This window comes from Zingiber officinale, chromosome 2A, assembly GCF_018446385.1.
Source record: "Zingiber officinale cultivar Zhangliang chromosome 2A, Zo_v1.1, whole genome shotgun sequence".
NCBI classification, from domain to species: domain Eukaryota; kingdom Viridiplantae; phylum Streptophyta; class Magnoliopsida; order Zingiberales; family Zingiberaceae; genus Zingiber; species Zingiber officinale.
The window spans coordinates 152,974,132-153,117,676 of NC_055988.1; the positions used below are offsets into that span (position 1 = coordinate 152,974,132).

The 143,545-nt window shown below is 40.2% G+C and overlaps 11 protein-coding genes, 1 long non-coding RNA gene and 2 other non-coding genes across 19 annotated transcripts; 5 read left to right on the top strand and 9 right to left on the bottom strand.

Moving 5' to 3' along the window:
- Positions 1-18,074: 18,074 nt before the first annotated feature.
- On the bottom strand, positions 18,075-29,803 carry LOC122044141. The gene is made up of 2 exons (XM_042604677.1): positions 29,677-29,803; positions 18,075-19,171 (listed from the first exon to the last, which is right to left on the bottom strand). Exons 1-2 carry the CDS (start codon positions 29,801-29,803, stop codon positions 18,075-18,077), a joined length of 1,224 nt encoding a protein of 407 aa, XP_042460611.1.
- A 4,078-nt stretch (positions 29,804-33,881) lies between these two features.
- LOC122042781 lies at positions 33,882-36,096 on the top strand. The gene is made up of 3 exons (XR_006129358.1): positions 33,882-34,131; positions 35,025-35,073; positions 35,601-36,096. It is a non-coding gene; the product is annotated as an uncharacterized LOC122042781 (long non-coding RNA).
- Positions 36,097-45,246: 9,150 nt separating this feature from the next.
- On the top strand, positions 45,247-51,022 carry LOC122042782 (pentatricopeptide repeat-containing protein At5g18475-like). Of its 6 annotated transcripts, none has more exons than XM_042603085.1 (3): positions 45,247-47,892; positions 49,791-49,900; positions 50,694-51,022. In XM_042603085.1, the coding sequence occupies exon 1, from the start codon at positions 45,265-45,267 to the stop codon at positions 46,816-46,818; it is 1,554 nt and encodes a 517-aa protein (XP_042459019.1). In that variant the 5' UTR covers positions 45,247-45,264; the 3' UTR covers positions 46,819-47,892; positions 49,791-49,900; positions 50,694-51,022. The 6 variants fall into 6 exon arrangements, with proteins under 6 accessions (XP_042459019.1, XP_042459021.1, XP_042459022.1 ...); XM_042603087.1 differs by having other exon boundaries at positions 50,707-51,022; XM_042603088.1 differs by lacking the exon at positions 49,791-49,900 and having other exon boundaries at positions 50,663-51,022.
- Positions 51,023-52,572: 1,550 nt separating this feature from the next.
- On the bottom strand, positions 52,573-53,647 carry LOC122040170 (zinc-finger homeodomain protein 2-like). Its single transcript, XM_042599516.1, has one exon. It carries the CDS (start codon positions 53,528-53,530, stop codon positions 52,715-52,717), a length of 816 nt encoding a protein of 271 aa, XP_042455450.1. The 5' UTR covers positions 53,531-53,647; the 3' UTR covers positions 52,573-52,714.
- Positions 53,648-58,047: 4,400 nt separating this feature from the next.
- Positions 58,048-65,262, top strand: LOC122042783 (magnesium-transporting ATPase, P-type 1-like). Its single transcript, XM_042603091.1, has 9 exons — positions 58,048-58,186; positions 58,309-58,422; positions 59,639-59,865; positions 59,999-60,210; positions 60,321-60,423; positions 60,513-60,883; positions 62,213-62,720; positions 63,341-64,516; positions 64,615-65,262. The coding sequence occupies exons 1-8, from the start codon at positions 58,063-58,065 to the stop codon at positions 64,484-64,486; spliced, it is 2,805 nt and encodes a 934-aa protein (XP_042459025.1). The 5' UTR covers positions 58,048-58,062; the 3' UTR covers positions 64,487-64,516; positions 64,615-65,262.
- Positions 65,263-67,617: 2,355 nt separating this feature from the next.
- On the top strand, positions 67,618-69,043 carry LOC122042785 (EPIDERMAL PATTERNING FACTOR-like protein 1). Its single transcript, XM_042603093.1, has 2 exons — positions 67,618-68,344; positions 68,479-69,043. Exons 1-2 carry the CDS (start codon positions 68,252-68,254, stop codon positions 68,719-68,721), a joined length of 336 nt encoding a protein of 111 aa, XP_042459027.1. The 5' UTR covers positions 67,618-68,251; the 3' UTR covers positions 68,722-69,043.
- Positions 69,044-69,196: 153 nt separating this feature from the next.
- Positions 69,197-74,035, bottom strand: LOC122042784 (protein CYPRO4-like). The gene is made up of 2 exons (XM_042603092.1): positions 72,339-74,035; positions 69,197-69,620 (listed from the first exon to the last, which is right to left on the bottom strand). Exons 1-2 carry the CDS (start codon positions 73,971-73,973, stop codon positions 69,339-69,341), a joined length of 1,917 nt encoding a protein of 638 aa, XP_042459026.1. The 5' UTR covers positions 73,974-74,035; the 3' UTR covers positions 69,197-69,338.
- A 545-nt stretch (positions 74,036-74,580) lies between these two features.
- Positions 74,581-78,927, top strand: LOC122042786 (cyclic nucleotide-gated ion channel 17-like). The gene is made up of 7 exons (XM_042603094.1): positions 74,581-74,986; positions 75,292-75,793; positions 76,154-76,357; positions 76,513-76,823; positions 76,967-77,078; positions 77,798-78,034; positions 78,112-78,927. The coding sequence occupies exons 1-7, from the start codon at positions 74,928-74,930 to the stop codon at positions 78,823-78,825; spliced, it is 2,139 nt and encodes a 712-aa protein (XP_042459028.1). The 5' UTR covers positions 74,581-74,927; the 3' UTR covers positions 78,826-78,927.
- A 93-nt stretch (positions 78,928-79,020) lies between these two features.
- Positions 79,021-80,847, bottom strand: LOC122044143 (tetraspanin-12-like). The gene is made up of 2 exons (XM_042604678.1): positions 80,662-80,847; positions 79,021-79,326 (listed from the first exon to the last, which is right to left on the bottom strand). The coding sequence occupies exons 1-2, from the start codon at positions 80,845-80,847 to the stop codon at positions 79,021-79,023; spliced, it is 492 nt and encodes a 163-aa protein (XP_042460612.1).
- A 1,816-nt stretch (positions 80,848-82,663) lies between these two features.
- LOC122044144 lies at positions 82,664-90,532 on the bottom strand. Its single transcript, XM_042604679.1, has 4 exons — positions 90,491-90,532; positions 84,716-85,081; positions 83,066-83,143; positions 82,664-82,855 (listed from the first exon to the last, which is right to left on the bottom strand). Exons 1-4 carry the CDS (start codon positions 90,530-90,532, stop codon positions 82,664-82,666), a joined length of 678 nt encoding a protein of 225 aa, XP_042460613.1.
- A 7,909-nt stretch (positions 90,533-98,441) lies between these two features.
- Positions 98,442-100,150, bottom strand: LOC122044145 (tetraspanin-8-like). The gene is made up of 2 exons (XM_042604680.1): positions 99,716-100,150; positions 98,442-98,546 (listed from the first exon to the last, which is right to left on the bottom strand). The coding sequence occupies exons 1-2, from the start codon at positions 100,148-100,150 to the stop codon at positions 98,442-98,444; spliced, it is 540 nt and encodes a 179-aa protein (XP_042460614.1).
- Positions 100,151-100,462: 312 nt separating this feature from the next.
- TRNAK-CUU lies at positions 100,463-100,535 on the bottom strand. The gene has a single exon. It is a non-coding gene; the product is annotated as a tRNA-Lys (tRNA).
- A 322-nt stretch (positions 100,536-100,857) lies between these two features.
- Positions 100,858-104,372, bottom strand: LOC122042787 (mitochondrial pyruvate carrier 1-like). Its single transcript, XM_042603095.1, has 5 exons — positions 104,209-104,372; positions 102,013-102,127; positions 101,466-101,520; positions 101,237-101,372; positions 100,858-101,036 (listed from the first exon to the last, which is right to left on the bottom strand). Exons 2-5 carry the CDS (start codon positions 102,103-102,105, stop codon positions 101,000-101,002), a joined length of 321 nt encoding a protein of 106 aa, XP_042459029.1. The 5' UTR covers positions 102,106-102,127; positions 104,209-104,372; the 3' UTR covers positions 100,858-100,999.
- On the bottom strand, positions 103,780-103,852 carry TRNAK-CUU. The gene has a single exon. It is a non-coding gene; the product is annotated as a tRNA-Lys (tRNA).
- Positions 104,373-143,545: the final 39,173 nt, after the last annotated feature.

Sequence of the window (143,545 nt, forward strand, 5' to 3'; positions counted from 1 at the left end):
AGCAGCAACTAAACAAGTGCTAGTGGAAGCTTATAGAGTACACTTGCATCCTCTGGTGAGAGAGGAACTCACGACCCTAAGCAAGCAATTCAAGGAGCAGGGCAGTGAGCAGTCGAAGAGGAAGATGAAGCAGGAATGGAGCACCAGTTGGTGGGAACAGTTCGAAATTCTACTACGGAGGAGCTTGAAGGAAAGAAGGCACGAGGCTTTCTCCAAGATGCATCTGATTCAGATCTTCGTGGTGGCCATTGTCGTCGGAGTACTGTGGCTCAAATCCTCTAATAATATTACAGATCAGGTACATCTAACATTATATATAATTAATCACGTTTAATTTCATCGATCAACAAGCCATGCAAAACACTGAGACTTCGATCATTAGGTTGGGCTTCTTTACTTCGTCAATTCATTCTGGGGGTTCTACCCTGCCTTCCAGGGCATCTACACCTTCCCCATGGAGCGCACCATGCTAACCAAGGAGCGATCTTCCGGCATGTACCACCTCTCCTCCTACTTCATGGCTCTAACGGCCGGTGACCTTCCGATTGAGCTCGTCCTCCCCACCTGCTATGTGTTGATCATCTACTGGATGTGCGGCCTCAAGTCCCAAGCCGGTCACTTCTTCATGCTACTCTTGTCCATCCTCTTCACTGTCCTTGTGGCGCAGGGTGTCGGCCTTGCCATCGGCGCCGTCCTCATGGGCGTTGATCCCATCTGGAAGCTGAGTCAGATGAAGGCGGGCCTTGTTGTGCGAAAAGTTGACGGAGAGTCGTTGAAATGCTGAATCTGCTGGGTACCCCCCTGGGAAGGTTCACATGGGCAGCTTACTGACAGAGATGATCAGGACGATGACACTATTGCTCTGCACACACTTAGACGAGTCCACCGGTCGTTAGAGACCCAAAAACTAGGGAAAAAGTCCCAGGGTCAGGCCCTCCGACGCTCAAGTCAGGTACTTTTCCCCAGAAATCGCAGAGAAAGGACGAAAAGTAAAAGACTGGTAAGAAATGATGAGTGAGCGTACCTGCATAAGGGACAAGGCATCCCTTTTTATACTGCAACGAAGATTCCTGGGTTCGACGGGTGTCAGGGAATGTCGGCTGTTAGGCTTTGTCTAGCGGTGGTTGACATGTGGCTCTTCCTAATAGGCTGGCGGCAAAACCAAAGGTGTGTTGAGCCCCGACTATTGGCATACTCCCTGACACCTTGATTATTCCCTCTGACAAGCGGTTGTGATTCCTTGGCTGATTTGTCCTGTAGCCCCTGACCGACCCAGGATCTGGACTTGTCCTATTTTTATATACTGTTGCCTTAGACTTGTATGTCCCGATCTGTGTTAAGCTCGTGTCTGGATCTTCCATTGTCGTCTGCTATCTCGATCTGCCTTCCGGGTCTGTATCCAGACCAGTGATCTTTGGTTTGGGTGTCCCGACCTGCACCCTGGGTCTGGTTCCTGACCTGCCTGTCTGCTGCTGTCTGCTATTATCCAAAGCATGTACGTCCCGACCTGCACGCTGGGTCGGCTTCCCGACCCTCATCCATCTGTTGATCCAAGGCATGTGCGTCCCGACCTGCACGCTGGGTCGGCTTCCCGACCCTCATCTGTCTGACTATCCAAGGCATGTACGCTCCAACCTGCACGCTGGGTCGGCTTCCCGACCCTCATCTGTTTGACTATCCAAGGCCTGTACGTCCCGACCTGCACGCTGGGTCGACTTCCCGACCCTCATCTATTTGACTATCCAAGGCATGTACGTCCCGACCTGCACGCTGGGTTGGCTTCCCGACCCTCATCTGTCTGACTATCCAAGGCATGCACGTCTCGACCTGCACGTTGGGTATGATAGCAGACCTGCTGGTAGTTTCCACCATCCTTAGCTATACATGGCCCACGAGCCCATTTATTACTTACTATCAGGGCTGGGTCTTATAATTCTCTTTTTTGACTTTGGGCTACGTAAGCTGGACTTTTGACCTCCCTGTTGTCCATATCAGCCCAACTGCTGACCGACCACGTTGGCTTGACTTCTGACCCTCCTGATTTCCCCGTCAGTTGGACTGTTGACCGACCACGGAGGCTTGACTTCTGACCTTCCTATCCTACAGGTCAGCTTAATTTCTGACCCTCCTGCGGCCTTGACTCTAAGCCACATCATCCTATCGACCCCACAAAACACGCACTGTATCACAAGCCTCCCCCTCAAGTCTAGTCGAAGGAGGCTCTAGTCCGACTGACTAGACCCCAGTGTTCTGAATACCTGATCTGGCTCTCAACTCCTTTGCTGACCCATCATCCCCCTGATTTCTATAGGATGTCCAGCCGTCCTGTGAGGTAGCTGGGCTCACTTCCTGCTTCTGTTGACTCCTCGACTTCTGAGTCTGGTTAGTCTTTAACTGCCACACTAGTTTCCAAGCGACTCCTCAGGTTCCGAGGGAGTCCTTTCACCTTCCTCTTCTTTATAAAAGGCTTAGTCACTTTACTCCCTTATCTGCACTTTCTCTTCATACCTGCTCCTTAACTTGCTCATGGAATCCCCCGAGTGGTCTACTCTACGTCACCGGCTGGCTATAGCGGAAAAAGCCTTACATGACATGACTTTGAGCCTGGATCTACAGATCTCCCTTCGTAGGGAACTAGAAGAACTATGGCAAGTGGCTAAATGCAGAACTCGGGCGGAAGTGGCTCTGAAGATGAAAGCGCAGGCAGACTTTCACGCTCAACTCCACCATATCCTCTACTTGAAGCTGAAGCATGAGGATGAGGTGTCTTCTCTGAAAGAGGAGAATCGACTACAGGGTGCCACCATTAATCAACTACAGGCCACCCTTGACCATACCCAGAGAGAGTTGGCTCGGGCGAGAACTCGTCTCGAAGGAGTACATCAAATGTCTGGGTCCGGTAGTAATTGAGGTTGCTATTGTATGCTCCTTTTTCGAATGAAATAAAACATGCCCTCTGTTCTGTGGCTGCGTTCCTTTGTTTTCGTGTCTGTCTTTATCACTAACACACCTGTAGACTCTTTTAACATTCCTAGTAAAAAATAACAAAAACAACTTGTGTACCTCACTTTCTCGTTACCCTTCCCCATCATAGTAACAAGCAGTGATGCATGAGAATAAGTCGTGTTGTATCTTGCCTCACATACATGTGGAAGATCCCGATCGAGAAACTTGTTGAGCTGACCGGGAAAGTCGTTGGGCGTGAGAGCCTTGCTCATTTATAACTCACACTGGGGCGAGAGTCTGGAACAGCTGACCGAGTAGCTCGATCGTTGGGCGTGAGAGTCTTGCTCACTTATAACTCGCACTGGGGCGAGAGTCTGGAACAACCGATCGAGTAGCTCGGTCGTTGGGCGTGAGAGCCTTGCTCACTTATAACTCGCACTGGGGCGAGAGTCTGGAACAGCCGACCGAGCAGCTCGGTCGTTGGGCGTGAGAGCCTTGCTCACTTATACCTCGCACTGGGGCGAGAGTCTGGAACAACCGATCGAGTAGCTCGGTCGTTGGGCGTGAGAGCCTTGCTCACTCATAACTCGCACTGGGGCGAGAGTCTGGAATAGCCGACCGAGCAGCTCGGTCGTTGGGCGTGAGAGCAGAGCTCACTTATAACTCGCACTGGGGCGAGAGTCTGGGACAGCCGACTGAGCAGCTCGGTCGTTGGGCGTGAGAGCAGAGCTCACTTATAACTCGCACTGGGGCGAGAGTCTGGGACAACCGACCTAAAAGGTCGTTGGGCGTGAGAGCAGGGCTCACTTATAACTCGCACTGAGGTGAGAGTCTGGGACAACCGACCTAAAAGGTCGTTGGGCGTGAGAGCCTTGCTCACTTATAACTCGCACTGGGGCGAGAGTCTGGGACAACCGACCGAGCAGCTCGGTCGTTGGGCGTGAGAGCAGAGCTCACTTATAACTCGCACTGGGGCGAGAGTCTGGGACAGCCGACCGGGAAGGTCGTTGGGCGTGAGATCCTTGCTCACTTATAACTCGCACTGGGGCGAGAGTCTGGAACAGCCGACCTGGAAGGTCGTTGGGCGTGAGAGCCTTGCTCACTTATAACTCGCACTGGGGCGAGAGTCTGGAACAGCCGACCTGGAAGGTCGTTGGCCGTGAGAGCCTTGCTCACTTATAACTCGCACTGGGGCGAAAGTCTGGAACAACCGACCGGAAGAGTGATCTCCTGGCCAAGATAGATGTTGCCAACCTGGGGATCAATCTACCGACCAGGACACATGCTGCCGACCTGGGGGTCGAACTCCCGATCAGGATATATGCTGCCGACTTGGGGGTCAAACTCCCGATCAAGATATATGCTGCCGTCCTGGGGGTCGAACCCCCGACCGGGAATTGCTCGCAGAGCTTCAATCTCGTCTGTCATCAAGAAATTTATTATTAGTGGTGTTGTGAGGATAGCCATATTAAAATCTTACTCAGTCTTGGCCTTGCTGCATTTGAATTTCTTTCCCACTACTTTTCTTCGACGGTTCCCGAGAAAATCGTGTGGTAAGCGTTTCCGTACTCCTGCCTCATCTCATGATTTCCTTATCACGTCCATCATTAATACAGCTCCTAGGAGATCGACACTTGTCTCATGCCTTTATTGCTTATACATGATGATGCCGCCCATGCCACTCCTTTTGGTACACGCTTTCCCATAGGAACATGTCCCTTGGCAATCGAACGGCTTTACGCACTTCACCCAAAAAGATACTCAACATCTTTTCGATATTCCCTAGGAGAACCTCCTTTATAAACCCTAAAGGCAGTCTGCAGCCATCACTTTGCGCATTTTGACTGCTCTCCTCTTTCTATCACTTCGACTTCTCTGGCGTTTTCAGTCTTCCTTTTCTAGGCTCTTCTGTCTAGTGTTCTTCTCCTCCTCGACTAATCTCCTCTGCAACCTTCTTTATTCTGATAATGACTGATGGTAAGACCACTCTTTGGTACTCTTGCTTCATTTCGGATGTTGACGATCACGACCTATCAGTGATTCGCTCAGACCTGCAACTTAGTGACGCTTATGAACTCCGAGTTCCTACACCGCATGAGCATCCTGCTAACCCTCCAGATGGCTTCGTGACCATTTTTAGAGACCAGATTTTAGGAGGTCTTTGGTTTCCCATCCATCCATTCATTTCTTCCCTGAGTGAATACTTTGGCATTTGCATTTCTCAGTTTGCTCCTAACTTCTTTAGGGCAGTTTGCTGCATCGTTATTCTTTGTCGCGTATACCAACTTACCTTGACTGTTCATCTCTTTCACCACTTCTATTCCTTCAAACGCTCGGAGCCAAGAGTGTTTATGGTACAGGCTAGGTCTGGCTACAAGTTTTTTTCGGATATGCCTTCTTCGAACAAGGGGTGGAAATCTTGCTTCTTCTTTGTCAGACTGCCTAGGCCGCTGGTCCGGCCCACACAGTGGCGCTCTAACCTCCCTTCCGACCTCCCTATACATCAACACCAGCCCCTCCTGTATCACTGCTTCAGAAGCCCTTTAAGGCGTGCTCGTTAACTTTTCTATATTATTGTTGGAAGGCTTTCTATATTTATTTGGGCGCAGCCCTGTTCAGAAGGACATCGGGGCTCCGTTTGGTAAGACCCCATTTTCCTCTCAGCTACTATTTGCTAACTGAGGTATCTTTCTTCCTTATCGCAGAGGCTGCAATGTTCCGAGCATACGCCTCCGATGTTAAGCGCAGGTCTGCCTCCTATTTGAAAAACTTAAGTGAGGAGCTTAAGCAAGGGGTGGCAGCTTCTTCCCGATCTGACCCTTCTGTTGCCCGGTCTGCTCCTTCCGCCTCCCTACCTATCCCCCTGGTGCCGACCCAAGGGGAAACTTCTGCCATTCCCATGGATGTGGCCCCAACGGAAGACCTGGCTGCCGTAGGACAGGTTGAGCTGCCCACTGTAGAACAAATCGAGGAGGCCACTGCAGAACAGGCCAGGGAGGCTGCCGAAGAACAGGTCGAAGAACATCGTGCTGCGTTCTCCCGGCCGGCCAAACGCCTGAAACTTCAGCGCAAGAGGAAGAAAGTGACTCCAGCTATTCAATCGTCACCGCCACCTCTTCCTTCCATCCGTCGCTCATCTGCTGTCCTTCCCCCCTCAGAAACTAAGACTGCTACTCCCACCCGGGAGATTAGTGTGGGGCTCGAGGTTCCCGCTACATCGCCCCACATATCAGCCCCGGCTTCCGGTCGAGACATAACTCCCGAGTAGACTTCTCTTCCAACTCAGGCTTCTTCTCTCGGTCAGATAGCTGTACCTTTAGGGGACCAGCCCGGGAGCTCTGCAACTCCATCTGCCTCCCTTCCTTTAGATGCTCCCGCGTATACTTCTAGATCTCGGAGGAAAACTCACAAAAAATACTCCTTTACTGATTTTTGGCGCGTGCCTTCGTCCGTAGGCTCAGGGGCTGACGCAGAAGCCGCTCAAGGGGATCCTCCCCTCATTGCTCTGGTTACTTTGGAGGGAGACTTAGCGGCCTCCTGGCACTCAGGCAATCACAAGTTTTGGAAGAATCCCCCGATAGGGGGTTTAGATCAAGTGGCTTGTCAGATGGTTGCTGTAAGTCTTCATACCTCCATGTTCATCTGCTGAGATCTTTTATAATCTTTTTTTTTCTTATATCTAACACAGGCCTGCTCCACCAACCTAAGTGTCCTTCAGTACGTTTGCGGCTTGCAGAGGGAAAATGAAGCGCTAAAGTCTTGTCTTGAAGAAATAGAGTTGCCCTAACTCCCCGCGATCCTCTCAACCCGACTCCTGGAGACTTAGCGCATTATCTTTGCTTGATTGGGGAATCTGCCGAGTCTGCCAGATAAGGGCTTTAGAAGCAGCTCTTCAAACAAGTGAGTTGAAGTTGGTCTCCAAGGTAGAAAAGCGTCAGGAGCTAGCAGCTGAGCTAGATAAGAAGGATGCTCAATTGGCTAGCCTGCAAGAAACCCGGGAGAATCTTCAGAAGACTATAGCAGAGATCCAGGGTCAATTGGCTTCCAGCGTCAACCGGGAGAGCACCCTCCAAAGCCAATGGGAGGCCAGTCAAGCAACTCTTAAATCCTTGCAGGCCGACCTTCTGAAAGCTCAAGAGAACGCTTCTAAAAGTCAACAAGCACTGACTCTGGCCCATGCTGACAAGGAGAAGGTGGAGACCAAGCTGGCAGATTATCAGGCAGGCGAAGTGGGTCGTCTGAGGGCCTACAGGCGAGCCTATGTTACCTCCCCCTTCTTCATGAAGAAAATGGGAGATCTGATGAATTTCCTGGTATGCTACGGCGCGGGCGGAGGAGCTCGCCAAATGTTTGAACAGGATTTGCTTAAGGTTGCCCCTTCGGAAGATTTCCTAGACATAGGTCACATCATGGATGAGATTCCTGATGGGTCATTCCCTTCTTTTAAAGACGATGACAACCTCTTCCTTCTTCCCAAGCTTCCGGTCGATTCTTCGTCCTGCCCTACTGAACATCTAGCTGGCCCTAGCGAAGATAATCCTCCCCCTGTTGACGATAAGTCCTAAGCTGGCTATATGTATTGCACTTTTATGCACTTTTTTGATGTACTGATCAACTTCTTTTCAACTTATTCACTAATTTTTCTTTATTTTAACGTGTTTATCTTCCTCGTGATACCACATGACCGCGGTCTTTCGTTTGTCCCTTATCCTTGTTTGTAATTTGGCTCTATTGCTGATAATCTTGCATACTTCCTTTATGAAACGACCTCAAGGCCCTGTTTGTAACTTGGCCGCCTATTTTAGGTCTCATTTATCCTGGACCAGGGATCTTTCTAGTTTCCCGATCTACATCCCCTGTCCCTCTCGGCCAATCTCCTACCTCGGTCCTGCTCCCGAACTGTGTCTTATCCCAGGTCTGGATAACCGATGACCGGGAAATTAAGAGTCACGCACAGACCGGGGGTCCCTCGTGATCTAGGTCTGAATAGGCGAAGACCGAGAAATCTAAGAATTACGCCCAACTCGAGAAAGCGTGGGCACTTTTCTAAGACAACTGTTCTTATCTATTCCCGAGATCCACCTCCTCGCATTTCGTGATGGTGCTTTTCCGAATATGCCCTTGGGCGTTATTTCCGAGGAAGATCCTTCGGCTCCCGCTGTTCCCGCCCATTATTTTGCTCCGATGGATGAAGGTCTAACGAAATTGCCCCTTTGCGGGCGCCTATAAATATTCTCCTTACTTTTGACTTCCAGCGTTTCATGTCCTTTTCTCCTCCCTTTTACTTGAACCTCTTCTTACTTCTGATCAGCCTGCTCCTGCGTCGATATTTTTCCGCCTGATCTTTCTTCTTTTTGCTTCTTTTTCTCATGGCTTCTCCCTCCTTTCTTCCTTCTTTGACGGCGGCGTACTATCCTGGCTCATCCACCTTTGATGAACTAGACCGGGATGACCTACGCTACACTTATGGAGTTGAGGATGACGTGCAAGTGATTATCCCTACGGGAATACATCAATTCTTCAATCCCCCTGCTGGCTCTAGCACCTTCTTTAAAGAGCAATTCGTGGCGGGCCTTCGTCTTCCTATCCACCCTTTCTTTTCCGACGTATGCCGCTACTTTCAAATTTCCCTGGGGCAATTGACACCCAACTCCATCAGAATCCTCTGTGGCTTTGTAATACTATGTGATGTATGTGAAATATCCAGGTCCTCCTACTTATTCCACTGCTTCTTTACCCTTCGGCGCCAGGAAGAGGGCACATTTCGTTTTCAACCACGTCTCCGAACTACTTTTTTCTCATCCCTGCCGCCTTCTGCCCCGAGCTGGAGGAATAAATTTTTCTTCATTATCTTTCCCCACGAGGTGGGGTGGCCCCTGTGATGGAAACAGTTACTTCCTTTCCCTCCCGAACTAGGAGAGTTTCACATGGACTCTTCTTACTTAGAAGCTTCATCTCGCCTGGTCGGCTGGCAACTAAACTTAACGCGTCTACTATCTGAGGAACTGTTGTCCTATTTTCGCCTGAGCTATCTAACCTATGAAACGCCTCATTCTCTAGGTAAGTCTCTCTCTCCTTCCTGTTATCACTTCGTGGGTACTGTATTTTTTCTATGGCAAGTAATTTCACATTTTATCCGGTGCAGCTGAAGTCTTAACCCACGCTTCAAAGGTTCAGCCCCTTCCTCTAAGTGATATGGAGATAATGGGGCGTGGTCGAGTTATCCTACAGAGGAGAGCACTCTCCTACTCATCTTCGACTTCAATCGGTGGGGATTCCCCGGCCAATCCTCCGCCCCGACCTGCTTGGCGAGGTTCTTCTGGAGCCCGGCCTGCTCCCTTGGCTCATCCCTCTCGAACACGTACCACACGTTTGCCTCGGCTAGCTGCCCCTGCTCGTCCTCGGGCTGCTCGTCCACCACGGCAGGTCACTCCTGCTCACCCCCGGGTTGCTAGTCCACCACGGCTGGCCACTCCTGCTCGCCCCCGGGCCCCCCGTACGACTCGACCTACTACTTTAACACCCCTACAATCGGGGAATCCTCTTAGAGCCACTTATATCCCCGGTCTAGGCCTTGGTGAAAGGCTTATAGGCCTTGGCGGAAGAACAAGCAACGTTTCCTTTGCCAGTCCCGCTTTCAGAGAGGCTTCTCAGGCGGCTCGCATGGCCCGTGCCACAAATGAACACCTGAGCCAGGATGCCCCTTCTCCCTCTAGACGCAGGGCTCGGTCGCCCTCCGATGATTCTGACTCAGATGACCAGCCGCTGGTTCAAAGACATCGGCGCCGAGCCCCTCGTCCGGTGTCCGACTCAGGCCCATCAGATGGTTGCTACTCGGAAAGACTAGAGGTTCCACTGTACAAAAATTTTGTACAAAGGTCTGAACCTTTTCCTAGCTACCATGTGTTCTTTTAAATTAAATTTTGGATCGCCTGCGGAACTTAACACGTTTGATCCAAAACTTAATCTATTCGTTCTTTTAGGTTTTGACATGGATCTCCTACGGAACTTAACACGTTCGACCCAAATCACCTTAAGTTATTAATTCCATTAAATATTAATTTCCATAATTGGTTCCCAGTACTGACGTGGTGAGGCACATGACCTTCTTGGATATGGGAGCAACCACCACCGACTAGACAAAACCTTTTATAGAAATCTAATATTTAATTTCCTAAAATAACTTTAGGTTAACCGAAAAGAACAATCAAATCACAAGAAAAAATAAAACAAAAGAACACAACTTTGAAAAACATATTCGAAATACTAGAACGTAAGCCTCTTGTATTTGGTATTATTTCCATAAATAACTAGTATGATGCGGAAAGGAAAAATTACTAGTTATACCTTCTAGAAAGACCTCTTGATCTTCTACCGTATTCCTCTTCTAACCTCGGACGTTGTGTGGGCAACGATCTTCCGAGATGAGAAACCACCAACCACCTTCTTCTCCTCCTAGCTAGGTTCGGCCACAACAAGGAAGCTTCACCAAGGATGAAGATCAAAACACCAACCAAGCTCCAAGAGATGCAAGCTTTCTCTCCTTCTTCTTCTTCTTCTCCAAGTAGTATCCGGCCACCACAAGAACTCCAAGAGGGATGAAGTATTCGGCCACCACAAGAGGAAGAGAGGGAGAGGATGATGGCCGGCCACAACACCAAGGAAAAGAGGGAGAGAAATAATAGAGGTTGTGTCTCATGAAGGCACCCTCACCCCTTCTTTTATATTCCTTGGCCTCGCAAATTCGGAAATTTAATTACAATAAAATTTCCTTAATTTCCTTGACATAATTTAATTGAGAAAAATAGAATAAAATTTCCCCAATTAAACTATAATGGCCGGCCACCACATGGAGAAATAAATTAGACAAGTTTTAATCAACAAATTAAAACTTCCTAATTTGTTTCCGGAAATTTTAAAATTAAAATTTCTCTTCAAAAATCTCTTCATGGTTGATAAAAAGAAATTTCCATAATTTTAATTTTACAACATGTGAATAATTTTTAAAGAGAAAATAAAATATCTCACCAATCTACAAATAAGGAAAGAGATCTAATCTCTTTCTTTAATCTTTTGTAGATCTTTTACAAGAGAGATATTTTAATTTTAATTCTCTTTAATAAATTATATCTTCCACATAATAAAAATTAAAATTAAAATTCTTTTTTAATTTAATTTGGCCGGCCCCTCTAGCTTGGGTTCAAGCTAGGGCCGGCCACCCCAATTCATGCTTAGGGTTTAGGGTTTAGGGTTTAGGGTTTAGGGCCGGCCACCCCAATTCATGCTTAGGCCACCCCTCTACCCCTCTAGCTTGTGGTATCTTATCTTGTACAGTTGGTACTAGATTAGACATGTCTTTTATTATTTCCTTAAGAACAAATTTTTTTATGGGCATGAGGTTTATTACATAGTCCTTTTCTAAAAATCGGTCATTGATGCTAACAATAACCTTCTGATTTTTAAGACTATAAACCTACTTTCATTTCTCTAGGATAACCCACAGACAAGTGAATTCCTGTCCAACTTATCATTGTCTCTCTTCAGCATATGTGCTGGACTACCCGAATCCGAATATGCTTTAAAATAGGTTTTCACCTATTCAGCAATTCTATATGAGTAGAGAGTTCTAACTTGGAAGGTACTATGTTCACTTTCATTTCCAGAGTTTATCCTTAAAACAAATTTGGTAATTTTCTGAATAACTCATCATCTATCTAATTATTCCATAAGAGTCCTTTACCTTCTTTCTACTGCACCATACTGTTGGGGTGTACCAGATGCAGTTAGTTGGGATTGAAATCCAACTACTGATAAGTGACTCCTAAAATCTCTCAAGAGGTACTTGCCACTACGATCTTCCATAGTGACTTTTTACTTTAACATTTCTCCGCATCAACCTTGTACTCTTTGAACTAATCAAAGTACTTAGTCTTGCGGTACATTAAGTAAATTTATTTGTATCTTGAATAGTTGTCTATAGACAAAATATTCAATACTACCTCTTGTCTAGATAGTCATAGGATCACACAAATCAGAATGAACCGTTTTCAACATATCTTTGACTCCTTACCCCTCGGACTTAAAAGCTTCTTGGTTATTTTCCTTCCAAGTAAGACTTGCAGGTTGGAAAGATTTCCACTACTAATGAACCCAAAAGTTCATCAGCTACCAATGAATCCTACTTAAGTTAATATAACCTAGCCTTAGATGTCAAAGATATAATTGGTTCATTTTCGAAGGTTGCTTTCTCTTAAGTTAGAAGATGTGTTATTAATTTCCATTTGTTGCATCATGGGAGTTATTGGATTATAAATTGTCAACCAACATACCAGAATAGATAACTTGCCTATTTTTCTTGATAACAACTTTGTTATCAAAATAGACACAATATCTATTATATAATAGTTTAGAAACTGAAATCAGGTTCTTTCTAAACTTAGTATGTAAAGACAATTCTTAATAATCCAAATTTTACTCCTATTAGAGAATAAACCTCTCCCACTGCAACAGCTGCTACTTTTGCAGTAGTGCCCATGTGGACGGTGTTTTTTTTCATTTAGTTGTCGGGTTTCCTGGAACCCAGAATGAATTGCAGACATGATCAGTGGCTCCATATACCGGTAGATAACTCCACTAAACATGTATCAACTAATGAATAAAATACACCTATATTGTTCTTAGTTCTAAGAGAACAGTCTACCTTAATGTCCAAATTCTATTTCCAATCAATTATAATTGGGACCACTAAGTCTATCCTAAAGTATATCAGCTAGGGATTGACCATCTTCCTAAGAATCACAAAAATATTTGGTTAAGACCAACTCCTTAAAAATCCCCATGAATTTTGTATGCCATGTTAGTGTGGACGTATACAAATTCAAAGAGGAAATTTTATCATTTAATTTTATTATCTCGTCAACCTTACTTTATGACGAATAAAATTAATAGTTGGTCTATCTTTAATCAAATATTTGGTCAAGACTCTAAATTTAAAATAATATTGATTCCTCTAACAATACTATTTAAATTTACCAACACCTCAAAACACCGTGAATTTTGCATGCCACGTTAGTGTGGACGATACAAAATCAACAGTTGTAAGAGGAGGGTTTTACCCATTAACTATCTTGTCAACGTAACTTTATGACAAATAAAATTATCTCAAACACCGTTAATTTTGTATGCCATGTTAGTGTGGACGTATACAAAATCAATCATTTGTAAGAGGGGTTTTTAACCCTTTAATTTTATTATCTTGTCAACCTAGTTTTATGACAAATTAATAGTTGGTTTCATTTGGTCACACAAATAATAGCAGTGACTCCGATGGGGAGGATACTATTAGATGTGTCTAAGTGTATACCATTACTTGACACTAAGTCCATTAATAAGATTATGCCCCTTCCGTTGGGGAAGATCACACGCTCTTAATTAACTTCCTATAGTCATCCAAAAATGGAAGTATGTTCTAGTGATCCGCAAACAAGCTCATCCGTTATGGAGGAAGGCACTCAGAGCCAACGCACAAGCTTGTTTGCATCACTTACAAACCAGTAATGGAGACCATGGGATTTACTTAAAAATCTCTCTTCCACTTAGTTATTTATAAATGAGGAATTTTAACTATGCTAGCCTACTAAACTTGTAAACTAACATGCACACACAGCACAATATAAAAGCAATAAATAGAAAAATCTAATTTTCAACTATTATGGCTTTTATCTCTGGTTGTCCTCCGTGTGTTGTCATCCCAAGTCCGCCAATTTGGCCAACGTCCTCCGTGTGTTGTCATCCCATCTTGCTCCTATTGCGCCTCTGGTCCTTAGAAGGTTCCACGCTTTGCAAGATTCGATCCGCGACATAAATAGAATTTTACATTTTTGATCCTATATTCCATAAAAGGAATGTACATGTATCTAGATCAAAAATAAAATCCTAATAAAACTAAATACAGCTCCTGCTGTATTTTAATACAATCATGAACACACGGATAAATGCCCTTGACATGTCCAAGGGTCCAATCACACACATAATAACTAAAAGCCATAATAGTTGGATCCTGCGATCCACAAAGTTAGCACATCCTACTATTAACCCGCCTAAATTATGATATATGCATAATTAAACTAATACCAAATACACGAGGCAAAACCCTAGCTCGATACCAATTGATGGTTGCTACTTGAAAACCTATAGGTTCCACCGCATAAAAATTTTGTACAAAGGTCCGAACCTTTTCCTAGCTACCATGTGTTCTTTAAATTAAATTTTGGATCGCTGAACTTAACACGCTTGATCCAAAACTTAATCTATTTGTTCTTTAGGTTTTGACTTGGATCTCGCGGAACTTAACACGCTCGACCCAAGTCTCCTTGTTATTAATTCCATTAAATATTAATTTCCATAATTGGTTCCCAAGATTGGCATGGCAGGCACATGGCCTTCTTGGATATGGGAGCAACCACCACCGACTAGACAAAACCTTTTATAGAAAGCTAATATTTAATTTCCTAAAATAACTTTAGGTTAACCAAAGAGAACAATCAAATCACAAGGAAAAGAAAAAACAAAAGAACACAACATCGAAAAACATATTCGAAATTCTAGAACGTAAGCCTCTTGTATTTGGTATTATTTCCATAAATAACTAGCATGATGCGGAAAGAAAAATTACTAGTTATACCTTGTAGAAAAACCTCTTGATCTTCTACCGTATTCCTCTTCTAACCTCGAACGTTGTGTGGGCAACGATCTTCCGAGATGAGAAACCACCAACCACCTTCTTCTCCTCCAAGCAAGGTTCGGCCACAAAGGAAAAACTTCACCAAGGAGGAAAACCAAAATACTAACCAAGCTCCAAGAGATGCTAGCTTTCTCTCCTTCTTCTTCTTCTTCTCCGAGTAGTATCCGGCCACCACAAGAGCTCCAATGGAGAGAGAGAGGTTCGGCCACCACAAGAGGAAGAGAGGGAGAGGATGATGGCCACACCAAGGAACAAAAGAGGGAGAGGAATAATAGATGTTGTATCTCATGAAGGCACCCCTACCCCTTCTTTTATATTCCTTGGCCTAGGCAAATTAGGAAATTTAATTACAATAAAATTTCCTCAATTTCCTTGACATGATTTAATTGAGAAAAATAAAATAAAATTTCCCAAATTACAATCTCATGGCCGGCCACATCATTGGAGAACAAATTGGACAAGTTTTAATCAACAATTAAAACTTCCTAATTTGTTTCCGGAAATTTTAAAAAATAAAATTTCTCTTTAAAATCTCTTCATGGTTGATAAAAGGAAATTTCTATAATTTTAATTTTATCAACATGTGAATAATTTTTTAAAGAGAAAATAAAACATCTCTCCAATCTACAAATAAGGAAAGAGATCTAATCTGTTTCTTTAATCTTTTGTAGATCTTTTACAAGAGAGATATTTTAATTTTAATTCTCTTTAAATTATATCTTCCACATAATAAAAATTAAAATTAAATTCCTTTTAAATTTAATTTGGCGGCCACACTAGCTTGGGTTCAAGCTAGGGCCGGCCACCCCAATTTATACCTAGGCCGGCCCTAGCTTACATTGGTGGGTATAGAAGGTGGGTATAGGTGGGTATAGAACTCTATAAATAAGAGGCTACGATAGGACCGAGAGGAGGAATTGGTTTTGGTCGATAAAATTAAGCATCCCGTGTTCGCCCGAACACACAACTTAATTTTATCAATGATAATTCATTCCACTAGAGAACTATCATTGAACTACCGCATCAATCCCAAATTATATTTTGGGCTCCTTCTTATTATGAGTGTGTTAGTCTCCTGTTTAAGATATCGAATGTCCACTAATTAAGTGAGTTAACGACAACTTAATTAATATCTTAGTCCAAGAGTAGTACCACTCAACCTTATCATCATGTCGGACTAGGTCCACCGCAGGGTTTAACATGACAATCCTTATGAGCTCATCTTGAGGACATTATCAACCTAGTATCTCTAGGACACGCTTCCTTCTATAATCAACAACACACTATAAGTGATATCATTTCCCAACTTATCGGGCTTATTGATTCATCGAACTAAATCTCACCCTTTGATAAATTAAAGAAATAAATATCAAATATATGTGTTTGTTATTATATTAGGATTAAGAGCACACACTTCCATAATAACCGAGGTCTTTGTTTCTTTATAAAATCAGTATAAAAGAAACGACCTCAAATGGTCCTACTCAATACACTCTAAGTGTACTAGTGTAATTATATAGTTAAGATAAACTGATACCTAATTACACTACGACCTTCTAATGGTTTGTTCCTTTCCATTTTGGTCGTGAGCTACTGTTTATAATTTATAAGGTACTGATAACATGATCCTCTGTGTGTGACACCACACACCATGTTATCTACAATATAAATTAATTGAACAACTACATTTATCACAAATGTAGACATTTGACCAATGTGATTCTTATTTCTAGATAAATGTTTATACCAAAAGCTAGGCTTTTAGTATACACTCTAACACCAGGCTTATGCAGAATCTCTGGTAGTGAACCATTCCTTCCATGCTATTCATTATCAGAATAAGATGCTGCGAGACTATGTTGCTGAACTGGAACTGCAACTGAATGATCCTGCCCAAGCTAGCCATGCCTTGCGGGCCGAAATAAAAGATTTGACCAAAAAGAAGAATAGTCTGGAATTATCCCTAGCCTGAACCACCCATGAACTTAGAGATCTCAAGGAAAAGCAAAGTCAAGTTGATATTGTACACCAGCAGAGTATGAATCAGCAGGCTTTGGAGCATCAAAGAGCTATGGATCAGTTGGCTCAGTAGCTGCGTGCTACCGAGACTCTGGTGCAGGATCAAGACCAAAAGTTAAAATCGCAGGAGACCCTTTTGAAATCTCAAGAGACCCAGCTAACTTCCCAAGCAACAGAATTGACTATTGCCCGAAGCGAACTGGCTCAGGCTAGGGCCACCACAGAGGGCGTATCAACAGCTTTGACTATTTACAGAGAGGAAGAGAACGATCGCTGCTTGCGGAACCGTGCTCTGTATCTGCGTTCTCCATAATTTTGTGCACAGGTGGGACATCATTTTTCCACGTCTATTATCTACAGGGCGGGCGGGGCTCTGCGACAACTTTACGAGCAAGACTATTTAAAGTCCCTTCCGCCTCCTGAATTTTTAGACCATGATCGGATCCTTAAAAAGATACCAGATGAAATATTTGCTCCTTTCGAATGATATTTTTTGGCTTCTTGTACATAATGACTTGAGAATTTCTTGTAAAGTACTTTGTCGTTTCCTCACTTGCACTTTAAGGCTCGCCTTTACTAAAATTGCTTAGCTTTTGTCACAAAAAGTATTAGGATATATAATTTCTGCTTTCACATCTTTTTCTACTTTCCCTGATCTACTCTTCCCTGGTCTGCTATCCTAATTTGTTGGATAAGGGACAAACCGGCTTATCACCCAACTTACACTTCTCGACCTGCTTCTTCAAACTCGATAAGGTCACAGGTAATTAGCACTCCAGGGTCGATCTAGCCTCTTGCCCTGTTCATCTTGCAAATAGTAAGCTCCGGATGCTAACTTTTTAATGACTTTGTAAGGCTCGTCCCATTGAGGTGCTAGCTTAGTCACGTCCCCCACTGGCTTGATTTGCTTCCAGACCAGATCTCCTTCTCCAAAGAACCGAGGAATCACTCTCCTGTTATAGTTTTGTCTCATTCTCTGTCGATAAGCCTCCAGCCGAGCCACCGTTCGGTCCCGGGTCTCGCTAATAAGATCTAGCTCAGCCAACCTTAGTTCTATGTTTTCGTCATCATATAATGTCCTTCTGACTGATGGCACTCCAATTTCTATGGGTACCATTGCTTCATTGCCATAAACCAAGTGGAACGGTGTCAGACCTGTGCTTTCCCAAGGTGTTGTACGATATGCCGACAAAATGCTTGGCAGCTCTTCCACTCAATTGCCCCCGACATGATCTAACTTGACCTTCAGACCTCGTACTATTTCTCTGTTGATTACCTCGGTCTGACCATTGCTTTGCGGATAGGCTACTGAAGTGAAGGCTTGTGTTATGTCAAATCCCTTGCACCAGGCCTGGATTCTTTGTCCTTAAAATTGTCTTCCATTGTCAGACACCAACTTGTGAGAAATACCAAATCTGTAAAGAATGTTCTTCCATAGGAATTGAATGACGGCATCTTCTGTGATTCGAGCCAAGGCTTCTGCTTCTACCCATTTAGAAAAATAGTCCACTGCCACTAATAAGAAACGCCTCTGACCTGGCGCCATCGGAAATGATCCCACGATATCCATGCCCCATTGATCAAAAGGACAGGAAATTATAGACGTTCTCAACAGGGTCGTAGGTCGATGTGTCAAGTTTTGATGTTTCTGGTAAGACAAGCATATGTTCACCAACTTGTGAGCATCCCTCTGTAAAGTAGGCCAGAAATATCTGGCTAGGAGCACCTTGTAAGATAATGTCCGACCGCCTACATGATTGCCACAACATCCCAGGTGTATTTCTCGCAAGGCCTGGTCTGCTTCCTCTACTCCCAAGCATTTAAGTAAAGGTCGAGAGAAGGACCTCTTGTAGAGCTGATCTCCAATCATTACATAAGCATGCGCTTGCTTCCGAATCAGCTGTGACTCCTCTGGATCAGTTGGTAAGATACCCTGCCTGAGATAATTGATCATGGGTGCCCTCCAATTAATAGTTGCTTCTGCATTATTTTGCAGATCTATCTGGGTTATCAGAAAAGTTTGTGTCGTTGACCGATCCAGCACCCAAGTAGTTAAGGAACTGTCCATCTTTGCTAACTCGTCTGCCCGCTCATTCTCCGACCTGGGTATCTTGGTTACAGTGACCTCTGTAAATTCTGCCTTCATCTTCTCATAAGCTTCCCGATACATTTGCAATTTATCACAATTTATCACAAAGTTGCCGGTAACTTGCTGAGTCGCTAACTGGGAATCCGAATAAATGATTATCCGGGCGGCCCCTACATGCCTGGCTGGTTGCAGTCCGACCAACAAAGCCTCGTACTCTGCTTCATTATTCGTGGCTCGAAAATTCAATCGAACCGCCAATTGGAGTATATCTCCTTGAGGAGATATTACCAAGACCCCGACCCCGCTTCCATGATGATTAGCAGACCCATCCACATAGATCTTCCATGTTTCTTCAGAGCTGGTTTGATGTACTTCTGTTAAGAAATCTACCAAGGCCTATGCCTTAATAGCGGTGCACGGCTGATACTGTATGTCATATTCTCCCAACTCTGTGGCCCATTTGATAAGCCTGTTGGAATGTATACTGAAAGCCTAAGCTTTGTAAACATTTATTATGAATAAAGAATCACATTTGGTCTAATTGTCTACATTTGTTTGTAGTTGTTCATTTAATTTATATTGTAGATAACATAGTATGTGGTGTCACATACAGAAGATGATGTTATCAGTACCTTATAAATTATAAACAGTAGCTCACGACCAAAATGGAAAAGGAACAAACCATTAGAAGGTCGTAGTATAATTAGGTATTAGTTTATCTTGACTATATAATTACACTAGTACACTCAGAGTGTATTGAGTAGGACCATTTGAGGTCGTTTCTTTTATACTAACTTTATAAAGGAACAAAGACCTCAGTTATTATGGAAGTGTGTGCTCTTAATCCTAATATAATAACAAGCACATATATTTGATATTTATTTCTTTAATTTATCAATGGGTGAGATTTAGTTCGATGAATCAATAAACCCGATAAGTTGGGAAATGGTATCACTTATAGTGTGTGTTGTTGATTATAGAAGGAAACTGTGTCCTAGAGATACTAGGTTGATAATGTCCTCAAGAGGAGCTCATAAAGATTGTCATGTTAAACCCTGCAGGTGGACTTAGTCCGACATGACAATAAGGTTGAGTGGTACTACTCTTGGACTTAGATATTAATTAAATGAGTTGTCATGAACTCACTTAATTAGTGGACATTCGATATCTTAAACATGTGGAGACTAACACACTCATAATAAGAAGGAGCCCAAAAATGTAATTTGGGATTGGTGCGGTAGTTCAATGAGAGTTCTCTAGTGGAATGAATTATCATTGATAAAATTAAGTTGTGTGTTCGGGGCGAACACGGGATGCTTAATTTTATCGGGAGACCAAAACCAATTCCTCCTCTCAGTCCCTATCGTAGCCTCTTATTTATAGAGTTCTATACCCACCTATACCCACCTTCTATACCCACCCAAAGGGGGTCGGCCAAGCTAGCTTGGGAACCAAGCTAGGGCCGGCCTAGGGTGGCCGTCCCTAGCTTGAACCCAAGCTAGTGGGGGCCGGCCAAATTAAATTAAAAGGGGATTTTAATTTTAATTTTTATTATTATGTGGAAGATATAATTTAAAGAGAATTAAAATTAAAATATCTCTCTTGTAAAAGATCTACAAAAGATTAAAGAAAGAGATTAGATCTCTTTCCTTATTTGTAGATTGGAGAGATGTTTTATTTTTTCTTTAAAAATTATTCACATGTTGATAAAATTAAAATTATAGAAATTTCCTTTTATCAACCATGAAGAGATTTTAAAGAGAAATTTTATTTTTTTAAAATTTTCGGAAACAAATTAGGAAGTTTTAATTGTTGATTAAAACTTGTCCAATTTGTTCTCCAATGATGTGGCCGGCCATTGAAGATTGATTTGAAAAATTTATTTTATTTTTCTAAATTAAATCATGTCAAGGAAATTGAGGAAATTTTATTGTAATTAAATTTCCTAATTTGCCTAGGCCAAGGAATATAAAAGAAGGGGTGAGGGTGCCTTCATGAGAAACAACCTCTATTGTTTTCTCTCCCTTTTTCCTTGGTGTTGTATCCGGCCATTACCCTTTCCCTCTCTTCCTCTTGTGGTGGCCGAATACTTCATCTCTCTTGGAGTTCTTGTGGTGGCCGGATACTACTTGGAGAAGAAGAAGAAGAAGGAGAGAAAGTTAGCATCTCTTGGAGCTTGGTTAGTATTTTGATTTTCTTCTTTGGTAAAGTTCTTCCTTTGTGGCCGAACCTTGCTTGGAGGAGAAGAAGGTGGTTGGTGGTTTCTCATCTTGGTAGATCGTTGCCTACACAACGTCCGAGGTTAGAAGAGGAATACGGTAGAAGATCAAGAGGTTTTTCTACAAGGTATAATTAGTAATTTTTATTTCCGCATCATGCTAGTTATTTATGGAAATAATACCAAATACAAGAGGCTTATGATCTAGTATTTCGAATATGTTTTTCGATGTTGTGTTCTTTTGTTTTCTTTCTTTTCCTTGTGATTTGATTGTTCTCTTTGGTTAACCTAAAGTTATTTTAGGAAATTAAATATTAGTTTTCTATTAAAGGTTTTGTCTAGTCGGTGGTGGTTGCTCCCATATCCAAGAAGGTCATGTGCCTCGCCACGTCAGTACTGGGAACCTTTTATGGAAATTAGTATTTAATGGAATTAATAACTTAAGGAGACTTGGGTCGAACGTGTTAAGTTCCGCAGGAGATCCAAGTTAAAACCTAAAAGAACAAATAGATTAAGTTTTGGATCAAACGTGTTAAGTTCCGCAGGCGATCCAAAATTTAATTTAAAAGAACACATGGTAGCTAGGAAAAAGGTTCAGACCTTTGTACAAAATTTTTGTACACTGGAACCTCTAGGTTTTCCGAGTAGCAACAAACAATTGGTATCAGAGCTAGGGTTTTGCCTCTGTGTATTTGGTATTTAGTTTAATTATGCACATGTCATACATAATTTAGGCAGGATGATAGTAGGATGTGCTAACTTTGTGGATGCAGGATCCAACTATTATGGCTTTTAGTTAATTATGTGTGTGATTACCCTTGGACATGTCAAGGGCAATTTATATGTGTGTGCATGATTGTATTAAAATACAGCAGGAGTTGTATTTAGTTTTATTAGGATTTTATTTTTGATCTAGATACATGTACATTCCTTTTATGGAATATAGGATCAAAAATGTAAAATTCTATTTATGTCGCGGATCGAATCTTGCAAAGCGTGGAACCTTCTAAGGACCAGAGGCGCAGCGAAACTAGGAGCAAGATGGATGCGACAATTAGGTGATGGTGGCCAAATATGGCAACAGCTTGCAACACACGGAGGACAATTAGAGATAAAAGCCATAATAGTTGAAAATTAAATTTTCTATTTATTGCTTTTATATTGTGTGTGTGCATGTTAGTTTACAAGTTTAAGTAGGCTAGCATAGTTAAAATTCCTCATTTATAAATAACTAAGTGGGAGAGGGATTTTAAATAAATCCCATGGTCTCCATTATTGGTTTGTAAGTGATGCAACAAGCTTGCGTTGGCTCTGAGTGCCTTCCTCCATAACGGATGAGCTTGTTTGCGGATCACTAGAACAGACTTCCATTTTTGGATGACTATAGGAAATTAATTAAGAGCGTGTGATCTTCCCCAACGGAAGGGGCATAATCTTATTAATGGACTTAGTGTCAAGTAATGGTATACACTTAGACACATCTAATAGTATCCTCCCAACGGAGTCACTATTATTATTTGTGTGACCAAATAATACCAACTATTAATTTTATTTGTCAAAAGTTAGGTTGACAAGACAATAAAATTAATGGGTTAAAACCCTCCTTTTACAAATGTTGAATTTATATACGTCCACACTAACGTGGCATACAAAATTCACGGTGTGATGAGGTGTTGGTTAATTTAAAATAGTATTGTTTGAGGAATCAATATTATTCTAAATTTAGAGTTCTGACCAAAAGTTATTTGTGATTCTTAGGATGACTTTCAACCCACTGTCCATCATACTTTAACAAAATAGACTTACTGGACCTAATTACATAGATTGGAAAAGGAACCTGGACATTGTTCTTACAAGCTATAAATTTGTTTGACCGAACCTTGTCCCGATGCACCCATGGTGAATCTACCAAGAGGAGATTGAATATCATAAGAGATGGGTAAAAGCGGATGAGATGGCGCGTGTTACATTTTGGCTTCAATGTCAAATGTATTGCAACATCAAGATTTACCAACGACCATTATGATATTATGAACAATCTCAAGGAGCTCTTTGGTCATCAGGATAGGGCTTCTAGACAGAAGCTATGAGAAAGATAATGACAGCCACCATGCAAGAGGGTACTCCTGTAAGGATCATATCCTAAAGATGATGGCTTATCTGAACAGATCCTTGGAGGAGAAATTGATGGAAACCCAGATCGATATGATCCTCCAAACGCTACCTAGAAGTTTTGAGCGGTTCCGCCTGAACTATAATATGAATAAAAGGATTTATTAGGGGAACTACTGACAGAACTTCAAGCAGCAGAAGGATTATTTCGTCACAATTCTCAAATTCACTTTGCTGAAAATGGTTCTACTTCTAAACCGAAAGGAAAGAAGAAGAAGAAACAAGCTGGCTCAAGAAAGAAAGTGAATAAATCTCAGTGTACGGGATGCAGGAGTGAAGAAGCCAAGGGCAAGTGCTTCATCTGCAAGCAGGCAGGACATCGGAAGGTGGATGTCCTCGTAGGAACCAAAACAAAGGTATATCTCATGCTCGTTGTTGAAACATGTTTAGCGGTGTTATCTACCAAAGACCTGGTGTGTAGATACGGAGCCATTGATCATGTCTGCAATTCCTTGCAGGGTTCCAGAAACCCGACGACTATCTCAAGGGAGATTACCGTCTACATGGGCAATGCTACTAAGGTGGCAGCGATGGGAGACGTCTACTTGTCTTTTAGTAGAAATAGAAATTTGGTTTTAAGAAATTGTCTTTATGTACCCAGTTTTAGAAAGAATTTAATTTCAGTTTCTAAACTGTTTTTAGATGGATATTCAGTTTCTTTCAGTAACGATGTAGTTATTAAAAGAAATAAAGTGATTATCTGTTCTGATGCATTAGTTGGCAATTTGTATATTTTAAATCCAATTTCTTCCACAAAGCAAAACATGGAAATTTATAACTCATCTTCTAATTCTAATAAGAGAAAAGAACCTTGAAATGAACCAAGCATATCTTTGGCATCTAAGACTTGGTCATATTAATTTAAGTAGGATTCAGAGGCTTATAGCCGATGGACTTTTGAGTTCATTAGAGTTGGAAAATTTTCCAACTTGTGAATCTTGCTTAGAAGGTAAAATGACCACGAGGCCGTTCAAGGCCAAGGGTATAGAGCCAAAGAAGTGTTAGAGTTGGTTCACTCGATTTGTGTGTCTGTCCAGGCAAGAGGAGGTTTTGAATATTTTGTCTCTTTCATAGACGATTATTCAAAATATGGATACATTTACCTAATGCGCCGCAAGTCCGAGTGCTTTGACAAGTTCAAAGAATACAAGGCTGATGTGGAGAAACGATTAGGTAAAAGTATCAAGACACTACGATCTGATCGTGGTGGCGAATACCTCTTAGGAGAGTTTAGGAATTACTTATCGAGACCGGATTCAATCCCAATTATTCGCACCTGGAACACCCCAACAGAATGGTGTAGCAAAACGAAGGAATAGGACTCTTATGGAGATGGTTAGATCGATGATGAGTTATTCGAATTACCAAATTCGTTTTGGGGATATGCTCTGAAACAAAGAAGATATTCCGAACTTAGTACCTTCTAAATCAGTTTCTTCTACTCCCATAGAATTGTGGAATAGGCGAAACCCAGTCTAAGACATATTCGGATTTGGGTAGTCCAGCACATGTGCTGAAACCAGATCTTGATAAGTTAGAATCTCGTCATAAGTTCGCGTGTTTGTAGGATATCCCAAAGGAACGAAAGGTGGTTTATTTTATAGTCCTAAGACCGGAAGGTCATTGTTAGCACCAATGCCCGCTTTTAGAAGAAGACTATATAATGGATCACAATCCCAGAGTAAAGTTGTTTTAGAAGAACTTAGAGAGGACATGTCTACTCAGTACCAACAAGACAAGATGAAGTACCACAAGAGACCGCAACACGTGTCACACATGATACACAACCACGCATGCCTCGTCGTAGTGGGAGGGTTGTAAGGCACTGAAGATTCATGTTTTTCGGACTTGATCCGGTAAACATGAACCCTGATCCCGTGTCATATGACGAAGCACTCCAAGATATAGATGCAGTATCTTGGTAAAAAGCAATGAATTCTGAATAGAGTCTATGTACTCTAATAAGGTCTGGGAGCTTGTAGAACCACCCGATGGTATAAAAGCCGTTGGATGCAAGTGGATCTATAAAAGGAAAAGAGGGACAGATGGGAAGGTAGAAACCTTCAAAGCTAGGCTTGTTGCAAAAGGGTACACTCAAAAAGAGGGAATCGATTATGAGGAGACCTTTTCACCGGTAGCCATGCTTAAGTCTATCCGGATACTCTTATCCATTGCTACTCATATGGATTATGAGATTTGGCAAATGGATGTCAAGACAGCTTTCCTTAATGGAAGTCTTGAAGAAAACATCCATATGAAGCAACCAAAAGGGTTCATTGAAAAAGGCAAAGAGCATCTAGTGTGCAAGCTCAATCGGTCCATTTATGGACTAAAGCAAGCTTCAAGGTCTTGGAACATCCGGTTTAATGAAGTAATCCAGTCATATGGATTTATTCAAAGTCCGGATGAGTCTTGTGTATATAAGAAGTGTAACGGAAACGTGGTGGTATTTCTTGTACTATACGTAGATGATATTTTGTTAATTGGCAACAATGTCAAGGTATTATCAGACGTAAGGGTATGGTTGTCCAAACAATTTGATATGAAGGACTTAGGAGAATGTGCACACATTCTTGGGATCAAAGTTATAAGGGATCGTAAGAAAAGAATGTTGTGTCTATCCCAAGCTTCATATATAGATACAATCCTTGCTCACTTTAGCATGCAGGATTCCAAGAAAGGTTTCTTACCTTTTAGACATGGAGTAGCTCTATCTAAAGAGATGTCTCCAAAGACATCAAAAGAGATAGAGGACATGAAAGCAGCTCCTTATGCTTGGTGTAGGAAGCCTAATGTATGCAATGCTATGTACGAGACCTGTCCGTGGGCATGGTCAAAGATATCGAGTAACCCTGGACAAGGACATTGGACTGCCGTAAAGCATATATTAAAGTACACGAGAAGGACTAGAGATTATATGCTAGTTTACCAAGCGACGATCTACTCCCTGTGGGTTACAAGGATTGATTTCCAATCGATAGGGATAACAGTAAGTCTACATCGGGCTATGTGTTTACTTTAGGAGGTGGAGCCATTTCATGGAGGAGTGTTAGCGAAATGCGTTTTGGACTCAACCATGGAAGTCGAATACGAGCCTCTGAGGCGCTAAAGAAGCTGTATGGCTCGGGAACTTTCTAATGGACTTAGATGTGATTCCTGGTTTGCCCAAAATCATCACAATTTATTGTGATAATAGTGGTGCAGTTGCAAACTCGAAGGAACCACGAGCTCATAAGGCAAGTAAACATATAGAGCGCAAGTACCACCTGATACGAGATATTGTGAAGCGAGGAGAAGTTGTCATCACCAAGATTGCATCAGCGGATAACCTGGCAGATCCTTTCACTAAGGCCCTTCCGACGAAAGCTTTCGATCGGCATGTGGAGGGAATGGGAATCAGATGTATGGTAGAAGATATGGCAGCTTAGTCATTAGTATAAGTGGGAGATTGTTGGAATGTATACTGAAAGCCTAAGCTTTGTAAACATTTATTATGAATAAAGAATCACATTTGGTCTAATTGTCTACATTTGTTTGTAGTTGTTCATTTAATTTATATTGTAGATAACATAGTATGTGGTGTCACATACAGAAGATGATGTTATCAGTACCTTATAAATTATAAACAGTAGCTCACGACCAAAATGGAAAAGGAACAAACCATTAGAAGGTCGTAGTGTAATTAGGTATTAGTTTATCTTGACTATATAATTACACTAGTACACTCAGTGTATTGAGTAGGACCATTTGAGGTCGTTTCTTTTATATCGACTTTATAAAGGAACAAAGACCTCAGTTATTATGGAAGTGTGTGCTCTTAATCCTAATATAATAACAAGCACATATATTTGATATTTATTTCTTTAATTTATCAATGGGTGAGATTTAGTTCGTTGAATCAATAAACCCGATAAGTTGGGAAATGGTATCACTTATAGTGTGTGTTGTTGATTATAGAAGGAAGCGTGTCCTAGAGATACTAGGTTGATAATGTCCTCAAGAGGAGCTCGTAAAGATTGTCATGTTAAACCCTGCAGTGGACTTAGTCCGACATGACAATAAGGTTGAGTGGTACTACTCTTGGACTTAGATATTAATTAAATGAGTTGTCAGAACTCACTTAATTAGTGGACATTCGATATCTTAAACACAGGAGACTAACACACTCATAATAAGAAGGAGCCCAAAATATAATTTGGGATTGGTGCGGTAGTTCAATGATAGTTCTCTAGTGGAATGAATTATCATTGATAAAATTAAGTTGTGTGTTGGGGCTAACACGGGATGCTTAATTTTATCGGGAGACCAAAACCAATTCCTCCTCTCGGTCCCTATCGTAGCCTCTTATTTATAGAGTTCTATACCCACCTATACCCACCTTCTATACCCACCAATAGGGGCCGGCCAAGCTAGCTTGGGAACCAAGCTAGGGCCGACCTAGGTATATAGGCCCTAGCTTGAACCCAAGCTAGTGGGGGCCGGCCAAATTAAATTAAAAAGGGATTTTAATTTTAATTTTTATTATTATGTGGAAGATATAATTTAAAGAGAATTAAAATTAAAATATCTCTCTTGTAAAAGATTTATAAAAGATTAAAGAAAGAGATTAGATCTCTTTCCTTATTTGTAGATTGGAGAGATGTTTTATTTTTTCTTTAAAAATTATTCACATGTTGATAAAATTAAAATTATAGAAATTTCCTTTTATCAACCATGAAGACATTTTAAAGAGAAATTTTATTTTTTTAAAATTTTCGGAAACAAATTAGGAAGTTTTAATTGTTGATTAAAACTTGTCCTCTTTTGTTTTCCAATGATGTGGCCGGCCACTTGAAATTGATTTGGGAAATTTTATTTTATTTCTCTCAATTAAATCATGTCAAGGAAATTAAGGAAAATTTATTGTAATTAAATTTCCTAATTTGCCTAGATCAAGGAATATAAAAGAAGGGGTGAGGGTGCCTTCATGGGGGACAACCTCTATTGTTTTCTCTCCCTTTTTCCTTGGTGTTGTGGCCGGCCATTACCCTCTCCCTCTCTTCCTCTTGTGGTGGCCGAATACTTCATCTTTCTTGGAGTTCTTGTGGTGGCCGGATACTACTTGGAGAAGAAGAAGAAGAAGGAGAGAAAGTTAGCATCTCTTGGAGCTTGGTTAGTATTTTGATTTTCTTCTTTGGTAAAGTTCTTCCTTTGTGGCCGAACCTTGCTTGGAGGAGAAGAAGGTGGTTGGTGGTTTCTCATCTTGGTAGATCGTTGCCCACACAACGTCCGAGGTTAGAAGAGGAATACGGTAGAAGATCAAGAGGTTTTTCTACAAGGTATAATTAGTAATTTTTATTTCCGCATCATGCTAGTTATTTATGGAAATAATACCAAATACAAGAGGCTTATGATCTAGTATTTCGAATATGTTTTTCGATGTTGTGTTCTTTCATTTTCTTTCTTTTCCTTGTGATTTGATTGTTCTCTTTGGTTAACCTAAAGTTATTTTAGGAAATTAAATATTAGCTTTCTATTAAAGGTTTTGTCTAGTCGGTGGTGGTTGCTCCCATATCCAAGAAGGCCATGTGCCTCGCCACGTCAGTACTGGGAACCTTTTATGGAAATTAGTATTTAATGGAATTAATAACTTAAGGAGACTTGGGTCGAACGTGTTAAGTTCCGCAGGAGATCCAAGTTAAAACCTAAAAGAACAAATAGATTAAGTTTTGGATCAAACGTGTTAAGTTCCGCAGGCGATCCAAAATTTAATTTAAAAGAACACATGGTAGCTAGGAAAAAGGTTCAGACCTTTGTACAAAATTTTTGTACACTGGAACCTCTATGTTTTCCGAGTAGCAACCAACAATAACCTGCACGCTGGGTTGGCTTCCCGACCGTCATCTGTCTGTTTATCCAAGGCATGTACATCCCGACCTGCATGCTGGGTCGGCTTCCCGACCCTCATCTGTTTGACTATCCAAGGCTTGTACGTCCCGACCTGCACGCTGGGTCGGCTTCCCGACCCTCATTTGTCTGACTATCCAAGGCATGTACGTCTCGACCTGTACGCTGGGTCAGCTTCCCGACCCTCATCTGTCTGACTATCCAAGGCATGTACGTCCCGACTTGCACGCTGGGTCTGATAGCAGACCTGCTGGTAGTTTCCACCATCCTTAGCTATACATGGCCCACGAGCCCATTTATTACTTACTATCAGGGTTGTGTCTTATAATTCTCTTTTTTGACTTTGGGCTACGTAAGCTGGACTTTTGACCTCCCTGCTGTCCATATCAGCCTGACTGCTGACCGACCATGTTGGCTTGACTTCTGATCCTCCTGACTTCCCCGTCAACTGGACTGCTGACCGACCACGGAGGCTTGACTTCTGACCTTCCTATCCTACAGGTCAGCTTAATTTCTGACCATCCTGCGGCCTTGACTCCAAGCCACATCATCTTATCGACCCCACAAAACACACACCGTATCAGGCGTCAAGAAAGCCATCACGCTCTGCTCCATCTTCATGCTCGCCGGAGGCTTCTTCGTCCAGAACATGCCCCCTTTCATCTTGTGGATCAAGTACATCTCCTTCAACTTCTACAGTTTTAGGTTGCAGCTGTAGCTGCCTTGCCATCGGCGCCCCACGAAGAGGATGGGGCGGGGGAATGAGTGTGTGATTAGGGTTCTAGATTAAATTTTAGGAAATAGTGCATTCCTCTGTTATAGTAACTAACGTTCAAATAAATGGAGGGATGATTTTGGGACATTTTTTAAAAGATAAGGGATGTATTTGGCACATGGAAAAGAAGAGGGACTAAGTTGGGACTAGTGTGAACTAGAGGGACAAAATCAGATTTTTTTTTTCTCCTCAGTTTTATCCTCCCTCTTATCAAGGAGACATGCCTCTCAGTTTTATCCTCCCTTTTATTCTGCCAAATACTTCCTTTTTATTTTTAAATTCATTAGTCTTTTTCATTCGGCCTCTCTCTTTCGTGAGAGGTAGTAGCCTCTTCCTTTTCATTTTTGGTTCTGGGGTGATCTCTCTGCGTCGTTGTTCCAAGATCATCTTTTTCCGCGCCAAGAACAGTCTTTTCTTGATTTTCTTAATCTGTATGCTAATTTAATTTTTTTTTGTCAAAAGTAAGAGGGTGCTTCCGCACCCCCTCGCGCCCCCTGCATCCGTCGTTGTGCATTATTAAATGTTAATTTATATCGATAAATGTCATGTCATTCATACTAGTATTTTATTCATGCTTAATCTAGAATGATGAAGGACTTAGATTTAATCGACACTTGATTAGTTAGACCAAGGGTTTTTAGAAAGAAAGTTAAATATTTAATTTTTTTAAAAGACTTTGTCTAGAAGTAGTTGTTGCTCCAATACCTAAGAAAGTCTTGTGACTCACCACAGTCTGGAAGTCGATTATTAAAATAAATATTAATCAACTAACTGTCATACCTTAGTCTAACTCAAGTGTGAATCAATCCTTAGATTCAAACTTAAATTTTAAATTAGATAAAATTGACAAAACATCTCATAGAATCCATAAGGTTACTCTGATTGATTGTGCTGAAACACTTAGAATGGGTGAAATTATAAGGACTATTAAACTAAAAATATTTTAAAAAAATTTTCAAAATTCATAGATAATTTTCTATAAATTATTTTCAAAATAGCGATTTAACATAATAATTTTTGAATGAATTTCATGCTTGATTGAGTGTATTTATATATAAATTTTGAAAAATCTATGTACTTGAAACATATTGAGTGTTGACAAGTACTTAGAAATCCACATACCAAGGTCAACACTAGAACCCAATCCCCTAGACACTTAGGTAGATTTTCTCTTGGTTAACAAGGATAACCCGAGTGTGTTAAGTTAAGAGGAAGGTGTTTTTGAAATTCAGGAAAATACTTTAAAAAAAAAATGGGGATTTTTTTTTTTAAAATTAGAATTTTTTTTAAAATCTTTGAAAACTCTTTGAAGAATTTAGAAATATTTTCTTAAAAATATTTTTAAAAAGTATTTGAAAAATCTTTAAACACACTTGAAAATCTTTTAAAAAATTATTTTGAAAATTTATACTTTGAAAAAAATATATTTTAACAGATCTTTTAATTTGGATCAACCCCTACACATATAGGTAGTTCTCCTTGTGGTTAACAAGGTTTTCTAAGGATATGTCAGGTTGAGAGGGAGTTCTGATTAAAATATGACATATATACTTTTCAAAATTATTTGAAAAAGTTTAAAAAATATTTTTGAAAAAGTTTGAAATTCATTCTTCCCAAATATTTTTTAAAAAACTTTTGAAAACTTCTGAAAATACTTTCCTTAAAAAATTTTTAGAAAATATTTTAAAAAATACTTTAGCTGTTGTTTAATTTGGATCAACCTCTAAGACATATAGGATATATTACTTGTGGTTAACAAAGTCCTAAGAAAGTGTCAGATTTAGGAAGAGTCCTGATTGAAAGATCAAACATAGTTTTCAAAAAAAAAAAATTAAAGTTAATTTTTAAAATTCTTTAAAACTATGTTTGAAAACTTTTTGAAAATTATTATATTTTTTAATTGCAATTTCAGAAGTGATATTTTCAAAAATAATCCTATTTCAAAAATAATGTTTGAAATAAATGTTTTAACAAAGATTTCTCATGTGTTTTTAAAATTGTTAGTGCAAAACCAAGGGAACCTTAAGTAATCTTTTTGATATGTGTTAAAGGGGAAAAGTGACCTTAACTTAAAAATATTTTAACTACCAACTTTGGTATAAAACCCTAAGGACCAAATACCTAATTTAAAAAAATTGTCAAACATCAAAAAGGGAGAGATTGCCAGTGCAATCAGCTTCCAAGATTTTAATGTTTGACAATCTACCTAAGTCTAGTCAGTTTGACCAAGGGTTAATCCAAATAGGACTTGATGTTTGGAAGAGAAAAGTCTAGTTAAGACTAGATGACTAGTAAGAAAAGGTCATGACTTAGTTAAGCAAGGGTAAGTCCTAGTAAGTGAAGTTAGGTAATGATTTCTTATTTATTGCAAATAAATAACATAAAGGCATCAAGGCAATAGATTACTGTTAAGATTTCATAATCTAAGGAAGTTAAGTAGTCTTTTATTTGTATTTTCCTAAAGTGTATCTGCACAGGGCTTTAGACATTTTAGGTTCATATTTTGAAGTTTTTTTTGAATAAGACTCCTCTCCATCTTGACTCACATCCATCTGTTTTAATTTAATTACCATATAGTTTGTGTCTAATGGAAGAGTTAGAACTGGAATAGTTTTTACCATTACTTTGATTTATTTTACTAGGTTAATATCTTGTTGATTAAAATATCTTTGCCTAGTAGTTGAAGTTTTATTACATAGAGGTCCACTGATTTTTCTAATCTTTTTTAGGTAATGTTTGGCATAGTTAAGAAGCTCAAGGAAAGCTCTTAGGGTGCATTTGGTTGGGGGTTATTCTTGATAACTTTGGTTATCTATCCAAGGTTATCAACAAAAACCCTGTTTGGTTTAGATAATCGATGATTCCTGAGTAATGTTCCATACCCGACACGTCAGTAAAAGGGGCATGTAACCAGGAATTGGAAAACCTCGAAAAACTGAGGTTTTTCTTGATTCCGGGGGTAATGATTTTTTTTACCCAAAATACCCTCAGATAAGAGAAAAATGTGACAAAAAAGAAAAATATAAAGAAAAAAATAATAAATAAAATTAAAAATTAAAAAAACATAATTTTTTTTTAAAAATAAAATATTTTAAAAAACTTTAAAAATAAAAAAATATAAAAAATTTAAAAATATAAAAAAACATAAAAAATTTTTAAAAATGAGAAAAAATAAAAAATAGAAAAAACTTTAAAAAATAAAAAATAATAATAAAAAAGTTAAAAAAACATAAAAAAATATAAAAAATATAAACAATGTAAAAAACATTAAAAAAACAAAAAAACAAAAAAGCGTAAAAAATAAAAAAATAAAATAAAAAAAATTAAAAATAATAATAAATAAATAAATAAAAGTAAAAAAACTTTAAAAAATTAAAATTGAAAAACTAAAAAAAATCAAAAAACCAACCAAAAAAATAAAAAATAAAAAAATATATAAAAATAAATAAAAACGTGAAAAAGTAAAAAAATAAAAGTAAAAAATAAATGTAGAGTTTAAATAATAATAATAATATATTATTATTATTATTTTTACGTATCGTTGGTTTTGTAACTAAGGGTAATATAGTAAAATATTAAACTAGGTTATTCATTAAAACCTTCAAACAAACAAGTTTTGGTTGCATTATCTAGATTGAAGCAAACAACATTTGATTATGTTTTATTCCCCATAACCTTGGTTATGTGATTACCAGGTAATCACATAACCAAGGTTATATATGATAACTTGAACCAAACACATCCTTAGGGTGCGTTTGGTTGGGGGTTATTGTTGATAGCCTTGGTTATCTATCTAAGGTTATTAACAAAACCTTTGTTTGATTTAGGTAATCAATGATTCCCAAGTTATAATGCATGCCTGACACGTCAGCAAATTGGGCATCCAACCCGGAATCAGAAAACCTCAGAAAAATAAGATTTTTCTTGATTATGGAGTTAACAATTTTCTTTAGACAAAATTAGCCTCTAATTTTTATCCATTGTAATAAAAATAACCCCACAAATTTATCAAATATCAATCTGCCACCGACGCTAGAATACCCAAGTGACTCTCGCCCCGTGTTCGCGTGTTCCAGACTCACAGAAACCTAGCGTGGCGATCCTCCTTGCGGAGAATCTCCTTGCGGCGATCCTTCGCGCGGCGAACCTCCTTGCGGCGATCTTCCCTATTGCAAAGCCATCCCCACTCGCGAACTCTTTCCCCCTTCGCGAAGAGCCCTAGCAGCTTCCCCCTCGGAAGGCGTCCCACTCGCGAGCATTCCCCACTCCTCTTCTTGAAAAAGGTATGATCTTCAACCTGCGTTTGCATGGAGAGACATCTTAAAGTAGGTTTGCTAGCTTCATGGTACTTCATCCAAGGAAAAATGGAAAACTCAGATCATTGTGCTTCCTTAGTTAATCAATAATAGGCGAACAAAGATCATTCACAATTTCACAAGGTTTGATTTGACAAAAAATGCCATCTAATTTTTTTTCGATTTTGATGTAGGGATCCATGGCAGCAAGGTTTGTCCAACTTGTTTCATATGAAAATCCTAAGGAACAGAGCCTAATCTGATTTAACTCAACAATTTTCACAACCGCCTGACCAAATTTAACCGATTTTTTTTTTAATCTTATCAATAGCAACATACAATAATGATGAAATTAAAATATAATTGTAAAATTAGCTACATGAAATTAACATGATTTCACTAAACCAGTTTTGCTAGATTGATATATGAAAGCATATTTTAATTTGACATATTGTCTTGGTTAATGCAAGTTTTCTTTTGTACAGATTTGATGGGTTGGGTAACGTATAATGTTAAATTATAAATTGTTATGAGTTGTCAAAAGTTGTCATTATTATTGAGATTAAATGGTCAAAACATTTGTATTTGTTGTAGTAGGATTGTTCGATCAACAAAGTCAAAATGGTATGAAAATAAATAAAAAGAGTAAATATTGATCATTTTACATTAAATTTCAAATGGCGCTCATCCATGATAGTTTGCATTATGTTTTGTTATCATTTGGTATTGATTTTATTACATGAAATATTTGATAATGGACAATTTGTTTGCTTTTTCATGTTCTACTTGTTTAATTTGCCAATGGATTTATATCTAATGCATAGTTATGGTGGTCATTTGTTTAAAAGAAGTGAGATTAAAAGAGCATTAACTTTCTACAGCCATGGACAGCGGTCTCTCGTAGGGGATCTTTTTGGTCTTCTTTTAGCTGTGAGTTATGATCTATTTACTGGTTTGTGGCATTTCAACATTCTTCTTCTTTTGATAGGATTAACTTACAATTTAGTACTAGTCTAAAAGAAGACCAAAAAGATTACCATTATAATTTTTTTTATTTCCAGCCATATTGAATAGCTTGTATAGCGTATCAGCTGAATCCATTCCACAAGCTTCTTGCTTGCACATCGACTTCCTAAACTTTCATACCTATTCACTGCTTTACCTTGACCACCCATATACTGAAGCTGCTCTTCGAAAGTCTTTGGTACACTAAGAATTATAATGTAAATTCTAAAAATTAAATTATATGAACAGCCACGAGCTATATTAGTTTGCCAAGATTTCCACAAAATATAGATGGATTCTTAGTTCCAAGGCTTTTATTTACAAACAGAAACTTTGATAAATAATTTTGTCATCTGGACATCGATACTAACTTGGTAGCTCATACTTTGTAGATGCTTGTATAATAGTATTTCCCTCTGAAACATGATAATAACTTCTAAATTTCTGGACAGATTCTGGATGGTCGAATGCTGAAGATATGGACCGATCGAGCTGTTGAGATCAAGCAGCATGGCTGGTTCTGGGAGTACAGTCTACTAGGTGTGATGATCGATAATATCACTGTGTCCTTAAATGGCTGTCGGTCGACAGTGGAGACTACAATCGAGGAATCTGCTAAGTTGACTGACGATGCTCACCCCGAGCATAACGATTTCTGCAGTACCACCGACACCACCAGGTACGAGATGGCGTATACCAAATCAGGCTGGAAGATAACCGAAGGAGCTGTTCTTAAATCATAGATAGATCCGTGCTGGGTTCTTGGTGACTAATGTAAATAATGTCTGCTTTCCTTCCGGGTCAGTTTTTAGTTCTTTGAGCTTGATCAATTCCATTCTCATGTATTGCGTTTCTTTCAACCAGTGTAAAGATTTTGACGAACATCTGCTGTGCAACGTTCCTGAAGAACTGTCATAATTTGACGAGCATCTGTTCTCCCTCTTCCAACCTTTTGTTTAGTTTTCTGTTGTCTGGATGCAAACATCCTGCTAAAGCATCCTTGTAGATCGATTTGTTTATTTATAGAGCATTTTTTCATACGTATCGTCTAAAGTTGTTCCCAGATGGATTTGTTTTGATGGAAGCTAATTGAAAGCAATTTGGAGTAGCTTTTGTTAAAAAACCCACTAAGACAAGATATGGATGGGTATTTTGGGAATTAAATTATGGATGTGTTTTTGATATATTTGAAAAAGAACGGGTCTCATGAGAAATGTGACAAAGAAACTAGTAAATATCACTGATTTTTTTTTATTTACTATTAAGGGAAATTCTCTTGAATTATTTTTTTATATATAAAAGACTTAATCTTCGTCTACAAATCAAAAAAATAAAGAACAGAGGGTTGTTTTTGTAAATAAACACAAATAAAAAAAATCTAAAAAACAATTCCACTCCTCGTTATGTTTTCTAAATGATACCTTTTACATAAAAACTTATATATTTAATTAAAACTATCTAAAAATAAAAAAAAACATAAATTGGTAATCTCTCTCTCTCTCTCACACAATATATATATATATATATATATATACATATATAAAACTTATATGGTAAAATATATCAAAAAAACTTATATGGTAAAAACTTACATATATATAAAAAAAAACTTTTATATATATATATATATATATATATATATATATATATATATATATATATATATATATATATATATATATATATATCACTATTAATAATATAATATTATCATTATTAAATCAAGGGTAATATGGTAAAATATCACATTAGGTTATGTATTAAAACCTCCAAACAAACAAGATTTTACTGGATTACCTAAATTGAATCAAACAACCAATGATTATGTTTTATTCCTTATAACATTGATTATGTGATTACTTGGTAATCACATACTTAAGGTTATGTGCCATAACTTGGTTGTGATGTAGAAACACTAGTAATTTGGTTGTGATGTGTGGTTGAAGGGTAATTTTTCCTTGTTCTATTTCAACTCCTAGAAATTATGTGTTTTGTAGCTAATTTCATTTTTTTTTCTAAAGACTATAAGTTCATGTTTCTCAAAAAGATTGTAGATAGTATGTAGATGAGCAAAATATTCATCTTTTATTTTGGAGAATACTATGATGTCATTAATGTAGATGTATGTAAACAGTGAGACATTTCTAAAAATATCATTTATCTTTCTTGAAAGCTCTTGGGTGCTACTTTAAGTCCAATATTATTATTAACCATTCAAAATGTCCTTCTAGACATGAGAAGGTTGTTCATTTGATAGAATCAAGATGTGTTTTTACTTACCAAAATCCTAATTTTATATCAAACTTAGAGTATCATTTCGAGTTTTATATTTTGTTTAAAAATTGGTCTTTATCGAATATTTTATACATATCTTTTTTTGACAATTATCATTTAATCTTTTTAATTAAAGATCATTTTTAATTGTCTACGTTTTTGTTTAGATCTTTTATTTACTATAAAAGTTGGATTGATCTTTTATTTACTATAAAAGTTGGATTGCTCCTATGTTTATTAATTATTTAATATGCATAGTATATTCTTGTGTCTCCCCGTTAATGAACCTTAACCCTTTGCCTTAATTGTAAGATTTAGATTTATTATGGATATTTTATAATATACCTTATCTCTTTTCCAATATTTAGTAGGTATTATTTCTATTTTCTGTGGTCTTGAGATTAGGACGTCTAACATAGATTGAATATTTAATAATTGAAGTAAATATGATGGTGAAAGTAAATCTATAGGGATGTCTAAGTCTTCAAAATTCTCTGTGAGTATTTCTAGATAAGGATCTAAATAAGGGCTAATACAACTAAGTTTTTTTAATTTTTCTGATATTCTTAGATAGGTAAAGGACTAGAAAAGTCTTGAGTATTTATTAAACATGGATTTTACCTGAGTTTTTATTTGTGTTGGGGCCGGTAAATTCCGAAGTATGCAAACTGATCGTCGAGGCTAGTGTTCGACACTATCTCCGTAAACGATATTGCTCCGCTACGGTGCTTAACGGATTGTTGCAATTCGTTCCCAAGATACAACGACGACAATCGTCTCGGAATCGTAGCACTCCGACTTTCGAGACCAGCGAACCTTCTCGTAGGCTTCTTGGACTCTTGAATGCACAAGATGAGTGAGTGAATACTTGAGGAAGAGAAGATTAAGTTGAGTGATTTGATTCCAATCTGGAGGGTTCTATTTATACAGAAGGAAGAGGCTTTAGGGAGGGGTGTGACCTTTGGGTGGATTAATCTGGGCCGTCCGGACTGAAGAGTTATAACCCTTCACATAGCCCCTTTAATCTCATCCATCAGATCTAAGAGTTGTGACCCTCAGATCTATCAGCCATCGGATCTGGATCCATTGATCCGATGCTTCAGATCATGTCTCATCCCAAGCCGTCAGATCGTGACTCATTGTGATCCAACGCTCTAGATCGCATCACAAGCGATCCACCATACTTCTTTGATCAACGTTGATCAACGGCGGCCATCCGTTCGCCCAACCAACTGTCCAGTCATCTCCCTTTGCCCACGAGGATGCCACACCTCGCGACGATGCGAAGTGCAAAGTGCGCCTACAAAGCGCCCAAAGCGCCCATTGCGCACGTGGCGGGCTCACAGGTGCGAGCACCTGCTCGCCCCTGAGCAGATAGTACCTGGTACTTTTCTGAGTTAACTCCAATAACTCAACATCCGCCCCTGAGCAGATAGTACCTGGTACTTTTCTGAGTTAACTCCAATAACTCAACATCATTAATAAGTAAGGAATGCACATCGGAAATTTCCGATGTGGGACTATTCTCCCTTGCATTTCCTTAATGAATAACCAACGTTATTTTGGGCCGACTTTGAACATTAATTTCTCATTCACCCTTAATCGGTTTTGAGCAAATTAATAGTCTAAATCTATCTACGCGAAACGTAGATTTCAATTTTGAAGTCAATTACGACTTTCAACAATTGATGGCTTCCGATTTTTCCTCCTCAAAATCGTATTGGTCCATTTAGGCCCCAATATCCAACAATCCCCCACATGAATGGAAATTAATGTAATGCGTGTATGCATGCTGACACTTTACAAGAGTCCAATCGATAAGTCACTGCATCGGGAGAGGTAGCTTGTGGCTTTGAACCTTCCGTAGTGGAATGCTATCGAGTATACTAGGCTGCGCAGTGAACGTGATGTCTTGAACTGCTCAGATGTTTGTGTATACTAAGACAATAACACCCACACAGAGACCTATCTCACCTACTTTAGGTTCTCATGGTTGGTTCCGTTTGGCCATGGACACCATCTTGGATTCATGAGTGTTTCATTGAAGCGGCCTGTCTTCACACTCACATAGGTGACACTTCTATCAAGAGTATCCTACCATACTCCACCTTATAAGGTATAGAAGTCACTAAAAGCATAAGCTTAACCTCACTACATGAGGTAGGACAGCACAAATTCATCCTAGGATTGGGATAGAGATAAACTATCTCCTGTGCTGAACCACAACTTCTGAAACTTTGTTGTCCCATTGAACCAAGATCTTGGGATCTCCAGTCAACAAGGTTGGGTTTCCACTTCAGTCATTTTCAGTTGTAGATTTTTAATCTCATTCCTCTTGATGAGCAAGATACTTGATCTCGACTCAACCCTTTCGTAAGAGGATCTGCCAAATTATCTTTGGACTTAACATAGTCGATTGCAATCACTCCATTCGAGATCAACTGCCTAATGGTATTATGTCTACGACGTATATGTCTTGACTTCCCATTATACATACTACTCTGTGCCCTTCCAATCGCCGATTGACTATCACAGTGGATCAGTACGGCAGGTACAGGTTTTTCCCAGCTCGGAATATCTTCCAAGAAGTTCCGCAGCCATTCAGCTTCCTCAGCTGCTTTGTCTAGTGCTATAAACTCGGATTCCATAGTTGACCGAGCAATGCACGTCTGCTTAGTGGATTTCCAAGATACTGCTCCCCCACCGATCGTGAATACATATCCACTAGTGGATTTGGAGTCTTTTGTATCTGATATCCAATTAGCATCACAATATCCCTCCAACACAGCGGGATATTTTCCATAATGTAATCCATAGTTCATAGTATATTTCAAATATCTAAGAACTCGCATCAATGCCTTCCAATGGGCGTCGTTTGGATTACTGGTGAAACGACTCAGCTTGTTGACCGTACAGGCAATATCCGGACGTGTGCAGTTTGTAAGATACATCAAACTGCCTATTATCCGAGAGTATTCCAACTGCGATATGGTCTCACCATGGTTTTTCGCTAAGTGTTGACTTAGATCCATAGGTGTTTTTACAGTAGAAAGATCGTACGCATTGAATCTTTTCAATACTGATTCTACATAATGGGATTGTGTTAGAACTATCCCCTCTGATGTCCTGAGAATTTTAATTCCCAATATAACATCTGCTTGACCCATATCTTTCATATCGAAATTTTTGGTCAACATTTTCTTTGTAGTCATGATTACATCATGATTACTGCCCATTATTAGCATGTCGTCTACGTACAGACAGACGATTATATAGCCTTTGGGTGTGTCTTTGACATAAATGCATTTGTCACATTCATTTATTCTGAATTCGTTTGACAGCATTACTTTGTCAAATTTTTCGTGTCATTGTTTAGGCGCTTGCTTAAGTCCGTATAACGACTTAACAAGTCGACACACCTTTTTCTCATTTCTTGGAGCTATGAACCCTTCGGGTTGCTCCATATAAATTTCTTCTTCCAACTCACCATTTAAGAACGCAGTCTTAACATCCATTTGATGTATTTCAAGGTCATACAGTGCTGCAATGGCTATTAGCACTTGTATGGACGTAATCCTTGTCACTGGTGAGTAGGTGTCGAAGTAATTAAGGTCTTCCTCTTGCTTGTACCCTTTGGCTACAAGTCTGGCCTTATACTTGTCAATTGATCCATCAGCTTTATACTTGCGTTTTAGTATCCACTTACAACCTAATGGTTTATTACCAGAAGGAATGTCTACTAATTCCCAAGTATGATTATTCATGATAGACTCAATCTCACTATTGACAGCTTCTTTTCACATTGGAGCATCGGGACTAGAGAGAGCCTCACTTAATGTTCTTGGTTCCATTTCTGACATGAAAGTCATGTAATCTGGCCCGAACGATTTCTCAACTCTAGCCCGTTTGCTACGACGTGGCTCTTTGTTTTGATTGTCAATAGTTCTTTTATAACAGCTAAGTTCGGTAACGACATTCTCGTTTGAACTTCCGTTGTTATCATTTTCAACATTTCCCTTCTTATTTGGGAATACGTTTTCAAAGAATATTGCATTCCGAGATTCTATGGTTGTTCCCACATGAATATCAGGAATGTCTGATTTGTGAACTAGGAAACGATATGCACTACTATTATGGGCATATCCGACAAATACCGCATCGAACGTTTTAGGTCCGATCTTTACTTGCTTTGGTTTAGGTACTTGACCTTTGCCAAGCACCCCCACACTTTCAGGTATTTGTACGATGGCTCGCGGCCTTTCCATAGTTCATAAGGAGTTTTATCACTTTTCTTATGAGGGATTTTGTTGAGAATGTGATTTGCCGATAATATTGCTTCCCCCCACAAGTTTTGAGGTAAGCCTGAATTTATCAACAAGGCATTCATCATCTCTTTTAGTGTCCGATTTTTACGTTCGGCAACATCGTTCGATTGAGGTGAGTAAGGTGCCGTTGTTTGATGAATAATGCCAGATTCTGAACAAAATTCATTAAACGGTGCACCATATTCTCCACCTCTATCGCTACGAATTATTTTAATTCGTTTGTCAAGTTGATTTTCAACTTCTGTTTTATAAGTTCTAAATGCCTCTAGGGCTTCGTCTTTACTTCTTAAAAGAAAGACATAACAGAACTTTGTGCAGTCATCGATAAAAGTAATAAAATATTTTTTACCTCCTCTAGTTTGCACAAATTTCAAGTCGCATAGATCACTATGTATTAACTCTAAAGGAGTCGTTGACCTTTCCACCGAATGAAAAGGTAGTTTCGTCATTTTTGCTTCCACGCACACTTCACATTTGTGTGTTCCGTCAACATTGACGTTTGGTAATAAATTTAATTTGACGAGACGTTTAAGAGTATTATTATGCACATGTCCGAGTCGATCATGCCACAAATTAAAACACTCAACAACATAGCTGGAAGCATTTATTTTATTACCATCAATATTTCGGAGTACAGGCATTACAACCATTTTGAATAGACCCTTTTCTAGGTACCCCTTTCCTGCGAAGATATTATTCTTCGTAAGTACAAAGTTGTCTGACTGGAACACTAGCCTAAATCCGGCCTTAACTAGTGCCGCTCCAGAAACTAGGTTCTTACTGATGTCGGGAACATGGAGTACATCAATGAGTGTTAGCTCCTTTCCGGACGTCATCTTGAACAACTTTTCCGAGTCCGACAATTGGCGACGTCGTGGAATTACCCATATAGAGCTTCACGCCATTTATCGGAGTATACTTGGAGAACATCGCCTTATCGGAACAGATATGACGAGTTGCTCCGAGATCAATGAACCACTGCTTCGGGTTGGTATCCACCAAGTTGGCTTCAAACACAACCGCAGTGAGATCCAAGTCCTCAAGAGAGGTTGCGGCGTGGTTCGCGGCATCCTTTGGCCCCTTGGTTGGCTTCTTTGGGCGTCTGCAGTCCTTGGACAGGTGTCCCGCCTTTCCACAGTTGTAGCAGGATCCCTTGAACTTCTTCGCTTGTGCCTTCTTCTTGAACTGTTTCGGCTTTTTAGCGTTCGGCTCGACCAGGTTGGACATATCGCCTATAGTCCGCTTGGTTCCTCTGCAATCGGATAACTTTCGATTATCCTCCTCTATTCGTAGCCTCGGGATCAGGTCTTGCAGCCCTATCTCCTTTTGCTTGTGCTTTAGGTAATTCTTGAAATCCTTCCATGACGGAGGGAGCTTCTCAATTACCGCAGCAACTGCGAATGACTCGTTCAGCTTCATTCCTTCGGCGTCCAGATCATGCAGTATTAATTGCATATCTTGGACTTGAGATGAGACGCTCTTTGAGTCCACCATCTTGAAATCCAGAAACCGGCCGACGATGAATTTCTTCAGTCCGGCATTTTCGGTCTTGTATTTCTTCTCAAGCGATTCCCACAAAGATTTCGCTGTCTCCAATGAACAATACACGTTATACAACGTGTTGTCCAAGGCGTTGAGAATGTAGTTGCGACACAGAAAATCTCCGTGCGTCCACGTATCGCAAGCAGCCTTGCTACCGTCCGTAGACGGTAGCGACTGGCGGGTCTTCACGCAAAAATCGTACAAGGTTTAGCGTTGTTAAGTAGAACAGCATCTTCTGCTGCCATCTTTTGAAGTCGGCTCCGGTGAATTTCTCCGGCTTTTCTCCGTGCGGAATGGATGTCGGAACGGCGGTCGTAACGGCCGTCGGAACGGAATGGCGGTTGGAGCGTCGTTGGTAGCCATATCGGTTTACGGAATATCGCTTACGATTGTTGGAGCCAGAAATTCGGAGTATGCAACCGATCGTCGAGGCTAGTGTTCGACACTATCTCAGTAAACGATATTGCTCCGCTACGGTGCTTAACGGATTGTTGCAATTGTCCCAAGATACAACGACGACAATCGTCTGAATCGTAGCACTTCCGAGACCAGCGAACCTTCTCGTAGGCTTCTTGGACTCTTGAATGCACAAGATGAGTGAGTGAATACTTGAGGAAGAGAAGATTAAGTTGAGTGATTTGATTCCAATCTGGAGGGTTCTATTTATACAGAAGGAAGAGGCTTTAGGGAGGGGTGTGACCTTTGGGTGGATTAATCTGGGCCGTCCGGACTGAAGAGTTATAACCCTTCACATAGCCCCTTTAATCTCATCCATCAGATCTAAGAGTTGTGACCCTCAGATCTATCAGCCATCGGATCTGGATCCATTGATCCGATGCTTCAGATCATGTCTCATCCCAAGCCGTCAGATCGTGACTCATTGTGATCCAACGCTCTAGATCGCATCACAAGCGATCCACCATACTTCTTTGATCAACGTTGATCAACGGCTGCAATCCGTTCGCCCAACCAACTGTCCAGTCATCTCCCTTTGCCCACGAGGATGCCACAGGCACTGCCATGTCAGGTACTAGCCTGACACGTCACCCGAGTGCCATGTAGGCACTGCTAGGCCTACAAAGCGCCTACAAAGCGCCTACAAAGCGCCCATTGCGCACGTGGCGGGTGGCGGGCTCACAGGTGCGAGCACCTGCTCGCCCCTGAGCAGAGAGTACCTGGTACTTTTCTGAGTTAACTCCAATAACTCAACATCATTAATAAGTAAGGAATGCACATCGGAAATTTCCGATGTGGGATTATTCTCCCTTGCATTTCCTTAATGAATAACCAACGTTATTTTGGGCCGACTTTGAACATTAATTTCTCATTCACCCTTAATCGGTTTTGAGCAAATTAATAGTCTAAATCTATCTACGCGAAACGTAGATTTCAATTTTGAAGTCAATTACGACTTTCAACAATTGATGGCTTCCGATTTTTCCTCTTCAAAATCGTATTGGTCCATTTAGGCCCCAATATCCAACAATTTGGACAGTTACAATTTTCTTTGTTTATTCTAATACTTGGGACAGCCATTGTGGACGTAGAAGGAATGTTGGAAGGATAAGTAATGGTAGCAGTATTAGAAGGGGCATCACCACGCTTACACAACACGATAGAAAGATAGTCAAAAACAATTAGAAAAATAATAGGAGTGAAAAGGAAAATAATAAAATCTTTAGAAGGAGGACTCCGTTAAGAATAATGAAAAAATTAAATCGTAAAAGTTTTTTTTTTTATTGATTTAAGTTAATTATTGAATTATTTATAAAAGATTTTATTTGATTAGTAAAAATATTTATTTTTTATTTATAGATATAAAAATAAATAAAATATTCTTTAAAAATAAAATTAGATCAATAAATAAATTAAAATATATAAAATAATTATTTTATTTTATTTAAGAAAACACATAGGAAATGTTTTATATTCTCCTATATAATTTTAATTTGACCTTACGAGGGATACTGAAGCCATGAGGCCTCAACACCTGACAAGGAAACCCGCCACTCCGACCGCCGCCGCCGCCGCTTCCTCTTCCCTACAGTGGATTTCTCCTCTCCAGTATCTCAAATCCCCTACTTCTAACCCTTCTCCTACCACCACTCCTCTTCCGCCCCCGCCGCCCCCCGAGTCCAGCAGGCGTCGCTCCCGATATATCTCCCACGCCGACGCTGTCCGCCTCATCAACCGCCAGACCGATCCACAGCGCGCCCTCGACCTTTTCAACTCCGCCGCCTCCCAGCCTGGCTTCGCGCACAACCACACTACCTACTCTGCCCTCCTCCTCAAGCTCGCCCGCCACCGCCGCTTTGCTGCCATAGACGCCCTCTTCCACCGCATGTCCCTCGAGCCCTGCCGCTTCCACGAGCCCATCTTCCTACGCCTCATCCCCCTCCTCTGCCGCGCTTCCCTCCCCGACAAGGCCCTCCACATCTTCCGCTTCACCATCCCCTTACTCGTCCGCTGCAAACCCTCGCTCAAGGCACTCGCCACCTGCCTCGACAGTCTCGTTGAATCCCAACGCTTCGAACTTGCCCAGGAGCTTCTTTCCGACGCCAGGTCCCGTTTCTCCATCGTGCCCAACACCTGTGTCTGCAACATCCTCGTCAAGCACCATTGCCGGAGGGGGGACACCACTGCCGCCTTCCGTATCCTTGATGAGATGAGGGCGTCAGAATCGGCAAAGCCCAATCTTATCACCTATTCCACGCTGATGGGCGGGCTGTGCAGAGAGGGCAAGTTGAAAGATGCCTTCGAGCTGTTTGAGGAAATGATTGACAGAGACAAAATTGTTCCTGATCCATTGACATATAATGTGCTCATTGATGGCTTCTGCAGAAGTGGGCAGGTCGATAGGGCGAGAAAACTCTTTGCGTTTATGAGGAACAATGATTGCGAACCGAATATGTACAATTACGCAACTCTAATGAATGGCTACTGCAGGGGAGGCAGAGTGGAGGAAGCAAAAGAGTTGTTTGTAGAAATGGGGAACATTGGATTGGAGATTGATGCTGTCACATACACAACTTTGATCGGTTGTATTTGCAGAGAGGGGAGAGTTGATGAAGGGATTGAATTGGTGAAAGAGATGAGAAAGAAAGGGTGCAAAGCTGATGTGGTTACTTACAACGTGGTGCTCAGAGAACTGTGCAAGGTGGAGAAGTTTCAGGAGGCAATGGGTTTGCTTGAGTGCTTACCGTATGAGGGTTTGAGGCTCAATGTTGCGAGCTATAGGATTGTTTTGAATAGCCTGTTCGCTCAAGGGGAGATAGAGAAAGCAGTTGGGCTTCTTGGTTTGATGCTCGGAAGGGGATTCATGCCACATTTTGTGACATCCAACAAATTATTACTTCAATTATGTGAGATTGGAAGAGTAGCTGATGCAACTATAGCATTATATGGATTGGCAGAAATGGGTTTTATGCCTGAGGTTGCTACATGGGCTAAATTTGTCGAATGTGTGTGCGGGGAGAGGAAATTTAAGAAGGTTATAGAATTGCTTGATAGCATAATTACAGAACAGTGAGTTCTGTGTGAAGATGCAGTTTACTTTGCCATCCTGTGATCCAGATAGGATAATGTGTACAGCAAAATCAGAGTTTTTTTAGTTGTCATTCATTGTGGTGCTCCGGGGAACAATAAAACTTTGATCATATTGACTTGAGTTGATTATTGTCCAGAGGATGATGAGAAATTCTTCTTAGCAGTCTTTGTTTGTTGACCATTCCTTGGGCAAGTACACCGCATACTTTACTGAAATATAATAACAAGATGATAGGAGTGACTCGTTCATACAGAAGATCTTTTTTCACAACTCTGGCTAGTAGATAAGAATTCTCTTACAAGTGATTTGATTCCGGCCAAGCCACTTGATGGCATAATCATTCTCTTGTGTGGAATATTTGATGAACTTGATTAGCTTGTGACGATTTACCTCTTTGTGTGAGTGGAAGAAGAATTTGAGATTGTGTACCTTATGAGTTTTCATTGTAAGTGGTGAATGCATTATTCAATTTCAACACCTGCACCACTACTTCACAAGCTAAGCTACAGCCTGCATAGTAGCACCACTGTTATGAGATATGATGAAAATATGGATCTATTAGTCTTATATTGTGGCCTTGCCCCCTTGAACTTAATAAAGGATAAGACAAGACAGCATTGTGATGGAATATTTCCATCAGATTTGTGGATCAGGATGAGACTTTTTTTGTTCTTGAGGGGATAGGACAAGTGAAGTAGGTGAATGAGTTGATAGTTAGCCTCAATTTATTTGTTGTTGATGTGACCTGTGGAGCTATTCGTACAACATTTTTATTACCATAGAAGAATGTGTGAAGTCGGTGGATGAGTTGATAGTCAACCTGGATGTTTGGTTCTTGATGCATAACCTTGCGGGCTATTTGCACAACATTTCTGTTACCATAGAACAATGGCGTGGAACAAGTATCAGTAGAGGAAATTTCTATTGTTGCGTCATACAGTTGTGAAACTCAGGATCCGGATGACTCCTCTGGGGCCTTGCAGAGTGGACAAGCTATTGAAATAAATTTCTGACAGCTTTTCGGTGCATATGGTTTGTTTGTGAGCAGGACCATAGGTACATGCTTTTACACTTTGCAGCTCATAAATTAGTGAAGTATCAATGCTTTTGAGTGTATCAGATTCCTTGGTATAAAGCAGATAGATGACATATAACTTAGCATCTTGTGCAGTTGCATTTGTAGATTGGCATTCTGTTCCTGTCTAATTTCAAAGTTTAGTGAATCGTAGGTTAAATTGTGATGAAAATTAGATTCATCTACTAGCTTTTAGGATGTCTTTCGAGTGATAATCCTTAGCATTCTTAATTTAGTTTTTACATAAAAAAAATTTGCATGGCAATTTATTATCTCAACTGCCTGCTGAGAATATGCATATTTGGGTTTTCTAAATAAAGATTCAAGCGGTATGCAATTTAGGAGAATAGGCACGCACCATGGTGCCTTTGCTTGAACTTTGAAAACCCTCTAATTTTTATTTCTTTCTTTAAAAAAAAAAAAGAAAAAATCTTGAAGCCAAGTTTGTTGATTTAGCCCACAGAATCTGCTTGGTTTTTTATGGGTTACTAGGTTCACTTGGTGTGCTCTGTTTATCTGACTAATTTGTCTCCTCTAATCCATCCCACTAGCCCAACTCATTCATTCTAGTTGGTTTGCATGATTTGCTCTACCTATATGGTTTGATAGGCCCATTAGGCCTACTTGAACCATCAATATCATTAGATAGTCTAGCCTGTTTGATTTGTTCATACTATCAATCTTGCGCAATCCATGATTTAAATATGGAGTAAATAATTTTTTTTTACTTTCGATGCATATCACTTATTTCCACAAAGATTTTAACTCAAAATTTATCTAACATATATTTTTAATAATTAAATAAGGCAATATGATGACTCATTTATGATTGATAAATTGATTGTTTTATAGTGTGCTTAGTTAATACTAATGGTAAGGCAAGAAATAAACTAGTTCCTAGGGAATGCCACAGAGTAAGAAAGAGATTAGAACATATATTGGTCAATTTGATTCATCAAATTAAATATATAGGGTTTTTTTTTTAATGTTTGGTGTATATGGAGACATCATAAACAATAGACAAGAAATAATTAATTTTTACAATACTCAACTTGCTATGTCTATCCAACTTGGCTCAGTCAGCTTGCCACTTAGTCCAGCCTGCCCATCTTGTCAAGTTTACTAGGTTCATTTGTGGCCTGCTTAATACACCTCACTCTACTCGATCATATAGGTAGAACAAGGTAGAACTTCAAGCATACTACCCTTACTGCCGAACTAAATACTGAGTTCTAAAATCTTTGTTTCTTTCTCCTCGTGGCACTTCACTATTGACTAAACCAACATAGTAGGTAATTAAATATATTTTAGTATCTGTAAGTTTTTTTTCACTATTCTTCCTTCCTATGCCATGTTTAGAAGATTAAGAAATTCAACCAGTTAAAACTATAGAATCATTGAATATTAGTTCACAAAGTTTGCCATGCTCCTGCTACAATTTGTTGGAAAATTACAGGGCTTGGGTAAATAAAGAAAAGTTTTTTATATTTTGCTGAAACATATTATGGTATATTTTGCTGAAACATATTATGGTTGGAGACAAATGTTATATTTTTAAGGGCAGAAGGAGACATCTGATACTGTCTGTCCTTACCTAAACCAGATATTAATGTAAGGTGGTGGGTCAAACCAGACTGTGTTGATGTTTGCCTGCAAATTGAAACAGTATTGCTTGGTGCCCAATTAAGATCCTTAACCATTCCCTTGCAATCCTTTCCCTCTCCGATAAGTCACCATCAGTCCTGAACCACACTGCATGCTGCAGACCCCACACCACACTCCATGCATGATGCATCATTCATCGCTATTATTTTAATTGATTCATCAAGTGACCCTTTTACATGATCGAACAGTAAAGAAAGGATACTGTTTTCCTCAGAGACATGGAGTTAATTTAGGTGATGAGCAGCTCTAAAGCATTGGCATGTAGCCAAAAGAAGCCTCACTTTCTCAGACGACAGAGTTTTCACATGCATGCAAGGAGGAGAGGTACAGAAACCTCCTATCTTCTTGTCAGATACAATAATCCATGCTTTGAATTGATCATAATTACATGAATCCAAATAAATTCTCATCACTCATCATAATAATTAGGTGATCCATGCTCAATTGTCTGATCACCTATCAGTAACCTACCTTATATACAAAAAAACATATTCTGCAATATATTACCTTTATCTGAACATATATACACATTTATATATATATATATATATATATACATAAATATATCTGAACAAAGGGTCTGTCACACTCTCCTTCTCTCTACATCTCTTTAAATCACTTTTATTGGAACATTTCATCTCTCTACGTCTCTTTAATTCACTTTTACTCCAAGTATATTGTACCATGCCAAGTTAAAGCAATGAGGGCACAGGGTCACTGTTTAGGCATGCCAAGTTCTCTCTCATTTCCTTCTTGAATCTTTGTAAAGTAAACAGCTTTTTCAATCGCAGTGCGACTTTAAAGAATACTAACTCCGGAAATTAATGATTCAATTTGTATTTTTTTATATGTATTTGACATTGCATGCCAAGTTCCAACCGAGCAGCTCACATTAAACATCATATTCCCTCGGTAATGGCTATATTTAGAATATATATTTCTTTTTGGATGAAGCTTAATTCGTTGAAAATAACTGCAAGCTCTTGCCCAAGTTCTCATATTTTTTATGTATATAGTCTTTATTAGCTTTATATGTTCCTGATATTATACTTGATCATTGTTTGATATAGTGTATTTTTGTTGCAGAATTGTTTGATAGTTAACATATTTTTCATAGCTTTCTTATGAAGGATAAGACTTCTTAAAGTAGTGCTTGAGCTTTAGCATTTCCTGGAAGGTGAATAAGCTAAAGAATTCAAGTCCTGACGAAGTTGGAGGCATTGGAATTAGACTGCGATTGAAGATGCGGATCAAAAAGACCGACTTTGCTTTTTTATTTGGGAGTCGCAAGATTCTTTTACCGAGTATTTGAAGAAACAAACAATTGTTGTATTTATTTATGTATGTGACGATAACTTCATCCTATACTTATATATGTTCATATATTGGTTTGACCTTCATGAGACATATGCCTTTGAAGATTAAATGGGCAATTAGCATAAAAAATTGTTAATTAGTCTATGCTCATCTATTTGTAATTAAGATTTTCAATAAACAGAAGGGTTCTCACACACAAATAAGAAACTTGCACATGTGCGCGCACACGCATATCTATTATTCTGAGTAATTAATCCTGATTCCCTTTAAATAGATGGAGCACGCCCAGTGATAGAGATGGAGCTCCAACTGAATCCAGCAAAAGGACGGGTCAGACTAAACTGTGCTGTCATAACTGGAGTGCAATGTGTTGATACACATGATAGTAAAAATTAAAATTCGTTAGCACATGATTAGTCTTATAATTAAATATGACGAAGTAAATCGAAAAGTTATAGTTAATCAGTGCCAAAGAGATTTTTTTCCTCGACTTTTGATAAAATTCGAACCCTTATTTTACAGTAACAACTCTATCCACGCTAACCAATTCAAGGCTGTCCCAGGACAGGAGATACTGATACATAGCAATAAGTGGAAGTAGTGATCTGATCTGATCTCCATGAGTTCTCAGCTGCTCCCAAAGCGATCATTGTTGAAGAACAGCAGCTCTGGGCCTCCACGACCCACCTCAACCTCCCTTCCCACCTCACGGGAGACAGACAACTACAACATTTCGCTTCATCTTTTACCTCTGATCTCCCTCAGGAGACCAATTTCTCCACATGTATCTACGCAACACACACACACACACCAATGCATGCATGCATGCTCGCTCCAATCCCCACCACCAGGCATCGCTCCCCATCCCCTACATTAACATGTCCACCCCCTCCATCGATCGGCATGTCCATTCGGACAGCACTGGACTGGACTAGACTGGACTGCACTGCGCTACATGAATATGAATATATTGGAGTCACATGATGCAGAGGGAGGAGGAGAAGGAGCAGCGGCCGGGTCCATGGCCGCTTGGGGAATTGTGTTCTGTCAATTTATGTTCATTTCATCTCTGAATCTGAATTTTGGTCAGGGTACAGACCCGGATCGATCCTATAAACTCCACCATCCACTTAGCTATTGTATTCCCATGGGCCATGCCAAAAGACAAAGATTCATCCACCCCCCCTCTCTCTTTCTGTCTCTCTCGTTATCTTGTCCGGTTGCACCTATAATTAATGAAGAAGAAGAACCAAGTCTCTAGCTAGCTTTCTCAACTATAGAATAACAGGAGGGGAATATATTGTGGGGGAAGAAGTCAATCCTCCTATCCTATGAAGCTCATGAAGTTTGCTTGGTGGTGGTGGTGGTGTAAATTAATGAGACAAGGTTTGATCAGCTGACTGATACATGGTAGCAATCAATGCGAACGATTGGTTAATGGAAAACCACGAAGGTCCTGCAACAAGTTAATTAATTGTAACTGTGTTCATTAATGGCTGGCTAGTAAAACCACAAAGGTCTTTGTTCTTTTGCCTCTCTTCATTTAATTCCAGCTGAATCAGTCTTCGAGAAGGAGAAGAAGAAGAAGAACATGATGGACGCAAGCATTGCATGGAGGACACGTTTAATAAGTTGAAGTAGCTGATGAAGAAGACAAGATGAGGCGTTGAATCCAACAGTTACAGTCTTCATAATTAATTAACAATACTAGGACAGACTACAAGGCTACTAGTACAAATCGAAGAAGGAAGAAGAAGAAGATGGAGGAGGAGGTTGTAATGGCGAGGGAGTATTACAATGAGATCCTAATGTGGGAATTAATCAGGTAGGTTTGTTCTTACCGAGGGTGTGCTTGTTGTTGTGCATCCAGACCTTGAGGACATGGCGTTTGATGGAGACCTCGTCGCAGAGCTGCTGGACGGCGGCCTCGTCCTGCTTCTGGATGCGCCACCCGACGCGCTCCGCGAAAGCGAGCATCTTGTCCTTCTGCTCCTGCGTGAACTTGGTGCGGAACCGCTTCCGGCCGCCGCCGTGGCTTCCCGCTGAAGACGGCCCCATTCCCATCATCGCCGCCGCGTACGGGTCCTCCATCCCATGCTCCGCCTCCCGGTCCCCGCGCGACGTCGACGGCAGCAGCGCCAGGTGGTGCCTCTGCGGGGGCGCCGCCGCCATCGCCTGCGGAGGCGCCTGCACTGCCAGCGGCTGTTGGTGGTGGAGATACCCCGGCGCCGCCGTGCGGTAGAACGGCGAGAACTGGTGGTGGTAGTATCCAACCGCTCCTCCTCCTCCTGCTCCTCCTCCTCCGCTCCCTGTTTCGCGGCGGTGGAAGTTACGGTGGCAGTTGCAGGCGGCGCAGCGGAGTGCGTCCAGCGTGCCCTCCTCCCCCGCCGCCAGAAACTCGCCGCACCCGTCCACCGCGTGCCCGCCGATCCCCAACGCGTGGTTCTTCAGACACTCCCTGTACCTCCCCCCGCCGCCTCCCGCCTTCCGGCCGCTACTCCCGTTCCCCCGCTCCCCTCCTCCTCCCCCTCCCCCTCCTCCCTCTCGAGGAGGCGAATTCGGGCTGGGTGCGTCGTAGCTGGAGCCCACCGGCAACCCCATCTCCTCCTCCGTCTCCTCATGCTCGTCAAAATCCATCACCTCCACCCCCCTCACCACCTCCTCACCTCACCTCACTTCGATGAGCTCCCTCACTTCATTACCGACCTTAACTCGCCTTGTTTAAGGGGATAAGACCGAGACGAAGAATAGCACACGCCATCAACCTCTCTCTCTGATGTCGTTATAAACCCCTCTATCTCTCTCTCTCCGAATTGCATTAATGGAGGAGGGAAGGAGCTTATTAAGCTCCATCTTTCCTTAATGAACCCACGTCAATGGCAAGTTAAGTAAATTTGACCAGTCTTTTTACAGTTTCACTCTGTCGCTGAAATGACTGCATCCCTAAAAGCAGAAACCCACAACCAAATTTCATTTTTTTTTTAATCCAAATATTCAACTTTCAAATTGAAATCTGAAAAATAAAATCTTAACGGATAGTTCGAATAGCATGAATGTATCATATATTGATGGAGCAAGAAATTTCAAATAGAAGGGATAAAATATATATGTTTATATTGAAAAGAGATAATTATATTATTATCTCTCATTCGTCTCTTTTTTACCTTTATTCATATATTTTATATATTTTTTATACTTAAAAATTAAGAATAGCGGCCATTGTCCTGTCCCTGAATATATTTTATTAAAAATTTAAATCTGTATTATATAGGAGTTTATTTTATTTTTTATCCTCACATCGTTTTTGAGAGATAAATTTTTCTTTAATTTAATCTCCAAAGGCAGGGACAGAAATCTCCTTAATTTTTGTAGTGTAAGAGATATAGGAATAAAAAACATAAGTAGGATGAATGGGAGATAATGACACAGATACCCCTCCCCTCAACATTAATATAAACATGCATCTTTCACCTTCAATATAAAATTTTTAAAAAAAAACACACATTTTTGTTTCCTTTCACAAAATACAGTGTGGGATAGTAAGTTTACTCACTATAATCATTTGTTTACCCACTTAACTTCTTATTTTGTCATTGCACTCACTATAATATTCATTTATTTACCGACTTAACTTCTTAATTTCCATGATTGTTAATCTCCTTTACAAGCCATATATATTGGCAATTAATGAAAATATTTATTTTTTGCAACAATTATAAAAAAATATTTTTTATCAGTATGAAAATAAATGGGACAAGGAAGGGGATGGTTTCATCACCCTTTGACCAAGTACCACACAACAAGGACCGTTCGTATTTATTTCCATTTTTCCCTTTTGGACCTCCCAAAAATTCATATTAATTAAAAAAAAAGATAACCAATTTGATCTTCCAACAGCTTCCTAATGCACAGTAGAGTGCAAATTAATGTTAATAATTCAATTAGTTGGAGTTGAAAACTTGATTCCATTGGCTTCTTCCTCCACCCAACTTAACCTAATTCCGATCAGTTCAAGTTGTTCAAGACAATCGAGGCGATTAGGTTGCATCGATCGGTTTCGGAAACGCCAATTGGCTCGACAATACGGGACAAACGGATCAGGTTAACTCGGTCAGGTAGATCCGATTGACTGCAGGCATTCAGTGAGGGTGGTTAATTAGCCACCAAATTCGGGGTTTATCCTATCTATCAAACGTGGCCGGGATGCATGCATGCATGCATGCATATGCATGCAGTGAGATATCAAATCTCACTTAAATCGTTGATACTCGGAATTTTATTAATTCTTTTTTCATAGGGATTAATGCAATCTTTAGTATAATTTAATAATAATATGTCTAATTAATTAATTAATTAATTAATGGGAGATGGGTTGAGGTGGTTGTCTCGGGACTTGGGAGCATGTCATACTTCCAAATTACACCAAACATACTAACGAAACCATAATAAGTCTATAAATATATAAATAAAGAAAAGAAAATTAATAATTGCACGTAATATATTATGAGTTTCCTACTTCCAAGACTTGTCATTTGTCAAGGACTTGGATACGGTTGCTTTCTTTCCTTTGCCAAATACTTTAAATTTATTCTTATATTGGGCAATTCAAATTTGGTGATGTGACAATTCAAATTCCGTGTAAAATTCGAGAAATAATAGTATAAAAAAAGAAAATAGTTTTTTTTCTTCTAGCTAAGTGTCAAATCTTTGATGGGACGCATGATCCATGACTAGATCGAGTATGTCTGTGTATATATTTATAAGCGTAGTCGAATCGGTACTCATCTAGCATATTTATAAGCAATTCGCAACTTGAAATTTAGGGTAGAAATAATTTCGTAGAAATAATTTTATCATTCAACTCAAAAATTTAGTGTAGAAATAATTTTGTCATTTATAAGCAATTCACAACTCGAAATTTAGTGTAGAAATAATTTTGTCATTCATTATATTTTACAGTGTTGTTCATGCATGAATACACAATTTAATATACATTCGCAGATTAACAATAGAATAGAAGTAACTAAGTGTTTATAGTTTTTTATTATTATTTATTTTTATTTATTGATTTTTAATTGATATCGAATATATAATTTATATCAATTAATTCTGAGATGACTGATGTAGATGACATATCAACTCAATATTCTTAAATCAATCATCTATTAAAAAAAATTTATCCATTAATTTAAAAAAATTTGTTTAAGAAATTGAGAAAATAATTACTCGGAGGCAAGTGTTTGTATTTTATTCCTTGTTTGTTAAGTTGCTTATGTTCTTCAATATTTTTTTTATTAATTAGATAATAAGTAAATAAAATGGACAGAAATACAGACAAGAAAGCTACCTTTGTTCCTTTTCCTTCAAAGAAACAAGAGGGGAAAAAAACCATTAACATTTTCTACTCTATCCACTTGCTTTCCTTCGGCATTTCTTCCTACTTCACTTTCAATCTTTCATAGGAAACATAACCTTATCATTGATTAAAAATAATGAAAAAAATACTCTTAATTCAGAAGAATGTAGAATAGCAATTATAAATATCATAGCTGAAATTGAATACTCTTATTCAGTGAAAAGTATACTTGTTAATCTCGATGTGGAATGATAATATTTCAGCAAAAACACAAAGGAATTGTACTGTGATTGTTTGATGCGACTCCACCCTTTAACTTTGCCGTACCTCCCCTGTCTATTAATTGAAACCAAACACCAACTCCCTCATCTCTCTCAGCAGACACACACTCACATACATCATCAATTAAATGTTGCTGTTGGTTGATTTCTATTTATTTGATGCACATTAGTGCAAACTGGTCTGAGTGAATCGGATATGAGAGATCTGATGATCTACACGCTGTGGTGGTGCAGACTGCAGAGAATCACTGTAGCTGCAGCAGCAGGGCTGAAGCAGATGGGTGCTCCTCGTGCTTGCTCTGGAGAAATGACTGTCACAACCTACACGCACAAGCAAACCAGTGAGTGCTGTGCAGCAGGGAGTTATGCATTGATTATATTTAAATATATATTTCAATGTTAGAAAAAGAAAATACTAATAGGGTGTAATCTGGTGAAATGCTACATATTAAATGGCTACTTTGCTGCATGCTTGACTAAAACTCTTTTCTTCTTCAGTTTGAAATTAAATTTCTAGGGCTTGTTTTTTGTGGGGAGAAGAGAATGATGTTGGATGTGGACCAGACGAGCGAAGGAAAAGGCATCGACCGTGAATTCTATCTCTCTTCCTTGCAGCCTTTCTTCGCCCCCTCTGCTTTTCCTATTTACCCTTTAGTTTTCTACTCCCTCCTCTCTCTCTCTCTCTGTCTCTCTCTTTCTGCCCTTTGTCTCTAGTTGGATGGACGATGCTTCCATATTCCTCTTTTTCTCCCCCATGCTTTCCCACTTGCTACTGTTACTTGATGAATTATCATACTTTTTTATCACTTTATATTTCAGCCTCTAGCTGAAACAATTAATGGGGGTGATCAGCATTCAACCACCTTCTTTGAATTCGTCTCCTGCATGCATGTCCTCCATGCACGTACGTAGGTACGTACGTCCCAGCAGAGAAACAAGATTGGAAGCATGGGCATGCAGTCCCTGAAACATATTCACTACCTACCCACTTCAATTCGATTTCATACAGTGTACTGCTAAGTGAATTAGTGTGTGTGTGTGTGTGTGTGAGAGGGGGAATTAAATTTGGTGGCTTGAATGGTCAGTGCCAAGTTTGGCTTGACATGCTTACCGTGTGCTTTCCACTTTAATTTCCAGCTCCATCGAAACTTGTTGATTCCAACGTTGCTGCAGAGTACTGATCCGTGGGGTGTTCCTTTATTTGATACCTGAAATAATGATATTAACGTATTAGAATGAGTGTTTCTGAATTCGATACGAGAACAAGTGTGGTGGGACTTGGTATTCAAAGCACCTATCTACACTTCTATAATCTGAAAGTCAGAACCTAACTCAATCCAACACACCAAACAAAGAAACAAAAGAAATATCAAGTCAAAGTGGAACCTAACAGTCAAACTCATGCATGGTAGTTGGAAAGCACAAAAAATAAGCTTAGTTCTTGCATTTTATACTACCCGTTCAATGCTGCGCTTCTTTATTTGCATCATGGAATTCTTCTGTTAATCCATCGATCGATCAAATAGACTGCCATGGATGCACCAAACTCCCTACGACAGAGCCTCTTGGGCAAGCACCATCCACTGAGCCGATCGAACAGAAAACATGGCATTTTACAAGCTATCTCTGGGTGCTTGAGAAGGCTTCTTGAAGCAAGTAATTATCACAAGTTCCTGCGAAAATAAATCTTGCTCCTTGAGTTTCATTTTCTTGTCATGGTTGTTGCCTCATAGTGAACTTTAGTTTGGTCATGGTTTTCTTTGCTGCTAAAAATTCAGGGAAGAATGTGTCTGGACCGTCCGAAGCAGAGGAAAGAGTCCGGTCATGGATCTATGCTCTGGCTCAATCTGAAAAGAACCTAACATTTGAATATGTTCAGTCTACTGAAAGAGGTATGGGGAAAAAACATACCATGCTAGATATAATGGAAAAACTGCTCCCCTAAATGATTCTGTTTTCTGATATATCATAGATATACACATATATATGTACATATGAGCATAAAGATGAATAAACAAATTGAACTTGTTGCAGAATAAGATAGCAGCATGTGTGTTTGTATGTATTCATTTTGCATCAGTAAGGCGAAAAAAAATATGAATCAGCTGAAGGAAGAGATTCGAGTTTTAGTCCACTTCTAGCAGGTTTTATGCTTTTAACTAAGCAGACATTCTTTTGTTCAAAACTTGACTTGTTCTCTTCCTTATTTTGTGGTTGCTCTCCAATAAAAGAAAGGAAAAAAGGAATTTCATTCCCAAGCTTACTGTATCTTCTTCAATGGAGAGGGAAGAAGAGTGATTTAACTCCAAATTGGATCCAGTAAATTTAGATGATTTCTTTTCCTTCAAAACTTTTAGTAGGGTAAACTAGAGAAATGAATTCCTACTCAATTTCATCACAGTAACCCCAAATTAGTGTAAATGAAAACATGTAATATAGAAGAATTCAGTACTGTGTTTGATCGCGATGAACTTGTCTGAGTATTATTTGCCACGTCTATCTGCATATCATTTTTCTTCACAAATCTATCAGAAAAATAGGAGGTTTTAATGAGCAACCAATGAGACTATCATCTTTGATGATCAAGGTAATAGTTCTTGAAGTTAAATATGCATGTACCAGGAATTAGATTTGATCCAAATGATCTTCATTGATCAATGACGAACCTTTTACAATTTAGCCAGTTCTGAATGATTTTCATTGTATTTACTGGATGATCCCTTAAATGATAACCATTCCATTTCAATGAAGTGAAAAAAGAAACCTGATGAACAGACGCAATGTATATCAAACCTACAACCACTGCATGTGCCGCCAGAATCATACATTTCGACATCTGGTATCAAATTGTGTAATTCTATTTATGAGTAAATGGTCATTCAGAATGAATCTGCACCTATATAAACAGTAATATTCAAGAGGATAATACACTGCAATTTTGTTTTTTCAATTCCTCAATTTTACAAAGTTATCTAATGAAACACAGATCTGAGCTAAAAGTGTATCTATCAGTTTCTTATAAATAACACAATAAAACATAATAAATCACAAGTTATCTCAAGAAAAAAAATTAGCAATTTTAAATACCGAATGTCAATCTCTATGCAGGCTTGAGCTTCAAGGAAGCAGAAAGTAGACTGAGGGAAGCAGGAAAAAACATCCCTATTGACCATAATTTCTCAGGCTGGTGGCAGCTCTGGTGCACGGCTTTTATCAACCCATTTAATATGATTCTTGTTGTCATGGCTGCACTTTCATACCTAGCATCTGATAATGCCAACGGAAGCATTATGCTCATTCTGGTTTTGACTAGTGTAGGCATCCGATTCCAACAGGTACATAACATAACCTTAGGAAGTATGTCAATATCAATCTCCTAGAGCACTTCATGCAAGAAAAGCCTGCTGTCTTTCATATACTGCATTAATGCTACCAGATTATAGACCAAATAAAAAAGTCGTATGGCAGGACTATAAGAGTTCAAGGGCAGCCATGCAACTCTCTGAATATTTGAGATCACAAATCAGAGTGCAGAGATGTGCTGGAAGAATCATTCAGAAAGAACTAGTAGTACAAATTGACTACAGAGACATTGTACTAGGTGACATTATCCATTTTAGCCCTGGGGATCTTTTTCCCGGTGATGTAAGACTACTGATATCCAAAGATTTGATTGTAAGGTAACAGGGCAGATTATTTTTTTTTTCAGGATTTATTTACCAAATTATGCTATTTATAGCTACCCATCAAAGTTCCCACATTACATGATATTTGCCTAATCATTGAACAGTCAGTCCTCATTAACAGGAGAGTCAGGAACCATGGAGAAAATAGCAGATATCACAGAAGTTAGGAGCACTCCCTTGCTAGAGCTAAAGAATGTATGCTTTATGGTAATCTTTGACAACTCTCTACATGTTATTGCATCTTCTAATGCCAAATACTTCTGACTATATGTATTAACAAACAAAAGCAATCCTAGGGAACAAGTGTGGTCTCTGGATGTGGAACTGGATTAGTTATATCTACAAGTTCAAGGACATATATGAGTACAATATTTTCCACAGCGTGGAAAGAGAAACGAGGAGATACCTTTGATAATAGTGTTCGGTCTGTATCATATGCACTTATTTGCCTCATGGTTGTGGTAGTTCCAATAATGGTCCTGTCTGATTATTATGCTTCACATAATTTGGGCAAGAGCATCATCTTTGGGATCTCTGTAGCAGTAGCACTGACCCCACAAATGTTTCCTCTTATTGTAAATACGAATCTTGCTAAAGGAGCCATTGCAATGGCCAGAGACAGATGTATAGTTAAGCGGCTATCTGCCATACAGAACATGGGAGCTATGTAAGTTTGAAATTTCAATGATTCATAAATCCACCTAAATGCACACAAGTCTACATATGCATTGTAGCATGTTAAAGTATGTTTTCAACATGTTCTACAACTGCTTAATATTGAATATTTATATTTCAAATAAAAAAAAAGAAAAGAAAAACAATGATGCAACACTAAAAAGAGCAAGTTTAGTTTCTTTTCTTCTGTTTGCAAACATTTAGTATATAACTATGTGACTCCTATTTGTTTTCTTAAGTGAACTTTTAACCTGCCTTTCCGGTCTCCACAATATGTTCTTAGTCAATGTTCGTGAACAAATGTAAAGATCAAATAGCATGTCCAACAGGTTGCACAGGCTAAGATTTTTGTGCGGATATATATTTAGGTTTAGTGAAATGCTATTTTACTGCTGCAAACCTGGTACCAGCATACTAGGCAACTGTTATACAAGTCTTGTGCATTCAGCTGCACAGGATTAACTCAAAACCCAAAGCAAGCCAATTCAAAGTGCAGAAAGAAGAAAATCTAAAACAGATAGGAAATGCATAACCAACAATAAGTTATTTTTCTGTATGTCAATGACATGACAGCTGAAAGAAACAAAGCAATAACCATTTAGATGAAGAAAACAAACATCAACTTATTGACTTTTCCATGCTGTAAGGAGCTAAGTTTCCATTTTACACCATCTGACATACACACATTTCCACCATCAATTTCTTATAGATCTATGGGTCAGAAATTAACTAGTACGTCTTCTTATATATCAAGTATCCTTCATGTGGTTTAATACATCATAAAGGGAGAAGGTTTCAATTGCTTGTAATTGTTTCTCAAGATTGTTTGTTATGTATGGATTTCTGTTTTCGACCAGACACATGAACAGAAGAATGTACATGCATGAAGAACTTGAGATGATCATCCTCTATTGTAATATTTGTGCTAGAACTTCACAAGTCACTACTATCCTCCCATATCACACGACCTTTATCATGTTATAAATTGTTTTAGCAATTAGTACATGTTTTATTTTGTAAGTTATCATGGTGAAATTTGAGAAATAACAGCACAGGCATTTACCAAGTGTAGAATTGTCTGTTGAAAAACAGAATATATTATGTATTTATACGTAAGGTAGCAATTAGTACATGTTTTATTTTGTAAGTTATCATGGTGAAATTTGAGAAATAACAGCACAGGCATTTACCAAGTGTAGAATTGTCTGTTGAAAAACAGAATATATTATGTATTTATACGTAAGGTATTATCAGCTATTGACCATTGCTCTCTTGAAATGTGAAAGATATTAAACTAATTCCACCTCACGATTTTTTGCAGGGATGTTTTGTGCATCGATAAAACTGGAACACTAACAACAGATTGTGCGCTGATGGTGCATCATTTAAATAGTTTTGGTTTTTCAGATGAAAGGGTACTGAGATTTGCGTTTCTAAATTCCTTCTTCAAAACTGAACTTAAAGGTCCTATAGATGATGCAATTCTTGCGTATGCATATATGAATGGCTACAAATTCCAAGTGTCAAAATGGAGAATGATAGAAGAGATTCCATTTGATTTTAGAAGAAGAAGGATGTCTGTGATCGTTGAGGGAGAATTAAACAGCATAAGGGATCAAAAAGGCTCTTACTTGAACACAGCCAAATACGTCATAACAAAGGGGGCACTTGAAGAAGTATTAGGTATCTCTACCTTAATTGAGCACGATGAGAAAGGTGTAACATTGACTTTGACTTCAGAAGAGCGGAAAAGAGTTCTTCAGAAAAGCGAAGAACTGACCAATGATGGCTTAAGAGTTTTGGGAGTAGCAATAAAGAGGACAAGCACAGTATGATCTCATCTCTCCTTTCTAGTTGACATATAATTTGTTAGGACAACATTTTGAAAAGTTTGACAGACTGTCAGTTTTTTTGAAACATCCTGGACATATTGTATTAAGCTCAACATTTGGGAAAACTTAAGTTCCTGAGTAACAAGCTTTGAATGGGTCATAATTAATATTCAATATTCATGATAGTGAAAAAAAGATTGTGATCCACTATCTATAACCATCATGTATCCAATATCATTTTGAAACCATTGTTTAGGGTAAGGGAATTTCTCCAACTAACTAATGAGGCGTCATAAAAAAATCAATACACGACCATGTACAATGATATAGTTTTTTCTGTCATTTACCAAACATTTCCATTAAGAATAATAAATCATAAGTTGCCATATACTAGCAGAGTAAGAAACCAAACACTATTGTAGCAGCTTAAGATTTCTCTTCTCCAGAAGTGGGTGGAAGTCATAAAATCGATAATTTGACAGATTAACCTTATTCGTGATTATGATCTGATAATGCCAGGCCCGACCTAAATAAAAAAGTTGAGGGTTATGATAGGCATAGACAACTAGTGTCAATATTTGTCTAAACTTATGAATGAGTCATAACTCTAATTGCAGATGACTACAGATGAAGAGAACAGCCATTCACTAATAGAATCAGACATGATTTTTCTTGGCCTCATTTCCTTCTTTGATCCACCAAAAGAATCAGCTAAGCAAGCACTCTGGCAACTAGCTGAGAAGGGAGTAAAAGCAAAAGTGTTAACTGGTGACTCACTTTCTCTAGCCATCAAAATTTGCAAAGAAGTTGGCATCAGAACTACTCACGTGACAACTGGTCCAGACCTAGATGCTCTTGAAGAAACTGAATTCCATGAGGCTGTCAGAAAAGCCACATTATTGGCCCGTCTTACTCCAACTCAGAAGCTTCGAGTAGTTCAGTCACTGCAGAGAGTAGGCAAACATGTTGTCGGTTTTTTAGGGGATGGAATAAATGATTCTCTTGCACTGGAAGCTGCAGATGTTGGTATCTCAGTTGATTCCGGAGCAAGTGTAGCCAAGGACTTTGCTGACATTATACTGCTTGAAAAGGACCTAAATGTTCTTGTCTCTGGAGTCGAACATGGTAGGCTGACATATGGAAATACAATGAAATACATAAAACTATCTTTGATTGCTAATATTGGAAGTGTTGTCTCATTCTTTATAGCAACTATGTTGCTGCAATTTGAGCCACTCACTCCCAGGCAGCTTCTTACTCAAAATTTTCTGTATACTCTAGGCCAGATAGCAATTCCATGGGACAAGGTAGATGATGGATATGCCATGGTTCCTCAGGGTTTTTCTGCTAAAGAACTACCAGTTTTCATTATGTGGAATGGCCCAGTTTGTTCAATGTTTGACATCACCACCTTGTTATTCCTTCGATATTACTATGACGCCAGTGAATATTCAGATGCTGAGTTTGTTCATTCGGCATGGTTTGTTGAAGGCCTCCTTATGCAGACTCTAATCATCCACATGATTAGAACAGAAAAAATTCCCTTTATACAAGATACAGCATCTTGGCCAGTGGTTTTGTCAACTTTAACAATTTCTGCTATTGGGATCACTATCCCATATAGTCCAATTGGCAAAGTTATGGGACTAAGTAAACTTCCACTATCATATTTTGGTTTCTTAGTTGTGCTTTTTCTTGGATATTTTTCACTTGGTCAGGTTGTCAAGAGGATATATATACATGTATACAAACGATGGCTATAGAAGGGAGTCCATTATTCTTCAAAAGCAATGGTAATGGTATTTAGTTTCCTATATCTTCAATGTGAATAATTTTGTCTTAGATAATGATTGTATGAGGTATAAAATAAGATTTTGAGTCTTTTATCCAGGACATAGAAATCAACCTTGGTTTTAGTCCATCTATCAAACATGAGAAGAAAGTCATACTCTGAGCGAAGACTTGATCAGGTGAGGAGCTTCATTGAAAAAAATCTTGATCGCAATTAGCATAAATATGAAATGATGTACAATAATAATCATGTCACTGACCATAGTGTTGTCATACTCATACCCAAGTAAACCCCCTTTCCATGGCTGGGAACAATCACTTTGCCGGTGGGACAATTCAATAAGCACAACTCCTCGTGCCCATCAAAGGAGTTTGCTACGGCAGCACTAGACAATATTCATACCACATCCACACTCAACAGCATACTATAACAAGAGCAGTAATACACAAATAAAATGATTTATTACTAAACAGCAAGGCTGTGACTCTCTGTTGTGGCTGGAAGAGGCTATACGTTTGCTGCTCAATTTGGAAGGCGAAGGGAAGTGGGTGGAGGAGGAACATTATACACGGCGATAGTTCCACAAAGAGGAAGAGGCGCCAATAGTTAGTGAAGAAAGGGGTAGCACAGACTCCCCAATCCTGAGAAATGCACAAAGAAGGCAGAATGCCAATTTTGTCTAGGCTTCTCCATGGAGATATCTAGAGGGTGCCATATACTACAGTTTTCTACATAATATGCTATGACTTTTTTTATATAATAAACTACTATTTTCTATATTATATACTACAATGTGTGACATCATATGCTACACTTTAGAACTTTCGTTTACTATGCTTTTAAAATCGTATACCATGATTTTCTAAATCATGTACAATGAAACCAATAGTTGTGATGATTTAGAGCATGATAAAGAAGGTGACATCCTTTCAACAGATAGTGCCCTTTTCAATATGTTAAAATGGAATCTCTTCTAAACATATATGTCATAGTTCCTTCCTTTGACGAAGGTAAAAATATCTAGATTCACAATCACCACCAACCCTTTTAGAATTTTTGTCATCACTTGCACGATCAGAATTTCGAAAACTCTTGCTACAAGTGATAAACTCCTGTTATCGAATCACTGCAAATGAGAAAACTAAACTCACCAAATCGCGCGTATTGCTAGAAAATTTAAGTTTCAGCTAATTCAGAAAGTTTAAGAAAGCGTTTCGATTTGGTCCAAACGACGGTAACTTAATTACTATCGCAGTAGTCTTCTATGTTTTCTCTATCAAAAGTATCCCTATATCACATTTTATTCGGGCAACATCTCCCTGAAAAATCTAGAATTTACAGCAATAAGAACTCATGAAAAAATAGCACCATCCATCAAAAAGTGGGAACTTGTGAAAGCTTTACCTTAGGAACGCGATAAAAGTAGTCGACAAGCGATCAGGAGGTCGAGCGCTGATCTGCTACGATTCAGAAAGGAGAGAGTTTGGCCCGAGAGAGAGAGGGGACGTTACGTTCGAGCAATTACAAATAATAAGGTGCAGTGGTAAAGCATTTTGGACGCCCCAGGTTTAGTGGGGTGGTACGGGACAGAGTGCAAATGTGCAATTACCACGCGATCAAGATTCAATTCTACTTAGGTGCATCCGCCATCTCGGTAGCCCTAAAACCGCCCAGGAAAGATAAATTCAGGTACAGAAGATACAGGGACGATTCAATTCTTACTTAGGACACAATTAAGAGTTGGTTAAATTATTAGTAAAGTTGGGACATGAATTATCGTAGTTCGGATCCTCTGTTTCTAAATTTTTCTATCCCCGTGTTTTCTTATTGATTGGACGGATCAGATTACATTTCAAGATATCATGATATCCTTAAGATGTATGTAGTATCCTCATGATGTGTAAGACATCCTTGAGATGTAATCTGATCTGTCCAATTAATAAAAAGATACGAAGATAGAAAAATTTGAGGACAGACGATCCGAACTGAAATTATCGTACTTTCTAAATTTATTTGTTAGATGGAATATAAAACTGCAATGTCTACTTTGCAGTTTGAGAATGATAAGATCTCGTTTAATATATATACAAAACAAAATGTAAAGCATTTTGGTAAAAACTAAGAGTACCAAAGTTTATGGTTCGGAGTTTATGGACAAATATTTTAGAGATGGACTCTTCGAAATGTAGATCAAGTGGACGTAAACAAATAGAGGAAATTATGACCAAGTTAATAATCATACTTTCTTACGAAAATCAAATAAACCAAACTAATAAAAAAATGAAATAATTGGCTAAAAAATGAAATAATTAAATTTGAATTTAGGGCAATCGATTGATCAATTGTTCTTTAAACGTGAGCGATAAACGTGGGCCACAAATTAAGAATTTTGAAGTCCAATTCAGTGGATTGCTATGTATTTATGACTAATATCAATCACTGGTAATAATAATAACATAGGAGCGAACTCTTAACATAGGTTAGGTTTAATTAAATTTAAAAATTAAAAATTTAAATTAAATTAATTAAACCAAATTAATAGATATTTTTTTTTAAAAAAAAATAAACTTCTGATTCAGCCGAAATTTTAAATTCGATCAATTCTAATTAAATTAATTTAACTAACCTTTTACTTATCCCTAGTAACGTGTCTATTTTCAAAATTAATCGGAACACCTAGATTATAAATAAAAATTCATAAAAAAAGGAAAAAAAATAATATTGCAGACCCGAGGACATCCCGACCCAGCTCAGTCAGCCCAGCGCTCCGGCCCATCAACGCAATTGATCGACTAAGTTATTGAGACGGCCCATTAATAGAGAACATATCTATTTCTTAGTTAGCTTTCTTTTTTTATCATCTTCTCTTTTCTGCATGTTTATCATCTTCTCGGTTTGTCTGATTGGAGCCATAGATTGCGAAATTCGAAGCCATGATCAATCATTCAAGCAGGTCGCAGGAGTCGCAACCAAACCATGTGCGCCCCATGTGCACCCCTGCGGCACGGATGTACCTTGGAAATTATGCACCTGCTCCTGCTTTAATGCTGACTGTCTTTTTCCTTCTCGTTTATTTTATTTTATTTTATTTATTCCCCTCTGCAATTAAACCAAAAGCCCAAGAAGAGCTCCATCTCTCTTTGTCAACCAACCTAATGATGGTTAGAGAAAGAGGAAACAATGAGAAAAAGAAAAGAGATCCTTTCTTTCCTCTCCTGCTCATCTTTCCTTCTTCTCTAACATCTGTTTGACTAATCTGCAACTTACCAGTACATTGGTGAAAAGGCCATTGCAGTCTTGCAGAAGACACCCCCCCTCTCTCTCTCTCTCATGGATCATGACTCCTTCCAGCTTTTCTTGTTCACATGCCTGCCTGCCTTCCTTACATGCCATGTATCATGTGTCACTCATTCAACAACAGTCAAAATCAGATTCCCAAACCGGCGAAAGAGAAAGGGAGATGGTTGTCTGCTAATTAATGGCTTGATTTACTAAGCGGAAAGCACAAATGAGGCCGCTGCAATTTACTTCTTTGTTTCTGGCACAGCAACTGTGGTTCCCTTTCACTGGACTGCGTCTCCTATTACGGACACGATCCCCCATTTAAACGCTTCCATTTCTGTGTGCGTTGCTGAAGAAAGGTGCCACAAGAACTTTGGAAGCCGTCGCCGCTGCTTTATTCTCGCGCTCCCCGGGCAGGGCTTGGTTCATGGCAGAATGAGATGGTCGTATTAAGATGAGAGCACTGAGGGATGTATTTCTCTTCTTAGCTCTTCTCAATCTCCTCCCTGTTTCCTCCATGGATGAGCCCCTGCTATCGTCCCCTGAGGTAGATATCGGTTCATTTGTTGCCGGGGGGAAAAAATCTGCGGCTAGATGTGTCTTTTCTATCTGAATCGGTTAAAAGATGCAGTTTTTCTGTGGAAATTTGTTTAAAGTTTTGATTTTTCTAACGGCGAACAGGCGATGGCGATGGGGGGAGAGAAGATCCGGTTGGGTTCGACGCCGCCGAGCTGCCACAACCGTTGCAACCGGTGCAACCCTTGCACGGCAGTGCAGGTGCCGGCGCCGCCAGTGGGCTCAGGCGGCGTCGGAAGGCGGGCGGGGCCGGAGACCGCCCCGCCGACCGTCGGCAACCAGCTCTACTCCGACTACAAGCCGCTCGGGTGGAAGTGCCGGTGCGGCAGCCGGATTTACGACCCATAAAAGGTTGCTCTGCAACTGATTCATCCACTGGTTCTGATCAAATCGTCAAGATGCCAACTTTGCTACATGAACGCCAAGGTTCTTCTCTCGCTCAAGTTCTAGTTTATCTTACTCTTTCGTGATCGATGAACTTTTCATTTTTCCTAGATGCAGGTGTTCGCTGGCGGAACTGGTAGATGTAAATTGTTGTTTGAATTTTTGAACAGAGGGGGTGAGGTCACATCGATCAGTCTCAGAAGTTACAACACTGTAGATTGTGCTGTCTTTTTCTCGTTATTTTTTCCTGATAAAAAATAAAGCAGATCCCGCAGTTATCGCACCGTGATTGATGGGGAGGATCATATATTATGAATTATGATATGCATTTATTTTTCGGATTGCGACCGTCTCTCTCAGCATTTAAAGAACCCTGACACATCTTTACAAAACGGAAGTGGTCATTGCCCAAAATCCATCAAACACAAAGTTCAAATCGTGAAAAATACTTGACAATCATAAACATACGAGTAATTAGTGCGCAACTAATGCAGTTTCAACGACAGGAAAATCTCCAAATAGGCAGAGACAGATCACGTTATAAAAGTTTCAGTTAATGTAAACACGTTTGGTTAGCAAAGTTATCGCCTACCTGAGATACTAATGGAGCTCACTTTCATCGGCGTCGCAACCACGAGAGGAGCTTCGGGAGAGTTGGTCACTGCAAACTTCTCGTGCATGAAGCGACTGTCGACGATGGATTCATCTTTGGGGACGACCTTGTAACAGTAGCAGCTCTTCAGCCCTTCCTGGTTCTTGTAACATTCATGGTTGCTGTTTTTCACTTGCTGGAAATTCCATATGACACTAAATTTACCGACGGTCGCAACCAGATGCCTCTCTTGCTTGCCGTTTTCAGTCACCTGTCGAGCAGTGGAACGGAAATATGTCAAGCAAATTAGATTGTATGAGCTTGAAATGCTAATGAACAAAATCATATAGTTCAAATGCCTGGTAAAATTCAAAGTTTTTCTTTATCCAGGAGTTTGATAACCCATCCCATCTTGAGCCACAAAAAATAAGACACGTATAAGAATGTCGAAGAACACCACTTGATGAAGTTGAATTCTATTATGGAAAATCATATATACTACAAACTTATAAATGAGCTCTAATAATGATTAGAAAATAGAACATTTCACAATTAATTGCATTCCAGAGTTCAGGCTAATCTATATGAGTGCCATTAACTTGCTATTGTGCAGAGTAATGAATGTTCTATAATAAAAACAACTCCAATTTTCACAGGAACGAATTCAAAAAGATTGAACAGCCAGAAACTAGCAAATTACTCTTCTTTGACTAGCTAAAGTTTGAAACTAAGCCAACAGCAAAAACTGACTTAGTATCGTAAGCTATTTAGGTCAATTGAAACAATTTTAACCAAGAGAACTTACATAATGTTGACAAGCGCTTCAGCTTTTTTGTTTGAAAACAGACTTAACACGCACAGATAAAAAAAAAATACATCAACTCATTAACCGGAGGCAGATTAAGAAGGGTAATTTACATATCGGACCCCCATTTAATTAATTTTTACCAAATCACGCCTGATTAATTGGTTTTTGGTAAACCGTGCTCCCAGCTATTTTTTCCTTTTAATCCTTTAATTTAAAAAACCCTTCCAAAATTTACTATCACTGATTTCCCAAATTGCATGATTTTTATTCAAAATTGGCTTTGTTTGAGTCACTTTGCACAAAAAATGTTGAGTTTGGAGCTTGTGATATCTAATGCATAAATATTCGCAAGAATATCCATGCAAACTTATTTCAAAGTCAGCTTGCAGCATGCTTTTCACTCAAACTTGTTTGAGTACATTTTGACAAACATAATCATTTTGGGGCTCTCAAATACTAAAGTGCGTAAACATAAAGAGTTTACCTCAATTATGTTACCCTTACTAATTGGAATGAAAGAAATAGCAAATATGTTCCGTGCAAAATGGGAATGGATTGAGGTTATGAACTTATATAAACCTGGAATCAACTTGATCATAAGATTATAGGTTCATTAAATACCACACAAGACAGGAGTAAGCTTATGTACATTCTTATTATGAAAGTTGATCATTTGAGTGTATTTAAATAGATACTATGCACTATATTCACTTCTTTTGGGGCTTCTAGTGAATTAAGAAAGTTTGATTGTACATTATTTTTTTTATAAGGCATAATCTTGATAATTCAAATCGAACCCATTGGATGTTTGACCCAGGTATGATAGGAACAAGATTGATCCACGAGCTGATTTGATGTGATTTCAACTCAAATTTGAGTTGTTTAAGTTCTTTTACACCTTAAAGTATTACTTTTGAATCTCACATCCTAATGAAGTATTAAGAATAAGAATTAAAGCGCTTCCATAGGCATGTGGTTTAGGCTGAGAGTGAAACAGCAAAAAATTTGAATAGTGTGATTTAGTATACAACAATTAAGGGGTATTATTTGGTTAAAAAAACAATTAGAGCAGTGCGTTCAAGTAAATTGTCCATAAAAAATAAAAATAAGAACAAGAGGGGAAAGATAATAGCACATAAATAGGTCAATTTTAGTTGAGATATCTCAGCAGAAGTGAATTCTATTTCATGGTTATCAATTACCATAAGAAAGAGGAAGTTCTTTGTTCAAACACTAATATCAATGGAAATGTTATCTATGGTTGTAAACATTATTCCACAGAATAATAAAAAAATAAAATTTACTATCCATGAAAAAACTAAGATATCACCTACTTCTTCCGAATCCAAATCCAAATCCAAAGATAAATATATCATGAACTATCAATTTCTTTTTAATGAAAACTCAACCCTAAACTAGATTGAAAAACTAAGCCTGGGGACATGAACTACCGAGGAAACTAGATAAACAAGGGCAAAACTCATACTTGATCTTTTTGTCTCAAAATGCAGGAAAGATAAAGTTAATCTGAATCTAAATAAAGTTGGTCAATGACAAATAACAACAATATTGTAAGCCCATAGAATACCAGCAATCCAAAACAAAAGACATATTGAATGCAATAAGTAGAAAAAAATTTCAACTCAATATTGAGAAGATTGGGTTAAACAATTTCACAATTAAAAATTAAACTTTCACATTAATGAAAGATCTCTTGAGAAATCTAGAGACTCAAATATAAAGCCACGGGTCCATGGGCAAAGATACGCAAAATAAATGCCTTTTAGGCTTTTCTACAAAGTTTCATAGGAAAAATACTAAACTCGAAAGTTATGGTTCACAAGGATCACTTTAGAAGATTGATTTCAGTATCTGTTTTTGCCAAAAAAAAAAAAAAAACTGGAAAATAAACTAAGATCATTACTAAGAATGTGTCAATAAATAAGACAACATAGACACTTTGGTTAATTTACAAATTTAGATACTATATATCATTTGAGAACTTATGTTGCATTATCCAAACTTTCAATGAGACATGAGAACACAAAATGAAAAAATAGCACCAATCAGCATTTATATCATTCAAATCAATTACTGAGTAGGGCAAAATAAGAACAAAAAGAAAAAAGAAAAATGCAGTGGAATTTTGAGTAAAGGAAAGAAGGATGAAGTCTAGCATACCCATGAGAACTGTCCTCCATGGAATTTATTGTCTTTACCAGCCAGATGAGAATCCAGTGGAGTAAGCTTCAACAATCTTGGAGCAGCAATCCTGTGTCCCATTCTCCCACTAAAACCAGTCTTCTCTTTTCCATCTTTGTCTTTGAAGACTGTGCTTATGAGGATTAAATACGTGTCTGTTGTGCCCAATATCCATTTCCCATCAAAAGTGACATCCACATGAGTGATTGGCGAGCCAAGGCCCGGAAATGCAGTCTTTGCCATTCTCATAGAAGTCTTTGAATAAAGTCGTATCTTCCCGTCCACAGACCCAACAACAATAGAACCATCTCCTGTTGACGCAAAGCATTGGAAATTTGTTCCCCTAGAGAACTGATGTCCTTGTGTCCATTCTAGAACTGGCGATTCCTTGGCATTTGCAAGGTTCTGAACTATACCTCTGCGGTCCCTCATATCCCAACGGCATAGCCTATTATCATCCAACCCCAAGAAGGTTGACTCTGATGGATCTAACTGAGCTCCCTTGCTGTCATTCGTAATGTCTCTCATAGTAATATCAGTTCCATCCTTCTCAAATTTCCACTCTGTCACAACTTTTCCTGTCTCAATATCCAGATGATGAACCCCAGTTGCATGTGGCTTACCAGCTTCTACAGGGCTCATCAGTAACATATTAGTTTCTGCTCTCATCAAAAGTGCCTTCTTGGGGGTTGAATATGCAACAGCTCGACCCCCATTACCCGAAATCTTCACAGACACACCCTTGCCATGGACCCCATGGCTAAAGTTCCTGAGGACCTGAATCCCTGAATTGCTGACCAAAAAACTATTGTCGAGAGCGCCAAGGGCGAGGCTTTGTATCCCTCCTTCATCAGCCTCCTCCTCGAACTCCTCCAGCATGTCTTGTTTCATCCTGGTTGGAGTAGCCAACCGACCAGGACTCTTTTCGAAGCTTTCGTCTGCATCTGCCCAAATACTGTCATCTTCTTCCTCCGGTTGTGCCCACGCCGTAAAATCCTTCCCAAAAATCTTGACTTTATTATCCTGGTTCGACTCAAATCCATAAGTGTTCTCAAAGAGGCAGCTTTGGAACCGATTCTGAAACTCCCGGTAACTCTCTGGAGAGGGGAACTTGATCGCCCAGACCCCATCTGCCACGAAGTCAACGCGGCGCTGGTCGGGAAAGGACTTGAGCTGCAAGTTTGGGTCGATCCTGGAGCGGACCTTGGAGCCGATCTGCAGTAACCAAGGCGAGGAAGGACTCTCCTCGCCATCAGATTCATCAGATCCCGAGTCGCGAACGAATTCGTAGGATGCGAATTTGTCGGAGACGACCCACCGTGCGGCGGGGGAGTTGCCGCCGATGTGAAGGTAGAGCTTGACCGCGTTTCTGGAATTAGGCTTCCGCGAGGAGGACGGGGAGGGTGAAAGGGACGAATTAGAATACTTGAGCTTGAGAGCCTGGAGCTTACGATCGACCTCGTCGATGGATGAGGCTGGAGTTAGGGTTCCTCCAGATCGAGGCCCCGCTTCATCTCGATCTTGTCGCTCCCCTTCCTTCTCGTTTCCTTCTTCTTCTTCCTCTTCCTCGGAATCTGAGAGCTCCAAGTCCTCGCGGCTTTGAGACCCTCCCATGGCGAATCGGCGATCGAGCAAGTGAGCCGAGAACAGAATTGGTGACGAACAGAATGTGCTTCGATCGGGAGCCTAATGTTAACTGCCTCTTGCCTCTTCCAAACGGTTACCTTACCGACGGTAAGTAGACTCGCCTTACGTGCGGACCAGTTTTCAGTCGTTTACGTTGCGATCCAACCAGTGCAGCGATGTCATCGTCCAGTGAAATTTCTGGTGAGTCAGTGGGTAACAAATAATAAAACTTGGGATAATCTTGATCAAACAGGTAATCTAATTTGGATCTTTCCAAAACACGCCTCTACCCTTTTTAACATATATATAATAAAGTATTATTTTAATTAGCAATAAAGCGTATAACTAAATTATTACGAAAATTATAATTTTAAAATAATTAAATATAGCGAATAGGAATATATAAAAATTAAATTAAATTTAAATACGCGAGCCCAAAACATCCGCCCGTTTCTGACGTCTGCCCTTCGTCATAACTGCTACAAGGGATTCGCCAACCGATGTGGGACTCGCGCAGCGAGGCCACTGCAGACCGGGTACAGTATCCGAGTATAAGCATTTGCGTAGACACAGGATCATTGAAAATACAGAGTGGAAGCTGGGCATCCAACTGTCTCCTTTCCCATTCCGACGCCCGTCTCCACTGTTTTCACTTCATATCACGACTCACGAGATGGAGCTAATAACTCTACAACAGATCGTGATTGAACTGCGAGTTGAATCGGCGATCCCTAATCCTTTCTCCGAGTGGAGGCGACTCCGCCTCCGTCCTGTCTCCTGCCTCTCTGTCTGCTTCTGGATCGAAGTCGGGAATCCAATTGATCCCTCTTTGTCCGTTCCTGTGGCCGGATCAGGCTAAAGATCCTGCCTCGGTGTCTCCGGAACCCCACGAGAAGTGAAAAGCTACTTTTTGTTTTCTCCTGCCATTTATTTGAGTGATCCATGTTCGGATCCAGGAGGTTCGACGATGGGATGGAGGTCAGGAAGGAGAGGACTGTAAGGTCAGTTAACGTGCTTTCTTTTTGGCGCTTGATTTGGGGAGTTTCCAGCAGTAATACGAACCTGATTTTGATTTGATCCTCTAATAACCTGGACGCATCATAGTCAATCCTCTACAGATTGAGGATACATTCCGTTTAAATCAGCATCCAGAAGCTACTTTTTGGGTGTTGTTTATATTTCGGTGTTTGAGTTCATACTAGCTTCATGATTGCATTTATTTGATTCGCAAATACTGTGTTGTTAACTTTTAGTTGTGTTAGACTGTTAATTTTTTGGGGGGGACTTCTTCTTATTTGGTGCACAGGATCTATACCGATGAAAAGCAAAATCAAGCTAAAACTACACTCCAAGGCTTGAAGTCGGGTGGGTATACCTCAAATGGAATTGGAAAAGTCGGCACCTGGAAGTCCATAGTTTTCGCTGAGGACCATAAGCCATGGAGGACACACATTCTTGATCCGGGAAGCGACACTGTATTGAAATGGAATCGTGTTTTTCTCATTTCATGCTTGCTTGCACTGTTTATAGATCCATTGTACTTCTATTTGCCGAAGGTCAAAAAGGGCGATAATACCATATGTATCATGATGGACGACCATGTTAGCATTCCTGTCACAATTTTTAGGACACTTGCTGACCTTTTGTACATAGCGCATATTGTGGTGAAGTTTAGAACTGCATATGTGGCTCCAAGCTCAAGAGTCTTTGGCCGAGGGGAGCTTGTTATGGACCCTAAGATGATTGCTAGAAGATATTTGAGATCAGACTTCTTTATAGATCTCGCAGCTGCACTCCCTCTACCGCAGGTAAGCCTCACATTTCTTTTGAAATTGATTTTGTAAGATATGGTTTGTCTTACATTCCATCACTCTGGTGGGTTTTATCCTTTCCTTTCCTCGTCAAAGATACGGTTTGTTATCCTCATAGACTACTTATAATTTTGATTAAATTGTAGAGAAAACCAGATTGATATGATCCTTTACTCGTAATTTGTTTTACTTACAATCCCAGAACTCAGTTATCCATTACATGTTTGTGTCCGCCAACCTTGTTTGCAATTGAACACTTTTCTCAAAAGGAAATTGTCCTGACTTCCTCATTTTATGCCTATCTATTCTAGTTCTTTTTATTGTAACAATTATGGGAACCATCTTATTTTATTTCAGCTGCTCATTTGGTCGGCAGTAAGGAACTCAAGAGTTGAACATAACAATAATGCTCTCGCGCTAATTGTCCTAGTACAGTATATACCAAGGCTTTATCTCATATTTCCTTTAAGTTATCAAATTATTAAAGCTGATGGTGTTGTCACAAAGACTGCTTGGGCTGGTGCTGCATATAATCTACTTCTCTACATGATCGCTAGTCACGTAAGTAACTGGGTATATTTTTCTGTTAATCAGTCGGGTGCAATATTTTGGATGTAATCCTTAATTTTCTACTTACTTCAGTTTAAATGTGTACTTTTTTTAAAAAAAAATTGTCAAATGGTTTCTAATCGTGAACTTATAGATCCACATTACAGGTTCTAGGAGCTTCATGGTATCTACTATCTGTCGAAAGGCAGACTACATGTTGGCGATCAGAATGCAAAAATGAAAATGGAACAACTGGGCCACTATGCAGACCTAAATATTTAAATTGTGCTCAATTAGGTCATCCAGATCACGAGGCATGGGCTCAGGCTACTCAGGTGTTTGGCAATTGCGATGCTAATAACCCCAACATCACTTTCAACTATGGCATTTTCCAAAATGCATTAACCAATGAAGCCCTCTCAACGGAGTTCATCAAGAAATACTTCTATTGCCTTTGGTGGGGTTTGCAGAACCTGAGGTATGTTGAGTAGCTTCAGCAATAGATAATCTTTCCCTGCCCATATTGAGTGTCGTGGTGAAACATATTGATCTTATTATATTTCTGGAGTCTTTCTGTTATCCTTTCATATGCATATATTTATATTTCTTTTGTGCTTTCAGTTCGTATGGCCAGACTTTGACAACAAGCACTTTCATTGGAGAAACATTGTTTGCTATACTAATTGCTATTCTTGGCTTGGTCTTGTTTGCGCACTTGATTGGAAACATGCAGGTACCATCTTAAGGCTCTTTCTTCTGTTCCTTTATTTTCAATCATCATATTGTATGAGATGTAACCAATGGTTGGTTCCATTTGTTTATAGGCTCGCCTCTTTCAAAGCCACTAATTACAGATGTGTTAGCTTAACAAGTACTCACTAAGTTGAGTTTTCATTTACGGACTTACATGCAGTATTTTTAGTATGCTTTGATGTAAAACTTAGTAGGGAAAGGAGAAGTAGCAGAGGAGGTAGCAAGTATGAGCAGTAGATAGTGAGATGATACAACAATAGTTGGGACAATGGTGTATTTATTCCAAAATGATACTTAAACCAAGTTTAGTCTCGGTTGTTAGGATTGCTAGCTAGTATAACTTTGATAAATAGTTTGGGTGAAGAATAGCAAAGATCAAGAGCACACATAGAAGAAAGAAGAAAAAAAATCACTGATTCAACTGCTTCAAATACACATCTTGTCTGATTGCGAATGGTCTGGTCTGGTCTGATCTTTGTAACTCTGCTTAGAAGTTCCAATGCACCCTTAGATGTCTAGGCTAATGTTTGGACTAGTTGATCTCTTCTTCGATTTTGAATTTGTACTATTTTATATAGAAATATAATATGCTATGATTATATTTTCTCTGTCAGCTGTCTAGATATTTCTATGCACTGCATGGTGCAATTTTTTCTACTAGGATGTTTTAATCAATCAAACTCTTTTCTCGTAACATAGACCTACCTGCAATCGATCACCGTGAGACTGGAAGAATGGAGACTAAAACGCAGAGACACAGAAGAGTGGATGAGGCATCGGCAACTTCCTCATGATCTGCAAGAAAGGGTTCGACGCTTTGTTCAATACAAGTGGCTTGCTACTCGTGGAGTGGACGAGGAATCCATTTTGCGGGCTTTACCTGCCGACCTTCGGCGAGATATTCAACGCCACTTGTGTTTAGACCTCGTTCGACGGGTACAAAGCAACATTTTCGTTTCCTCTCGTTTCCCAAGTTCACAACTGACCATGCCAGTTTGGAGTTGGAATTGCAGGTTCCTTTCTTCTCGCAGATGGACGATCAACTTCTAGATGCAATTTGCGAGCGTCTGGTGTCTTCACTGAGCACAGAAGGCACGTTCATCGTTCGGGAGGGAGACCCTGTGACTGAAATGCTTTTCATCATTCGGGGGCGATTAGAGAGCTCGACGACCAACGGAGGGCGGACGGGCTTCTTTAATACGATCACACTGAGGCCAGGTGATTTCTGCGGCGAAGAACTGCTTTCCTGGGCGCTTCTTCCGAAATCCATGGCGAACTTGCCTTCCTCCACTCGGACCGTAAGAGCGCTCGTCGAAGTCGAGGCCTTCGCGCTGCGGGCAGAGGACCTCAAGTTCGTCGCGAATCAGTTCAGGCGGCTCCACAGCCGGAAGTTGCAGCACACGTTCCGCTTCTATTCGCACCATTGGAGGACATGGGCCGCTTGCTTCATCCAGGCAGCTTGGCATCGCTACAAGAGGCGGAAGATGGCAAGGGATCTGAGCATGAAGGAGTCATTCAACTCGCGTACAGACGAATCGGGTCAGGAGGAAGACGAGAGCAATTCGTACTCAAAGAGTTCATCTCGGCCCGAGCAAAATCTCGTCGGAGTCACACTTCACGCGTCCAAGTTTGCTGCCGCGATCAGGAAGGGTGCCCAGAAGATCAAAGGCATGCCCAATTTACAGAAGCCGAGCGAGCCCGATTTCTCTTCTGAATCTTACGATTGATTATTACCTTTTTTTTTCAACCCTGTAAAATATAATACGGATGATGCACACTTCGTTGAAACACTTGGCTGACCTAATTCTGAAGTTCCTGGGTTCCTCTAATCTTTTATTTGTTCACTGCAAGTACATAAACGAAAAAATGAATCGAGATAACAGGCAGAGATACAGCCACATTGTGATTGAACTCGACGTTGATCAAGGGTGAGCTCCAGTTACGTGACGCCGGCGCCTGTTGTTCCTCAACGCGCAGCACGTGAGAGAGGACATGATGATGACGAGGATGAGGAGGATGAGGTTGGCAATGGTGAGCTTCTTCCATCCGCGTCGAAGAACTGCGACGACGCCCGCCTTGCACGAGCTGCAAGAGTAGCAGAGCTGGTGCAGGTTGTTGCTCCACGCTAAGCAATCAGGGGACGACGAAGCGGTAGCGGAATCAGGGATCGTCGATGTTGCGTTCGTGTTCTTGAATTTGCAGTACTTCGGAGGCTTGCAGCAACCAGACTGCATGCGAAAGTGAAATCATTAGAAGATCTTCCTGATGGGAGTTGTCATATGATCGATCATATTCGAAAATAAATCGGGAAGATAGTAAACTGAGGATATAGCTATTGTGTTGATTGGACGTAGACTCCATTTCATTTTGTAATATAAAAAATATCAATGTCGAGTCAGGAAAATGGTCTCAACATTAATCCTCCATGCTTAAGTCAGTCACCGACATGAAAAAGAAGATGAAACAATAGTAGCACTAGCATAAAACATAAATAATATGTACCCGCACCGGTATACGGACCCTCTTTATATTATATTTTGATGGGCGATGTGCACGTTTTTCGAAACATGGGCACATCCTCTGATTTATCCGTCGTACGATTCGCCTATAGACCATTCCACATGTTGACGACGTCATCTCCCAAAACTATATTCAAATACACGTCAGTGTTCCTGTCGATAAACCGAGAGGGATAACCGCTTGGCCAAGTATTCCTCTGCTTGGCTGCTCTATCTTGTGACGACGAGTCTAGATAGTATGTTCTTGTCTGACCGGAATAGCAATCCGATCATCTACACGCGCCCTTTGTCGGTCGGGCGACTTGTGTCTGGTCGGCCTTTAATGTAGGGCTCCGCTTGGCTACCTTTTAGTGGGTCATGTTGGTCCTCTGACGTTGCCCCCTTTAATTTGACCTCCTCGTCAACTGATATCTCCTCTTTTGACCCACACTTGGTGGACTCCTTTATCACTGCATCACAAACCTTCCCCTCAAGTCTAGTCGAAGGAGATGACAAGTCCGACTGACTGGATAAGTAGCGTACCAGGTGACCTTTGATCAGACACTAACCATGGCCTGGTAACTGGTCAGAGGGTCGACCGCCCATTCCTTTATTGGGGATGTGTAGTTGCCGCTCGGATGATGCCTCATAAGTTTGGTGTTGGATCGACCGTTCGTCTATACCATAATCAAATATCTGTGCCGATCGGGATGCTTGAGGCCAATACTTAACAAATTTATTCATTTCTCTAGACTTTCTTGGTTAGGTGCCCAATGACAAGGGCTGACATCATCTCAATTTCTAGAAAATCGTGTAAATCTCTGATCATTATGGCCGAGCACGCTGTCCATGCCTTTTAATTAAACCTCATTAATGTCCTGTTATAACCTGCCGAAACGTGTCCTACTTTCTATCGTCGCATGCTAAATGTGACAGGTGAATAACAGCTTATGAAGTGACAAGCGTCTTTTCAAATTCTACGGCCTGATCTTCTCCTAGTTTTTCGCAACCATTGATCGGACGGCTCAGGGCGATCAGCTGCGAGATTTATAAACATTACTTCACTTTGTCGTCATCTTCATTCCCTGCATTTTCGTCTTTGAGCGGCGTCAGCGACGATTCTTCTCCTCTACTTCTCTGGCGACCATTCTCAGTAAGCTCCTTCTTCTTTTCCTTCGTTGAATCCGTTCGTTGCTTCTTCCCGATTTCCTCGCTTTCGATGGGTAGTTCCTCGCAGCCTCCGGTGTCCATCTCTGGACTCTGGTATACTTTCACCGAGTCTAGGTTTGACGGGGACGACATAGAAAAATTAAAATCCACATACCAGTTTCCCTCTACTTATCAAGTTGATATTGCCTCTGCTTATAATCGGCCACACGAGTCACCAGCCGACTTTTAGACTTTCTTTAAGGACCAGCTTAGTGTAGGCCTTCGGTTTCCCGTTCATCCCTTTTTTTCTGCCTTCTATAAATATTTCCATATTTCCCTACATAAATTAGTATCGAACTCCTTTAGGGTGTTGTGCGGGGTGGTAATTCTCTTCCCCCTGCACGACCTTCCCTTGACTCTTTGGCTCTTTCATTAGTTCTACTAGTCTAAATTATTCGAGTCGGAGACCTTCTTATTCCAAGCCCGAGTGAGCTCGATCTTTTTCGAAAAAATGTCATCCTCCAATAAGCATTGGTGGAAACATTATTTCTTTGTTCGTTTTCCCAAGCGGTCTGACTTCCCGACTGAATAACAGATGAAAGTGATGACAACTCCTTCGCTCAAGAAATATAGAAGCTGATTAGACTATCTCCAAGCAGTATCCAGTTTGGCCGGTCAGAAGTATCACATTCACAAGCTACTGTTGGAGAGCGTCCTGTATATGTTTGGCCTGAGCCCGATCCGAGCACGACTGCCATCCAACTATGCTCTTTCTTCTTCTTATCTTTGAATATAACTGATTTTTTCCTCTTTTTTTGCAGTCCGCGTCATGTTGAGGGCACACCTAGCCAACAAGAGCAAGCTCGGAACGCGGAGATCAACGCAGCAGCGGTAGCCGAGTTGAAGAGTCATGGCCTGCAGCCAGTCATTCATTCTGAAGACCCGCTCAGTTAGGCGAGTAAGACTCCTGCGCCAAACAGCATGGGCGGAGCGAGTTAGACGGCGACTAGTGATGTAGCGACCGCTACAAATAACTTTCTTCCCGAACGACCTTCAATGATGTCGATCGCGTGACGCTCCAATGATGCTACAGAAACGCTACAGTAAAAATTCTAATCCTAGGATTTAACCCCCGAGTATATTCACTCAGCACTCATCCTCGCCCGACCAACCTAGACCTAGCCTTCTAGCCTCCTCCATCAACCTTGCATCCCTCGGATGTCTCCCCATCCTTCACGTCTTGCCTTCTGGAGCTTCCATCGGCTTTGTCATTATTGTTGGGTCTTCCTTTGCCAAGAGGTTGTGCCTCCGGGACTTCATCCATTGCCAAGTCACACTTGGACTTATGTTTCCCAGACTACATGCTTGGAGTTACACCGCCAAGACTCAACCTTGGACTTTCCTCCTTTGCCAATATTACACTTGGACTTTCTTTGTTATACATGTATCTTACACACTCACAATGCATATCAAATACAATAATAAACCTAACTTAAATCTTTGCCCAAATATCAAAACCTATGGCACCTACATTGCTCCAACACGGACGACATCACATCCCGCACCCTCGAGCATTAGATTCGGATCCAAGGGCCGCTAGCACAAATATGGGCTAATGCTAGGGCCCGTGCAACAGTTATCTCTCTGGGGAACTAGCGAATAGTTATACCTAGATGACCACTGGGTATGTTTACTGCCTTTATATTTACTTGTTTTTGCCCCCTCAATCCTTACGATCTCCTTGTCGTTACAATACTGGGTCGAGAGCCTAGTCATGTGTCGGTGGCTGGCATTTCTGAAATGCGAAGTCCAACAACTTCGCGTCCCGAGCGACGTATCCGAAGCCTCACGCGCTCAACTTGAATAGCTGACTACCCAGGTGGCTTAGCTAAAGGTCGATTTGCAGCGAAGCTTTGAGCTACTGTAGGAGGAAAGGAGCAAGAACGCCGATCAGGCTTCGCAACTGGTGAGGCTCAATAAACAGGCCAGCTCTTTTGAGTCGAAGATCTATTCGGCCAACACCAGAAAACTCCGAGCCATTGAGGACTTGGAGATCAAAAACAAAAAGGCTCGAGTCCTGCCTCAGAACCTGAAGGAGGCCAAATTCGTACTGAGCGCCAAGCAAGAGAGTTGATCAATAGAGTAGGCTGCGGCAAAGGTCCGGCTCACTGCCAAGGATGCTGAGTTGGAGTCTCTAAAAATAGAGTTGGAGGCCTCCCGATCGACCTTATAAATTTATCAAGAGGCAGAGCCCGATCGATTTGAAGTACTCAAGCAGGATTATCTCTGCTCGGATGCCTTCAATGACCGGTTTACTGACCAAGCGCTCCACCTTCTCAACTTTGGAATTGATGGAACTATCGACCAGCTGAAGGACGGTGGATATCTCCCTTCTGCGCTGACAAACATGGTTATCAACAGGGAGAAGCTGACCAAGTTGCTCCCTAACGACGTGCTCGACTATCTCGAGTAGCCTTCCTTTTTGCCTCCTCGGGTCGCTTTCTGTATTTCTCCATATGTAACAAATTTTCTAAGTTCAAATGAATTCATAGTCCTTCGGCATTTCATTTTTCAATCAAACTTTACAAGTGCCTATTAGCGACTCGTCATTCGATGTCTCTTCACTTTGTTGAATCTTAAAAGCGCTTAAGCAATGCGTTGCCATTCGACTCAATTGGGACTGTGCACCACTTAAAGTTTTATAAAATTTGTCTAAGTATAACTCCCTACTTTCCCATCGTCAGTGTAGCTAATCCTAGAGACTTCCGCATGCTCATTCCACATAGGCCGAACGACAATATTGTGTCAAGGTGTCCCTGCTTTGATCACTACCCGACCTATTAACTTTACTTTATGGCTATAGGAAGCCACTCGGCCTTCTTCATCGCCGACTCAGTTTTAGAGTCGTTGCTCGGCTGCTATTCATCGTAGACTTGAGTTTATAGTCACCGCTTGGCTGTTGATATGTAGATATGGGTTTATAGTCGCCGCTCACTATTGACGAAGACATGGGTTTATAGTCGCCACTTGACTGTTGACGAAGACATGGGGTGTATAGTCGCTACTCGACTATTGACGAAGACATGAGTTTATAGTCGTCGCACGACTTTTGACGAAGACATGGATTTATAGTCGTCACTCGACTGTTGGTAAAGACTAAGATTTATAGTCGCCGCTCGACTGTTGGTGAAAACTAGGGTTTATAGTCGTCGCTTGACTGTTGATGAAGACATGAGTTTATAGTTGTCACTCGACTGTTGGTGAAGACAAGGGTTTATAGTCGCCGCTTGACTGTTGACGAAGATATGTGTTTATAGTCGCCGCTCGACTATTGATGAAGATTTGGATTTATAGTCGCCGCTCGACTGTTGGTGAAGACAAGAGTTTATAGTCACCACTCAACTGTTGGTGAAGACAAGAGTTTATAGTCACCGCTCGACTGTTGACGAAAATCCGGGTTTATGGTCGTCGCTCAATTGTTGTTGAAGACTAGGGTCTCTAGTCGCCGCTCGACTATTGGTGAAAACTAGGGTTTATAGTCACCGCTCGACTTTTGGTGAAAACAAGGGTTTATAGTCGTCGTTTGACTGTTGATGAAGACCTGGGTTTATAGTTGCCGCTCGACTGTTAGTGAAGACTAGGGTTTATAGTCGTCACTCGACTTTTAATTTGGCCAAACAACACAAAAGTCTGAAACACTTAGGATTTTTATTCATTGTCTTCCTGCATCAACAAGATCTACACTTATATAAGTACATTCAAATTTAACCACACACCTATCACCCGACCCTATATAGCTGGAGATGGTTCATGTTTCAAGCCACTCGAACTTTCACCCATCCTCGTCTTGTAGGTAGTAGGCTCCCGAGCGGAGCTTTTGAATGACTTTAAAATGTCCTCCTCCCCATGGAGCCTCCAATTTGGTGACGTCGCCGACTAACTTCACTCTTTTCTAAACCAAGTCACCGACCTGAAATGACCTTAGGATCACCCTTCGATTGTAGTTCTGCTTTATGCGTTGTCTGTATGCCATCAGCCGGATAACGGCCTTGTCTCGCGCTTCGTCCACAAGGTTGAGCTCCATGAGCCTTTGCTCGATGTTTTCATCGTCGTAGAGCTGCACCCGATCGAACTCTACTCCGACTTCCACTGAAACTACTGCCTCACTGCCGTACACTAGGTGGAATGGTGTGACACCGATCGCCTCCCTTGGTGTGGTACGATGAGCCCACAAGACACTCAGGAGCTCATCAACCCAGCTTCCTCCAGCGTGGTCGAGTCGAGCCCGTAATCCTCTAAGGATATCTCGGTTGGTGACTTTAGCTTGGCTGTTGCTCTAAGAGTAGGCCACTGAGGTGAAAGTCTGCACAATATCTCTCGCACCACTCCTTAAGTCTGCCTGCCGAACTACCTCCCGTTTTCCGAGATGAGCCGACAAGGGATGCCGAACCGACATAGGATATTCTACCATATGAATTTGATGATCCTGTGTTCAGTTATCTTGGCTATCGGCTCGGCTTCCACCCACTTTAAAAAGTAGTATACTACGACGAGTAGAAATCTTCGCTGATCAGTCGCCATTAGAAATGGTCCAACGATGTTCATGTCCCATTGGTCGAACGGACAAGACAGAGTGGATGCCTTCAACTCCTCGGTCGGTCGGTGTTGGTGGTTGTGATATTTTTGACACAACAGGCAGGTGTCCACTGTTCGAGTGACATCCTCTTGCAGCGTGGGCCAAAAATACCCTGCCAATAGGATCTTTTAGGCCAGCGATCTGCCGCCCGGGTGACTTCCGCAGAAGCCCTAATGTACTTCTTAAAGGATGTACTTGACGTCTTTCGATCCAACACACTTGAGCAATGGTATTGAGAAAGCTCTTTTATACAGCTGATCTCTGATCAAAGTGAACTGTCCGACTCTCTTTTTCACCAGGCGAGCTTCCTCCTGATCGGCTGAAATGCAACCCAATCGGAGGAACTCTATCAACGAGCTTCTCTAGTCGCTCGGGAAGTTTATTCCATCCATCCTGTAGATGTGCACCACTAGGGAGACTTGCTCGATCGGCTACTCTATCGCAATCAGTGACAATGAACTGGCTAACTTAGCCAACTCATCCGCGATCTAGATATCCGAGCGGGCGATCTTCTGTATAACAACTTCTTGGAAGTTTGCTTTCAACTTTTCAAAAGCTTCTACATATAGCCTGAGTCAGGAGTTGCTTATTTCGAACGCCCCCAATAGTTGTTGAGTGGCCAGTTGAGAATCTGAGTGGATGATAACCTTTGCTGCTTCGACATGTCGAGCCTCCTGCAAGCTGGTTATTAAGGCCTCATACTCGGCTTTATTATTGGTAGCCCGATAGTCTAACCGCACGGATAGTTGCATCTTATCCTCTCATGGCGAGATCAAGAGAATGTCGATCCCGCTACCTTGCTAAGTATACAATCCATCTATGTATACTTTTCAGGTCGCGTTCGGCTCGACGTTCTAGACCTCAATGACAAAATCAGCTAAGGCTTGGACCTTGATCGATGTTCGGGGTTGATATTTTATGTTAAATTCGCTCATCTCGGTTGTCCATTTAATCAGTCGTCAGAATGCCTCTGGGTTAAGGACTCTTCCCAAGGCACTGTTGGTCATCACGACAATCGGATGTGAAAGAAAATATGGATGAAATCTCCGAGCGGCGAGTACTAGCGTGTATGCAAATTTTTCGAGACAGGTATAGCGGGACTCTGCATCTTTCAATATATGACTCAGAAAATATACAGGTTTTTCCTCTAATCCATTTTGGCACACCAACGCCGAGCCAACCGCATACTCAATGGATGATAAGTAAATCAAAAGCGACTCGCCAGCGATGGGTTTGGCCAATACATTGATAGATCGGATGAGTACGATAGAGGGGGGGGGGGTGAATATCGTACTCTTTTAAAACTTTTCTTTTACTTTTAAATCAGAATCGTGCAGTGGAAATAATAAACGAGACAAGGTTATTTACTTCGTTCGGAGCCTAGCTCGACTCCTACTCGAAGGCCCGCGGTCCTTGACCGCACCGATAGGCAAAGCACTATAACCCTTCTTTCCGAAACCCTCGAAAAGAAGCAGATCGTACAGATACAAAGATGTTTAAGATAGTAACACTCCTACTATATTAAATGAATTTAAGGGCAATACAAAATAAAAGATACTGACAATAGATTTGAAAGTCGAAGCTCGGTCGGCATTATCGGTGTTAGGTTTTTCGGGCCGCAAAAATCACTTTTTGCGTTGCAGAAACCCAGAAATTCCCATGCCACGGATCCGTACGAAGATTAAAATTTCATCAACTTCGAGTATGAGTTTTCTAACCTAGATCTAAACTAGATCTACAAAGGAGAAGAGCTTTACCCTTGATGCGAAGCCCTTCGCTTAATCTCGCTTGTCCAAAGTTCGCCGGATCTTGAGAGTGTCAAAGTAGACACTCCTCTATGTGTATCCACACAAGCAAGAGATGGAGAGACCAAACAAAAGGTGTGCTAGCACCTTTTTAGGGTTCGACCAAGGGAGGAGAGGGAGAGAAGAGAAGAGCTTGAGGAAGAAGATGACTTGAATGAAAAATCAATTCAAGCTTGTAACTCTACAAAAAAGTGGCCGACCACCTTCAAGTGAGTGGTTATATACTCCATGGAATTTCAAGAGTCAAAAACTCTTGATCTCCCTCATAAGGTGGCACACCATGAAGTGGTCTTGATGATGTGGCACATCATCATAAGCCCACTTAATGCCAACTCACCAATGAGGTGGCAAATGGTCAAGTCAAACTTGACCCTTCATCTTCCTCTCAAGTCAAGTCAAACTTGACCACTTCTCTCCCTTGGTTGATCTAATCTAACCATTGGTTCAAGTCAATTTTAATTTAATGAATCTCTATTCATTGAATTAAATTAATTAAATGAGTCTAAGTCCAAATTAGACTCACTTAACACATGAATCAAATTGAGTCCAACTCAATTAGCTCAATTTGGATTACTCTTAATCCAATTTGGTTCATCACATGAGCCTAATCCTTTAAGTTCATCAAATGAACCTAATCTCCATCTAATTGCCCTTTGTGTGTGACCCTATAGGTTCTTATAACGTTGGCAATGCTCCTAAACCCATTTAGAAGCATAAGTAATGAGCGGTATCTAGTAACACATCATTACTACCCAAGTTACAAGAATGTTGAGATCCAACATCACTTTGTGACTACTAATTGTGACTCCTCACAATATATGACATTGTCCTTCTATCCTAGACATCTAGATTGATCAATATGAGGCATAGACCGTGTCATCCTCTAATCAATCTAAATCTTGAACTCCAAGTAGACTCACTCAATCAAATGAGCTCAATATCTCATATTGACTCATTTGGGCATGGTCATGCACTTCGTGGTCTCACTCTATCAAGAATATCGATGTCACTCCCGTCATATAGGAGGGATAGATCTCATCTACATCACTCACATCCCCCGCATAATTTGTTACATACCCAGTAATCGCCTTTATAGTTCACCCAGTTACGGGTGACGTTTGATAAAGCCAAAGTACGTAACTCCTTATGTAGGGAACCATGGTGACTTCGGGTCCAAGGACTAGTAGTCATACTAATAGCCGCATGAGAAAGTATATGACACTCATATAACGATCCATGATACTTTCTCATGGCGGGTCATTCAGTATACATTCTCCAATGCATACCCATGTGTCAACTTGATATCTCTATATACATGACTTGTGAAATCAAATCATCGAGTTGACCTACATGCTAGTCTCGTCGTATTAACATTGTCCCTAAATGTTAATACTCGACTAGGAATGATTAAGAGTAGTGTTCCATATATCATCTCACTATCGATTCAACCAATCGATTGATATAGGTAAGAACCTTCTACTCAAGGACACTATTATACTTAGTTATTTGACACCAATACAAGTAAGTATAATAACCCAAACAAATACTTTTATTTATATACAAGAATATGATATAATGAGTCCATACAACAATCATCAAATGATTGGCTCTAGGGCTCTAACTAACAATCGGAATGACTTGCAGAGTTGATGAAGCACGAATAGCTTACATAATAGAACTTGAGTTGATCAGAAAGTCTTTTTTTTTTAGCCTCTGACTTCGAGCACTTTTTATAAGTTCCTTGAGTGTTCGGTCGACCAATCCCTCTGTTAGGTCGACCGAACCCGGCTCCATTCCTTCCTCGCCGAAAACAGAAGCTGGCTCGATCTTTTGTAGTAAATGCTCATAAATGGTTCGGTCAACCGGACCTATTTTTCGGTCGACCGAACAGTCTATTTCCCTGTTCGTCGAAATCAGCCGAGATCTTTATTAATGCTGCAATTAATTCTGATTGGATCGGTCGACCGGTCCTCCGGTTCGATCGACCGATCAGCCCTTTTTCCCTTTTCTGCTGATCGTTGCTGATGAGCTGTTCAGTGCTGAGTTAAGCTGGTTCGGTCGATCGATCCTCCTGTTCGGTCGACCGATCAGGCCAAACCTGTAAAACAGAGTTAAACAATATTCCTGCAAAACAAAAGTTAGAACAGTAATAATATATTATGTATGAGTAATATTAGACAGTAGAACTGTCTTGATCTCAACTTGGAAACCTTCCCGGTTTCTTCAGTTGGATCAGCGACCTTAAGTTATTCCCTTCGGGAACTTGACCTCACTGTCGCTCCTCCAGTTGCTTACCTCAACTTACCTGCCAAACATAGTCCTCCAGATCTGTTTGGACTTTTGCCTGCTCAGTGTCTGATCGCCCGATCTACTAAGACTTTTCTTGCAATACTACATTAGTCAACAGTAATAATAGTAATACAAAATACAATGATAAGCCTAAACCTAGATTTACCGAGATCCGCTGGTCCGGTCGACCGCACGCTGTCGACTGGAAACCATCCGAACAACCTTGCTTGGAGTTCACTCTTCCAAGACTTCTCGTTACCTAAGATTACCACCCCCTAGGATTTTCTCCACTTGGCTTCACTCACCAAGACTCAGTATTCGGCTACCTAGGGATTAAGTCCTCCAGACCTATCCACCTGGCTTCCATGATATACTGAGATTTCCCTTACCTAGCCTACAACTAGGACTCAGTATTCTGCTAGCCAGGGATCAAGTCCTCCAGACCTATCCACCTGGCTTCCACGATATACCGAGATTTCTCTCCTTGCCTAGCCTCCAACTAGGACTTCCCTTGCCTAACCTACAACTAGTACTTCCCTAGATCAAGCTCCATACTTAAACATATTTATCTGACATTAAAACCATGGAGGTCGATTGCATCAACAAATACATGTAGGGAGTTGAGGTACCCTTTAAGCTCTTCCAGCGCCTTGTCGCATTCCGCATCCCATTGGAACTTAGTTGCTCGGTGCAGTATCTTGAAGAACTGATGACTCCGATCGGTTGACTTGGAGATGAACCTTAATAGCGCGGCAATCCGGCTGGTCAACAGTTAGGCCTCCTTCAAGTTACGAGGCAGGGGCATATCTCTTAGCACCTTCACGTTGCTCGGGTTCGCCTTGATCCCTCGTTTGATGACGATGTATCCGAGGAAGCAACCACTCCTTACTCCGAACAGACACTTGTTCGAGTTTAGCTTTATTCCATACGTCTTTAAAGTTTAGCATGTTTCTTCGATATCTGCACAAAGACCAGCAGCTCGGAGGGACTTTATCAGTATGTCATCAACATATACCTCCATGCTGCGGCCGATCTGTAGACGGAACACCTTGTTCATCAACCTTTAATAGGTTATGCCGGTATTCTTCAGTCTGAACGACATGACATTGTAACAAAAGTTCCGTCGGCAGTGATGAAGTTGACCTTTTCTTGATCCTTTCGGGCGGGCAGCACTTGATGGTAACTTTGATGTGCGTCGAGCATGCAGATCAGCTTGCAACCCGTTATGGAGTCCACCATCTGATCTATCTTGTGCAGGGGATAGAAGTCCTTCGAGCAAGCCTTGTTCAGATCAAGAAAGTCAATGTAGACTCGTCATTTGTTGTCCGACTTGGAGACCAACATGATGTTGACGAGTCAACTAGGAAACTGAACCTTGCGGATGTGACCGGCCTCAAGCAGTTTTTCAATATTTGCCCGGATGATCTGGTTCTGCTCTACACTGAAGTGCCTCTTCTTCTGTTTCACAGGCCAAGCATCCAGTCGAATGTGAAGCTCTTGCTGAGCTACACTTGGCGAGATACCCATGAGCTTATGGGTCGACCAGGCAAACACATCGTGATTTCATCTAAGGTAGGTGGCCAACTCTGCCTTCTTCTCCTCTATCAGGTCGACAGCGATGAAGGTGGTGGCCTCCAATCGGGAGGTTCTTCCCTGATGACATTCACTTCCAAGCGAGGGGTCTTCTGCGCGGCTCTTGCTTTGAACTTGAAAATCTTGATGTAGCATCAGCGAGCAACCAGCATATCACATATTACTTCGCCCACCTTGTTGTCCACAAGAAACTTGATCTTTTGGTAGAAAGTTAACACCACCGCTCGAAACACGTTAAGGGCAGGTCGACCCAATATAACATTGTAGGCGAATGACACGTCCACCACAATGAAGTTTGTAGTCATTGTTCTCTTGAGCGGCTCCTCTCCGAGCGATATTGCCAGCCAAATTTGGTCGATCGACAATACTTCATTGCCTGTGAACTCGTAGAGTGGGGTCGTCATTGGCTGCAACTCACTCCGATCAATTTGCAACTGGTTGAATGTCTTCTGGAATATAATATTCACCAAGCTTCCTGTATCAACTAAGGTCCGATGAATATTATAACTAGCTATTACAGCTTGGATGATTAGGGCGTCGTTGTGAGGGATCTCCACTCCCTCTAGATCTATGGGGCCGAAACTAATCTAAGGGCCCTCGGAGTTTTCCTTGCTGCATCCGACACCGTGTATTTCTAGGCGCCGGGCCTACGACTTCCTTGCCTCGTTTGAGTCACCGCATGTCGGCCCACCTGCAATCATTCCAATCTCTCCCCGAGAGGTATTGTTTCGGTTCTCCTCCTCTCGAACCGAGGTCCTAGTTCGCTCAGTAGAAGCTCGGGCGGGACATGTATTGTTTCTCCTTCGAGGTTGATGATGACGCCGCTCAGATGCCACTCGATCGCCATCTCGCCGCTTCGCTAATCGGTGACTCTTATGTCAATCGGGTGATGGTGATCAATGGTGATATCCTTGAGGAGCCAGTTGGCTCGAAATTGGTGTAAGATCTTAGCAATCACGCGTGTTGTACGTTGCCGACTGATGGAACGAGCAAAACATTGGCCTTCATATATTTCCCTTCGCCGCCTTTGGGTGACTGGCTGCCACATGTTGTACAGCCTGCGTTCTGGGCTCCTGGTGTTGCTGTGCACCTCTCGCTCGAGGCCCCTTGGGTGTCTGATGGCTACTACGTGGTCGTCGTTCAAGTGCTCCTGCGGGGTTCGATCGGCAGCTCCTTTCTTCTTGTTGCTTGGGTCTCTTCCACATTTATGTACTCCGTGGCCCTCCTGAGCATTTGGTCGAAGTCCTTTGGCGGCCTCCGGATGAGTGAACGGAAGAACTCTCCTTTGGTGAGCCCCTAGCCGAAGGCGTTCACCAATATTTTTGAGAAGACCGATGGAATTGTTGGAACATCAAGGTTGTTTTGGTGTGATCAACAAGTTAAGTTAGGTCCTGTTTTTTTCTAACCTTGAGTCTAAGTGTGCAGGAGCTTAGGAGCATAAGTAGTCGAGCGGAAGATGTAGCCAGCGAGAAGGACGGCACGCGGTGCGTCTGAGGGACGCGGCGCTACAGAAGAGTACACCGGCGGACGAGAAGGAAGCGTGCGGTGGTTCCGAGGGACGAAAGCCGGAGCGGAAGATTGCTCGGGGAGCAAGAGATGCAGCTAGCGAGAAGGACGACACGCGGTGCGTCCGAGGGATGAAGACTACGGATGAGTACGCCTGCAGACGAGAAGGAAACACGCGGCGATTTCGAGGGACGAGAAGCCGGAGGGAAGCCCACTCGAGAAGACCAGAAGTTGGGTTAGGGTGAGCCCTTTTTCGGATGACAGAGATCACTCAAGCGAACGGATCCGGAATAGAAGACCCGGACCAAGCCGAACCTAACTGGAGCAGAGGTCCCGGATCAACAAGTCAACCGCTGTTGACTTTTGGCTCCGGGGCGCCCGGAGCAGCGCGGAGCAGCCCAGGGCGCCCGGACCAGAGGTTTTGACCAGATCGAGATTTATCTCGATCTGAACGTTGGGGGATAAAATTTATCCCCCCTAGGGCGCCCGAAACCCTTCCAGGCGTCCCGACCAAGATTATAAATATAGCTTTGGTCCAGAAGCTTCAAATCAGTTCAGAAATTGTAACAACGCTTGTGCACTTTCCACTGTTTAGATTAGCTTCTTTCTTTTTGTGCTTCAATGTTGTAAGAGGCTTCTCCGTCTGAAGGAAATTGATAGTGCGCTTCATCCTTTCCTTGGATTAACAACCTCCCCGGTTGTAACCAAATAAACAATTGTGTCTCTTGTTTTCTGCTTTTAATTTACTACTTTGATTATTTTACAAGTGTTAGTTTGAAAAGTCGGGAAGAGTTTTTGTTTATTTTTTACAGGGCTATTCAATCCCCCCCTTCTAGCCGACCCAACGGTCCTACAGGAATATCCATGACCACCTAGTTGAAGGGCTTGATGTATGCCCTCAGTGCCTCCTTAGGCCATTGTTTAAAGGAAAATACGTTGACACTCATCTTCTGGTAGCGGCGGTTGTTGGCGAAGTGGTGTAAGAATGCCACTCGGGGGTCTTTGAAGCTATGAATCGAACCGATCAACATTCGTCTGATCCAGCGCTGCGCTGGCCCGAAAAGTGTAGTGAGGAAGACCCATCACTTCACCACGTTGGTGTACTGATGAAGTGTGGCCGCATTATCAAACTGGGTCAGGTAGTCGTCCGGATCGGTCGTTCCATTATACTCAGTGATTGTCAATTGGGTGTAGTGCTTTGGCATAAGGTCGTCCAAAATTCCTTGAAAAAACTGTTGATTGATCCACTCGAGTGAATCATCATTCCTTGGTGCTTTCCCTTTACATGCGTCCCGAACAAGCACTTTGTCCGAGGAGGATCCTTGTTTCTTATCTACTCGGCCTAGCTCCTCTGCTAGAGTGTGGAGCAGGGCTCAATGGAAGGGGATCAGCGCATGGGACGTGTTTCCATATATGCCAGTCGACTTCTTACTATGTCCCCGAACAGATACATGATCTGCTCGATCTTCATATCCGGTTGGATGACCTGCTGCTGAGGTCACAGGCTCCTGCACATAGCGATCGGCCAGCGCCTGTTACAATTATTGCTCCACTATTTTTGCCACTCCAGCTTGTATCAGCGCATCCAGCTCTTCATTTGTTAAAGTAACTGTGGCAAGTCGTCAAGCGTCCTCCATCTTCGCGTTTCGAATTCAGGCTACGTTCCCACAGATGACGTCAATATGATCCTATCTGAAAATCGAGGAGATGACAAGCTGGGGATGTGGCTACCGTGTTGACTGGATGTAGATTCTGCCCCACTCTGCAACACAAGAAACGTCAGTGACGAGTCAGGGAAGGAGTCTCTGGCGTTGGTCCTCCGACGATCAAGTCAGTCACCGACACGAAAAGGAAGATGGAACAACAGTAGCACAAGCATAAAACGTAAATAATACATATCCGGGCCGGTGTACGGACCCCTCTTTATATAATGCCATGGTGGATGATATGCGTATTTTTTGAGGTATGCGCACGTTCTCCCATTGATTAACAATGAAATCTGGCTTTGTAGCTCCAGAAGGTAAGGAAAAATGTCAATGGAAGAAAAAGCAGCAAGCTGAATACGTGGCAAACGACAAAGCAGAATACCATCTGCTAAGCGTTCTTCTACCTCAAGAAGTCAACAGGATCGGGCACTACAACTCGGCAAAGGAACTTTGGGAGAAGTTCCTCAAGTTGCACGAAGGGACGTCCGAAGCCAAGCTCGCCAGAAGAGATCTGCTTCGCAATCAGCTCACCAGCCTGCGACTTGGGGAAGACGAGACAGTCGCACATCTGCACTCGAGAATAAAAGAAATCATTACCGAACTTTCAAATCTCGGAGAAAAGGTAAGTAACCGAGATTCGCTTAGGTACGCACTAAATTTATTTCCTAGAAATACCAAATGGGCATCATTAGTAGATGTTTTTTACATTTCTAAGGATTTAGAAAAAATTTCGTTAGAAGATTTCTTTTCAACATTTGAAGTGCATGAGTCAAGATGTGCAAGAATGAAGGAGCCCAAGAACAACGTCGCCCTCAAAGCTTTGAGAGACGAACCCGAGTCGGAATCTTCTCTCGACGACGAGGAAATGGTAATGATGGTAAGAAGATTCAAGAAACTTTGTAAATCCAGATCTACTTACCATCCACAGGGGAAGAAGAAAAGGACGATCCGCTGCTACCACTGCGACGAAGAAGGGCATGTCAAGGAAAACTGCCCCAAGCTGAAGATCAAGGACAAGGAGAAGGGTAAAAAGCCTATTCAAAAGCGAAAGACCCTAAAGGCGACGTGGGACGATACGTCGTCCGAATCAGAAGTCGAAGCATTCTCCGGACTCGCACTGATGGCGAGTCATCAAGACGACGACTGTGATTCAAGCTCTTCCAAGATGAGCATCGAGAGCATCGATGAAGGGGGAGTTTCGTCAGAAGAAAGTAGCAGTTTAGGAGGAGACACGGACAACGAACTCGACAAGGTAAGTCAGGTACGTTTTCTTCCTTCCGATAAACTTTTTAAGTTCGTTAAGTTATTAACTAAAGACTGCTGTAAATTATAAAAGGAAATAAAAAATTTAAAAATAATTTTGGCTAAATCTCGTCCCTTAGAAGAATTAGACAAATCAAAATTGGAAAGTGAAAAATTGAAATTAGAAAATCAAAATTTGAAACTTCAAATAGATATCTTGAAAAATTATGCATGTTCATCTAAAACCAATTTTAGAAGATCCAATAATTTAAATTGGTATTTTAAATATCACCCGGGACAAATTAGGAACATTTTAAGAAAGTATGTCCCTAAAAACTTGTTAGTTAATCCGGTAGGTTGGAACCTTTATTGGGTTCCTAAATCTTGCTTAGTCTAAATTTTAAAATTAAAATTAGCACTTTCTAGTGAGAAAATTAAACAATGAATTTCTCTATGAGACTTTGTCTAAGGAAGTGGTTGTTGCTTTAATAACCAAGAAAGCCTAGTGCCTCGCCACGACCTGGAAGCCAAAATATTGAAATAAATATTTAATTAACTTTCTGTAAAAGCATTAAAATTAGAATTAATTAATGCTTTCAAAGTTTTTCAAACATTTTTTTCTCTCAAAATATTTTTATACTTAAAAAATACTTTTTGAAATTGACTTAGAAATTTAATTACTTAGAAAAATTTTCAAGGATTTAAGAAAATCTTTTATCAAAAATATTTTTTTTTTTAAAATATTTTTACAAAACTGTTTAAGTTAGAATTTTTTGTTATAATTTCACTTAGAAAACTTTATTAATTTTTTTAGAGACTGTTTATGTGAAAATTATTGTAAATTTTTAAGGATCTCAAAATTTTTTAAGTCTTTAACCCTTAGATTTTTTCTTGAAACCCCATTTTTTTTGTGATCAAACGGGGAGAAGGATTAGTATAAGTCTAAGGGGAGGTAGACCAAAATTTAACTTGCTTTATTTTTTGTACTTAAATGCAAATTTAGTTAAGTTTATTTTATGTCTATTTTTACCCTAGCTTAACTTGGGTTGCTCACACTAAAAAGGGGGAGATTGTTGGAACCCCAAGGTTGTTTTGGTGTGATCAACAAGTTAAGTTAGGTCCTGTTTGTTTCTAACCTTGTGTCTAAGTGTGCAGGAGCTTAGGAGCACAGGTAGTCGAGTGGAAGACACAACCAGCGAGAAGGACGGCACGCTGTGTGTCCGAGGGATGAGGCGCTGCGGAAGAGTACACCGGCGGACGAGAAGGAAGCGTTCGGTGGTTCCGAGGGACGAAAGCCGGAGCGGAATATTGCTCGGGGAGCAAGAGACGCAGCTAGCGAGAAGGACAACACGCGGTGCGTCCGAGGGACGAAGACTGCGGATGAGTACGCCGGCGGACGAGAAGGAAACACGTGGCGATTCCGAGAGACGAGAAGCCGGAGGGAAGCCCGCTCGAGAAGACCAGAAGTTGGGTTCGGGTGAGCCCTTTTCCGGATGGCAGAGATCACCCAAGCGAACGAATCCGGAATAGAAGACCCGGACTAAGCCGAACCTAACTGGAGCAGAGGTCCCGGATGAAAAAGTCAACCGCTGTTGACATTTGGCTCCGGGGCGCTCGGAGCAGTCTGGGGCACCCGGAGCAGCCCGGGGCGCCCGGAACCCTTCCGGGCGCCCGTACCAGAGGTTTTGACCAGATCGAGATTTATCTCGATCTGAACATTGGGGGATAAAATTTATCCCCCCTAGGGTGCCCAGAACCCTTCCAGGCGCCCCGACCAAGGCTATAAATATAGCCTTGGTCCAGAAGCTTCAAATCAGTTCAGAAATTGTAATAACGCTTGTGCGCTTTCCACTGTTTAGATTAACTTCTTTCTTTTTGTGTTTCAACGTTGTAAGAGGCTTCTCCGCCTGAAGGAGATTGATAGTGCGCTTCATCCTTTCCTTGGATTAACAACCTCCCCGGTTATAACCAAGTAAACAATTATACCTCTTTCTTTTTTTGCTTTTAATTTACTGCTTTGATTATTTTACAAGTGTTAGTTTGAAAAGTCGGGAAGAGTTTTTGTTTATTTTTTACAGGGCTATTCAATCCCCCCCTTCTAGCCGACCCAACGGTCCTACAGGAATATCCATGACCAACTAGTTGACTTGATGTGTGCCCTCAGTGCCTCCTTAGGCCATTGTTTAAAGGAAAATACGTTGACACTCATCTTCTGGTAGCGGCGGTTGTTGGCGAAGTGATGTAAGAATGCCACTCGGGGGTCTTTGAAGCTATGAATCGAACCGATCAACATTCGTCTGATCCAGCGCTGCGCTGGCCCGAAAAGTGTAGTGAGGAAGATCCATCACTTCACCACGTTGGTGTACTGATGAAGTGTGGCCGCATTATCAAACTTGGCCAGGTGGTCGTCCGGATCGGTCGTTCCATTATACTCAGTGATCGTCAATTGGGTGTAGTGCTTTGGCATAAGGTCGTCCAAGATTCCTTGAAAAAACTATTGATTGATCCACTTGAGTGAATCATCATTCCTTGGTGCTTTCCCTTTACATGCGTCCCGAACAAGCGCTTTGTCCGAGGAGGATCCTTGTTTCTTATCCACTCGGCCTAGCTCCTCTGCTAGAGTGTGGAGCAGGGCGCAATGGAAGGGGATCAGCGCATGGGACGTGTTTCCGTATATGTCAGTCGGCTTCTTACTATTTCCCCGAACAGATACATGATCCGCTCGATCTTCATATCCGGTTGGATGACCTGCTGTTGAGGTCGCGGGCTCCTGCACATAGCGATCGGCCAGCACCTGTTACTATTATTGCTCCACTATTTTTGCCACTCCAGCTTGTATCAGCGCATCCAGCTCTTCTTTTGTTAAAGTAACTGTGGCAAGTTGTCAAGCGTCCTCCATCTTCGCGTTTCGAATTCAGGCTACGTTCCCACAGATGACGTCAATATGATCCTATCTGAAAATCGAGGAGATGACAAGCTGGGGATGTGGCTACCGTGTTGACTGGATGTAGATTCTGCCCCACTCTGCAATACAAGAAACGTCAGTGATGAGTCAGGGAAGGAGTCCCTGGCGTTGGTCCTCCGACGATCAAGTCAGTCACCGACACGAAAAGGAAGATGGAATAACAGTAGCACAAGCGTAAAACGTAAATAATACGTATCCGGGCCGGTGTACGAACCCCTCTTTATATAATGCCATGGTGGACGATATGCGTATTTTTTGAGGTATGCGCACGTTCTCCCATTGATTATGGGCGTGTTCTCTTATTGGCCTTGGACACATGGTTATGGCAGTGTTGAGAAAATCGGACCGGACCAGTCGGTCCGACCGGTTGAATCGCGAACCGGCTCTTGATTCGGCCCGGTCCACCATTAAAGTCAAAAAAAACAAAAAACCGATCAAAACCATTTAAAACCGATCAAAACTGTTTAAAAACGGTCAAAACCGTTTAAAATCGGTCAAAACCGCTCGAAATCGGTTAAAATCGCAGGTTTAATCAGGATTGAAGCATGATTTTTAATTATTGAAGTATGATTTATATATATATATATATATATATATATATATATATATATATATATATATATATATATATATATATAACGGTTGAACCACTGGTTCGACCGATCAAACCTTAAAAACCTCGACCCGATCATCGCATCGGTTCAGTGACCGGTCCGGTTTTCAAAACATTAGATTATGGACACGTTCTCCAATTATATCCAAATACAAATCAGCATTCTCGTCGATCGCCCGAGAGGGATAATCGCTTGGCCGAGTACTCCTCTGCTCGATCGAGTATTTCTCTGCTCAGCTGCTCTATCTTGCGACGACGAGTCTAGATAGTATATTCTTGCCCGACCGAAATAACAATCCGGTCATCTACACGCACCCTTTGCCGGTCCGACGACTCATGCCCGATCAGCCCTTAATGTAGGGCTCCGCTTGACTACCTTTTAGTGAGCCTTGTTGGTCTTCTGACATTGACCCCCTTAACTTTGAGCTCCATGTCAATTGTTATCTTTCTCTTTTTATCCGCATTTGATGGACTCCTTTTATCACCGCATCATCCTCGAAGCGTTTTTTTCGATCAAAAGATCGTAGGTAGGAGACGGACCTGTATGGGTGTGAGGTTTCGCCTGAAAAAGAGCCCGGCCATGATTCCGGCAAAGATGCTTCCACGTCGGCAAACCTTTCCCTCCTTCAAGCACGAGGAGATCACCTTCCAGTTCTTCCACTCGTGCACCCGTCTCTGTAACCACAGAGAGTAGTGCCCCAGACGGTACTCCTCGTAACCCTTCCCCGACAGCGCCCGCCCGACGCTCCTGTTGGTCACCGCCAGCGCCATCACCGCGAATGCCAACACCGCCAAGATCACCAGGGAGAGCACCGCCAGGTAGGTCCACAGGAAGCCGGAGACGCGGAAGAAGGAGCCGACGAGGCCGAGCAGGGAGGTCACGAACAGGGCGGCGCCCACCGCGAGCAGTGGCAGGAGCAGAAATCGGCCGCACTCCGACAAGGCCGCTGAGCGGAAGGTTAGCCACAGCGCCACCGCGATCACAGGGAGAGATAGGAGAAGAGTGAGCAAGTTGACGACGCCGAGCACGGCGTTGCTGATCTTTCTCATTACCACGATGTCGACGGTGGTCTTGGATCAGTTGAGACGGAAGCCGAGGAGAGATGGTGAGGAGGTGGAGGAGGAAATGAAATATGATCCATACAAATTCCATGAAATGTGATGGAAGGGGAAGACAATCCGGAGTTGCTATTATTAGGATGTTAAAGATCGTTGACTCAATCTATCGATTCCAAACTGTGTATGATTGAATAAAAAGGCAGCAGCGATTGAAGAATTCGATAAATAGAAAGGTCACCAGACGCCCAGAAATTTGACCGTTCCCGGTGAAAACTAAAATTTGCAATAAAAAATTTCCAACTTCGCCCACCGTGGGGCTCGAACCAACGACCACAAGGTTAAGAGCCTTGCGCTCTACCAACTGAGCTAGACGGGCTTGTTATTTTAATCTTTGATATAATAGATTTAATTCCTAGTCGTAATCTATGAACTCATCTCTTCGCTCACACGATACCCATGTTCATTTAAAAAATAATAAATAAAAACTTCTATAAGTTATTTACTTTTACATATATTTTAAAATTATTTGATAAAAATAACTTTTTGCTAAATAAGAGAAATAGAAAGTTTTATTCACAAAAATTCACACTGTCTTGATGGAATAGGAGGGTGGGTGAGATGAAGACCATTTTCAAGAGACGACAACAATCGATTGAAGAATTTACAGTTAAGGAAAAAACATGGCTTTCATCTTGAAATATCCAAACGATCATGCTCACAATTGATCCAAATGAATGATCATATCAGACATTTAGTGCTACAATTTTCATGTTTTTCTAAACTAAATTACACAATCCCTTTCTTTCTTATTGAAAATCACAAGTAAACTTGCTAAGAGGCTCATTTCTGCTCTTCAGCTTCTTTCTTCTCCAAGAATCTGCAACAAAAGTGCCACAAAAAACAGAACAATTAGCTCTACGTTCTAAAGTCACTGCCATATTTTTCATAATATTTCGTCTCAGTTCAATCGATCGCAACGGTCAACTAAACTCGTATGAGCATCATATATCTTTACTTTTAACACTATCAATTGTGGACAAAACACAAGAGGGTTCGCCCCGACGAAAATATCCCTACCGTTGGGCTCTTGCCCAGCGAGATAACTGATAGAGCTGAACAGATTCATTCGACACATGACAAGCAAGAAGCAAGTAGTTACGGGGCTGTACCATCCACGCAAACCTCATGAATAATCCTGAATAGACACACATAACTGCAGCAAAAATCATCATGGTTTTAAGTCATTCTATGATCTCAACATTTAGGAATGTAAATGTTTTGATTGCAATAATATTATCCTGAGAACCTGCAGTCATGTTCCCCGATATCATCTCGGGAGGCTTCTGAGTGTCTACCAAAGCCTGAAATAGCATCATGTTGTTACAACAAAAAACCAGAGACCTGGATCATAAAGAAACAAAATAAAAGAGGTTTTTTTGTAGGAAAAACTGCTGAAGCCAAAGGGCCTCTCCACCATGCAAACTTCTTAGTGTGCCTACTAGCCATACTTCAAAATGATAACTTCATGAGTCTCTAGCCTTATTTAAGACCATGAAGTTTTAAAGAATTGAAATTCAATTTTTTAAAAGTACACCACTCTCCTTTGCTTGGTAAGAAAATATATACAGAATTCAATTATTCCAGAAATTTAAGATTTGGAAATCTGCTAAAATTGATCAGATTTGTTTTTGAGGTTCTTGAGAATTTAAGGGACTAGGAGAACTCTACGGTACGTCGGTCGAGAAAATATTGTGGAGCAGAAATTTGTGAATTCATCAACAGGTGACATGGTTACTGTCCAGCAAACTCTATATGAGAGAAAACAAATTAAACATCCAAGCAAGGAAACTTACAGCAGTAACAAAACCCAAATTTGAAATTGGGCCCCAAAAATGAGTTGTTTTTGGACCCACAGGGCTATTAAAAAATGCTCTGAAGGCTGACATTGCAAGGTTTCAACTTTTCAACCTGAATTTTTATAATCCAAGTGTTACAAGGGAGATCAAAATCAAGAAAAATCAGCAAATAATTCTCATAGAAAGTAACAATTCCATGTATAAATGGAAATAAATAACCATTCAATGAACAAAAAACAATCATTTTGCACGATCTGAAACTAAATGTCAATTTCAGAGATAAATCATCTACAACCATCCAGTTAAGTCATCTTGTATGGGAAAAAAAGTCATAAATGAAAGAATTATAGATACATCAAAAACCAAACTAAAGGATGCCTCTAAGGATCTAGTTATCATCATCCATAAGGCTACAGTGGATAGGAATTGAAAGCAACAACAAATGAATGGTCCAACCTGAATCCATAGCATTAGCCATTGATCTTACTTGTCGTCAGAGTTGCTGCAAGCGTTGAATGATCTTCTACAGGAATGGACGACAATCCGAAATCCTTATGGGGATGAGAGGAGGAGGAAGAAGCAGCTCAAAACCCTCTTGATACAAGAAGATGTCCTAATTGAGTAAGCTTCTTTCCTTATATACTAAGCTCATCCTATAGGGATCATCCATATTAAAGCTCATCTATCATTAACAGTCCATTAATATTAATGAACTGGGTTATTTAATCTACACATTGAATCCACATTCATTTAATACAAACCTCCTTTATATGCAATAAAGCATTAGATCACTTAACTGGAGTTTAGTTTCTTTAATGACAAGTAGTTATGTGTGTGTTAATCAAGTGTATGTCCACCTTATGGAGATTAAGCCTACCCATATAGACTTAATTGGATTTAGTTAACCTATGTGGACTTAATTAGATTTAGTCCACCCATGTAGACTTAATCCTAGAATAAAGACACATTGCTTAAGGTCAATGTCAAACTTGCCAACAATGCAAAATTAAAGTTAAAAAGGCATAATTTAACTGTGTAGATTTAAGGCATATCATTTATGGAAGGACTCAGCATTTCATTGTGATATTGTATAAAGAAAAGGATTCCGATGGGTGCTACAAAACTAAATTCGAAAATAAATTAGATGAAAATACTAAAAAATTTGACATAAATATGCTGTAAACAGCATAAACAGAGGCGACACGTAGGAAGGGGGCTAGCCTGGGGCTAAAGCCCCCTCCTTATAGTGGTGTACTACCTAGCCCAAATACTCAAAGTCCATTATAAATTTTCTAACTAGCCCAGTATGTCATCTTCTCCATATCCAAGACTTCAAATTTAACCAAGTTTGATGAGAAGTCTATTAGAGTAAAGTATAGTATCAATGAACGTGATTGTATTATATAATATGATGCATTAATTGTTTTATGAATAAAATTTTTATCATATAAAAAAATGATGATTTATGTTAAATTTAGCCCCAAGAATAAAATCTTGGTTTTGTCCCTAGCATGCTACAATAATAATTTTCATAGAGGTGTTTCTCCAATAAATCATATTCCATATTCGCAAGATCATAAATGCTTTTGAACGTTATGGTCAGTTGATGAACTATCGATTGAGGACTTTTTGGTCAACTTTGGTGTAAAAGTTTTATCCAAGCGCAGCAACATAAGTAGGTTAGACACCTCCAGTAGATGGAAAAGGAAAATCCTCTTCAATATGATTTAAATAGCAAAAAAAGGTGGTGCTTAACGCCAACTTCGCCCACCGTAGGGCTCGAACCCACGACCACAAGGTTAAGAGCCTTGCGCTCTACCAACTGAGCTAGACGGGCTTGCGATAATAAGATTAAAATCATGAAACATGTGGGACGAAGAGCAGATAAAGATACCGGCTTTATTTCTCCCATCTCCAAAATCAAAGTCTTTTTCATGGAATCTAGTCTTTCTCTAGAGTCCAGACTCTATACACAAATTATTTGGGGGAAAAAGTGTTCGAGAAGAAAACTAGTCTCCAAATAACAATCAGCTGTAAGGTTTATAAGATCGACTCGTATCCTCAAAAAAAATTTCGACTTTGATCCGAAAACTACATTCAAGGCTATTCTAACTCAATCGCAACGTAACAACCTGAAATTAACAACTCAAAGGCGTCGAAAAAGCTAGGTAAGGAGGCGAAGAGAGATCTGACCTCGTAAAACACGGGTAGGAGCAAAGAGAAGGTAAGCTGGAGCACGCGACTGCCAAACAGAGATTAACCGGGAGCTACAGGGCGGTCGCTCTCCTCGTAGATTGGAGGAGAGAGATTGAGATCGACGACTAGGGAGCAGTGATAGCACGTGCTTCGCGCGTGTCATGTGATGACATGTGTCTCTGTTTATCCGTGCCCGGCCGCCGGCATTAATTAAACAGCCATTTTTCTTCCCCCTATTTTGTCTTAATATTTTAGCAAACTTAATTTTCTAAAAATATTTTTGTTAAAAAATAATTAGATTAATATTTTGCAATAATATTAAAATATCGATGCTAAAATTCTTATTTAAAATTTATAATAAAAAATATTTTATTAAATTTGAATACCGCTTTTCACAATACTCTTATAATTTACCTTATATTCATTTTTTATTAATTTTTATCTTTTATTTTTATTATTTAATTTATTTTTAAAATTAAATAATATTTCAATATTAAAAAATAAATTTTATTTTAAAATTAAAGAAGTTGTATTTATAAAATTTAAATATAGAGAAGGGATAGAATAATTTATGAAAAAAAATTATATAAAATATATAATTTAAGACAAATTTTAAATTTAAAAAAAAAAAGCTTCAACATGTCAAAATAGCTCATCTCGGCGAGCGGCTCTCAAAATTCACATACGCAGTTCCACCCATCCGTATCCACGGGACCACAGCCAATCGAAAAAATGGGACCCAAATCAAAAGTCGGTCTACTTATTACCTACAATTATTGTTCGAATCTCTTCTTTAATCATTATCATTGTTGTGTCATCGGAAACTGCTCGATTCAAAACAAAACACAAGAACAAGTTGAAATTTTTATAAGAGTTTGTATCGACAGATCATTATTTACTTACACACGCTGATCATCCCTCACCATGCAGATCGATTGCAGTAGCCTGCCAATTTCCGTTTCAGATTAATGCTTCGTATTTGATCCTATCGAGTTCCAATCCATGGCTCTTCCTGCACTCGTAGTAGAACACGGCGTACGCCGCCATGGAGTATATCTCCCACAGCGCGGTCGCTGCCGCCGCCGCCGCCCACAGCTGCATCTGCTTCTCCGGCGGAGGAGGCGGAGGTCCCGGCGGTCCGGCCGAGGCTGCAGCCAAAGCCATCCCTAAGGCTGCCAGGATGCCAAGCTGGACTGACTTCAGCAGCAGCGTGAGCGCCGTCCCCCTCTTTTTGTTCCCGATGAAGAGCTCCACGGACCACGAGAGGGCGCCGATCCCCCAGGTCTCCTCAACGGCCGTCACCACGAGGCTGATCCACCACCGCGTGGAGAGGTAGAGGTAGAGGAGCGCGACGGCGACCACCACCGCCCCAGCGACGGTAGAGGAGCCCTCTACCGTCGCTGGCGCGGAGGCGTCGAGGGCGAGGGCGAAGGAGACGACGGTGAGGGAGGTGAGGAGCGCGAGGCCGAGGGTGAGGAGGAGGACGTAGAGGCGGGTGATTAGAGTTTGGTACCAGCGGCGGGCGATCCGGCGGAGGAGCTGGGAGGGGGAGACGCCGCTTGGGGAGGAGTAGGTGATGGCGAGGGCGTAGAGGGCGGCGAGAGTGAGGAGGAGGGAAACGAGGAAGAAGAGGAGAGCAGAGGGAGCTGCGACGCGGGCGATGGCGCGGAGGTCGGCGAGGAGGGCGCGGCGGAGATCGAGGAAGGGTGGCGAAGGGGGTTGGTCACTGCGGAGGAGCGGGTAGAGGCGAGAGAGGAGGTCGAGTAAGGAAGGGGAAATCGAGTAGGCGGAGAGGAAGAGGAGGGAGGTGGAAAGGAAAGTGAGGAGGAGGAGAGGGAGAAGGAGGGAGGGAGCCACCGCAAAGGGCAGGAGGAAAGCTCGCCAGAGGATCTGAAGGACGGTGAGGGGATCATCGGAGGAAGAAGCGGCAGCGGCCATGGTAGCGGAGGTTGGGACTGGATCGGAGAGGGTGAGGGAGAGGGAGCAGAGAAAGAGATGTAGATGGTGGGTGGTAAAGGAAGAGATTTGGTTTTGTCTTCACTCACGTGATAGGTGTGCTGTCGCACCACGCTACACTGCCAAAGAAGAGAGAAAGCAGACCCATTGGACGGACGGACGGTAGAGAGGTCAAGCCGAATCCGTTTTATCATGTTCAAACTTTTTTATAAAGTAACCTGAGATAAAAAATCAATCAAATTTAAAATAATTATTGAAGCTTCACTTTATTTATGAATTTTGTATGAACTTGAACTTAATTTAAATTTAAATTAAGTTTAGTTGAATTGAACTTTGAGCTTAATTCGTGTTATTGATCACAATTGAAGCTTATTTGCTTATTTTAAATTTTTATATTTTAAATTTATTTAGTTGATTATTGAGTTTGATAATATAAATTTATTTATTTATTTTAATTTTTTTATTTATTTAACATGTTATAAAATTTTTAGGCTATGTTTGGTTGGGTGTAATGTAATTGAGAATGTAATCAAATTTATAATGTAATGTAATCCTGATTACATTACTACGTTTGGTAATGTAATATATGTAATATTTGATTACAAGGGTGATTATATTCTTTTGTTTGGTGTTCATTATTTTTTATAAGGAATGTAATTCATATTATTATAAAATGACAAAAATATCCTACGACCTCTACCGGTGGGTGCTACATCTTTGTCGGAGTTTGCGGTCGCCGCCGTCGTCGGCCGCCGTCGCCGGTCGTCAGCCGCCGCCGGCCGGTCGCTTGCGTTTGGTAGAGGATAATCTGCATTGTAATGTAATCCAGATTACATTACATTACAAGTTAAAAATGAAACCAAACAAATTAATCAGCCTTGTAATGTAATCTGGATTACATTACAAGGCAGATTACCCCCTATCAAACGCAGCCAGTGATGATCATGATTCATAAATATTATTCTTGAATATTGTTTATAAATATTATTCACGAATATTAACAAATTTGAATACATATATATTCATATTTATTCGATTAATTTAACGAGTTATTCAAATATATTAATTTATTTAATTTTGTATATATCTTACTTACATGAATATAAATAAGCTCCTATGAAATTAAATACTAAATTTATTTATAAACATTCAGTTCATGTAGTAGCTCCAATGGGCCTAATTAATCTGTTCGATTTGTTTTCCAACTAGATAAGAATACCCATACTAATTTCCTTATCTAAAATACATAATTTAAGGTAAAAAAAGTTATTTTATTAAATTCAGATATCCGCTTTTCAATACATCATATATCAACTTCCCTATTTCTTCTCTCTCTTTTATAATATTGAGAGAATAAAATACATTTCCTAAATTTAGAGAAGTACTATTTATAAATGCATAATTTAAGGAATGAATAAGGTAGCTTACAGAGTTTTTTAACTATCTTATCTAAAATTTAGAATAAAATATTTAAATAGAGTATCTGATATAGATGCTTTAACCTTCTATTTAATTAGTCTGCACTTCAAATTAAGTATATCACAAGCGTCTATTTTTTTTTAAAAAAAATAAAATAATAAGATATTTTATTATGAAAAACCCCCTTTATTTTCACTCTTACACAATTTATCGCTACACCGCATAGAAACTATTGGGTATATGATACAAAATATAGAATCTATTAGATAGCTATTATAATGTGCAAAAGCTATAAGATAGCTGCTACAACTATTTTAAAGTGATTTTAATCTATTTAAAGTAATTTTAATAAATTTTAAATAATTTTATTTAGTCGATAAAAAAAATTAATATAATAATATACAGAGTTCATGATTTAAAATTTAAAATTTGAATGATATATTTGAATTTTCAATTGCAGTGATTACCAAGTAGCTTCCACATATTATAGCAGTTATTGAATATGAAACGACTGTTAGGAATAAAAAAATTTAAATATCTCCACAATGGTATGATATTGTCTATTTTGGGCTTAAACCCGTATGATTTTATTTTTCAGCTCTACTTAAAAGTCTTCGTACCAATGGAGATATTCTTTCTTTATATGCTCATATTTTTCTCTGCAACCTTACAACCCCAACAACCCCCTCCCCCCAAATGAAAGACCACAAGGCCTCCTCAAGTAGAAAGCCTATTCGTTTGATGTCTGATTCTCAACCCATCATGTCTTTCTACCCCTCGGTTCAACTGACCTACTAGGTCTTCCTACTGTTGGTTGCTACTCGGAAAACCTAGAGGTTCCATTGTACAAAAATTTTATACAAAGGTCTGAACCTTTTCCTAGCTACCATGTGTTCTTTTAAATTAAATTTTGGATCGCCTGCGGAACTTAACACGTTTGATCCAAAACTTAATCTATTCGTTCTTTTAGGTTTAGACTTGGGTCTCCTGCGGAACTTAACACGTTCGACCCAAATCGCCTTAAGTTATTAATTCCATTAAATATTAGTTTCCATAATCGGTTCCCAGTACTGACGTGGCGAGGCACATGACCTTCTTGGATATGGGAGCAACCACCACCGACTAGACAAAACCTTTTATAGAAAGCTAATATTTAATTTCCTAAAATAACTTTAGGTTAACCGAAAAGAATAATCAAATCACAAGGAAAAGAAAAAAACAAAAGAACACAACATCGAAAAACATATTCGAATTTCTAGAATCGTAAGCCTCTTGTATTTGGTATTATTTCCATAAATAACTAGCATGATGCGGAAAGAAAAATTACTAGTTATACCTTGTAGAAAAACCTCTTGATCTTCTATCGTATTCCTCTTCTAACCTCGGACGTTGTGTGGGCAACGATCTACCGAGATGAGAAACCACCAACCACCTTCTTCTCCTCCAAGCAAGGTTCGGCCACAAAGGAAAAACTTCACCAAGGAAGAAAACCAAAACACTAACCAAGCTCCAAGAGATGCCAGCTTTCTCTCCTTCTTCTTCTTCTTCTTCTCCGAGTAGTATCCGGCCACCACAAGAGCTCCAAGGGAATAGAGATGTTCGGCCACCACAAGAGGAAGAGAGGGAAAGGATGATGATGATGGCCGACCACACCAAGGAACAAAGAGGAAGAGAAAATAATAGAGGTTGTGTCTTGTGAAGGCACCCTCACCCCTTCTTTTATATTCCTTGGCCTAGGCAAATTAGGAAATTTAATTACAATAAAATTTCCTTAATTCCCTTGACACGATTTAATTGAGAAAAATAAAATAATATTTCCCCAATTAATCTCTAATGGCCGGCCACATCAAGAGGAAGCAAATTGGACAAGTTTCAATCAACAATTAAAACTTTCCTTATTTGTTTCCGGAAATTTTAAAAATAAAATTTCTCTTCAAAAAATCTCTTCATGGTTAATAAAAAGAAATTTCCATAATTTTAATTTTACAACATGTGAATAATTTTTAAAGAGAAAATAAAATATCTCACCAATCTACAAATAAGGAAAGAGATCTAATGTCTTTCTTTAATCTTTTGTAAATTTTACAAGAGAGATAATTTAATTTAAATTTTCTTTAATAAATTATTTCTTCCACATAATAAAAATTAAAATTCTTTTTAATTTATTTTGGCCGGCCCTACTAGCTTGGGTTCAAGCTAGGGCCGGCCACCCAATCTTATACCTAGGCCGGCCCTAGCTTGTTACCAAGCTAGCTTGGCCGGCCCCTATTGGGTGGGTATAGAAGGTGGGTATAGAACTCTATAAATAAGAGGCTACGATAGGGACCGAGAGGAGGAATTGGTTTTGGTCTCCCGATAAAATTAAGCATCCCGTGTTCGCCCCGAACACAACTTAATTTTATCAATAATAATTCATTCCACTAGAGAACTATTATTGAACTACCGCACCAATCCCAAATTACATTTTGGGCTCCTTCTTATTATGAGTGTGTTAGTCTCCCTGTGTTTAAGATATCGAATATCCACTAATTAAGTGAGTTACTGACAACTCATTTAATTAATATCTTAGTCCAAGAGTAGTACCACTCAACCTTATCGTCATGTCGGATTAAGTCCACCTGCAGGGTTTAACATGACAATCCTTATGAGCTCCTCTTGAGGACATTATCAACCTAGTATCTCTAGGACACAGTTTCCTTCTATAATCAACAACACACACTATAAGTGATATCATTTCCCAATTTATCGGGCTTATTGATTTATCGAACTAAATCTCACCCATTGATAAATTAAAGAAATAAATATCAAATATATGTGCTTGTTATTATATTAGGATTAAGAGCACACACTTCCATAATAACCGAGGTCTTTGTTTCTTTATAAAGTCAGTATAAAAGAAACGACCTCAAATGGTCCTACTCAATACACTCTGAGTGTACTAGTGTAATTATACAGTCAAGATAAACTGCTACCTAATTACACTACGACCTTCTAATGGTTTGTTCCTTTCCATTTTGGTCGTGAGCTACTGTTTATAATTTATAAGGTACTGATAATATCATCTTCTGTATGTGACACCACATACTATATTATCTACAATATAAATTAATTGAACAACTACAACTAAATGTAGAAAATTTGACCAAATGTGATTCTTTATTCATAATGAATGTTTACAAAGCTTAGGCTTTCAGTATACACTCCAACAATCTCCCACTTATACTAATGACTAAGCTGCCATATCTTCTACCATACATCTGATTCCCATTCCCTCCACATGCCGATCGAAAGCTTTCGCCGGAAGGGCCTTAGTGAAAGGATCTGCCAGGTTATCCGCTGATGCAATCTTGGCGATGACAACTTCTCCTCGCTTCACGATATCTCGTATCAGGTGGTACTTGCGCTCTATATGTTTACTTGCCTTATGAGCTCGTGGTTCCTTCGAGTTTGCGACTGCACCGCTATTATCACAATAAATTGTGATGATTTTGGGCAAACCAGGAATCACATCTAAGTCCATTAGAAAGTTCCTGAGCCATACTGCTTCTTTAGCTGCCTCAGAGGCTGATACATACTCAGCTTCCATGGTTGAGTCCGAAATACATTTTTGCTTAACACTCCTCCATGAAATGGCTCCACCTCCTAAAGTAAACACATAGCCTGATGTAGACTTACTGTTATCCATATCTGATTGGAAATCTGAATCCGTGTAACCCACAGGGAGCAGATCGTCTGCTTGGTAAACTAGTATATAATCTCTAGTCCTTCTCAGGTACTTTAATATATGCTTTACCGCAGTCCAATGTCCTTATCCAGGGTTACTTTGATATCTGCTGACCATGCCCACGGCAAAACAGATATCAGGTCTCGTACATAGCATTGCATACATTAGGCTTCCTACAGCCGAAGCATAAGGAACTGCTTTCATGTCCTCTATCTCTTTCGACGTCTTTGGAGACATCTCTTTAGATAGAGCTACTCCATGTCTAAAAGGTAAGAAACCTTTCTTGGAATCCTGCATGCTAAAACGAGCAAGGATTGTATCTATATATGAAGCTTGGGATAGACACAACATTCTTTTCTTACGATCCCTTATAACTTTGATCCCAAGAATGTGTGCACAATCTCCTAAGTCCTTCATATCAAATTGTTTGGACAACCATACCCTTACGTCTGATAATACCTTGACATTGTTGCCAATTAGCAAAATATCATCTACGTATAGTACAAGAAATACCACCACGTTTCCGTTACCATTCTTATATACACAAGACTCATCCGGACTTTGAATAAATCCATATGACTGGATTACTTCATTAAACCGGATGTTCCAAGATCTTGAAGCTTGCTTCAGTCCATAAATGGACCGATTGAGCTTACACACTAGATGCTCTTTGCCTTTTTCAATGAACCCTTCTGGTTGCTTCATATGGATGTTTTCTTCAAGACTTCCATTAAGGAAAGCTGTCTTGACATCCATTTGCCAAATCTCATAATCCATATGAGCAGCAATGGATAAGAGTATCCGGATAGACTTAAGCATGGCTACCGGTGAAAAGGTTTCCTCATAATCGATTCCCTCTTTCTGAGTATACCCTTTCGCAATAAGCCTAGCTTTGAAAGTTTCTACCTTCCCGTCTGTCCCTCTTTTCCTTTTGTAGATCCACTTACATCCAACGGCTTTTACACCATTAGGTGGTTCTACAAGCTCCCAGACCTTATTAGAGTACATAGACTCTATTTCAGAATTCATCGCCTTTTGCCAAGATGCCGCATCTATATCTTGGAGTGCTTCGTCATATGTCCGGGGATCAGGTTCATGTTTACCTGGAATCAAATCCGAAGACTCTCCCAAAAACATGAATCTTTCAGGTTGCCTTACAACCCTCTCACTACGACGAGGCACTGTCTGTGGTTGTGTATCATGTGTGACACGTGTTGCAGTCTCTTGTGGTACTTCATCTTGTACTATTGGTACTAAAGTAGACGTGTCCTCTCTTAGTTCTTCTAAAACAATTTTACTACTGGGCGTGTGATCCATTATATAGTCTTCTTCTAAAAACTGGGCATTGGTGCTAACAATGACCTTCTGGTCTTTAGGACTATAAAATAAACCACCTTTCGTTCCTTTGGGATATCCTACAAACACACGAACTTCTGTACGGGATTCTAACTTATCAGCATCTGGTTTCAGCACATGTGCTGGACTACCCCAAATCCGGATATGTCTTAGACTGGGTTTTCGCCCATTCCACAATTCTATGGGAGTAGAAGAAACTGATTTAGAAGGTACTAAGTTCAAAACGTATACTGCTGTTTCCAGAGCATATCCCCAAAACGAATTTGGTAATTCTGAATAATTCATCATCGATCTAACCATCTCCATAAGAGTCCTATTCCTTCGTTCTGCTACACCATTCTGTTGCGGTGCAGACAATTGGGATTGAATCCCGGCCTCTGATAAGTAATTCCTAAACTCTCCTAAGAGGTATTCGCCACCACGATCTGACCGTAGTGTCTTGATACTTTTACCTAGTCATTTTTCCACATCAGCCTTGTATTCTTTGAACTTATCAAAGCACTCGGACTTGCGGCGCATTAGGTAAATGTATCCATATCTTGAATAATCGTCTATGAAAGAGACAAAATATTCAAAACCTCCTCTTGCCTGGACAGACATAGGACCACACAAATCAGAGTGAACCAACTCTAACACTTCTTTGGCTCTATACCCCTTGGCCTTGAACGGCCTCTTGGTCATTTTACCTTCCAAGCAGGATTCACAAGTTGAAAAATTTTCCAACTCTAATGAACCCAAAAGTCCATCGGCTATAAGCCTCTGAATCCTACTTAAGTTAATATGACCAAGCCTTAGATGACAAAGATATGCTTGGTTCATTTTCGAAAGTTCTTTTCTCTTATTAGAATTAGAAGATGAGTTATAAATTTCCATGTTTTGCATTGTGGAAGAAATTGGATTTAAAGTATACAAATTGCCAACTAATGCACCAGAACAGATAATCACTTTATTTCTTTTAATAACTACATCGTTACTAAAGGAAACTGAATATCCATCTAAAAATAGTTTAGAAACTGAAATTAAATTCTTTCTAAAACTGGGTACATAAAGACAATTTCTTAAAACCAAATTCCTATTTCTACTAAAAGATAAGTAGACGTCTCCCATTGCAACAGCTGCCACCTTAGTAGCATTGCCCATGTAGACGGTAATTTCTCCTTCAGATAGTCATCGGGTTTCCTGGAACCCTGCAAGGAATTGCAGACATGATCGATGCCCGTATCTACACACCAGGTTTTGGTAGATAACACCGCTAAACATGTTTCAACAACTAGAGTATGAGATATACCTTTGTTTTGGTTCCTACGAGGACGATCAGCCTTCCAATGTCCCGACTGGATGAAGCACTTGCCCTTTGACTTCTTCATTCCAACTTTAAATCATGTACTATGAGATTTATTCACTTTCTTTCTTGAACCGACTTGTTTCTTCTTCTTCTTTCCTTTCGGTTTAGAAGTAGAACCATTTTCGATAGTGAATTTGAGCATTGTGACGAAATAATCCTTCTGCTGCTTCAATAGTTCCGCTAATGAATAAACCCTCTTATTCATATTATAGTTCAGTGCTCAAAACTTCTAGGTAGCGTTGGAGGATCATATCGATCTGGGTTTCCCATCAATTTCTCCTCCAAGGATTTGTATCTCGTTCGGATAAGCCATCATCTTTAGGATATGATCCCTTACAGGAGTACCCTCTTGCATGGTGGCTGTCATTATCTTTCTCATGGCTTCTTGCCTAGAAGCCCTATCCTGATGACCAAAGAGTTCCTTGAGATTGTTCATAATATCATAAGTTGTTGGTAAATCTTGATGCTGATGTTGCAATACATTTGACATTGAAGCCAAAATGTAACACCGCGCCATCTCATCTGCCTTTACCCATTTCCTATGATATTCAATCTCCTCTTGGGTAGATTCACCGATGGGTGCATCAGGACATTGCTCGGTCAATACAAATTTATAGCTTTAAGAACAATGTCCGTGTTCCTTTTCCAATCTATGTAATTAGGTCCAGTAAGTCTATTCTGTTGAAGTATGATGGACAGTGGGTTGAAAGTCATCCTAAGAATCACAAATAACTTTTGGTCAGAACTCTAAATTTAGAATAATATTGATTCCTCAAACAATACTATTTTAAATTAACCAACACCTTAAAACACCGTGAATTTTGTATGCCACGTTAGTGTGGACGTATACAAATTCAACATTTGTAAAAGGAGGGTTTTATCCCATTAATTTTATTATCTTGTCAACCTAACTTTTTGATAAATAAAATTAATAGTTGGTATCTTTTGGTCACACAAATAATAGCAGTGACTCCGATGGGGAGGATACTATTAGATGTGTCTAAGTGTATACCATTACTTGACACTAAGTCCATTAATAAGATTATGCCTCTTCCGTTGGGGAAGATCACACGCTCTTAATTAACTTCCTATAGTCATCCAAAAATGGAAGTCTGTTCTAGTGATCCGCAAACAAACTCATCCGTTATGGAGGAAGACACTCAGAGCCAACGCGCAAGCTTGTTTGCATCACTTACAAACCAGTAATGGAGACCATGGGATTTATTTAAAAATCCCTCTCCCACTTAGTTATTTATAAATGAGGAATTTTAACTATGCTAGACTACTAAAACTTGTAAACTAACATGACATTATATAAAAGCAATAAATAGAAAATTTAATTTTCAACTATTATGGCTTTTATCTCTAATTGTCCTCCGTGTGTTGTCATCCCAAGTTGCTGCCATATTTGGCCACCGCCACCGGGTCGCATCCATCTTGCTCCTAGTTCCACTGCGCCTCTGGTCCTTAGAAGGTTCCACGCTTTGCAAGATTCGATCCATGACATAAATAGAATTTTACATTTTGATCCTATATTCCATAAAAGGAATGTACATGTATCTAGATCAAAAAATAAAATCCTAATAAAACTAAATACAGCTCCTGCTGTATTTTAATACAATCATGCACACACAGATAAATGCCCTTGACATGTCCAAGGGTCCAATCACACACATAATAACTAAAAGCCATAATAGTTGGATCCTGCATCCACAAAGTTAGCACATCCTACTGTTAACCTGCCTAAATTATGTATGTCATGTGCATAATTAAACTAAATACCAAATACACAGAGGCAAAACCCTAGCTCTGATACCAATTGTTAGTTGCTACTCGGAAAACCTAGAGGTTCCACTGTACAAAAATTTTGTACAAAGGTCTGAACATTTTCCTAGCTACCATGTGTTCTTTTAAATTAAATTTTGGATCGCCTGCGGAACTTAACACGTTTGATCCAAAACTTAATCTATTCGTTCTTTTAGGTTTAGACTTGGGTCTCCTGCGGAACTTAACACGTTCGACCCAAATCGCCTTAAGTTATTAATTCCATTAAATATTAGTTTCCATAATCGGTTCCCAGTACTGACGTGGCGAGGCACATGCCCTTCTTGGATATGGGAGCAACCACCACCGACTAGACAAAACCTTTTATAGAAAGCTAATATTTAATTTCCTAAAATAACTTTAGGTTAACCGAAAAGAATAATCAAATCACAAGGAAAAGAAAAAAACAAAAGAACACAACATCGAAAAACATATTCAAATTTCTAGAATCGTAAGCCTCTTGTATTTGGTATTATTTCCATAAATAACTAGCATGATGCGGAAAGAAAAATTACTAGTTATACCTTGTAGAAAAACCTCTTGATCTTCTATCGTATTCCTCTTCTAACCTCGGACGTTGTGTGGGCAACGATCTACCGAGATGAGAAACCACCAACCACCTTCTTCTCCTCCAAGCAAGGTTCGGCCACAAAGGAAAAACTTCACCAAGGAAGAAAACCAAAACACTAACCAAGCTCCAAGAGATGCTAGCTTTCTCTCCTTCTTCTTCTTCTTCTTCTCCGAGTAGTATCCGGCCACCACAAGAGCTCCAAGGGAATAGAGATGTTTGGCCACCACAAGAGGAAGAGAGGGAAAGGATGATGATGATGGCCGGCCACACCAAGGAACAAAGAGGAAGAGAAAATAATAGAGGTTGTGTCTTGTGAAGGCACCCTCACCCCTTCTTTTATATTCCTTGGCCTAGGCAAATTAGAAAATTTAATTACAATAAAATTTCCTTAATTCCCTTGACATGATTTAATTGAGAAAAATAAAATAATATTTCCGCAATTAATCTCTAATGGCCGGCCACATCAAGAGGAAGCAAATTGGACAAGTTTCAATCAACAATTAAAACTTTCCTTATTTGTTTCCAGAAATTTTAAAAATAAAATTTCTCTTCAACAAATCTCTTCATGGTTAATAAAAAGAAATTTCCATAATTTTAATTTTACAACATGTGAATAATTTTTAAAGAGAAAATAAAATATCTCACCAATCTACAAATAAGGAAAGAGATCTAATCTCTTTCTTTAATCTTTTGTAAATTTTACAAGAGAGATAATTTAATTTAAATTCTCTTTAATAAATTATTTCTTCCACATAATAAAAATTAAAATTAAAATTCTTTTTAATTTATTTTAGCCGGCCCTACTAGCTTGGGTTCAAGCTAGGGCCGGCCACCCAATCTTATACCTAGGCCGACCCTAGCTTGTTCCCAAGCTAGCTTGGCCGGCCCCTATTGGGTGGGTATAGAAGGTGGGTATAGGTGGGTATAGAATTCTATAAATAAGAGGCTATGATAGGGACCGAGAGGAGGAATTGGTTTTGGTCTCCCGATAAAATTAAGCATCCCGTGTTCGCCCCGAACACACAACTTAATTTTATCAATAATAATTCATTCCACTAGAGAACTATTATTGAACTACCGCACCAATCCCAAATTACATTTTGGGCTCCTTCTTATTATGAGTGTGTTAGTCTCCCTGTGTTTAAGATATCGAATGTCCACTAATTAAGTGAGTTACTGACAACTCATTTAATTAATATCTTAGTCCAAGAGTAGTACCACTCAACCTTATCGTCATGTCGGACTAAGTCCACCTGCAGGTTGTAACAGGACAATCCTTATGAGCTCCTCTTGAGGACTTTATCAACCTAGTATCTCTAGGACACGCTTTCCTTCTCTAATCAACAACACACACTATAAGTGATATCATTTCCCAATTTATCGGGCTTATTGATTTATCGAACTAAATCTCACCCATTGATAAATTAAAGAAATAAATATCAAATATATGTGCTTGTTATTATATTAGGATTAAGAGCACACACTTCCATAATAACCGAGGTCTTTGTTTCTTTATAAAGTCAGTATAAAAGAAACGACCTCAAATGGTCCTACTCAATACACTCTGAGTGTACTAGTGTAATTATACAGTCAAGATAAACTGCTACCTAATTACACTACGACCTTCTAATGGTTTGTTCCTTTCCATTTTGGTCGTGAGCTACTATTTATAATTTATAAGGTACTGATAATATCATCTTCTGTATGTGACACCACATACTATATTATCTACAATATAAATTAATTGAACAACTACAACTAAATGTAGAAAATTTGACCAAATGTGATTCTTTATTCATAATGAATGTTTACAAAGCTTAGGCTTTCAGTATACACTCCAACACCTACTGTAGCAATTCTAAAGCATGATATACATAATTTGAAGCTTGTAAAAACTTACAGTGATCTCTCGAAGTGATCTACTGAAGACGAAGAATAATCTTTGTGCTTGTCGTCTACAAGAAAATCCCAGTGAACCTCCTCGACATATCCACAAACTAAATCCCTTGTCTCAAACTTGAATGTTCTTCTATCAAAATGATGCACTCTTCTCCACACAGGGTCAAAGTTCTCCTCCTCACTTTCAATAACCCTCTTTTCACTTGCATGAACTCCCTTTAAGGAAAGGGAGTGTAGTGGGCTGTGTGGAGTGTGGCAAGCAACTGCTCAGTAGTTGCTGTTGGTGCGGTTAGCACTAATGATTTAACCCATGTTTTGATGAATATTCACCCCCCCTCTATTGAATCTAACGGTCCTACAGTTGCAACTGCCACAACCCTCCCCACTACCAACATCTCCCAGTTTTCCAAGCTAAGTCACAAAGACCATATTAGGATCTAGGCATAAAAATTATATTAGAATCTAGTCACAAGGACTACCAATCTGACATATTGAAATGTTATAGTATATTAATGATATAAGTCTCTTGAGACAAAATCAAAAATCTTTTTGATCGATCTCTAATGATGTTTACTCCTAAGATATACTCAACTTTTCCCATATCTATTATGTTAAATTATGATCAAAGTCATGATTTGACTTCTATCATAAACTTTATGTAATTTTCAGTTATTAGCATATCATCAACATATAATGATAAGATGAACAACTTCCTTTTTCCTTTCTTAGGTAAATAATGATCCTCATTGATCATTTCAAAAACAAAAGATAAAATGAATTTATTAATCTTATATTTCATTATCTTGATGCTGGTTTTAGACTATATATAGATTTTTTAACTCTACATACTCTATCCTCTTAGCCTACAACAATATAACCTCCTTCTAGTTATGTCGTATAGATTTCCTCGTCAATATTACCATTAAGGAAAGTGGTGATTACATCCATCTAATGTATTTCTAAGTCAAAATGTCTACTATAGCTAAGATGACACGTATTGACACAAAATTCATAATAGGGAAAATATCTCTTCAAAATTAATACCCTCTATTTTGGTATATCCTTTTGTAACTAGTCGAGTTTTGTATAGATTAATCGATCCATATACTTTCCTCTTAATTTTGAGAATCCACTTATTTCCAATAACCCTTCAGCCCGAAGGAAGATCAACTAAATCTCAAACTTGATTCTTTCTCATAGACTCAATTTTCTCATCCATTGTAATTTTCTATTTTTTTTTCTAACTAAGCATCTTAATGCTTCCTCAACCGTTTGAGGTTCCTCATCATTAACTGAGAGAATCATTAATGCATCATTCTCAACATCAAATATTCTCTGAGGAATAATCTTACAACTACTTTGTTGGTCGAATTGTTTGAAATCATCTTATTAATTGATAAATCACTCCTACTGAGCTGACTAGATTCAGACATCTCTTATAATATTTCGCCCATTGATAAAGGAACATTATCATTCTCTTCTATTGCAAAAAAAAAAGAAATTATATTATCAACTTCACCCCTTGTTGGGAACTCAGTTTTAAGAAAAGTAATATCTCTTGACTCTATTTTAGAGATGGTTTCATTTTGTTGCTCGCCAATGAAGACATAACCCTTAGAAGTATCAGAATACCTTATAAAGATATACTTCTTACCTTGGGTCCTAATTTTTTATATTTGTGAGTCTTATCATGAACATAAATAGCTAATCCCCAATGTCTCATATTACTTAAATATGATTTTCTGCCTATCCAATGTTCATATGGAGTAAATGGAACATATTTAGAAGACATTCAATTAAGTATATATATTGTAGCTAATAATGCATCTCCCCAATAGGAAATTGACAAATTAGCCTAGTTATCAAAGACCTAATCATATCTAGAAGAACTCGATTTCTTCTTTCAGCAATCTCATTTTTCTGTAGAGTTCTAGGGATAGTTAGATATCTAGTAATCCCTTTATTACTATGCATTATCTTGAACTGATCAGACAAATATTCACTCTCACAGTCAGTGTATAAGGTTTAACCTTACGTTCTAATTGATTCTTAACTTTGTTCAAATAACGTTTGAAGCAATCTAATGCTTCAAATTTATGAGAAATCAAATATACATGACTGAAACATGTAAAGTAATCAATAAATATAATGAAATAGAAACCTCCATGTCTAGCTTTCACATTCATTGGACCACAAATATCCAAATAAATTAATTGCAATGGTGGTTCAGCTTTAATAGCCTTACCAAATGATTTACTATTTACTTTTTCAGCAAGACAACACTCACATATAGACAAGTTAATCTTAGCATGAGCGCCTAATAGACGCTTTTTAACTAATCTATTCATTCAAATCAAATATGTCCAAGTCTAGCATGCCAAATTTCATTATTAATATCAGCATCACTAGTAAGAACAATGTTAAAAAACAACCATTAATACCATAATTAATATCATGTTCTACATCAAGAACCATAAAACTATTCGTCACATAATCGCACCCAATTAATACAGAGTTAATTCAAAGTTCTATGCATTGACTAAAGTAGTTTATACAACAACCCAAATCAAGAAGACAAGTAATGAAAGCCAAATTTCGTCAAATCTCAGGAGCATAAAAGACACCATGTAAAAATAAGATACTTCACCACGTAGGTTGAGTTTGCAAGTGTCAACTCTTTTAACTTCAATCCTTGCATTGTTTCCCATATATATATCCATTCGTTGTCAATTGGTACTCAATGGTACTCCACGTATGTAGCTAGATCACAAGATACATAGTTCGTTGCTCCTGGATCTATAATTTACAAATGATATGAATCAGCTAATAACACTGAACTAACAACATAAGCTTATGAAAAGAAATTAAATATGAATCTACCTTTTTTGACTCAGTACAATCCTGAACAAAATAGCCTTATTATAGTTATAGAAAGTCAGCTTACTTTGAGGTTTCTTTCCATACTTATTTTCTTTCTTCTTAATTGGGTCTTGCCCAGCAATAACTCTAGCTTCTTTTCTCTTTCTCCTTCCTTTCTTAAATCATTTTTTCTTATTCTTAGAATCAGAACCTTCAGCTACAAAAGCTTTTCCAGAAATCCTTACGGATTCTATTCTCTCCACCTCAAGTTCAACATGACGTGAGACATCAATGAAAACCTTGATACTTTCACTGTGAGTAAAATTTTGTTTCATCGTTTCCCAAGAATCAGGAAGGAAACAAATTACTATTTGAACATGTTATTCATCAGTCAACTCATAACTAACAATCTTTAGCTCTCAAATCATATTAACCATTTCCCTCAAATATTGGGTCATGGTAACATTCAGGCATTTTTGGTAGTTGTTAAACTTCATAAATAGCTGACGTAACTTACGCAAGTTAACTCCATTGTACTTTTCTCTCAGGGCAACCCAGACTGCATGAGCAGATGATAATGACTCATACTTAAATATCAAGTCGTCTACCATTGAACTAATTAATATTCCCTTAGCAGTGGAGTCATTTTTGTTCCATGCCTTATAGATATCAATGTCACGTTTATGTTGTGTTGTAGACCCATTAGCAGGTTCTTCTATAAACTTATTTATAGCTTATAGAACTTCTTGTTCCTCAAGAACATATTATATCTTAAGGTGTCAGATCTTGTAGTTATTCCTATATAATTTATCTCTCTTATTGAGTCTAGCTATTATGTTCTTAGTTGTCATGATCTAATATAAATAAACATATTATTTAATATTTAGTGTAATTCATATGCATACAATTTATGATTGACTCAATATTAATTTAAGTTAGTTTACAAATCAAGTAATAACTACATTTCCACTCATAATTTGTATAATCCAATCAAATTAACATTAATCAATTCTATTACACACATCCCAACACATGAACTAATCATTAGATTAAACATGAATTAATCAATTTCAAGTTTGTTAATATATAACATAACTTTTCATACAATAATTCTGTTGGTACATAACGATAAAAAACTATTACCTAACTCATAAACTAAATAAACTAATATTGTTCATACATAACGACGGTAACAATAATAAAACTCAATAAAATAGATAAATTAACATCACTCCCACTAGGGAAAATAGTATTGCAATGATTAACATAATCCCTTTCAACCTGAACTGATCTGGAGCAATCTCAAATAGACAAACTTCAAAATTCTCCAATTGGTCTATAATCAAATCTTCTTCCTCCTCTGGATCCTCCTCAGATTCTTCAGGATCTTCCTCTAGATACTCATGGTGAAATAACTCCACACATAATTCTACATATGAGATGCACCATTCAAAGCGCCCCCATATATGGTGTGCTACCACCTTAGGATACCTTGACAATGATTGAATCAAAGCTCAGATCTTATAATTATCCATGACTGAAAATTCTTCTTATTTGAGTTTCCAGAACAACTGATCAAGTCACCCAATATATCCTCTGACCCCCAAAAATGGGTCATACTTGATCTCCTATGTAACGCTCGAAAATTCTCGAAACTGCATTATAAATATTCTATGATTTTTCTGGAATTTTTAGATATTTTTCTGGAATTTTCCGAGTAGCGGAAGCAGCAAAAATAAATAGAACCGCAAAATAGCTTAGGCGGGAATCGAACCCGAGACCTATGGTTTAGGGATAATGTTAGTAACCGGTTGAACCCAGCAGGGCCGTGCTGAAAGGAAAGGGAACCAATAAAATTTATATTGGAGTTGGGCGAATTAAGTCTTTAATATAAATAGGAAAATTAATCAAGTGAGGAGGTTATTTTTTTTTCACCGTGACCTATCCTCTTCCAAAACCTCACCGCCGCCCACACCTCTTCCTCCTCCTCTCTCGGCGCCCAAGCCCCAAGGACTCTCGGATCATCCTCCGGTGACGACTCCAACACGAAAGAGGTTCTTCTCCGCGAGAGGAACGCGAAGACGTGAGCGGATCGTCGAGAAGGTCATCTCCACCAGAATTCTAGCGAATAGAATCGTAAGAAATTACAAACCGGAGGCAAGAAACCCCTCGCCTGCAGTATAATAGCTACCGTGTGATTTTTCTGTGCATTAGTTTAGTTATATGCGTATGTTTTCGACACATAGGGTGTATTTAACCCTCCTCGCAGGTTTAGGGATTTAGTGAGTACCTTTAGATGGGCCGGACACATCTTTTCTCCTTCAGTTGGAGGTTTAGATGCTGTTGGGTGCCTAAAGGTAGTCTCCCTAATAGAGAGGGGAGTTACAGCGCACTAGGTGTTCGATTAAATAACCAGCTTAGAAAAGAATGCAACTTAGGCATTTTTATTAGCACGGTTGAATGCATTAGAAGCATCTAAATTAGTAAATCAGTTTATTCTAGCTTATATGGGACTACGGTCCAATGGGTGGGCTCCCACAGTCGCCTCTAGGTTCAGACAACCTAGCTCTAGGTTCAGATAACCTAGAAACAACAATTTAGAACAGTTTAGCTATACTCAGTATTTTACTTTTCAGTTGGTACTGTACTGGATTAGATATCCATTGGGCTGGGCTCCCATAGTCGATCCCTAGGTTTAGATAACCTAGTAGCTCTACTAAATTCAGGACTTGCAACCCCGGGTCTAGTTAGAGATGCGCGCATAGCACGTACAGTTGCCGGGCCCCTCAGCAGCATGTTTAGTATTTTCACTTATTATATGTATACGGTTTTCAACCTTTCACAAATTAGTTCGTGAATTCAGTACAGTTCTAGCAGTAGCTCAGTATTAGCGTAGCTCAGTTCTTAGTATCAGCTTAGTTTTTCCCTGTGAATATGCATGATGACTTTATGTTCAGCTTTAGATATGCCATGATTGTATGCTTATATGCCATGCCATGCTTAGTTTATTCAGTATATCCAGCATATGTTTTAAACAGCATGATTTAAAATCATATTTGTATCGTTGCATGTTTTGTGAGGTAGATGGTTTCTTACTAAGCTTTTTAGCTTATAGATACTACTTTTCTTATACTGCAGATAAAGGTAAAGGAAAAGTGGATCAATAGCGGAGGCTGGAGGGCAATGCTATCAAGATGTATGTGGGCAGGAGTTGGAATAAAGATCTTTGGGATCTAAACAGTTTTACTTCAGTATTAGCACTTTGCATTTTTAGTTTTCATTATTCAGTTTTGCTTGTTAAGTGTTATGAGATAGTAAACCATGCACTATGTAGTATGCCAGGTTTAGAATGTTAGTAGTTTTATATTAGTGTGATTTGCATTGGTTTAGAGTTGTTGTGTGAGGTTTGGCATGAAGTCAAATCGATTCGGCGAAATCGAACTCGATCGGTCTCGGACCGATCGGGGCGATGCCCGGATCGGTCGGCCGATCCAGATCTGATATGCTCTGATCCTCTGGATCGGTCGGCCACCACCACCCAAAGATCTGATAGCGTTCGGGAGAGTTTGGTGCCGGATCGGTCGGACCGATCGAGACATACTGATCGATGCCGCCGATCCACACTGATCGATGCGGCCGATCCGATTGGGAACGACCGCGCTCCGATCGATCGTGGATCGATCGTGCGTAGGTAGTTGGGAAGTTTAGTTTCTAGTCCCTAGCTCGGTTGGGATGTTCGGTTTCCCTCCTTAGCATGTGTACACCAGCAAAGAAGGTCTTTAGACCTTTCTTATCGATTGTATCCGTCCTTATTAGAGTAAAATTTTAATTAGCCCAGCTTTCCACAGTATAGTTTAGCATAAATTGTAGCGGCCGGCCTTACAGCCAGTACCGTTACAGAGTGGTATCGAGCGGTGTTCCATACTTCCTACACACACATCGACATTGAACGCAGCTTCCAAGTAAGAATACCTCTACTTTATTTATGCTCCTTGTTTTATTATTACAGTTCATGTTTATATGCCTACCGCTTGTTAGTATGTGATAGTTTTTAAACATGACATTAGTAGTTATATAACCGTGATTACATTAGTTATGTTATGTTCTCTACGTCTTTAGAAATGACACGAGGACGCCCCTAGAAGGGCACTAGCTCGAGCCCAAAGAAGAGGCGGTTCGGTGCCTCCTTGGATCTTCTGACATTAGTGGCTCGATTCATGACTATGACAGAAATAGCCACCTTAAAGGCTAATCAGAGTACCCCCACGGTCACCCCGGAATTTGACGACTTCGGTAGTCTTAGAGGTTCCACCTGCTCACAGCAGGTGAGCCAAGAAAGGAAGCCTATCGATCCAGTGGGAGTCAAGCAGAGAACTTCTCGGGCACTAGTGAATCATGGGATGCACAAGCCTGGTTCAAAGCACGATGGAGCTGGCCCGAACACGAGAAGGTGAAGTGTGCCTCCTTCTGCCGAGACGCACGCATGTGGTGGGAAAGAATCAGAACGAAGCGCCCAGTGAACCAGATGTCATGGGCTGACTTCGAGAAGGAATTCTTCGAGGAGTTCTTTCACATACGGGTTACAAACCACCACTATGACGAGTTCACTGAGTTTCGTCAGGGCAACCTTTCAGTTGAGGAAGCCGTGAAGAAATTCAACAGGTTGGCTCGTCTATGCCCAGAGCTAGTCAGCACAGAGAAGGAACGAATCCGGTTGATGCTCAAGATGCTGAGGCCAGAGATAGCAGTGAACGTGGCTGGTGGCATACATAGGCCACAAACCACAGAGGAGTTAGTGAGCAGTGCCTTGACCACAGAGCATTACCAGAACAGCATAAAGCAGCAAGTCTCCTCGAGTCCAAAGGCCAAGGAAACTCTCACACTCGAAACAGCAAGGCCACGGCTCTAACTGGAAAGGGAACTCCAAGTGACCCAAAAGGAGGACCATCTAGCAAGCGACCCAGTTATCCAAAGTGTGCTACTTGTGGGAAATTCCACCCAGGGGTTTGTCGCAAGGGCACACGAGGATGCTTTGAATGTGGACAAGAAGGGCACATGGCCAAGCAGTGCCCGAACAAGACCGGTCTTCCTCAGCCACAGCAGATTCAGTATGCAGGCCAGCCAGCTCAGTTATATCAGATGCAGGCCGCTCTAGAAGGTCCACTTATCAGCCAGGGCAGATTAGAAGCCCCTCCAGCTATGGCGAATGCGAGGATCTACTCACTCACCAGAGAGGACGTAGCCAATGCCTCGACAGTTGTCACGGGTCATATTAGCATTTTAACTGTTCTATTTGATACTCGGGCAACCCATTCATATATAGCCGGATATTCTCCGAAAAATTAGAAATACCCTCGGAGGTACTCAGTGGTCATGACGGCACTACCTTCAGGAGAGATCATGGCATCCACGCACGGGCAGTCTATTATAGCAGCAGAGAGCTCTTTTGTGATCCGATAGTGCTAGAGATGACCGACTATGACGTTATCTTTGGAATGGACTTTCGATCAAGTACGGTGCTACCATAGATAGAAAGTTATCTTCCAACCTGAAGCGGCGGTGCAATTTGAATACAGCGGAGGAGCGAAGGCCAAGAAGCTTCTCTCAGATATGAAAGCACGGAAGCGGGATGTACAGGATTCCTAGCACATGTAGTCAACGCCAGCCAAGACAAGAACCAACAGCTAGCAGAGGTTTGAGTCGTATGTGACTACCAGCAGTCTTCCCTGAAGAGTTACCAGCTTAACTAGACAGGGAGATTGACTTTGAGATAGAGCTCATTCCGGTACAAATCCTATCTCCAAAGCGCCTTATCGCAGCTGAATGAAGGAACTTCGGGAGCAATTCATGAGCCGCTCGACAAGGGTTTCATACGAGTCACTCGCCATGGGGAGCGCTGTATTGTTCGTGAAGAAGAAGGATGGAAGCATGCGTCGTGAACTACGGATCACCCGAACAAGTCACGATCAAGAACGGTATCCTTCCCGAATCGATGACTGCTCGACCGGTGAAGGAAGCGGTGTTCTCTAAGATAGATCTCGGATCAGGTTATCATCGGTGAAGGTTAAAGAAGGGGATATACCCAAGACATCGTTCCAGACACGGACACTACGAGTTCGTAGTCATGCCCTTTAGCGTGACCAATGCTCCGACTACATTCATGGATCTCATGAGCAGTATTCGGGAGTATTTAGATAAGTTTGTTATTGTGTTTATCGATGATATTCTTATCTATTCAGAACTCGGGAAGAACATTGAGCACACCGAAACTAGTATTGCAGACCCTTCAGGAGAAACCGACTATACGCCAAGTTCACGAAATGTGAATTTTGGTTAGATCAGTGTCCTTCTGGGTCACATCATCTCAAAGGATGGTATTATGGTAGATCCCAGCAAGATAGAAGCTAAGTAACTGGAAGAGACCTAAGAACGCCAAAGCTTTCCGGGATTAGCAGGATATTACTGAAAGTTTGTAGAGGACTTCTCCGGGATAGCCTCCCCCAGCGGCTCTTACCGTAAAAACAGAAAGTATCAAGGACCGAGGGGAGAGCAGTTTTGAAAGGAGATTGACCAGGTGCTCCCATTTTGGGTCTACCAGACAACACCACTTTGACATCTATAGTGATGCCTCTAAGTTGGGACTAGGAGCGATCTTGATGCAAAGCGGCAAGGTGATCGCCTATGCCTCCAGACAACTCAAGGATTATAAGAAGAATTATCCTACTCATGACCTTGAGCTTGCAGCAGTGGTGTTCGCTCTAAAAATTTGGAGACATTATTTATATGGAGCTCAGTGAAGTACTTCTTCACTCGAAGGATCTGAACATGCGACAGCACAGATGGCTTGAGTTGGTCAAAGACTACGATATAGACATCCTCTACCATCGAGGAAAGCCAATAAGGTAGCCGACGCAAGCAGAAAATCTAGTGCTACCTTATTATCTCTTACAACCATGTCACCGCCCCTACTGAAGGAGATCGTAGATTTCGGTCTCGAGCTCATCGTTGGACACCTCTACTATGACCTTAGAGTCTACCTTGCTTGGTGATATTCCGTCAGCGCGGGACCACGAAATTCAGAAAATCAAGCAAGGGCTAGCGTAATCAGAAAGTAGAAGAGTGTCCGATAGAGGGTGTTGTATTTTGGTGATGGACTCATGTTCCGGATCGGGAGGAACTACGGAGCAGATTTTAGATGAGGCTCACAGGACTCCTATGCGATGCATCCGGGTTCCACCAAAATGTATCAAGACCTGAAGAAACATTTTTGGTGGCCCGGGATGAAGCGAGACATCGCCAGATATGTTAGCATCTGCCTCACCTGTCAGAGGGTCAAGGCAGAACATCAGCGACCAGGAGGAGTTCTGCAGCCTATACAGATTCCAGAATGGAAGTGGGAGGATATCTCTATGGATTTCATAGTGGGACTGCCCAGAACCACGAATGGTTTTGACGCCATCTGGGTAATAGTCGACAGGTTGACTAAATCAGCCCACTTTTTAGCTATCAAGATATCCTATCTCATGGAGAAGCTAGCTCAGTTGTATCTCCAGGAGATCGTCAGACTTCATGGAGTCCCACGTACCATTATTTCAGACAGAGACAGCAGATTTACATCACACTTCTGGGAGTGTGTACAGTCAGCATTGGGCACGAAGTTAAAGTTCAGCACAGCATTCCATCCGCAGACAGATGGTCAGACAGAGCGAGTAAACCAGGTACTCGAAGATATGCTCCGAGCGTGTGCCCTAGATTTCAAGGGAAGTTGGTGCAAATATCTGAGCTTAGCAGAATTTGCATACAACAACAGCTATCAGGCCACTATCGGCATGGCACCTTACGAGGCTCTCTATGGGCGGAGGTGTAGATCTCCAATCTGCTGGTATGAGAGTGGTGAACAGAAGGAACTAGAGCTTCAGACAGATCTAGTAGCAGATACCACAGCAGCTATACAGCAGATCCGCCAGAGGATAGAGACAGCTCAGAGCCGCCAGAAAAGCTATGCTGATACACGGCGCAGACCCTTAGAGTTTTCAGTTGGGGATTCAGTGTTCCTCAGAGTAGCTCCCATGAAGGGAGTAATGCGTTTTGGGAAGAAGGGCAAGCTAAGTCCCAGATATGTGGGACCATACCTTATCAGCAGAAGAGTGGGCAAGGTAGCATATGAGCTAGAGCTACCCCAGGAAATGTCAGCTGTCCACAACGTATTTCATGTCTCTATGCTGAAGAAACATACCCCAGATGCCACCCAGGTGATTGAGCCCCAGTCGGTACAGATCCGCGAAGACCTCAGCTATGATAGTCGGCCTATTCAGATAATAGACCGAGCAGTTAAGAAATTACGGAACAAGGAAGTACCATCAGTCAAAGTCATTTGGCACAGTCACACAGCAGAAGAGACAACTTGGGAGACAGAAGCCAGCATGAGACAGAAGTACCCAGAATTGTTCTAAGTTTGAGGACGAACTTTTTATAAGGTATGGGGGATTGTAACACCCAAAAATTCTTGAAACTGCATTATAAATATTCTACGATTTTTCTGGAATTTTTAGATATTTTTCTGGAATTTTTCGAGTAGCGGAAGCAACAAAAATAAATAGAACCGCAAAATAGCTTAGGCGGGAATCAAACCCAAGACCTATGGTTTAGGGATAATGTTAGTAACCGGTTGAACCCAGCAGGGCCGTGCTGAAAGGAAAGGGAACCAATAAAATTTATATTGGAGTTGGGCGAATTAAGTCTTTAATATAAATAGGAAAATTAATCAAGTGAGGAGGTTATTTTTTTTTCACCGTGACCTATCCTCTTCCAAAACCTCACCGCCGCCCACACCTCTTCCTCCTCCTCTCTCGGCGCCCAAGCCCCAAGGACTCTCGGATCATCCTCCAGTGGCTCCAACACGAAGAGGTTCTTCGCGAGAGGAACGGGCGAGATCGTCGAGAAGGTCATCTTCTCCGGAATTCTAGCGAATAGAATCGTAAGAAATTACGAACGAGGTAAGAAACCCCTCACCTGCAGTATAATAGCTACCGTGTGATTTTTGTGCATTAGTTTAGTTATATGCGTATGTTTTCGACACATAGGGTGTATTTAACCCTCCTCGAGGTTTAGGGATTTAGTGAGTACCTTTAGATGGGCCGGACACATCTTTTCTCCTTCAGTTGGAGGTTTAGATGTTGTTGGGTGCCTAAAGGTAGTCTCCCTAATAGAGAGGGGAGTTAAAGCACACTAGGTGTTCGATTAAATAACCAGCTTAGAAAAGAATGCAACTTAGGCATTTTTATTAGCACAGTTGAATGCATTAGAAGCATCTAAATTAGTAAATCAGTTTATTCTAGCTTATATGGGACTACGGTCCAATGGGTGGGCTCCCACAGTCGCCTCTAGGTTCAGACAACCTAGCTCTAGGTTCAGATAACTTAGAAATAGCAATTTAGAACAGTTTAGCTATACTCAGTATTTTACTTTTCAGTTGGCACTGTACTGGATTAGATATCCATTGGGCTGGGCTCCCATAGTCGGTCCCTAGGTTTAGATAACCTAGTAGCTCTACTAAATTCGGGACTTGCAACCCCGGGTCTAGTTAGAGATGCGTGCATAGTCGGGCCCCTCAGCAGCATGTTAGTATTTTCACTTATTATATGTATACGGTTTTCAACCTTTCACAAATTAGTTCGTGAATTCAGTACAGTTCTAGCAGTAGCTCAGTATTAGCGTAGCTCAGTTCTTAGTATCAGCTTAATTTTTCCCTGTGAATATGCATGATGACTTTATGTTCAGCTTTAGATATGCCATGATTGTATGCTTATATGCCATGTCATGCTTAGTTTATTCAGTATATCCAGCATATGTTTTAAACAGCATGATTTAAAATCATATTTGCATCGTTGCATGTTTTGTGAGGTAGATGGTTTCTTACTAAGCTTTTAGCTTATAGATACTACTTTTCTTATACTGCAGATAAAAGTAAAGGAAAAGTGGATCAGTAGCGGAGGCTGGAGGGCAATGCTATCAAGATGTGTGTGGGCAGGAGTTGGAATAAAGATCTTTGGGATCTAAACAGTTTTACTTCAGTATTAGCACTTTGCGTTTTTAGTTTTCATTATTCAGTTTTGATTGTTAAGTGTTATGAGATAGTAAACCATGCACTATGTAGTATGCCAGGTTTAGAATGTTAGTAGTTTTATATTAGTGTGATTTGCATTGGTTTAGAGTTGTTGTGTGAGGTTTTGGCACGCCAAAGTGCTGAAATCAGATCCCGGGCTAAATCAGAACTCTGATCGGTCTCCAGACCGATCAGGGCCTGAGCAATGCCACTGGATCGGTCAGTCGACCGATCCAGACAGATACAGTATGCTACTGTATCCTCCTGGATCGGTCAGCCGACCGATCCAGACATACCTGGATCGGTCAGCCGACCGATCCAGCCACACCTGGATCGGTCTGCCGACCGATCCAGTTGGGAACAGAACGACTGCAGCTCCGATCGATCTGTGGATCGATCGACAGGTCTGTAGGTAGTTGGGAGGTTTAGTTTCTAGTCCCTAGCTCAGTTGGGATGTTCAGTTTCCCCTCCTTAGCATGTGTACACCAGCAAAGAAAGTCTTTAGACCTTTCTTATCAGTTGTATCCGTCCTTAGTAGAGTACAATTTTAATTAGCCCAGCTTTCCGCACAGTATAGTTTAGCATAAATTGTAGCGACCGGCCTTACAGCCAGTACCCAGAAGGTGGGCCGTTACAGCCAGTGAGTAACGACACGGCCAAGGGTCGTCGGTCGACGACATTAGAGGTCGCCAAATGGGCCGACGACATAAGGTCTGACGGTCGACGACATGAGAGGTCGCCAAATGGGCCAAGAGGGTCGGGTCGTTACAATAAAAAGGCGCCTTTTTATTGTAACTCTTGGTGCGGTTAGCACATGGCGACCCTTATGTCGTCGGCCCATTGGCGACCTCTCATGTCGTCGACAGATGGGTCGTGGCGTTACTCACTAGGACTTTCCACCCATGGCGTTGATTTTGCCTCCCGAGTTCGAACTCTAAACCTCCAGGGCTTAGTATTAGAGTTTATGAATCCCGGTAACCAAGTGAGATCATCTCGCTTGGTTACCCTAATACTTAAGCCTGGAGGTTTAGAGTTCGAATCCTGGGGGAGGCAAAAATCCACTGCCAGGGGTGGAAAGTCCTAGTGAGTAACGGCACGACCAAAGGTCGTCGGTCGACGACATGAGAGGTCGCCAAATGGGCCGACGACATAAGGGCCGCCAGTTGGGCCGCCACAAGGGTCGCCCAAGAGGCCAAAGGGTCAGGTCGTTACATCCTAATTCTCCTCCCGTAGCTTATTTAGTCGCACATCATGATGAGTCATCGTGCATATCATCTGTGGCATTTGGAATTGAAAAAAATAATAATGTTAGTATAAAACCAACAAACCAATAACGAAACTGGTTTATTTCAATTCTCACATATGCATAGAAAAATATGCAGAGTCCGTAAGTAAATAAGAAAAATTAATTTTCTTTAATTGAGGAGCTCCAATGGAGTGACACACTAGACTTATAAATTGAGAAACTAGATCCTGAGCATTAACTTAGTCTATTATCCTTATTAGAACTAATCTAATTGGACAAGGATGTCTTACATATATTGTTCTTGTTTAACCTAAGATCATTTAAGTCAATCTCAAACTTATTGATGAAACTCATGTTCGTTTGATCAAACCAATGCCCATTGGATTAAATTTGACCCATTAGAATAACCTAATCTATTTGATCAAATTTGACTCAATAGAAAAAATCTGGTCATTTGATCAAATAGTGATCTAAGCTCAATTATTTCAAATAATTATCCAAGCCAGTAAATTAAACAGAAGCATGAAATTAAAAAAATTGATTAACATGCTCACTAATTCGGTGTGTTGTGAGTGGACCCAAAGATAACATGTCAGTCAAAGTCAAAGTGAGGTGTTGGTCAAAGTTAGGATGAGGTGGCAGTCAAAATCAGAATATATGCATATGAGTGGGTTATTCTCACCAAGACTCAACTCCTCATTCAGCGCTATGACCCTCATAGTAAAGCCAGACATCCTAATAATCGGTCGGACTTAAGGGACTGATGATGTTTTGTTTATTAAGGTTGTCATAACCAATTATAACATACATCACACTTGTTGACACAGAAAGCTCTATCAATATCATTTTCAAGAAGGTGTTCGAGCAACTGCAGATAAAACCAAGCGAGCTCCAGCCAATGATGACCCCTTTGCATGAATTCACGGGCAATGAGGTTAGCGGCTCAGCTAGATTAAACTAGCTAAATTTCTAGGGAAGGAACCCCTAATGAGGACGCGTTGATCAACTTTTATTATAGTACATGCACCCTCAACATATGATACGGTGTGTTGTAAGTGGATCCAGATATGATATGTCAATCAAAGTCAAGGTGAGGTGATGGTCAAAATGAAGATGAGATGATAATCATATCAGAATATATGCATTTGAGCAAGTTATTCTCACCAAGACTCAACTTCTCACTCGCTGATATGACTCTCAGAATAAAGCCAGCCGTCCCATCCAATAAAACTTAAGGGACTCGATTCCCCATTCTTTAGGTACAAGTCTCTCTGTATACGGTCGATTGACTCTAATAATTGGTCGGACTGGGAGGACTTACCACTCTACTTGAAGCTAAGATATACAAGATAAACCCAAACGACCCTAACATTGGCGGGGCAAATGGATCTTAGCTCTCTATCCTATAAAAGTATTCTCTTAGCACACAACAAAGGCAATATCTCCCAATAATAGTGGGCCAAGATGAGATCCGGTCGGGCTTCCAGATCCCAGCATAACAGTTCAAGAGCAAGTCTTATTATATATAGTTGCTCGATCTAAAGTGTCGGACGAACTTAGGGGTGATCTCCCCACTTCCTAGCAAAGGAATTCTCAGTATACAGTCGGTCAGACTCAGTGTCATTTGAAGTTAAAGGATAGCTCATTTCTCACTACTACAATATGATTTAGCATATAGCTCGGTAGACCTAATAGCCAGTCAGACTGGAGGGACTTAGTTCCTCATTCCTATTATAGTCTCCTATTACAGATAGTCGGTCAGATATGGATCCGATTGGATTACCTCTAGTAAACAACATTATTAGGGAATCGCAACAATCCGTCATTTCTCAGCAAAGGCACTCTCAATATACAGTCGATTGGACTTAGTGTCATTCCACTTAAAGGACAGCTTATTTTTCACTAATACAATACGACTCAGCATATAGCTCAATCGACATAATAACCAGTCGGGCTGGAAGGACATAGTTCCTCATTCTTATTACAGTTTCCTATTACATATAGCCGATTAGATATGGGTCCGATCGGATTACCTCCAGCGGACAACATTGTCAAGGAATTACAACAATCCGTTAGAAAATAATAGTTATTCATCAAGGAATATTCTGATATCTGACACATACGTACAACGAAACCTTCTTATAAGAGTGGTCACTCAACTTTTATCATTACTATGAAGTTACAAAAGACTGTTTATACACGTGTAATGGAATATTCCTTAGAGGAACATTGTACGCCTTCCATTACCCGACATCTTCTAACATCGAATATTCCTTATCGCCTCATTATTGCAGAAGTTATAAGAGACGATATAAAAAGGGGGGTTCTCTTAGTTAGCGAGGTATGCAACATAAGGCACTTACATTTTATGGTTCATCGTCTCCACTTTTCATTCGGCCACTGTACTGAATTTGGCATCGGAGGACTTACGTTAGGGACTCCTTTCCGGGTTTTCGCCCTAACCTTCTATTTGTTCTTTTAAGTGTGAGCGGCATGGAGCCAAATGGAGTGCCAGGCATCATCGTTTTTCCCTAACAGAGTCATCTCACAGTCAACGACAAGGCCACCTTATTATTATAGAGGTTATAAGAGACGATATAAAAAGAAGGTTCTCTTAGTTGGCGAGGTATGCAAGATTAGACACTTGCATTTTATGGTTCCTTGTCTCCACTTTTCATTTGGTCACCATACTGACTTTGGCGTTGAAGGGCTTATGTCAGGGACTCTTTCCCTAGTTTTCTCCCTAACCTTCTATTTGTTCTTTCAAGTGTGCGCAAAATGGAGCCTAATGGAGTGTCAGGCATCATCGTTTTTCCCTAACAGAGTCATCTCACGGTCAATAGCAGGGCCACCTGCCTAGAGCATCATTTCCACCTCTTTCAAACAGGATCAAATTTGACACAATCTATGAGAACTTCGCCTGATCTGGAACATGAAAATAGATAATTCATCACCTTATCATCAGAAGATTTTGAGTTGTTGGTAGCAGCACGAGTGCAAAAGTTAATGCAGCATCAAGCAACAGCAGCCGGCATACCATTGTTGCACGACCGGTTATGTCGATGACGGGTCCTCACACTAAGAGAGGGACCTGAATCGAAGGCCCAACTCGGTTTCAACTAGTTCCTTCTCCACCAGCGGATGACTTCATACAACCACCCATCCATGCAATCAGTCTCCCACCTGTGCCACCATCCTCGATTGCATATCACCGGACATTATTCCGCACGCCTCTCAAGGAGGTGGGCTGAGAAGAAAAACCCCAAGCATCATCTTCTAGAGACGTGTTCGTACGAGATCTGCACAAGGGAAAAGCCCTGAGGTCAAAGGGTCCCCAGAATGGTTGAGTACGTTGTTCTCACAAGAAATCTTAGAGGATAAACTGTCGAACCATTTCTGACCCCTGATGATACCAGAATATGGAGGGGTCACTGACCCAGAAGATCACCCCCTTAAGTTCAAAAATATAGTCATCTTTCACCAGTACACGGATGACGTAAAGTGCTGGGTACTTTTCACCGTACTCTCTAGCTCGGCACAAACATGATTCAACCAGCTTCCTACCAAATCCATCTGCTGCTTCAAGGATTTCTGTAAGACGTTCCTGTTGGATCGAAAAGAATTTAGATATCTCCACAATGACATGATATTGTCCACTTTGGGCCTAAGCCCTCATGGTTTTGCTCTTGGGCTCTCCCCAAAAGGTCTCATGCCAATGGAGATATCTTTTCTCTTATAAACCCATGATCTTTCCCATGTGTTTCCAATATGGGACTATGTTTGCAACCTTGCAACCCCAACAATCCCCCCCTCAAACAAAGGACCATAGGTTTCCCACGTCCGATCCTCGACCCACCAGGTCTTCCTGCCCCTCGGTCCACCCGACCTACTAGGACTTCCTTGCCTAGTCGCAACTAGGACGTCCTACCTGGTGTCTGGTCCTCTTGATCCGAACATAGGAGCCTCCACTTTCTTTGTTCGAGGTCAATATTGTACCCACATGGCTCAATCAGACCATAGCTCTTGTGCACAGTCGGCGGTTAAACCTTCTGGCAGTCCGGGCTCTGATACCAATTGTTGGATCGAAAAGAATTTAGATATCTCCACAATGACATGATATTGTCCACTTTAAGCCTAAGCCCTCATGGTTTTGCTCTTGGGCTCTCCCCAAAAGGCCTCATGCCAATGGAGATATCTTTTCTCTTATAAACCCATGATCTTTCCCATGTGTTTCCAATATGGGACTATGTTTGTAATCTTGCAACCCCAACAGTTCCTTCACCATTTTGCCAATAGTTGGAGATACCACAAGACTCCGCTCAATATGTTTGCTCTCCAGCAAGGATCAAAGGGAATGCTGAAGGAATATATTCAGCACTTTGATTAAGTTATCTTAGATGTCCCCTCGACAACTACAGAAATACTGATGTGTGCCTTCTCGCAGGGTCTGTTTGATGGAGATTTCTTCCATTCTCTAGTGAGGAAGCCCCCAATAAATTTTGATAATATGTTAAGCTGATCGATCAGGTATGTCCATGTGAAGGAGGCTCAATTTGCTAGAAAGAAAGCAATACACCAACTTCTATCATCACTCAAATAGAGTGAAAGGCTCTCCCTCCTCCCTCACAAGATGCAGATTGGCATCTAAGCCGTCCACTTGAGCTAACAAGAAGAGAGGAGAAAGCAATGCATAAAGTGGAGGATGCTCCAAAATTAATTGTCACGCCAGACTGGTTACCTCTTGAAAGGCACCGACGTTTTTGTGATTACCACCAATCCTATTATCATGCTATTAGTGAATGTCATCAGTATACGAAGATGCTCCGTCGAATGATAGAGTTAAGTGAAGCGGACAAAAAATCAACCTCGTACCCCTCTCAAGGGTCTGCTCCAAGAGCATACCCAATAAAAAGATCCAAGAAGGCGCTCAAACCAAGCGTCCAATTGGCAGCCCGAGTCAATGATATCACAATTATAGCACCAAGTAAAGTCCAATCGACACTCTCCAAGTCGGTCATGAAGCCTCCAAGTTGATGGTTTCAATAGTGCCAAGTTTATCGATTGGTAGCCGCAACAAGCAATTAATCAAAGACGGCTTCAAATGGAAAAATCCCAAAGGTTAATCTTCCAACCAGTAAGGAGCAAGTGAATAAATCCAACCATATGCAAGTGGCCAAATTCTATTGTCTCCAAATAGAAAATTTTCCAATTGGTAAGGCCATGCATCCAAATCCCAATAGCAGCTTCACTTGGCAGCATCTTGACGTCGATCAACGGCCTATTGATGTCGATCGGCATACAGAGGTAAAGGAGTGCCCGATCGGCATGTCAGATCGACATGCCCAACTCACATGAACGTTCGATCAACATACAAGAGCAAAATCAAAATCAAAATGCAAATGTAAAAGAGTGTATGATCGGCATGCCTAACTCACATGAACGTTTGATTGGCATACAAGAGCAAAATCAAAGTCAAAATGCAAATGTAAAAGAATGTCTGATCGGCATGCCCAACTCACATGAACATCCGATCGACATATTTCAACCGAAACAATTTCAATTAGCTTTCTGTAGAGATCTTATGCATAAAATAATACATAATGTAGTGAAGAAAAGATCCCTCTAGAGATCCTTATGAATACAGTATATTTGTTCTTGCTATTGTATCAGATAGAATAGTTATCATTGTACTCCTGACAGTAAATTTGATTCGGATGTAGATCTCAACATGATTAGAACGTCTGCACATCTATATTATCCATACGAACATATCCTTTATTCGTTACATGAACTAAGTCTTTGGAGAAGAATTAGCTTCATGGTGGTAGCCACACAAGGTGATTTGGCCAAGAGCAAGAAGAGAAGAAGAGGATCAAGAGTCACCTCTACCAAATCCAATGCCTTAAACCCCTTTTATATTCATCCAATTAATACCAAGGGTTTTTGCCCTTTGATCTTCCTCTTCAATGCATAAATAATCTCGATTAATTATCTTTAATGGGTAGAATTTTAGCAAATTAGATAACCATTAATCCACTAAGCCAATCCATATCCGTTAATCCAAAAAGTTCAATCATCTCATAATTGGCTCTTAGGGCTAACACTAACAATCTCCCACTTACACTAGTGTCAATTACTACAAAGATGATAGCTTTAGATGGAACAAGGTTAAATGTGAAAGCGGTTGTCTCTAGAGTATATCCCTAGAAAGAAGTAGGAAGATTTGTCTGACTCATCATTGATCGTACCATATCTAATAAAATACGATTTCTCCTATCTAATACACCATTCCATTGTGGTGTTTCAGGTGGAATGAGTGGAAATATGATATCAAATTCAACGAGATGGTCACAGAACTCTTAGCTAAGGTATTCTCCACCTCGATTTAATCGAAGCAACTTAATACGCTTACCAAGTTAGTTTTGTACTTCATTCTTGAATTCTTTGAACTTTTCAAAGGATTTTGACTCATGTTTCATTAGATACACATAATCATATTTACTGACATCATCAGTAAAAATAATAAAATACTGATAGTCTACTCTAGTTGCTATATTGAAAGGGCTAAAAATATCAGTATGTATGAGTCCTAATAAATCATTAGCTCTTTCGTTGTGTCCACTAAAAAGAGTCTTTGTCATCTTGCCTAGTAGACAAGATTCGTATACCTCATCTGATTCAAAATCAAATAAGTCCAAAAGTCGATCCTTATGGATTTGTGATATGCAACTCTCATTTATGTGACCCAAGCGACAATGTTAGATATATGTTTGGTTTAAATCATTAGATTTGAACCGTTTTATATTTATGTTATAGATTGAGTTTTCAAAATCTAGAAATAGAGTCCATTCAAAAGATATGCACTACAATTGAATATTTTATTTAAATAAACAGAACAACATTTATCCTTTATTTTAAATGAGAAACTTTTATTGTCTAAACAAAAGATAGAGATAATGTTCTTAGCTAAAGTAGACACATAATAGCATTTTTCAAGTTCCAGAATAAGCCCAGGGTAAAGATATGGAATATATTCCTATAATTATAGCAACAACTCTTGCGTCATTACCTACTTGTAGGTCTACTTCGCCCTTTATCAATCATCTAATATTTCTTAGGTCCTCCTCCACATTAGTGTTGGAGTGTATACTGAAAGCCTAAGCTTTTGTAAACATTTGTCTTGAATAAAGAATCACATTTGGTCAAATCATCTACATTTGTTTGTAGTTGTTCAATTAATTTATATTGTAGATAACATAGCATGTGGTGTCATATGCAGAAGATAATGTTATCAATACCTTATAAATTATAAACAGTAGCTCACGACCAAAATGAAAAGGAACAAACCATTAGAAGGTCGTAGTGTAATTAGGTATCAGTTTATCTTGACTGTATAATTACACTAGTACACTTAGAGTGTATTGAGTAGGACCATTTGAGGTCGTTTCTTTTATACTGATTTTATAAAGAAACAAAGACCTCGGTTATTATGGAAGTGTGTGCTCTTAATCCTAATATAATAACAAGCACATATATTTGATATTTATTTCTTTAATTTATCAATGGGTGAGATTTAGTTCGATGAATCAATAAGCCCGATAAGTTGGGAAATGGTATCACTTATAGTGTGTGTTGTTGATTATAGAAGGAAACTGTGTCCTAGAGATACTAGGTTGATAATGTCCCCAAGAGGAGCTCATAAGGATTGTCATGTTAAACCCTGCAGGTGGACTTAGTTCGACATGACGATAAGGTTGAGTGGTACTACTCTTGGACTAAGATATTAATTAAATGAGTTGTCAGTAACTCACTTAATTAGTGGACATTCGATATCTTAAACACAGGGAGACTAACACACTTATAATAAGAAGGAGCCCAAAAATGTAATTTGGGATTGGTGCGGTAGTTCAATGATAGTTCTCTAGTGGAATGAATTATCATTGATAAAAATAAGTTGTGTGTTCAGGGCGAACACGGGATGCTTAATTTTATCGGGAGACCAAAACCAATTCCTCCTCTCGGTCCCTATCGTAGCCTCTTATTTATAGAGTTCTATACCCACCTATACCCACCTTCTATACCCACCCATAGGGGGTCGCCAAGCTAGCTTGGGAACAAGCTAGGGCCGGCCTAGGTATAAGATTGGGTGGCCGGCCCTAGCTTGAACCCAAGCTAGTAGGGCCGGCCAAAATAAATTAAAAAGAATTTTAATTTTAATTTTTATTATGTGGAAGAAATAGTTTATTAAAGAGAATTTAAATTAAATTATCTCTCGTGTAAAATTTACAAAAGATTAAAGAAAGAGATTAGATCTCTTTCCTTATTTGTAGATTGGTGAGATATTTTATTTTCTCTTTAAAAATTATTCACATGTTGTAAAATTAAAATTATAGAAATTTCTTTTATTCACCATGTAGAGATTTTTAAAGATAAATTTTAATTTTAAAATTTCCGGAAACAAATTAGGAAGTTTTAATTGTTGATTGAAACTTGTCCAATTTGTTCTCCAATGATGTGGCCGGCCAATGTAGATTTAATTGGGAAATTTTATTTTATTTTTCTCAATTAAATCATGTCAAGGAAATTGAGAAAATTTTATTGCAATTAAATTTCCTAATTTGCCTAGGCCAAGGAATATAAAAGAAGGGGTGAGGGTGCCTTCATGAAAAAAAAACATCTATTATTTCTCTCCCTCTTTTGTTCCTTGGTGTGGCCGGCCATCCTCTCCCTCTCTTCCTCTTGTGGTGGCCGAACCTCTCTCTTCCCCTTGGAGCTCTTGTGGTGGCTGGATACTACTTGGAGAAGAAGAAGAAGAAGGAGAGAAAGCTAGCATCTCTTGGAGCTTGGTTAGTATTTTGGTTTTTCTCCTTGGTGAAGTTTTCCTTTGTGGCCGAACCTTGCTTGGAGGAGAAGAAGGTGGTTGGTGGTTTCTCATCTCGGTAGATCGTTGCCCACACAACATCCGAGGTTAGAAGAGGAATACGGTAGAAGATCAAGAGGTTTTTCTACAAGGTATAACTAGTAATTTTTATTTCCGCATCATGCTAGTTATTTATGGAAATAATACCAAATACAAGAGGCTTACGTTCTAGAATTTCGAATATGTTTTTTCGATGCTGTGTTCTTTTGTTTTTTCTTTTCCTTGTGATTTGATTGTTCTCTTTGGTTAACCTAAAGTTATTTTAGGAAATTAAATATTAGTTTTCTATAAAAGGTTTTGTCTAGTCGGTGGTGGTTGCTCTCATATCCAAGAAGGCCATGTGACTCGCCACGTCAGTACTGGGAACCAATTATGGAAATTAATATTTAATGAAATTAATAACTTAAGGAGACTTGGGTCGAACGTGTAAAGTTCCGCAGGAGATCCAAGTCAAAACCTAAAAGAACAAATAGATTAAGTTTTGGATCAAACGTGTTAAGTTCCGCAGGCGATCCAAAATTTAATTTAAAAGAACACATGGTAGCTAGGAAAAGGTTCAGACCTTTGTACAAAATTTTTGTACAGTGGAACCTATAGGTTTTCCGAGTAACAACCAACAATTAGTACAAATATGAGATGCACAATCGATATCTAATATCCATAAAAAAGAAATAGATAGATTGACTTCTATAACATATATACCTGAGTCAGAAGTCTCACTTCTCTTCCTTTTTATTTCCTCTAGGTACAACTTACAATTCCTCTTCCAGTGTCCAGTCTCACCATAGTGGAAGCAGGTTCCTTCCTTAGGCACCTCGTCTTTAGATTTCAATGCATAAGTTTTGGGCTTGCTATTGGCTTGGGTCTTACCTTTACCTTTGGGTTGCCATTTGCCTTTGGTCTTTCGCATCATCAGTTTGTTACTAGGTTTGACCTTCTTAAAGTAGAGTTCAGCAATTTTTAACATGCTTAACATCTCAGGCAATGACTTATCAAGTTTATTCATGATATAATTCATGACAAATTGACTATAGTATTCTAGCAATAATTATAGAACAAGGTCGATGGTTACTTCTTGGCCTAATGAAAATCCCAATCTTTCAAGGTTCTTAACATACCCAATCATTTTGAGTACATAAGTTCCTACGGGACTTTCTTCTTGCATTTGACATAAAAATAAAGCCTTTGATATCTCAAATCTCTTGTGTCTTATTTTCCCTTGATATAATTGTCTAAGATGTTCAACTATACCATGAGCATCCATGTTCTCATGTTGCTTCTGAAGCCTAGAGTTTATAGTGGCAAGCATAAGGCATGACACATTCAATGCATCATCTTGATGATTCTTATAAACATCGTTAGAGTGTATACTAAAAGCCTAGCTTTTGTATAAATATTTATTTAGAAATAAGAATCACATTGGTCAAATGTCTATATTTATAAGTTAAGTGTAGTTGTTCAATTAATTTATATTGTAAATAACATGGTGTGTGGTGTCATACACAGAAGATCATGTTATCAAATTCCTTGTAAATTATAAACAGTAGCTCACGACAAAGATGGAAAGGAACAAACCATTGGAATAGTCGTAGTGTAATTTGGTATTGGTTTATCTTAACTATAAAATTACACTAGTACACTCTGAGTGTATTGAGCAGAACCATTTAAGGTAAGTTCTTTTTGTACTGACTATATAAAAGAACAAGATCTTTGTTATTATGGAAGTGTGTGCTCTTAATCCTGATATAATAGCAAGCACATATATCTAGTATTTATTTCTTTGACTTATCAAAGGGTGTGATTTAGTTCGATAAATCAATAGAGCCGATAAGTTGGGAAATTATATTATTTATAGTGTATGTTGTTGATTATAGAAGGAAACTGTGTCCTAATAATCTAAGTTGATGATGCCCCCAAGAGGAGTTCATAAGGATTGTCATGCAAACCCTGCAGGTGGACTTAGTCCGACATGACGATAAGGTTGAGTGGTACTACTCTTGGAGCTAGATATTAATTAAGTGAATTGTCAGTAACTCATTTAATTAGTGGGCATTCTATATCTTAAACACAGGGAGACTAACACACTTATGATAAGAAGGAGCCCAAAATG

Excerpts from the sequence above, each read along its gene's own strand:
- LOC122044144 (XM_042604679.1), bottom strand. The coding sequence starts at position 90,532 with ATGAACAAGGTGTTCCGTCTACAGATCGGCCGCAGCATGGAG. Across the intron at positions 85,082-90,490 it reads AGATCGGCCGCAGCATGGAG|AGCAACAGCCAAGCTAAAGT; the intron begins GTATATGTTGAT and ends GCCTACTCTTAG. Across the intron at positions 83,144-84,715 it reads TGATCCTAAGGTCATTTCAG|CGCAGAAGGGAGATATCCAC; the intron begins GTCGGTGACTTG and ends CATGTTTGTCAG.
- LOC122042787 (XM_042603095.1), bottom strand. The coding sequence starts at position 102,105 with ATGTCAGCCTTCAGAGCATTTTTTAATAGCCCTGTGGGTCCAAAAACA. Across the intron at positions 101,521-102,012 it reads ATTTGGGTTTTGTTACTGCT|GCTTTGGTAGACACTCAGAA; the intron begins GTAAGTTTCCTT and ends ATGCTATTTCAG. Across the intron at positions 101,373-101,465 it reads ATCGGGGAACATGACTGCAG|TTATGTGTGTCTATTCAGGA; the intron begins GTTCTCAGGATA and ends TTTTTGCTGCAG.
- LOC122042783 (XM_042603091.1), top strand. The coding sequence starts at position 58,063 with ATGGATGCACCAAACTCCCTACGACAGAGCCTCTTGGGCAAGCACCAT. Across the intron at positions 59,866-59,998 it reads TAGGCATCCGATTCCAACAG|GACTATAAGAGTTCAAGGGC; the intron begins GTACATAACATA and ends GTCGTATGGCAG. Across the intron at positions 60,424-60,512 it reads TAAAGAATGTATGCTTTATG|GGAACAAGTGTGGTCTCTGG; the intron begins GTAATCTTTGAC and ends AAGCAATCCTAG.
- LOC122042786 (XM_042603094.1), top strand. The coding sequence starts at position 74,928 with ATGTTCGGATCCAGGAGGTTCGACGATGGGATGGAGGTCAGGAAGGAG. Across the intron at positions 75,794-76,153 it reads CTGCACTCCCTCTACCGCAG|CTGCTCATTTGGTCGGCAGT; the intron begins GTAAGCCTCACA and ends ATTTTATTTCAG. Across the intron at positions 76,824-76,966 it reads TGGGGTTTGCAGAACCTGAG|TTCGTATGGCCAGACTTTGA; the intron begins GTATGTTGAGTA and ends TTGTGCTTTCAG.
- LOC122042785 (XM_042603093.1), top strand. The coding sequence starts at position 68,252 with ATGAGAGCACTGAGGGATGTATTTCTCTTCTTAGCTCTTCTCAATCTC. Across the intron at positions 68,345-68,478 it reads CCCTGCTATCGTCCCCTGAG|GCGATGGCGATGGGGGGAGA; the intron begins GTAGATATCGGT and ends AACGGCGAACAG.
- LOC122040170 (XM_042599516.1), bottom strand. The coding sequence starts at position 53,530 with ATGGATTTTGACGAGCATGAGGAGACGGAGGAGGAGATGGGGTTGCCG.
- LOC122044145 (XM_042604680.1), bottom strand. The coding sequence starts at position 100,150 with ATGAGAAAGATCAGCAACGCCGTGCTCGGCGTCGTCAACTTGCTCACT. Across the intron at positions 98,547-99,715 it reads CGTGCTTGAAGGAGGGAAAG|AGTGGGGCAGAATCTACATC; the intron begins GTTTGCCGACGT and ends CTTGTATTGCAG.
- LOC122042782 (XM_042603085.1), top strand. The coding sequence starts at position 45,265 with ATGAGGCCTCAACACCTGACAAGGAAACCCGCCACTCCGACCGCCGCC.
- LOC122044143 (XM_042604678.1), bottom strand. The coding sequence starts at position 80,847 with ATGGACACCGGAGGCTGCGAGGAACTACCCATCGAAAGCGAGGAAATC. Across the intron at positions 79,327-80,661 it reads GGAATGAAGATGACGACAAA|TCTGGTTGCTGCAAGCCTCC; the intron begins GTGAAGTAATGT and ends TTTCGCATGCAG.
- LOC122044141 (XM_042604677.1), bottom strand. The coding sequence starts at position 29,803 with ATGGCAAGGCAGCTACAGCTGCAACCTAAAACTGTAGAAGTTGAAGGA. Across the intron at positions 19,172-29,676 it reads GCATGAAGATGGAGCAGAGC|AAGTACATCAAACCAGCTCT; the intron begins GTGATGGCTTTC and ends ATTTCTTAACAG.
- LOC122042784 (XM_042603092.1), bottom strand. The coding sequence starts at position 73,973 with ATGGGAGGGTCTCAAAGCCGCGAGGACTTGGAGCTCTCAGATTCCGAG. Across the intron at positions 69,621-72,338 it reads ATGGAGGACAGTTCTCATGG|GTGACTGAAAACGGCAAGCA; the intron begins GTATGCTAGACT and ends ACTGCTCGACAG.